Raw genomic sequence first — 144,179 nt, forward strand, 5'->3', positions numbered from 1 at the left:
ATTTTGATGCCAATACCATGGTGTTTCTGTTACTATAGCTTGGTACTATAATATGAGTTTGGGTATCGTGATATCTCCAGCATCACTCTTCTTGCTCAGGATTGTTTTGGCTATTCTGGGTCTTTTATTCTCCCACATGAATTCAAGGACTCCCTCAGCCCCCAGTTCTATGAAGAATGTCATTGGAATTTTGATAGGGGTAGTGTTGAACCTGTATAACACCTTTGGTAATATGGCCATTTTAAAAAAAATTTTTAAAAGAGAGACAGAGAAAGAGAGAGAGAGAATTTTTTAATATTTGTTTTTCAGTTTTCAGTGGACACAACATCTTTATTTTATGTGGTGCTGAGGATCGAACCCAGTGCCTCATACATGCAAGGCAAGTGCTCAACTACTGAGCTAAAATCCCAGTCCCAGTAATATGGCCATTTTGACAACATTAATTCTACATATCCAAGAACACAGGAGGTCTTCCTACCTTCTAAAGCCTTTTTGCAATTTCTTTCTTCAGTGTTCCTTAGTTTTCATTGTAGAGCTACTTCACTTCCCAGGTTAGACTTATTCCCAAGTACTGTTCAAGGTTACTATAAATGGGATAGTTTTCCTGATTTCTTTCTCAAAAGATTCATTATTGGAGCATAGGAAAGGATCTTGTATCATGCTACTTTGCTGAATTTATTTATCAACTCTAGAAATCTTCTGGTGGAGTTTTTTGGGGGTCTTCTAGGTCTAGGATCATGTCAGCAAACAGGGTTAACTTGACTTCTTTTAATCTTTTAATTACCTTTTCTTGCCCGATTTCTTAGCTAGAGTTTCAAGAACTTTATTAAATAGAAGTGGTGAGATTAAGTGGTGAACCTAAGCACCCACAGGCTCAACCCAAGATTCCCTGGGTAGCTATTGCTCCTTCTTGCTTCTTTCCCTGCCAAATACAGAACCCCTCCCAGCCTTCCCCTGGCATCTCCCCTCATCTTATCAAAATGCTTTCTTCTGCCCTCTCTCCAGCATCATAGTCAGTCAACAAGTATTTACCAAACATACTGCAGTGTGCCAGAATTTAACATTAACTGAAAACATCTAGCATGCTGCTCCCAGGTGGCCTGCACTCTTGTAGGGGACTCATACATTAGACCATTTGTCACACTAGGGATATAGCATTACACTCTGAGATAGTGATGTAAGTTAGGGACTCCATTCAAATGGAACACTCCACTTGATTACTACAGAATAAACAGTCTTTTCAATTGCACATGGAACATTCTCCAGGGTAGAACAGGTACTAGGCCATAAAACACAGATCAATAAATTTAACAGGAATGAAATTATACAAAATACGCTCTCTGGCCACAAGGGAATGAAAGAGACATCAAGAAGACAACTCAATCATAGTTGTTTTGAGTTGCAATTCCTTACTGTCAATAACTGATACAAAAAAAAAAAAAAAAGTCAGCAAGGTTATGGAAGTCTTGAACATCACTGTCAACCAAATCATGAAGTCCAACAGAATGAAACAGATGAGCACCCTGCTAAAGTACTTTTTAAAAATACTTAAATAAAATTTGTGGTATTAGGGATTGAACCTGGGGTGCTCTACCACTGTGCTCCATCCCCAGCCCTTCTTATTCTTTAAAATTTGAGAGGGGTCTCCTTAAGTTGCCCAGGCTGGCCCTGAACTTGCCATTCTCCTACCTCCACCTCCCAAGTAGCTGGTGTTACAGGCTGGTGCCACCACGCCTAGCAAGGGACTTCTCGAAATACTGTGTGTGTGTGTGTGTGTGTGTGTGTGTGTAGGTCTCGAGGGTAGAAAAGTAGCTCAAATCACAACAGGGACTTAGGTCTTCTTTCTGTCCCAGTTTACAGATAGGAGACTTCATCTAAAGTAACTGACAAAATCCCTGATGACTGAGTCCCGAGCGCACGTCGCAGTCATTTTCCAGCATTTCCAGTCCGTGCCCGTCTCCCCCGTGTCTCCCCTGGGACCAAACTGCTGGGCGGCCTCATTGGGGGTGCTGGCTGCTGCAGCTGCAGTCGTCAAGCCTTTCTTTAAAAACAAAACAAAAACCCCAAAACACTGTCCAACATAATTCCATTTTCTTCACGCGTCAGTTTTCCTTAATATTCTCAGCGCGCGGCGCAGTTTCCCTGATCGCACCCAAAACCATTTCCAAGGGAAAATGCTGTCATTTCGATCGGGATCCATCTAAGGGGTCCTTCTGCTTTTGGGAGTGGCGCTTAAGTTGAGCCCCCCACCTCCTCAGGCTCCTAGAGACCCCCAGCTGGGGTTTGGGAACAGCAGCCGCCAGGCCTGCCACCCGCGGGAGCGCCCAGCGGGGCAGCCGCAGACGCAGAGCCTCCCGGGACACGTAGTCTCCACTCCGTCCATCCAGCCGCGCTTCGCCTAGGGCGGGCTCGGTGGCGCTGCGCCTGCGCGGCGTCTGGGTCGTGGGGGGGGGGGGCTCTGCGCACGCGCGGCATCGGCCCCGCCCCCTCGCTGGACTGCTCGGGCTCCGCCGGCGGCAGCTCGGAGAGCGGAGGCTGCGCACGTCGGTGAGCGTCGGTGAGCGTCGGTCGTGAAGCGGCAGGTCCTGCGACCTCCTGCGCCCCCCAGCGTCCCTGGATACTACCGGTGGGCCCTGGAGGGCCGAGGCCGGTGGGGGCCCCGCCCGCGCTCCCGGACGCAGGTGGGACTGAGCCCGCGGAGCAGGTGTGCCACGCGGGGTGCTCGCGGGCCCGTCAGTCGGTGCAGCCGGCGGCAGCGGGGGAAGCCCTCGTGCGACGTTGACACGACGGTGCCAGAACGCGCGTGCTGTGCGTCTGGGGCGAGACCCCGAGCTCTGGAGCCTGAAAGGCTGGGATCAGTTCCCGCTCTGTCACCTGTTAGGTGGCCTGGGTGAGTCTGCTTTCTCACCTGGGAACGAGGATGTTAGTAATGACCTCATGACTGTTTTGAAACTTGTGAGGCAGCACCTGTAGCGCAGCCAGGTGCAGGTTACTAAGTGACAAGTGCTGTTATGTTTAGGAGACAATTGTTCTTCTCATTGGATGACTCACCTAAACCCCACACCACTCTGAGATCAACATGACCATCTGCATTAAATAACCACGTAAGGTTGGTGGAGTCGTGAGTTTAGGTCATGAGCTAGCGGTTGAGGGAGCTCAGATTCAAGGGCAGGTGTGATTTGCTTCTCGTTTCAGGTGCTAATATCACAGCTGCCTGTTACAGGTATCGTGGCCTTTACAGCACTGAGCAGACTAATTTGTCTCCAAATACACAGGGATATGATGGGAAGTGAATATAGAATTTTACCATGTGTTAAATGTATTCTGTAATCTCTTCAGATCCCTTGGATCAGACAGGTTCCTGGCCCCTTCTGCACGCCAAGTTGTGTGTCTTTTAATATCTTCTGATATCGTAATTAATTCCAGGAGTCAAGTTTTTGCTCCTAAAGTGAATTTGTTTTTCAGGTCCAGGTTTCAGCTTCTTGCAACAAAGTAGCCCTTGTGAAGTAGGAAGAAGGGCCCCTCTGTGAACAATAGTTTTACCTGGAAGAGAAACGTCTCTGACTTAAGCTCTTTCTCCAGAGCTTCAGAGCATGAGACAAGATCCCAAGAAGAAGCAGATCCTAGATTTGCATGATCAAAAGCAGTTCTTGTTCCTCCTGCCCAGGGTGAGCCTGACTTGCTGACAGTGCCAACTCCAGAAGCCACCGCAGACTGTGACAGTAGAAAATTTGGGCCAGCTTTGAGCATAGCAGGGTGAAGCAGGGAGGCCCAGAGATAGGTTGCCAGGGGAAGGCCACTTCATGGCAGGGCTTGTGCAGGGAGATCTGCAGGTGAGGGATGATTAGGTGGAAGTTCTGTTCTGCTGTCCTGGAGAGGCTCAATCCCTTGCTTCTCCATTCTACAGATGCTGTGCTGCTGTCACATGTCTGACACCACATGTGACTCTAATGAGTTTATCCTGGCTTCAGAGAATCCCAGAATGATGATACATGTGGGAGTTAGTTATATTTCTGACTCTGGAAAAGTTTTAAAACATTGGATATGAAAGTCTCAGGGACTTTCCAAGGGATGCCTAGTTGGTGACAGGAGGAAAAAAATAGTACAGCTCACTCACAGGTAAGTCACCAAAAGCATCTCATCAAAAGGGCTTTTAGAGAAATACATCCAGTTAAAACAAACAAAAATCCTTGCCTTAGAGTATCTTATTCTTTTACCAGGCTTTCTGTGAGTTATCTCTATCAGAGGATAAGCAGTATTACTAAGAAAAAATGATAAATGATGCATATGGAGTATTTTTCTGCTAAGCTAATTTTAATGAAAGCATAGTGTTTGATCCTTTGAAATGCTTTAAATCAAGGTATCCTTTGTTTTTATTTCTTTATTTTAGCTAGAAGGACACTGCTTTATTGTTAAATCAATCTAGAAGACTTAATGTTCATTTAGAAGAAACAGCAGGTGTGAGCCCATGATCATTTCAGAGTTGCACTGGGACAGGTGTGCTGCCTGTAATGATCCTCTGCATGCATTCCAAGGCTTAGATGCTCTTTTAGAGCTGCCCTCCAATGGGGTTGGTGAGAGTTGGGGAAGAGAACCTGGTAGCTGTGAAGCAGGCAGTCTTATGATCCCATTCTCTTTATTTCTCCTCCAGCTGAGCCTTTACCATTCCTATGCTGTCCCAGGAGCCTCAGAAAATGAATACATCTCAGGTGAGCACTTTATTCACTCCCTCACTTTATAATGTAACTGATTTATGAGGTTTAGAAGGGTCCATGCATTAAATGGAAAAGAGGAAATGGAAATAGGTCAAGTCAATCTTGATGGGAAATATAGTTTTACCATGAACTCCAACGTTTGCACTTAGCCCTTGATAGATACATCTTTGCTGGGATATGTGGGCTTCCTCCACTAACCAGTTTGCTAAGATTTCATGTTAATCATGAATGGGAATTAAATTATATTGGAATATTTTTTGTATGACTGTTGGACAAATGCTATAGTATATCCTTTATAAATATTATAAAAAATATAATGGATTTTCTGATAGTATCCTGAATTGCTATATAGACCCTAGTTGCTAATAAATGTGCTAAATTGAGTCTTACATATTTTCTTAGTCTTTTTTAAAGCTTTTTCGAGGACTTTTATTTCTATATTCACAAATTAGATTATACTCTCTTGCTTCCCTGTCTAGTTACGTTATCATCATTATAGTCTCATAAAAGTGGGCAGTTTCCTGCTACTCCTTTTCTAATTTAGAATAGTGAGAAAGTATTGTCATATGAAGATTTTGGGAAATTCCCCTATAAATTTGGACTTTGTGAGGACTTTCTGTGTGAAGATTTTATTGAGATGACTTATTAGTCTGTTAAACAATTTATTATCATAAAACTATACTACATGGGTACTTTTATTAATGCAGTTTTCCTGATTACATTTTATTAGAAAATTTGTTCATTTTATTTATATTTTAGATGTATTTTTAATAGTACAAAGACTTTGTTCCCTCTGCTATGTCAATAGCAGCTTTAAACATTATTTTTTCATAAAAGTTCCTGATTAGAAAAGGACAAAATATGCTCTAATTGGCCCAGTCTGTACCCTAGAATTTCGTGGTGTGAGGATCTTAGTGATTAGTGTGTGAGCTCTGCGTAATGGAAGTGGATGAACGTGCACCTGCCCTGTTTGTGCGCTTTTCCCTTGCACACCCATCTGACAGTACTATTTGTTGAAAGCAATGTACCTTCTCCCTTGAATTGCCTTGGCACCTCTGTACATGTATGGGTCTGTTTCTGGATTCTGTTCACTTCTGATGATCAGTGTTTGTCGTTTGCTAATACAATGCCTTGATAAGTATAGCTTTACAGTAAGTCTTAAAATCCAGTAATGAGCCTTCCAACTGATACCCTCTAAAATATGGGTGTTTTGCTTTTTTCCTTTTTTTTTTTTTTGGCACTGGAGATTTACCTGGGGGCGTTTAACCATTCAGCCACAACCCCATCCCTTTTTAATATTTTATTTAGAGACAGGGTCTTGCTGAGTTGCTTAAGGCCTCACTAAATTGCTCAGGCTGGCTTTGAATTTGCTATCCTTCTGCCTCAGCCTCCCAGGCTGCTGGGATTACAGGAATGTTCTACCACAGCCTGGCCTTATTTTTTTCTTTCTAACTCTTATACCTTTTTTCTTTTTCTTTCCTTGTATCAATGGACAATATTCCCATTGAATGTCAGGGAGAAGTCTTCTGTATTAAGTTATGAAGGGTAATATACAGTAGAGTTTTTTTTTTTTTTTGAAAGATACCATTTGTCAAATTAAGAAAGATCCTCCCATTCTCAATATCTTAAGAACTCACTAATGGGTATTAAACTTTCTTAAAATTATTTACTACAGAAATATGTGATCATATTTCTTTCTGTGACGAACTGCAATATCTTGGATAAAAAATATTTTCCTGTCCGTGATTCTGAACCCTTAGATTGATTAGCTGTGTGCTGTTCCAGGCCTCAGTGTCGTTCAAGGACGTGACTGTGGAACTCTCCCAGGAGGAGTGGCAGCACTTGGGCCCTGCCCAGAGGACCCTGTACAGAGAGGTGATGCTGGAGAACTACAGCCACCTGGTCTCCGTGGGTGAGCAGACCCGACTATGCAGCTCTCTCTACAATGCAGTTCTGTTTTCTCTTCTTTCCTTTTTAAATTCTAATCACTGTTGATAAGGTGTATATTTAACAGAAAATAATACTGAGCACCTTTCAGCATTCTGGTCACTGAGTTTGGAAAATGTATACAGTTGATTACTACCGTCAAAATCAAAATTTTTGGATATTTCTGTGGCCACCAAATGATTCTTATATCCCTTTGAATATTAGCAGTTTTTTCTTTCTGTGCTAAGTACTCCTTTGTGTGCATGTATCACAATTTAATATCCTTTATCAGTTGATGGACACATGGGGTTTTTTTCCCAGTTTGGGGCTATTGTGAATAAAGCCACAAAAAACACTCACATAAGATCTTTGCACCAACATGTGTTTTCATTTTTCTTCTGTAAATATGTAGGAGTGGGATTTGCTGTGTCTTCTGGTCAGTTTATTTATAACATTATAAGAAACTGCCAAAGATTTTCAAACTAGCTATGCTGATATATATATATATATATATATATATATATATATATATATATATGCACACACACACATACCTGTGTATATAGATAAATAATAATGGAATAATGATCGTATTGTTTTTTAGTTACCCACATTTGATAAGTCTTATTATTTCATCTTCAGATCATTTTTTGTTTACTTTAGCTTTTAGTTTTGGGGGATTTTTTGTTTTATTATTTAGTTGAAGTACAGACTTTATTAGATATATGTTTTGCAAACTTTTTCTCTCCATCTCTGGGTTGCTTTTTTTTTTGTACCAGGGATTGACCTCAGGGGCATTCAACCACTGAGCCACATCCCCAGTCCTATTTTGTATTTTATTTAGAGACAGGGTCTCACTGAGTTGCGTAGTGCCTCGCTGTTGCTGAGGGTGACTTTGAACTCTCCATCCTCCTGTCTCAGCCTCCCAAGCCACTGGGATTACAGGCGTGCGCCACCGCACCTGGCTTGGCTTGCTTTTTTAAGAAGAAAATATTTTCAGGTTTTTTTACATAGACTATTTTTTGAAAAGCTTTAATAACATTTTGTAATTGATAATAATTTTACAAAGTTTTGGGTACACTGTAGTATTTTGGTATGTATACACACTGTGTAATGATCAAATCTAGATAGTTAGCATATCCATCATCTCCAGTATCAATCATTTCTTTGCAGTGAAACGTTTCAGAATCCTCTCTTCTAGCTATTTGGAAGTAAATAATACATTATTATTGTCTATCTTATCTCATTGTGTGGTGATCCAAAGCTTATTCCTCCTACCTAATTGAAAATTTGTACCCATTGACCACCCTCTCCTCCTATCCACCCTCTCTATCCTCTGGTAACCATTATTCTACTCACAACTTCTATGAGATTGATTTTCTTATATTGCATGTTAAGTGAGCTCATGTGGACTTTGTTTTTCTACACCTGATTTAATAATCACTTAGTGTGATTTCTTCTAGATCCATTCATGTTGCCACAAATAATATGATTTCATCTTTTTCTGGCTTAATAGTTTTTAATTTTGTGTGTACCACATGTTTTTCATCCATTCATCTCTTGAGGAACATTTAGGTTGATTTCATGTCTTGATTATTGTGGATAGTGCTGTAATAATCATGGGAGTATAGATGTTTCTTCAGTATATGGAGTTCATTTCCTTTGGATGTATTCCCAGGATTGCTGGATCATGTGTAGTTCTGTTTTTAATGTTTTGATGAGATTCCATGCTATTTTACTTAGTAGATGTGCTAGTTTACATTCCCACTGATGGTATGCAAGGGTCCCTGTTCTCTGCATTCTCACCAATGTTTGTTATCCTCTGTCTTTTTAGCAATAGCCATCCTAACAGTTGTAAAATAGTGAGGTTTTAGTTTGCATTTGCCAGTATCATGCTGTTTTGATCATTGCTGCTTTGTAATATGTTTGATGTCAAGTATTCTGATGCCTCCAACTTCATGTTTTTTTAAAATTGGTTTATTATAGTTATATGCAACAATGGGATTTATGGTGATACATTCTGACATAATTTGGTTGATTTATTTCCCCAGCACCTCCCCTTTCCTGCCTTCCACCTTCTCTCGCATCCCCTTCCTCTAGTCAGCTTATCTCCCAACTAGTTTTATGAGATACCTTTTATTCTTTTTTTCTCTCTAGCTTTAACTTATGAGAGAAAATGTATGACCTTGACTTTTTGATTCTAGCTGACTTCATATAACATGATGGTCTTCAATTCCATCCATTTTCCTCCAAATGACACAGTTTAATTCTTTATTACTGAGTAAAACTCCATTGCATATACATATACATATATATATATATATCATCCGCTGATAGACATGTAGACTGGTTCCATAACTTGGCTATTATGAATTCCATTGCTGTAAACATGGGTGTGCAATTATTGCTGCAGTGTGCTGACTGTAATTCTTTTGCATAAATACCAGGAAGTGGCATAGATAGTTCATATGGTGCTTTCCTTCCTAGTCTTTTGAAGAACCTCCATGTTCCTTCGTTCCCCATATCCTTGTCAGCATTTATTATTATTTGTGTTCTTGATTATTGCCATTTTAATTGGAGTGATGAAATCCCACTGTAGTTCAATTTGCATGTTCCTGATTGCTGAGGAGATTGAATATTTTTCATATATTAGCTAACCATTTATATATCTTTTTTTGGAGGGAGTACCAGGGATTGAACTTAGGGGCACTCTACCACTGAGCCACATTCCCAGTCCCATGTTGTCTTTCACTTAGAGACAGGGTCTCACTGAGATGCTTAGCACCTCACTTTTGCTGAGGCTGGCTTTGAACTTGAGATCCTCCTGCCTCAGCTTCCAGAGCTGGGATTACATGTATGCACCTCTGTGCCTGGCCCATTTATATTTCTTCTGAGAAGTATCTGTTTAGATTATTTGCCAATTTTTAATTAGGTTATTTGGGTTTGGGGGTATTAAGTTCTTTGAATTTATGGTTTAGATGTTAGGTATCCCCCAAAAGCTCATGTGGGAGACAATTAAAGAAAATTCAGAGGTAAAAATTATTGGGTTATGAGAGGTTTTTTTTTTTGAATTTTTTATTTTAATTTTTTTTCATATCTATAAAACTATAGATTTTATTTTATTTTATTTTATTTTTATTGGTTGTTCAAAACATTACAAAGCTCTTGACATATCATATTTCATACATTTGATTCAAGTGGGTTATGAACTCCCATTTTTACCCCGTATACAGATTGCAGAATCACATCGGTTACACATCCACGTTTTTACATATTGCCATACTAGTGTCTGTTGTATTCTGCTGCCTTTCCTATCCTCTACTATCCCCCCTCCCCTCCCCTCCCCACCCCTCTTCTCTCTCTACCCCATCTACTGTAATTCATTTCTCTCCCTTGATTTTTTTTCCCTTTCCCCTCACTTCATCTTATATGTAATTTTGTATAACAATGAGGGTCTCCTTCTATTTCCATGCAGTTTCCCTTCTCTCTCCCTTTCCCTCCCACCTCTCGTCCCTGTTTAATGTTAATATTTTTCTCATGCTCTTCCTCCTTGCTCTGTTCTTAGTTGCTCTCTTTATATCAAAGAAGACATTTGGCATTTGTTTTTTAGGGATTGGCTAGCTTCACTTAGCAATCTGCTCTAATGCCATCCATTTCCCTGCAAATTCCATGATTTTGTCATTTTTTAGTGCCGTGCAATACTCCATTGTGTATAAATGCCACATTTTTTTTTATCCATTCATCTATTGAAGCCATCTGGGTTGGTTCCACAGTCTAGCTATTGTGAATTGTGCTGCTATGAACATCGATGTGGCAGTATCCCTGTAGTACGCTCTTTTAAGGTCTTCAAGGAATAGTCGGAGAAGGGCAATAGCTGGGTCAAATGGTGGTTCCATTCCCAGCTTTCCCAGGAATCTCCATACTGCTTTCCAAATTGGCCGCACCAATTTGCAGTCCCACCAGCAGTGTACAAATGTACCCTTTTCCCCACATCCTCGCCAGCACTTGTTGTTGTTTGACTTCATAATGGCTGCCAATCTTACTGGAGTGAGATGGTATCTTAGGGTGGTTTTGATTTGCATTTCTCTGACTGCTAGAGATGGTGAGCATTTTTTCATGTACTTGTTGATTGATTGTATGTCCTCCTCTGAGAAGTGTCTGTTCAGGTCCTTGGCCCATTTGTTGATTGGGTTATTTGTTATCTTATTGTCTAATTTTTTGAGTTCTTTGTATACTCTGGATATTAGGGCTCTATCTGAAGTGTGAGGAGTAAAGATTTGTTCCCAGGATGTAGGCTCCCTATTTACCTGTCTTATTATTTCTCTTGCTGAGAAAAAACTTTTTGGTTTGAGTAAGTCCAACTTGTTGATTCTTGCTATTAACTCTTGTGCTATGGGTGTCCTATTAAGGAATTTGGAGCCCGACCCCACAATATGTAGATCGGAGCCAGCTTTTTCTTCTATCAGACGCAGAGTCTCTGATTTGATATCAAGCTCCTTGATCCATTTTGAGTTAACTTTTGTGCATGGTGAGAGAAAGGGATTCAGTTTCATTTTGTTGCATGTGGATTTCCAGTTTTCCCAGCACCATTTGTTGAAGATGCTATCCTTCCTCCATTGCATGCTTTTAGCCCTTTATCAAATATAAGATAGTTGTAATTTTGTGGATTGGTTTCTGTGTCCTCTATTCTGTACCATTGGTCCACCCGCCTGTTTTGGTACCAGTACCATGCTGTTTTTGTTACTATTGCTCTGTAGTATAGTTTGAAGTCTGGTATCGCTATACCACCTGATTCACACTTCCTGCTTAGCATTGTTTTTGCTATTCTGGGTCTTTTATTTTTCCATATGAATTTCATGATTGCTTTATCTATTTCTACAAGAAATGCCGTTGGGATTTTGATTGGCATTGCACTGAACCTATAGAGAACTTTTGGTAATATCGCCATTTTGATGATGTTAGTTCTGCCTATCCATGAACAGGGTATATTTTTCCATCTTCTAAGATCTTCTATTTCTCTCTTTAGGGTTGTGTAGTTTTCATTGTATAAATCTTTCACCTCTTTTGTTAGGTTGATTCCCAAGTATTTTATTTTTTTTGAGGATATTGTGGATGGGGTGGTTTTCCTCATTTCCAGTTCAGAAGATTTGTCACTGATATACAGGAATGCCTTTGATTTATTCGTGTTGATTTTATATCCTGCCACTTTGCTGAATTCATTTATTGGCTCTAGTAGTTTCTTTGTAGACCCTTTTGTGTCTTCTAGGTATAGGATCATATCATCCGCAAATAGTGATAATTTAAGTTCTTATTTTCCTATCTTAATGCCTTTAATTTCTTTTGTCTGTCTAATTGCTCTGGCCAGTGTTTCGAGAACTATATTGAATAGCAGTGGTGAGAAAGGGCATCCCTGTCTTGTTCCAGATTTTAGAGGGAATGCCTTCAGTTTTTCTCCATTTAGAATGATGCTAGCCTGAGGCTTAGCATATATAGCTTTTATAATGTTGAGGTAAGTTCCGGTTATCCCTAGTTTTTCTAATGTTTTGAACATAAAGGGATGCTGTACTTTGTCGAATGCTTTTTCTGTATCTATCGAGATGATCATATGGTTCTTATCTTTAAATCTATTGATGTGGTGGATAACGTTTATTGATTTCCGTATATTGAGCCAGCCTTGCATCCCAGGGATGAATCCTACTTGATCATGACGTACGATCCTTTTGATATGTTTTTGTATCCGATTTGCCAGAATTTTATTGAGGATTTTTGCATCTAAATTCATTAGGGATATTGGTCTGTAGTTTTCTTTCTTTGAGGTGTCGTTATCTGGTTTGGGAATCAGGGTGGTGTTGGCCTCATAGAATGAATTTGGAAGTTCTCCTCTTTTTCTATCTCCTGAAATAGATTGAAGAGTATTGGTATTAGTTCTTCTTTAAAGTTCTTGTGAAACTCTGCTGTATATCCATCCTGGGCTTTTCTTGGTTGGTAGTCTTTTGATAGCTTTTTCTATTTCCTCACTTGATATTGGTCTGTTTAGGTTGTTTATATCATCCTGACTCAATCTGGGTAGTTCATATATCTTAAGGAATTTATGGATGCCTTCACTATCCTCTATTTTATTAGAGTATAGGGTTTAAAATAATTTCTAATTATCTTCTGTATTTCTGAATTGTCTGTTGTGATGTTGCCTTTTTCATCCCGTATGCTAGTAATTTGGGTTCTCTCTTCTTCTCTTCGTTAGTATGGCTAGTGGTCTATCAATCTTATTTATTTTTTCAAAGAACCAACTTTTAGTTTTGTCAATTTTTTCAATTGTTTCTTTTGTTTCAATTTCATTGATTTCAGCTCTAATTTTAATTATTATTTGCCTTTTACTGTATTTGCTGCTGATTTGTTCTTCTTTTTCTAGGGCTTCGAGGTGTAGTGTGAGGTCCTTTATTTGTTGGCTTTTCCTTCTTTTAAGGAATGAACTCCATGAAATGAATTTTCCTCTTAGTACTGCTTTCATAGTGTCCCAGAGATTTCGATATGTTGTGTCTGAGTTTTCATTTACCTCTAAGAATTTTTTAATTTCCTCTTTGATGTCTTCTGTAACCCTTTGTTTATTCAGTAGCATATTGTTTATTCTCCATGTGATGCATGATTTTTCCTTTCTCATTTTATTATTGATTTCCAATTTCATTCCATTATGATCAGATAAAATGCATGGTAGTATCTCTATTCCTTTGTATTTGCTAAGAGTTGCCCTGTGGCATAATATATGGTCTATTTTTGAGAAGGATCCATGTGCTGCTGAGAAGAAAGTGTATCTACCTGATGTTGGGTGGTATATTCTGTATATATCAATTAAGTCTAAATTATTAATTGTGTTATTGAGTTCTATAGTTTCCTTATTCAACTTTTGTTTGGAAGATCTGTCCAGTGGTGAGAGAGGTGTGTTGAAGTCTCCCATGATTATTGTATGGTGGTCTATTAGACTCTTGAACTTGAGAAGAGTTTGTTTGATGAACGTAGCTGCACCATTGTTTGGGGCATATATATTAATGATCATCAAGTCTTGTTGGTGTATGGTTCCCTTGAGCAGTATGTAGTGTCCTTGTTTATCCCTTTTGATTAACTTTGGCTTGAAGTCTATTTTATTTGATACAAGTATGGACACCCCTGCTTGCTTCCGGGGTCCGTATGAGTGATATGATTTTTCCCAACCTTTCACCTTTAGTCTGTGTATGTCTTTTCCTATCGGATGAGTCTCCTGTAGGCAGCATATTGTTGGATCTTTTTTTTTAAATCCATTCTACTAGCCTGTGTCTTTTGATTGGTGCATTTAAGCCATTAACATTTAGGGTTACTATTGAGATGTGGTTTGTATTTCCAGCCATATTTGATTATGTATGTTACTTAACATGATTTGTTTTTCCTCTATGATTAGTTTTTCCTTTACTGTACTAACTCCCACTGTTGGTTTTCATTGTTATTTTTCATTTCCTCTTCCTGTAATGTTTTGCCAAGGATGTTTTGAAGAGCTGGTTTTCTAGCTGCAAATTCTTTTAACTTTTGTTTTTTGTGTAAGATTTTTATTTCATCTTCAATCCTGAAGCTTAATTTTGCTGGATACATGATTCTTGGTTGGAACCCTTTTTCTTTCAGCATTTGAAATATGTTGTTCCAGGATCTTCTAGCTTTCAGAGTCTGTGTTGAAAGATCAGCCGTTATCCTGATTGGTTTACCCCTAAATGTAATCTGCTTCCTCTCTCTTGTGGCTTTTAAGATTCTCTCCTTATTCTGTTTGTTGGGCATCTTCATTATTATGTGTCTTGGTGTGGATCTCTTATGATTTTGTGTATTCAGTGTCCTGTAGGCTTCTAGTATTTGGATTTCTTTTTCATTCTTTAAGTCTGGGAAGTTTTCTAGTATTATTTCATTTAATAGATTGCTTATTCCCTTGGTTTGGGCCTCTATACCCTCTTGTATCCCAGTAACTCTTAGGTTTGGTTTCTTGATGTTATCCCATAATTCTTGGATGTTCTGCTCATGATTTCTTAACATTCTCACTGAGCTGTCTATGTTCTTTTCAAGTTGAAATACTTTGTCTTCGTTGTCTGAAGTTCTATCTTCTAAGTGTTCTACTCTGCTGGTAATACTCTCATTTGAGTTTTTAATTTGGTTTATTGTTTCCTGCATTTCCAGGATTTCTGTTTGTTTTTTATATCCTCTATCTCCCTATAGAGTTGATCTTTTGCTTCTTGGATTTGTTTATGTAATTCATTGTCAAAGTGATTTTTCATTGTCTGAATTTGCTGTATAATGTCTTCTTGAGACTTCAGATCATCTGAAGCATGTATATCCTGAACTCTTTGTCTGATTTTCCATCAGCTGCAGATATTACCTCATCTAATGTTGAATTGACCTGTATTGTTTGTGGTCCTTTCTTTCCTTGTCTTTTCATACTTCTCATGATTCTTTCTAGCTTTGTGAAACTATTGTGTTAATGTTTTTCCCCTTATATATTTGTATTGTTCTTGTATAGCTCCAAAATCCGTCTTTTGCGGAGAAAGACAATGTTAACAGTTCCCAATATTAACAGTGCATTATCTAAGCACAAGTGTTCATTTTTAATACATTTATAGTTAGATTCTAAGTCTATAGATATTGGTTTTAATTATTACTTAAGAATATATTCATTAGTTTCATAAAAGGCATACCATATCTAGTGGCATATAGAAAACTTAATTTCAGACGAAGGATGTTATACTTAGAGGGAAAGGAGTGAGGGTATGAGGTTAAACTAACTTAGCACCTTTGGAGAACTCTAACCAATAGACTGGTAATTTATGGAAGAATGTATAGACTCAACCTCCTATCTGTATTTAGATAGTTACCCTATGTATAGATAGCAAAAGTTAGGAGATTGAAAGTGGGATAGAGAGAATACAAATGAAAAAAAATAACAAGGAAGAAAAGTGAAATAAGAGAAGGAAAAGGAAAGTAAGATAGAAATAAAGAAAAAAATGGGGGGAAGGTGGGGTATATGCAATTCCTCTATATTATATTACTTTGGTAATTCGGTTGTTCATGCACAGTTCTTGGTTTCACATATGCTGAAGTTGTGGAAGAGAGAGAAGAAAAGAGAGAAAGAAAGAGAGAAAAAAAGTCTCTCAGAACACTGTTTTCCTTTCTTCCAGTAGGTGGCCGTTGTCTATTCCTAGCTTGAGCCTCTGTATTCAGGGTGGTGGGTATAGCCAGTGTGAAAGGCCATGAGCTTCCACCTGTAGCCTCCCTACTCTACTCTCTGAGGTGGAAACCAGGTGCCTGGACAGTTGTTGTTTTGCGTTGATAGCTACAACCCCCAAAAGCTTGTGGGCAATATTTTGAGTTATCACAGCTAAGGGTGGGGGAGTTGGAAACCGGGTACCTGGATCAGCCGCAGAACCATGCTGGTCGCCACACCCCCTTTGATGGGTTTTAAGGGTTGATGGGGTCCTCCGGACTAGCACACGGGTCGGGGCCGGGCTTCCTCCTCCGCGTTATGAGAGTTTAGACCTCATCAGTGCATTGATTCCCTGATGAGGATTAACTCTAGGCAGGTAGGGTGTGGCTGAAGCAGGTAGATCAGTGGGGGAGTGTCTCTGAGGTTTATCTTTTGTCTGTGCTGAGAGGAGCTCTCGCTCTCTCACTTTGCATCCTTTCCTCCACCACAGTCTGCCTTGATGTCCTGCTTCACCTCAGGCCTTGGGAAATGGAGTTGACCATCTATAGACTGAGACTCTAAAACTGTGAGCACCAAATAACCTTTCCTCCTCTAAAATTGTGTTTGTCAAATCTTTTGGTCACTACACTATAGCTTTGTTGTGTAATTTGAGATAGGGTATTGTGTTGCCTCCAATATTGTTCTTTTGTTGTTGTTTTTTGGGTACTGGGGATTGAACTCAGGGGCACTCGACCACTGAGCCACATCCCCAGCCCTGTTTTGTATTTTATTTAGAGACAGGGTCTCACTGAGTTGCTTAGTGCCTTCTTTTTGCTGAGGCTGGCTTTGAACTTACCATCCTCCTGCCTCAGCCTCCTGAGCTGCTGGGATTACAGGTGTGTGCCATTGTGCCTGGCTCCAATATTATTCTTATTAATCAGAATTGCTTTGGCTATTCTCAGTCTTTTTTTCTTCTGTATGAATTATAGAATTGTTTTGTTTAGTTTCATGAATAATGGCACTGGTATTTTGATGTGATTGTATTGAATCTGTAAACTATCTTTGGTAACATAGCCATTTTAACAATATTAATTCTGCCTATCTATGAAGATGGGAGGTCTTTCCATCTTTAATGTCTTTTTTTATTTCTTTCCTCATTGTTTATAATTTTCATTTTAGAGGTCTTATACCTCCTTTGTTAGATTCATTCCTAGTTTTTTAAAAATCTATTTGAATGGAATTGTTTTCCTGATTTTTTCCCCAGCAGATTCATTATTGGTGGTGTATAGAACAGCTGTTGATTCTTATATATTGATTTTGTGTCCTGATACTTTGCTGACTTTGTTTATCAGCTCTAGAAATGTTCTGATGGAATTGTGTGGATCTTCTAAGTATAGGATCATATCATCATCAATCAGTAAAAATTTGGCTTCATCTTTTCCCATTTATATTGCTTTTATTCCTTTATCTTGCCTGATTACTCTGGTTAAAATTTCAAGTACTGTGTTGAGTAGAAGTTGTAAGAGAATACCTTCTAGCCTTGTTCCTGATTTTGGAGGAATTTCTTTCCATGTGTTCTCTAACAGGATGATTTTGCCTTTGAGTTTGTAGTAGTAACCTTTATAATGTCAAGTTAAGTTCCTTCTATCCCTAGTTTCTTTAAATTTTTATCATGATGGAGTGCTAAATTTTGTCAAAGGCTTTTTCTGCATCTATTGAGGTGATCATGTGATTTGCATCCTAATTTTATTTATGCAGTGCATTGCATTGTAGATTGTATATTTCTTGAATCTCTGGAGTGAAATCAACTTGATCATGTTGTAAAATTTTCTTAGTGGTGTTTTTGAATCTGGGTTATTAATATTTTATTCAGAATTTTTGCATCAGCCTTCAAGAGGGATATTACCCTGCAGTTTTCTTTCCTTGACATGTCCTTATCTGGTTTTGTCGGGGTGATTCTGGCTTCATGGAATGTATTTGGAAGTTGTCCTCACCGCTGTCTTTCTTTCATAAAACCCTTTGAGGAGCAGTGGCATTGGTTCTTCATTGAAGCTCCGGTAGGATTCAGCTAAGAATCCATTCGGAGGCTGGGGTTGTGGCTCAGTGGTAGAGCACTTGCCTAGCATGTGTGAAGCATTGGGTTCACTCCTCAGCATGATATATAAATAAGTAAATAAAATAAAGTTATTATGTCCATCTACAGCCAAAAAAGAAAAAAGAATCCATTTGATCCTGGACTTTTCTTTGATGGCAGGCTTTTTATTACTGCTCCAATCTCATTGCTTGTTACTAATCTGTTTGGATTTTTAATATCCTACTGGTATATTTTTGGTAGGTCATATTTGTCTAGAAATTTGTCCATTTCTTCTAGATTTTTCAGTTTATTGCAACTAAGATTTCCCAGATAATTTACAATAGTATTTTTTCATTAATTTTTGCTCTGATCTTCATTATTCTCTTCCTTCTGGATTTGGAATTATTTTGTTCTTGTTTTCCTAGAGCATTGAAGTGTATCTTTAGATTGTTTATTTGTGATCTTTCTGACTTTTTTTTATGTAGGCACTCAGTGCTATAAAATTTCCTATTAGAACTGCCTTCATAGTGAGTCAGAGATTTCAGCATGTATTATAGTTTCATGTTTGACTAAGAGTTTCCTAATGTCACCAGTCATTTCTTCAATGAGCCATTTATCATTTGAAAATGTATTGTTCAGTTTCTGTATCTTTATGTATTTTCTGTAGTTTTTTGCTGTTGATTTATAATTTATGTCATTATGATTTGATAAGATGAAGAGATCAGTTTTTAGTATTTGTCAAGACTTGCTTTGTAGCCTAAAATATGGTTTATGAGCAGCTGAAAAAAAGTGAATTGGCTATTGTTGAAAGAAATATTCTATAGATGTCTATTAGGTTCATTTTATTTATAATATTTTTTATGTCTGAAGATTATTTACTGAACTTATGTTTAGATGACCTATTTATTAGTGAGAGAGAAGTGTTGAAATCACTCAGTGTTGGTATAACGTAGTCAGGCCTTTGTTTTTAAACAAATCTGCCTATTCATGTCTTTTAAATTGGAGAATTGAGACCATTTACACTGAATGCTGTTATAAAGAGATGTTGATTATTTCCTGCTGTTTTGGTGTATTGCTAATGATTAATTCAGCTCTATTCCTTATTTGTTTACCCTTCTAATGAGATTCATTTTTCAGGAGCTCTAGAATTTAAGTTCTTCTGTGTATAGTATTTCTTTTTAAGTATTTTATGTAATGCTGGCTTAGTAGTCATGAATTATTTTAGTTTATGCTTATCTTGGAATTTTTTTTAATTTTTTCTTTAATTCATAAGAATAGCTGTTCTGGATAAAGCAATCTTGGTTGGCAGTTATTTTCTTTCAAGGTTTAGAATACCTCATTCTAATCCCTTATGGATTTTAGAGTTCGTGGCAAGAAATCAGAGGTGACTCTTAGTGGTTTACCTCTTACTATGATCTGATGTTTTTTCTCTTTAAGCTTTTAAAATTGTATTCTTGTTTTCTGTGTTAGACATTTTAATTATAATGTGTCATGGAGAGGGATTCTTTTCGGATCCCTCTTATTTATTTGTGGTTCTGTGTCTCCTTTATATAGATGTCAGTCTCATCCCCAAGGTTTGGAAATGTTTCTGTTATTTCACTGAAAAGCTTATTAGCCTTTATCTTTTCACTTCTAGTGATTCTTAGGTTTGTCTTTTAACGTTGTCCTATTTTGATCATTTTATTTTTCTTTATTGCTGATTGAGTGTTCAAGTTCATGTATTTTGTATTCGAGTCCTGAAATTCTGCCTGCTCTGTGGTCTAATCTATTGGTTTGACTTTCCACTGAATTTATTTGATTTGTTGTCTTTCATATCCAGAAATTTTGTTTGGTTCTTTTTCTGAATCTCTCTTTACTGAAAGGCCGTTTCAAATTCTATGTTTTCTCTCTTGATCACTCCTTAGGTCTGCTTCGATGATTTTCACAATGAACTTTTTATATTCATTGTCTGGAGCTTCCTCCACATCTCCCTCCAAATCAGTATCTGGAGATTCACTTGTTGTCAGGGGTTGTAAATTTTGGAAGGGCTCTTGTTAGCCTGCCTCCTTGTGTTTCATGAGTCTTATTTTTGCACATCTGTTGTGATGTGTTTCTCTTTTTTGTGAGATATTTTCTTTTTGCATGTTTTTATTGATAAATTATAGTTGTGCGATGATGAGATTTGTTGTTAAACATTCATACATGCACATAATATAACAATATATTTTGATCAATATCACTCCAAAGCACTTCCCCTCTCTCTCCCCACCTCCCAACCTCTGGTCCCTTTTCTCATCTCCCTTGGTTTTCATGGTATCCCTGCCTACCCCCGCCCCATACACATACCATCCAACTCTTGAACTTTTGGGTTTGGCTTATTTTGCTTAACATGATGCTCTCTGGTTCTATTCATTTTCCTGCAAATGACATAAATAGGGGCCTATTGAGAAAACCATTGCCTGTGCCTATATATTGGAGTGTTGACCCTACATTTATTTTTTAGGCGTTACATAGTGTCTGGTCTGAATCCCAGGTCTTTGATCATTTTGGGTTGACTTTTGTGAGGGTAGGAGAGGATGGTCTACTTTCATTCTTTTACATATGGATAACCAGTTTTCCCAGTGCGATATGTTAAAAAGGCTGTCTTTTCTCCAATGTGTCCTTGGCACCTTTGTCAGGGGCCAGATGGCTGTAGGTGTATGGGTTTGTCTCTCTGTCTTTACTGTGTCATTGTTCTATGTGTGTCTCCTTATGCCAGGCCTGGGCAGATTTGTTACCTAGCTCTGTAGGAAAACTTGAGGTCAGGGATTGTGATACCTCCAGCTTTGCTGTTTTGGCTTAGCATTGCTTGGGCTATTCTGGGTCTTTTAGTCTTCCACATGAATTTTAGGACTATTTTTCCCAGTTCTGTGAAGAATGTCATTGGTATTTTGATGGGAATTACATTGAATTTGTATATTGATTTTGGTGGTTTGGCCATTTTAATAATATTAATTCTGCATATCCATGAACATGGAAGGTCTTTCCATCTTTTGAGGCTGTCTTCAGTTTCTTTCTTCCATATTTTGTATATTATTCCTAGAGGGCTTTTTTAGGCTATTATGAATAGAATTATTTTCCTGATTTCTTTCTCAGCAGACTCATTGATGGTATAGAGGAAAGCTACTGATTTTTGTATGTTGATTTTGTAACCCACTACTTTGCCACATTTGTTCATTAGGTATAGCAGTCTTTTGGTGGGACTTTTGTATCTTCTAATTATAAGATCATGTTGTCTGCACTGATGATTTTACTACTACTTTTCCATTTTTATCCTTTTTATTTCCCTTTTCTAGCCTAATTACTCTGACTGTATTAAGTAGGAGTGGTGAGAGTAGATATCCTTGTCTTAATTCCAGACTTTAATGGAAATGCTTTCAGTTTTTCCCCATTTCTATGAGATTGATGTTGGGTTTTTCATGTATAACCTTTTTGATGTTGAGATAGGTTCCTTCTTTGTCTAATTTTTTCAGTGTTTTTATAATGGATGGGTGCTGAATTTTGTCAAAGGTCTCCTGTATCTATTGAGATGACTAATTCTATTTGTGTGATAAATTACATTTATTGATTTGCATGTGTTAAACCATTCTTGCATTTCTGGAATAAAACCAACCTGGTTTTGATGTACAATCTTCTTACTATGTAGTTGAACATGATTTGCTAATATTTTATTAAGTATTTTGTGTCTAATTTCATCAGGGATATTGGTCTACAGTTTTCTTTCCTTTATGTATCCTTATCTGGTTTTGGTATGATACTGGCTTCATAGAATGAATTTGGAAGTGTTCCTTTATGTTTCATGGAATAATTTGAGGAGTATTAGCACTTGTTTTTCTTTAAAGGTCTGGTAGAATCCAGCTGAGAGTGATTAGTTATCTCTTTATAGTAAGTAGTCATTGATGGTTTTAAATAAAATAGTAACATAATCAAATCTTCCCTTAAGGAATGTAATTTTTGCAACTAAAAAAAACAATTATATATGCATTACCTTTTTCCCAACCACTGCATCTCTAGGAATACCTACACAAACATAAAGTGTTATATACACAGGGATTTTTAGTGAGCATTGTCTGTCAGAGTGATAGGATACCAACAGTCCAAATATCCATTGACAAGCTGAATAAACATGGAAAATTATATATATGACTATGACTGTGTAACAGCAAGAACCAGATAGCCTGATTTATTGCTCTTAAATAAAGTGAAAACACTCAGCATGGACACAATTCAGCCAAGTTCTTCCCACTTTATAATAAGATTGGCCTTTTTTCCTATTTCTAATACCTTCAGTTTCATTTCCATCTTAGACCTCATCAGAATTACCTTTATCACCCTTATTTTCCTCAACATACGTGACCACTTAAGTCATCTCTAAGAAGTTTCAGGCTCCTGGGCGTGATCGCACACCCTTGGAATTCCAGCAGCTCTGGAGGCTAAGGCAGGAGGATCGCAAGTTCCAATCCACCCTCAACAAACTAGTGAGACCCTATGGCTAATAAAAAAAAATTTTCAAAAAAGGGCTGGGCATGTGGCTCAGTGATTGAGTGTCCCTGGTACAAAAAAAAAAAAAAAAAAAAGTTTCAGACTCCCTATAACTCTCTCTTTCTGAGCCCTCGCCAGAATTTCCCTCGTGCTTCATTCACGACTATAAAGGCTTTTCCCAGCATGTACTTCAAAACGGTTCCAGCCTCTACCCATCACCTATTCCAAAGCCACTTGCACATTTTCACGTATTTGTTACAGAAGCACCTCTTTCCTCCGGCACCAGTTTTGCTCTTACGTTTTCTGTTTTGTTCTGCTTTAATAGAATACCACAGAGTGGGTAATTCAGAACAAACAGAACCTGCTCAGAGTTCTGTACTCCTGGATCCAGCATCATGGTGCCAGCCTCTGGCAAGGGTTTCCTAACTGTGTCATCACATGGCATAGGGTGGAAGCACAAAGAGGGCAAGAGGGAGAAAGGAGCTGAACTCACTCTTGTATCATGGGGTTAGTCCCACTCAGGGTCTGATCCCTTCTTACAGGTCTCACGATTAAATTTATCACAGTGGAATTAAATTTCAACATGAATTTTGGAGGGGACCAATATTCAAACCATAGCACTCTCACATGTCAGTAAAGACCAGATGGAGAACCTGGACTCCAGACCTCACCCTGAAATAAGAAGAAGTATCTGCCTCTCCAGCTGCCATGGTACCAGAAATGATCCAGACACTTCCTAAAGCAGAAGATAAACAAAACCCAGACCCTCCTGACATAATGCCTAGAGTGCCCAGGATACAAATGAAAATACGAACAGCCATTACAGTGGTTGGGTGATTAGCGTATACAGATAACTGAAGTGAATCACAGCAGTTCCATGGGATAGGATGGGCTACAGGGAACACAGTTATAAAGATGCTTACACCATATGTGAAGCAGTATAGTTATATTGTTATTATAAGGGGAGTCATAGATTAAAGCATCTATTGCAAAAACCAAATTTTCAAGACGTTTAAATGATGCAGCATGAAACAAGCAAGATCAGATGGATTTGTATAAATGCCAGTTCTGCTTCCTGGTTGCCATGAGGTGAGATGCTCTGCTGCACCTGCCTTCTCCACCATGGTGCTGAGCCTCACCACAGGTCCATGGTCTGAAGTCAGCTGACCATGTGCTGAAACATGAGCCAAAAAGCCTTAACTAATTTTTTTTTAGAGGGGGCAAGTACTGGTGATTGAACTCGGGGGCACTAAACCACTGAGTCACACCCCCAGCCCTATTTTGTATTTTATTTAGAGACAGGGTCTCACTGAGTTGCTTAGTGCCTCCCTTTTGCTGAGGCTGGCTTTGAACTCATGATCCTCCTACCGCAGCCTTCTGAGCTGCTGAGATTACAGGCATGTGCCACCGTATCTGGCTAATTTTTATAAAGTTCTGTTTGTTTGTACAACATAGTTAATTTAAACATTTTCATTGTGGGTGCACATGAAATAAGCGGCAGTAGAAAATAGTTGTTGAGAGTTTTTAAATAGCAAAGTAGGCAGTTTTTCCTTTCAGGAAAAGCAATATTAAATATTAGTTTTCAAAAAAATCCATACTTAAAACTATTTAGTTCAAGTCACAGAATTTTGCTCAGAGACCCCAATGCAATGCACAGTTAGCTGCCTAGGATGACCTGTTTGAAAGGACAATATCCCTTCAGAGTATAACTTTACCAATTTTGGCACAGAAAAGAAGTTCTTGAGAACAAGAACATGATTTAAAAAGAGGAAGGAAAAACCTAGGAAAAAAATATCATAAACCAAAACTTTGATGGTGCAGTGAAAGTAATTCTAAGATCAGAATTTATGGCCCTAAATGCATGCATTAAAAAAGGTCAATCTCCCAGTGGCTCAGGATGCTGAAACAGGAGGATTGTGAGTTCAAAGTCAGACTCAACAAAAGAAAGGTGCTAATCAACTCAGTGAGACCCTGTCTCTAAATAAAATACAAAATAGGGCTGGGGATGTGGCTCAGTGGTTGAGTGCTCCTGAGTTCAATCCCTGGTACCCGCCCTCCCCCCCCAAAAAAGGACAATCTTGAATCAGTGACCTACCTTTTATATCTGAAAATACTAGAAAAAGAAGATCCAATTAAATCTAAATTAGTAGAAGGAAGGAAATAATAGTGATTAGAAAAGAAATAAAGGCAAGGAAAACTATAGAGAAAATTAATAAACCAGTAGTTTTTTTTACTTAAGAAAATATGAAAAATTGACAGACTAGATTGAGAAAGAACACTCAAATTACTGATATCACAAGTGAAAGTGAGAGGTATTACCAACTGTACAGAAATAAAGTGACCATAAGAGAATACTGTGAACAGCTGTATCCCAACAGATTGTATCAGCTGGGTGAGAGGAACACATTCCTAGAAACACAGCATGCGCCAAAACTGAATCATGAAAACAGAAAATCTGTTTTCTAGACCACAAGTAGTTTCTAGTACCAATCGCCAGTAAAAGGAGCCAGGATTCCTGGGGAAATGGCTGATTCTAGGATCCAGACAAGGAATGTGAGGAAACGCTCAAGAACCAAAATATGTGCATATGACAGAGAACAGAGGAGGAATTCAGTTTGGGGTACTAAATTCTCAGTAGCCCAGACTACAGCAATTTGAGCAACAATAAATTATTGATTTATAACCCAAAGTATAAAATACCCGTACTTGAATACTAAGTCATTGAATATAAACAAATAATTGGGAAAAGTTGAAAAATCTCCTAAACAGAGTTATCCTACTAATTGATGTAGTTACTGCCCCTTCAGGGAGATAGAGCATAACTCTGCTCTACTTTAGTGGGCTGTGCCCAGTGACTTCCTTCTGGAGAGTACAGTCTGCACAGGGGAGAAGGAGCACATTTCCAGTGGAGACCTGGCATACAGTTCCTCAGCCAGATGAACAAGGATAACCTCACCAGCCATTAGTGTTGGTAGCATGTACCGTTAATGAAATGTGATAAAAATGGCAGACATTTAATCTGTGGCTTTTTTCCCATATATACACGACAACAGTTTAGTTATGAGAAAAACATCAGACAATCTCAAATTGAAGGACTTTTTACAGTGTCCTTGAAACAGTGTTATGAAAATCAAGGCAAGTCTCTTAAAGGCTAGGAAATATGAGATAATTCTACTGCCAAATATGAGATAATAATCTGTTATTCTTATAGGGCTCACCTCATTTGTTTCTCTGTTCTCCTGCCTTTTGTCTTAAGCCTGTATATGGAATATACATTTTTTTTTAGATGTCTGATATGGACAGATAAATGAATTTATTTTACTATAGATAGAAATGGAAGTCCTCATGAAATCTCCTGTTTAAATCCAAGACATGGACCATTTTAGTATATAATGTTATTTAGGATTGCAGTTCAGAGATTTAACGAAATTATTTGAGTGTAAGAAAAAAAATGTTTATTGTCACTTTCCCTCCAAAAGGTACAGCAAACACCTTGAATGTGCCATTTTTTTAAGAGAGAGTGAGAGAGAGAGAGAATTTTTTAATATTTATTTTTTAGTTCTCGGCGGACACAACATCTTTGTTGGTATGTGGTGCTGAGGATCGAACCCGGGCCGCACGCATGCCAGGGGAGCGCGCTACTGCTTGAGCCATATCCCCAGCCCAAAATGTGCCATTTTTTAAGCTGTGCTTTACTGCCAGCACCCTGAGCAGCGGTGGAAATGGAGTCCCCTCCAGTGGAATGGGCTGGCTGAGACATAAAAGCTAAGAAAAACAGGATGGTGAAATCACCACAGAACACAGAAAGTATTTTCAAAGGCAAGGTCAGGATGGGCCAGCTGACCAGACAGGTCCAGCTTCTAACAGAGGAACCTGTGCCTGCTCTGTTTATATCGGGAGACGTCACAGGCTTTGCAGGAAAGATTTTCACCAAAATAGGATACAGGTGGGGCAGGTGGGCTGCTCAGCTCCTGATGACGGGTCAGTCCCTTCTCTAGTGAGCGGCCTGGGACCTTTCTAGCAGAACGGAGAGAAGGTCACGTGTACTGGGAGATCCGTCTCCGTGGGAGAGCCACAGGAGGTTCCCAGGGCCAGACCTGTCCCTCCCCTGGCTGTGATGCCCAGGAAAGGTCCTAACGCGTTACTCGGACAGCTTCCCCCAGTGCTTTGCTTCACATTCAGGAGCAGCGGAATCTATGCAGCCTACTCAAGTTCTAAATTATTTCCTACTTACAGGGTTCTGCTTTACCAAACCAGAACTGATCTTCACATTGGAACAAGGAGAAGATCCGTGGTCATTAGAGAAAGAGAAAGGATTCCTAAACTGGACTTCCCCGGGTGAGTAATTGAATACTGGCAGAAAGCTCACTGAGTAACTAGGAGGACGCTTACCACTCAGCATGTAGCCATACTTGTGGCTAAAAATCAACAGAAAGGATACAGAGCAGAATCAGTTTAAAAAGGGCAGGAGGCAGAGTACCAGGAAAAGAGGCACAATCACAGAAACAGGAAACACTGGGTTCCCCTGGCTATGAATTGTAACATGTTGTCTACTCAGAATCCTGATGATTAGGACTAGGAGCCCAGGATTTCTATCATATAGGTACCCTCTATAGTATGTTAAAAGTCTGGGTATTCAGATGCAAAGCACAGGTTCAGGATGAGTCGTAGATGATTTATAGGTTGTGTGGATGATCAGACAATCTGTGAGTCAGGTAGATGGTTTATAGGCATCTTTATCTATCATGAGTCAAAGTGTAGATGTGTCTGGGTATGATGGCCCCTCTGAGCAGTGCTGGGACCCTGTGTAGATGTGAAGGGAGAGCAGGTGCTCAGCATAGGGACAGGCAGTCTGGGTATGATGGCCCCTCTGAGCAGTGCTGGGACCCTGTGTAGATGTGAAGGGAGAGCAGGTGCTCAGCATAGGGACAGGCAGTCTGGGTATGATGGCCCCTCTGAGCAGTGCTGGGACCCTGTGTAGATGTGAAGGGAGAGCAGGTGCTCAGCATAGGCCCAGGCAGTCTGGGTAAGATGGCCCCTCTGAGCAGTGCTGGGACCCTGTGTAGATGTGAAGGGAGAGCAGGTGCTCAGCATAGGCCCAGGCAGTCTGGGTAAGATGGTCCCTCTGAGCAGTGCTGGAAACCTTAGGAATACTCTTGAAGTCTAAGTTCCCAGACACCAGCCCAGGGCTGACCTGAAGCAGTCCTGTCTCAGGCCTGCTGTATCATCTTTTGTTTGCACAAAGGCTACTCAGACCCACAGCATAATACAGAGTAAGACAGATGCCTGTGCTACATCAACTAATATAAATGGGTTACATTCTCATTTTAAAAGTAAATGATGCCCTGTTGGCTTAAAGAGATAGTTCAGACTACAGTTATGAGTTGTTAAACCAATAAGCATAACCATGTTTATCTCACTCATACTAAATGTTCAGATCAAAGAACAGATGAGGAAAGGGACATTTTAATAATGCTAGAGACAATTTTAAAAGAATATATGAGTTTTGAATATTTATCCACCAAATAAATTGATCTCAAGTTTTATTTTTTAAAAAAACTGCAAGAATTGTAAGAAGAAACATGACCATATTGAATACAGTAGATCTTGGGTTTTTTTGAGCACAACTTTTCATTTCTCCAGTTGTACGATACAGTAGATCTTAATATTCCTCTCTGATTTCAGTTGCACATCCAGTGATACCAGTTGACTCTCTAGAATACTGCTCAGCACACTGCACCCCTCAGGACAAACCCTGCCTGCTGCCTGTTTTGGTGAAGAAAGAGATTAGAACACAGCCATGTCTGTTCATGGCTTCATGCTACAAGGCAGAGCGGAGTCATTGCCACAGAGGCCACGTGACAAGCACAGCCAGATCATTCACTCTTCTCCCTCCCACTGAAAAAGTTCACTGACCCCTTGCTCCAGAATTTATAAGTCAGCATGTTTCATTAAGATTAAATTGACATGTTTTTCAAATCTCTACTCTGAAAACAAAGAATAAACCTCTTGAAACCACCTCGGAACACTGACAAAATGTAAAAGTATTTTAGGGAAATGTCAGTAAGCGCCAAAAAGTAGAGATATTATTGTTCCATGAAACTAAAATTTGAATACAATATAATTTTTTAAAAAGTCTGTCTTGAAATGAAAAAAAAATGAGCATGTATCTTTAAAAGCATATTTGATTAGAGTAAATCAAAATTTTTCAATATCCAGAAGATTTTTAAAAATGAAAAACATGCATCTTGGACAACAGGCAAAATACTGCTTAAAAGAAAAATTTTTGTTTATGTACTTATGTTAAAAAGCAAGAATGTTTTCAAAGAAAGTCATTATACTTTTTAAAGATAAAAGTATAATGAGGGGCGGGGTTGTGGCTCAATGGTAGAGCTCTTGCCTAGAATGCACGAGACACTGGGTTCAATCCGCAGCACACATAAATATAAAATAAAGATATTGTGTCCACCTATAACTAAAAGATAAATATTTAAAAAGATAGTAAAACTAAATAAACTATAAACTATAATGATACAAATAGTAAAGCCAAAAAGTGGTTCTCATAATAAAAATAATAAAAATTACTATACATGAAAAGGAGAATGAAGCATTACTACTCATGTTGAATTTTGGCTCAGATTTCTACTCTAACCTTGAAATGCTGTTATCTCTCTGTAAACTCTTACCTCACTTCGTGGATGTGCGAAAACAAAAATGAAACTCTGTGCCAGAGAGCACAGTTATTGAGTGAGTTCTTTTACCACCTAGATTATCTAGGGGAGTAAAGCAGGATGTTTCACTCTCCCATACTCCAGCATGTACCATATAATAAACATTGTAGACTAACTCCAGAGCCTATTGGAAGAGAAATTTCATATTGCTTCATTTAGACAATACTATGTCTTTCTAAATGAAATTACATGTGTGTAAGGCAGGAATTTGGGTTGATTTGGAGAAAGAATGTGAGTAAAAGGGAAATTGATAGAAATGAACCATGTGTCATTTAAACACTGATGTCTTGGGGTTGGCGTGGTGGCTCCGTGGTACAGCGCTTATGTAGCATGTGCAAGGCACTGGGTTTGGTTCTCAGCACCGCATATAAATAAATAAAGGTTTATTGACAATTTAAAAATATTAAAAAAAAAAGACTGCTGTCTTGTCAAAATGAGAGCAAAGTACCATGGACTAGTGGAGTGGTAGCTCAAATACATAATGGGCATGCAGCTAGTGTAAAGCTTTCTTTTCCTGAATCACATCCCTCTTAGATCTTTTACCTGTTGGTACCTAGGAAAATAAATTCAATGCTTTGAACATTTTTAGCACAGGCTGATATTTTTAGATAGCATATGTGTAGCAGCAGGGCAATTGTATCAAATATATTGCAAGAAATACATGATAAGGAAATGTAAAGTTTCTAGGGCCAGGTTGAGAAACAATCCCTTAAGATTCTGAGTCAATACAAAATAAGTATGTTTTAAAAGTAGATAGCAGAATTAAGGACTGGAGAGGGACAAGACTGGTTTGGGGGAAATGAGTAAGCGAGTTGAAAGAAAATTAACACTTGATGACTAGAAAGGGTAACTGTTAAACGTCTCTGATGTAATGATACAGTCTAGTCAGGAAATGACTGACTCCGGTGGGTTCCACACTCCAGTTTCCCATTTGTGTTCTCATGACGCTGCTGTGGATGGAATGAAAGCCTGGCCTGTGGGACGACTTCTTCCCACATGAGAAAATTGATGCCATTATGAATTATGTTGGTGTTGAGACACTTTATGGAAAAAACAGCTATAGCCAGAATAGGCTAATGATTGTCCTCCCTTTGTAATCTGTATTTGACTGAGTGAGAACCTAGATCTGGTGTTCCTCCCTGACGTAAACCCTGCTGTGCACTGATTTTCTTGTTGTTACTCTTGTCATCTACTTAGTGCTGATACTCTTTGTCAAATTCTTCACATTTCCTCATTTTTCTCTCCCAGGATCTCAACTGTCTTAAATAAACTACATTCTTTTATATCCTTTTCTCTACTCGCTTTTGAAAATTATATTTTAAGATGCCAAGTGCATGTGTGTGTTCATTTTTGTTTTCCTCCCTTTTACTACAAAAAAAGCTTTTTTGAAGGGGAAAAAAAGGTACATAAAGAGTATATATCTCAAATTGTTGGGAAGCTAAGCCAGAAACCACAGAATCAGATGCGTAATAGAGCTTATGTATGTGTGTCCCATTCGTAACAGCTGTGTTAAGTACAAATATACTTTAACTATTTAAAAAGTATTTTTATTTTTCTCATTTTTAGAAGACTCACAACCTGATAAAGTCTCAGAAAAGAGCCCAGAAAATCAAGGCAAACGTTTGTGGCAAGTTTTGTTCACCAACAGATCATTGACTACAGAGCAAGAAATTCCAGAGAAACCGTGTAACCTGGAAATAAATATTTTCCCTGCAAGAATGATGCCTTATCAGTGTATTGCTTCTGGGCCTACTTACCCGAGCCTCAGCCTTTTGGCCTCACGCTGTCAGTATTCAAGAGGAGAGACTTGTGAGCTTAACTTGTATGAGAGGTGGCTCCTCAGTATTAAGGGTCACACAACTAATCTTGGAGAGGAGTCTTTTGTTTGCAGTAAGAATGTGAGAGCTCTTCATTGTAAGGAGGAAGTTATTCAGCCTCAGACAATTCAGAATTTCGGGCAGGATTTTCAATATAAAGAACGAGGTAAAACTTTACTTGAAAAGGCTGCCCTCATTACTTCTCCTGTGGTCCACCAAAAGGTGAAATCGTATAAATTCAGTACGTTTGGAGAAAACCAAGGTGACAGATCCACCTTTTTCATCTCCCAGAGCATTCATCCAAAGGACAAGAGTCACAATGAGCTTAATGAAAGCAGGAATAGTTTCAGTAGGACCACCCAAAGAACTGACACAGGAGGAAAACCCTTTGGCCACAAATCCCACATTAGAGGACAGCAGAGAATTCACTTTGAGGTGAAGCACTTTGAATATGAAAAAAATTTCAGCCATAGTTCACCCCCGCAGGTACATCAGAGAACTCACACCACAGATAAACCCACTGACCTTAACACGTGTGCAGAAACATTAAGCTGCCAATCAACTTTTAATGAGCATCCAAGAACCCACATAAGGGTGAAACCCTGTGAGTGTGATGCATGTGGGAAATCCTGCTCTACGAATTTACGCCTGATTCGGCCTCAGAAAAGTCAGAGCGGGGAGAAACCTTATGAATGTCCTGACTGTGGGAAAGCTTTCAGTGAGAAGGCACGCCTAAGGAAACATCAGAGAACTCACACAGGAGAGAAGCCCTACAAATGTGACGGATGTGAGAAGTCTTTCAGTGCAAAGTCAGGCCTCAGAATCCATCAAAGAACCCACACAGGGGAGAAACCCTTCGAATGTCATGAATGTGGGAAGTCTTTCAACTATAAGTCAATCCTCATAGTACACCAGAGAACGCACACGGGAGAGAAACCCTTTGAATGCAGTGAATGTGGCAAATCTTTCAGCCACATGTCAGGCCTTAGGAATCACCGGAGAACTCATACAGGGGAGAGACCCTATAAATGTGATGAGTGTGGGAAAGCTTTCAAACTGAAGTCAGGCCTAAGAAAGCACCACCGAACACACACAGGGGAGAAGCCCTACAAATGTAATCAGTGCGGAAAAGCTTTTGGACAGAAATCACAGCTTAGAGGGCACAACAGAATTCACACAGGGGAGAAACCCTATACCTGCAGTCACTGCGGGGAAGCGTTCAGTCAGAAATCAAACCTCAGAGTACATCACAGAACTCATACTGGGGAGAAACCCTATAAATGTGATGAATGTGGGAAAACCTTCAGGCAGAAATCAAATCTCAGAGGACACCAGCGAACTCACACCGGGGAGAAGCCCTATGACTGTAATGAATGTGGAAAAGCTTTTAGTGAGAAGTCAGTCCTGAGAAAGCACCAGCGAACTCACACGGGGGAGAAACCCTACACCTGTACTCAGTGTGGGGAAGCTTTCAGTCAGAAATCAAACCTCAGAGTACATCAGAGAACTCACACAGGAGAGAAACCTTACAAATGTGATAAATGTCGGAAAACTTTCAGCCAGAAATCAAGCCTTAGAGAACATCAGAAAGCCCATGCAGGATTAAATGTATGAATGTAAAGAATATGGGAAACATGGGCAGTCTCTCACCCAGAGTGCTGATCTCATTGATATCACAGAACCTACCCAGCAGAGAAACGCTAGAAAGATGATGACTATGGGAAATATTCTGTGAATTCAATCCTCAGAAAACGCATGTTGTAGAAAAAGCTTCAAGAAACTCATAAAAACATGAAATTTTTATGTAGGCCATCAAAACTAATTCATCATCAGAGAAATCACAGAAAGAAAACCTAGAAAGTAATAAATGTGTGATAACCTTTAGCCAAAGGTTATCTTTCTCAGTTTAGCCCAGAATATTTAAAAGATAGAGACCTAACCACAAATCAAGACAGACAAGGAATGCAGGTGACGGGCATGGGCAATCCTGCCATAGCCAACCCCCAGTTTGACTTATACAAAGGTAGTCTCCCTCATCTAATTACTAAATATGTTGACCAGTAGCCATGTCCTCTTCTGTCCCATCCTCCATCTAGACATAATTTCTCAACCACTCTCACCAAAGGAAGTCATATTGTTAACTTCCAGCTAATAGAATGTAGGGTTCAGGGACAGACGAGTCTCATTAAATACATCTCTAAAATTTTCTCACCAGAATGGGGTAGATATTACTTCTAGGAAAAGTTGGAGTTCACACACTAGGATGAAGGCGTACCTGATGGTAGAAACCAGGGTCAAGGAAGGACCGTGTAAATGGGGTTCCTCCTCCACATACTCAGTTGGGTGTTTCATATCAAGAAAATAAACTTGCTCTCTGCTGAAGTTCTGCAAGGTTTGGTATACTTGGTAATGACCTAAACTCACCAACCCTTACTTAATAAAACGTAAGCATGTGATTTCTGTTGTCATAAGAACAACTTATGTTTTCTATGTATCAGAAAAGTCCCGTAGGAAACCTGACAGTATCCTGAATGGCCATAGCTTCTGTCCAAAACTCTTCTTCATCAAACAGGAAAATATTGGAAGTAGAAATCCAGTATTTTAAAACACACACAGAGGAAATCTACCAAGAAAATGGTATAAAAAATTTGTGATAATTGAGTTTTGAATATATGAACGTTTCAATAAGACATCAAACTTTATTATCTCTCAGAGATACAAGGGGAATCAATTTTGAGAAAGGTAGGTAATAGCCTTTATTTAGAAATTTTATATCAAAACTTGTTCATATGTAATATGAAAACATCTAGTAAAATGTACAATATTGATTCATAGACATTCACTAGTACAAAAAAAGCTTAAGAAGAACAAAAAAAGGCTGGGGTTGTAGCTCACTGGTAGAGCATCGCCTAATGTGTGAGGCAGTGGGTTCAGTTCTCAGCACTGCATTCAAATGAATTAAATAAAATTTTTAAAATAAATAAATTGCATAAACTAAACAAAAGCATTGCATGTACATGAGTGTTTTCTGAGGTATCATTTATGTGTGGATATGTGCATGCCACTTGCCAGGCATTTGTGAATTTAAACCCAACATAATTGGAATGGAATCATGTACCCCCTGCTTAATAACTATTCTGACATCAGCTACAATTTGCCATATGTATATTAATAATAAATCTTGTACAGCAAATATCTGAAAATTGAGAGTGCCAGACCACATTCCCTGCTGCCTTCTGATGTGCATATAGGAAGAGCCATTGTTCCTAAATGTTTTCAGTACCTTATTACCTCAGAGTCATGACGCATGTAAAACACGGACACACATACGTGTGCTTTCAGCATCACTGATGGCTTCCTTGGCCATGTTGAATATATCAGTGGGCCCTTTTATTGCACTTTTTTTATTTCTAGAATTTTAATTTTATTTCTAGGATTTTCATTTTATTTCTAAAATTTTCATTTTATTATCGTTTCCATCTCTCTGCTGGAATTACCTGTCTGATCCTGCGTGGTGTCCATCTTTTCCATTATAGTCATTTCATGTGGTGGTTGGCATTCTCTGAGGTAAGCAACGGTTTGGGTCCTTGTTTTTCTCTGAAGACACTGAGCTCTCCAGATTTGGGGTTAGTTTTTTTTTTTTTTTTGCCATGTGACCTCACACTGTATCTGTACATTCAAGAAAAGTTGTAATCTTTCCAGCTGTATTCTTTCTGTACAAATAGGAATAATACTCTGTCCTGCTCCCTACTTCCCTGAGGTATAATGGAAAATCATTAGTTAATCTTTAAGAAATGTTTCAGGGTAGTTTGATGAAGAAAGATGATTTTTTCCCAAAAAAATGGTGCTAAAGTAACTATATATTCATTTATATCTCTTACACTGTAATTTGAAATGTATTTAGAATCATATATGCAAACATTATAACTAAATACAACATTTTTTTAGAAAACTGAAAAAATTGCATTTGAGGTGTGCAGAAATTTTAAGGTAGAATTTTTAAAAGCTTGAAATATAAGAGTAAAAATATTGGGATGAATTAAAATTTAAAACTTTAGCTTTTTAAATTTTAACATGAAAATGAATAAGGGAAACAGACTGAGAGACACTCTAGTAGGTGTATCTGACAAAGTTCTCACATCTGAATTAAAGAATGTTCACAATATGGACTGTGGTGTGTGCACTTAATTCAGTTCCTCACCCTGTCTTCTCACAAGACTTTTGAATCAAGGGGTTCCTAGCCAAGAGACACAGCAGAATCTTTGCATTCCCCAGTGAGTTCCAATGAATACTGACAATAAAATCAGGTGCAATTCCAAGAGGAGACGTTGGAGGAGAACCAAGCTGAGTCTGGAAGGAATTACACATGAAATGATACATGTATTTATGCCGTATCAAGGTTATGATCTCCTTGTCACATCAAGCTGAAAAGGTCCCCTTATTGGAACAGTTGAGAATATATAACTGGGAATGTGATCTTTTGGTTAGTCATGAAGGTGCTGTAGTCATGAAGTCATGTAATCATATAGTCATGAAGGTGGTTTTGATTGGTTTGGTAATATGTGAAATTTTGGAAAAAAAAGTTTGATATAATAACAAAAAGTCAGATAAAACTAGCAATTAAAGGAAAAGGTCTAAATAAGCATTTCCCGAAAGTTATGTAGGAGGCCCACAAGTACAAGGAAAGGATAAAATTATAATGTGATACTATGATCCATTTGTTAGCTCCTCAAGAAGGTAATGATACCTACAACCAGCAGTTTCTATTCTAAAAGCAGAGAATTGTTCAAAAATGTCCATGTAGTCTGTACTCACAGTAACCCCAAATTGGAAAGAAATGCAGGGTCTCTCAACAGAAAAATACACACACAGCAATATTACCTTATAATGGAATTCCACTCACCAACAAAAGAAGGATCTACTAATGCAGATAACAATATGGATACGTCTCAATAAGATAATGCTGAGCCAGGCACAAGTGGGTAGAGCCATATGTCATTCTATTTATGTGAAATCTCAGCCACGCAACCAGCACACCAGCTTCATACTAGAGGTTCGAAACATAAAAGTTAACTAGTGAGTTCAAATTAAAGACACATAACTCAAATTACCTTTTTCTTGCCCAGCTCAGAGACGGGCTTCTCCCACCTCTTGCCTCTAGCCACCTGACGCCTTAGCGAGGTTTACACAAGAGGCCAGCAAGAGAGGGAAACACGCCAGGGAGTGAGCTTTTATTGGGGAACAAAAAATTCAGGGGAAAATGCCATCCAATGAAGGTCAAGGGGGACAGCATTCCAAGGTCAGGGTCAGTGATTGGTTTTCAGGTCAGTGGTCAGTCACACCCCCACACGGACAAGCCCTCGCACCTGGAGAAGGGTGGGGAAAGCTGTGACACAGCTTGTCTAAGCGCCTCTCACCCAGCCAGGGAGGTAACTCAAATCACGTGCGAGAACGGCTTCCCACAGAAATCTAGGAAAGACATATCTAATTTAGAGCAACGGAAGGGTGGTTGCCTTGGTGAGAATTTACTGAGACCAGTAAAAAAAAAAAAAAAGTTTTTGTTTAATGAGATGGTACATATCTAGATTGTGATAGTGTTTACAAAGCTATATGAGTTTTCATAATCCTCAAAAATGTACTGAAAATGTGTATATTTTACATTCTATAAATCATGCCCCAGTACAGTTGATTTTAAAAATCACAAAAGTATGGACTGGGGTTGTAGCTCAGTGATAGATTGCTGGCCTCACACGCATGAGGCCCTGGGTTCGATCCTCAGTACCACATAAAAATAAACAAAAATAAAGATTTTTTTTTTTTAGAGAGAGAGGGAGAGAGAAATTTAATATTTATTTTTTAGTTTTCGGCGGACACCACATCTTTGTTGGTATGTGGTGCTGAGGATCGAACCAGGGCCACACGCATGCCAGGCGAGTACGCTACCGCTTGAGCCACATCCCCAGCCCCAATAAAAATATTTTTTAAAAATCACAGAAGTGCCCCATAATGTCTTTTTTAAAATTTTTTATTTATTTAAATATTTATTTTTAGGTGTAGATGGACCCAAAACAATGCCTTTATTTTTATGTGGTACTGAGGATCGAACCCGGGCCCGCCCATGCTAGGCGAGTGCTCTACCGCTGAGCCACGATCCTAACCCCCCATAATGTCTTTTAACACAGAAACTGCATCCTGATTTCTTTTGGGCAGTAGAATCACATCATAAGTGGCCCCCAAGAGAAACGAGGACTCAGATCAACAGTTGTTTTGACTCTTACTGTGTCCAAAGGATGAGGTTTCACTTTCTTTGCCATAGGTATGTCATGACCTGAGAAAAATGCCATCATTTCAAATAGTAAAGGGTCCCTGCCAAGTGTAAAGTGGTCATGAGGTGGTGACATAGGTCATAGTTTGAAAACTCATCCTGTAGGTCAGTGGAGAATTTTAATAAGGTCTTTGAAAAGTGACTGAACTCAATGCTCAGAGGTCTTCTATATCCTGAGGCGCTCACTAGGAGGATGGGCATGACTGTACTTATAACCTTTCAGCAGAAGGTCAGGTGAAATTGAAACAAGTGGTGAGGGAAAAGTCGTCTTTTATTTTATAGTGTAATTTATTTTCATGTAGAAATTGCCAGAACAGGACAGAAGCCAGTAGTCACAACATAGGAAAACAAGTATTGAAGACTATGGAAGGAGTCTGCTGTGTAGAAGTATGCAATAGTCACCACTAAGTTGCCATCCGTTTAAATTGCTGTGCTAGGATATAACAATTTCTAAATCATTAAAAATAATATATGGTAAAATAGCAAATAAATAAATTGCTTGTTGGGGATGTGATTCAGTGGTAGAGTGGTTGCCTGTCTTGTTAGCGCCTCTGGGTTCTATGCCCAGCATCAAAATAATAATAATAATAATAATAATAATAATAATAATAATAATAATAAATTACAAACCCTTAATTCTTCATTAATACTTTAATATCAACTTATATTTAAAATGGTGGAGATGAAGGTTTCATTCCTACCTTCCCACTTGCATTAGATGAGTAGGTAACATCTTTGGAAAAAACTCAATCCAAAGATGAAACTCCTACCCTGGGTCGACAGGCCAAGTGCTTGTCTCCCAAAAGAGCCATCTCACCTGCATGTCCTGGGAAGAATGGCCACCTGGCATGGATGACAGGTGGGTCAGGCAGGATTTTGCAGGCCTCCTGCAGAACCTGGTGCCAGGCTCTGAAAGCACAGGGTTTGAGCAGCTTCTGGGACCAGGGCCCAGAAAGGGCTGTCAATCAAAAGCTCCTGGGATTTCCGGTATCTGCTAATTTCATGGAGAGGAATTATGAGTTGGGAAAACCACCATCTAGGTGCCCCCCCCCCAGCAGGTGACCATGACAGGTGGGCATTCTGTGGCCTGCAATTATAGAGATGCTTTTGCCTCTGGGCAGTGCTTCCCATGCACCTGCCTGCTCTTTCAAGTGGTCTCTGAGGTCAGGAGTGGCCTCAGCCCCTGGATAAGGACAAAAGCTGCATCTGTGGACACAAAGTATGACTTAGTGCTGCACCACATCAAGTCCTGCTGCGTGTTAAGATGGGATATGTGACTCTTGTCCAGTAGGGTTGCAGAGTGCTCAAGTGACATTTCCAGCAAACACTGGTAATTTTTTTCACATTATTAATTTGGGGGAGGGGGTGAATGAACACAAATTGTAAAAGTAAAATTTGCTTAGCCTGACTCCTTGGCATATTTTCCCAAACTTATTATATTATTTAGCTGTAAGGTCCCCGCTTAGTGCTGCTCTGGCCATTGTCCCATGTGCCTTGGTATTTTATGTTTTCCTTTGCATTTGTCTCTAAGTACTTTGTAACTTTCCTTGTGATTTCATCTTTCATTCTTTGATTCAGAGCATAATGTCCAGAAATTTATTAATATTCCAGATTTCTAACTTCATACCACCATGATTATAGAAGACACTGTGTAATATCTATCTTTGAAACTACCCAAGACTTACTTTCTGGACTGACATAGTCTCTCCTGCAGAATGCCCCATGCACTTGAAAGGAATGTGTATTCTGTTGTTGGGTAGCTTATACATGTCAGAGCAACTGGTTTACTGTGTTCAAGTTTTGCTTGTCTTCTGTCTGGCTGTGCAATCCAACAATTAGAATTGAAGTTTCAAACTGTGATCATGGACTGTATTTCTCCCATGTTTGGTTCTTGTATTTTGATGGCCTGTTACTAGGTCTGTAAATGTTTATAATTGTTCGTTCTTCTTGCTTTGTTGGATGTTTTGCTAACCTGTTGTATTTAAATTCTGTTTTGTCAGAATAACTTATTCTGCTCTCTCTCTCTCTTGCTTCCTGTTTACATGGAACCTTTTCCCTTTTTTTGTCCTTTTTGGTTTTTTTTTTTGTTATTATTATTTATTTATTTTTTTATTGGTTGTTCAAAACATTACATAGTTCTTGATATATCATATTTCACACTTTGATTCAAGTGGGTTATGAACTCCCATTTTTACCCCATATACAGATTGCAGAGTCACATCAGTTACGCTTCCACTGATTTACATATTGACATACTCATGTCTGTTGTATTTTGCTGCCTTTCCTATCCTCTACTATCCCCCCTCCCCTCCCCTCCTTTTTTGTCCTTTTTGGAACTGGGGGTCGAACCCAGGGCTTTGCGAATACAAGGCACACGCCTTGCCACTGAGCTACATCCCAGCCCTGCATGGAACCTCTTCCATTGTTGTTGTCTGTACTGATTTCTGTGTTTGTTATAAAGTGAATTTCCTTATTGAAGGTCTCTTCTCCCTCATGATTATGTGGCTGGCCAAGAGCTGCAGTTTGATGCTCCTGTCTGTCTAGCATTGCAGAAAGTATCATTTTATGTGTCCCTAGCCAGGGAAAAGACCAAAATTCAAATTTGATGTATAATTTGTACTAAATATGTATCATTTTTGCACTGTCATGAAGAAAAAAATCCTTAGTTGAACCATTTTAAGTAGAGGACCACCTGTACTTATATGCAGTGTGACTACTACTATAGTCAAGCAAGTTAACATACTTTTTCATGTATATAGTAACAGCATCCAAAATCTACTCTGCATAAATCCCAAATACAAATACAGTCTTATTGACTTTGCCCTCCTGTTGTATGCTAGACCTCTAGACTTTTTCATCCAATGTATCTCCACTTTGTGTCCTTTGACTACCTCTCCCCAGTTCCACCCCACCCCTGGTAGCCACTGTTTTATTTTTTATTTCTCTGTAGTTGACTTTCTATTTCACACCATAAGTGAGATCTTGCAGTATTTTTCTTTGTATATCTGGCTTATTTCACTCAGCAGCATGGCCTCCAGTTTCACCTGTGTTGTGGCAAATGGCAGGCTCTCTTTTATTAAGCCTGAACAGTGTTCTGTACACACACACAATTTGTTCATCTAGCCTAGGTTGTTTCTGAATTGTGGCTACTGGGTTGCAGTGATCATGGGAATGCAGATTATCTCTGTGACCTGCTGGTTTTGTTTGCATTGGAGACATAACTAGCAAAGGGTTTGCTGATTTATATGACAGTACTGTTTTTAATTTTTTATGTAAACTGTTGTGTTCCATACCGGCTACATCAATTTCCATTCCCACCAACTGTGTAGAAGGGCTCCCTTGTCTCCACACCCTTTTGAATACTTACCTTTTTAAATCATAACCATCCGAATAGGTATATGGTGATATTATGGTTTTGATTTGTTTTTTCCTAATGCATAGTGATGTTGAGCATCCTTTTATATACCTGTTGGCCATTTTTATGTCAGGTTAGGTCTTTTGCTTGTTTGCCTTTGCTTTTGTTTTGAGACATGTGAGTTCTTCATATAGTTTGACTATTAATCCATTACCAGATACAGAGTTTGCAAGTATTCTCCACATCTATAGACTACTTTTTCATTTTGTTGATTATTTTCTTTGCTGTGCAGAAGCTTATAGGTTTAATATAGTACTATTTATTTCATAGTCTGAAATTTTTGTATGATATTCAAAAAATCAATATGCAGACCAGTGTCAAGAATATTTCCCCTGTGTCTTTGGCTATGAATTTCATTGTTTCCAGTCTTGTATTTAGGTCTTTTGTCCATTTTGAGTTGATTTTTGTGTCTGGTGTAAGATAAGCATCCAGTTATTCTGTTGCATGTGGATATTCAGTCTTCCCCCTGCCATTTATTGAAGAGATTGCCCTTTTCCCCATTGTTTGTTCTTGGTGTGTTTGTCAAAAATCATTTGACTGTGTATGTTTCAGTTTATTTCTGGGTTTGCCGTTCTTCTCTGTTAGTCTATGAGTCTGTTTTTAAGCTGTTCACATACTAGTTTTATTATAGTAGCTTTGCAGTGTAATTTGAAATCAGGATGTGTGATGCTTCTGACCTTCTTTCTCTTTCTTAAAATTGCTTTGGCTGTTTCAGGGTCTCCTGTGTTTCTTTACAAATTGTAGAATTTTGTTTCTTATTCTGTGAAGAATGCTGTTGGAATTTTGGCAGGGAATATTTAGAATTTGTATATTGCTTTCAGCAGTTTAGACATTTTAACAATATTAATTCCTCTAACCATGAGTATAGCGTATCTTTCCATTTGGTTTTTCTTTCATTAATGTTTTATAATTTTCAGTGCACAGATCCTCCACTTCCTATGTTAAACTTATTCCTAAGTATTTTATTTTCTTTGATGTTATCATAAATGGGATTATGATGATTATTATGATTTTCTTTTATATTATTATAAATGGGATAAATGATGTTATCATAAATAAATATTTTTTGAGACAGTTTGCTCTTGATGTACAGAAAAGCAACTTTTATGGAAGACTAAAACAGGATATCAAGGTTGAGGCCAGCCTTGGCAACTTAGCAAGATATTGTCTCAAAATAAAAAAAGACTGGGCATGTAACTCAGTAGTAAAGAACCTCTGAGTTCAATCTCTAGTACCAAGAAGAAGAAGCAGAAAAAAGGAACTTTTTCTATGTTGATTACATATTCTGTCATTTTACTGAATTTTTTAATTTCAACATTTTTATGGAGTTGGGGGATTTTCTACATACAGGATAATGTCATCTGCAAAGAGGAAAAATTTAATTTTTCCTTTTAAATTTGGAGAACTTTTACGTTCTTGTCTGATTGCTCTTGCAAGTACTTCCAATGCAATGTTGAATGGAAGTGGTGAGAGTGGGTATCCCCTGCCATGTACCAGATCTTAGAGGAAAAAGATTTCAGATTTTCCCATTGATTATGTCAGCTCTGGGCTTTTCATGAATGGCCACTTGTGGAAATTATTATGTTGTGGAAATTTCCTTCTGTAACTAATTTTTTTAAAGATTTTATCAAGAAAGGATATTGAATTTTGCCAAGTGCTAGCATGTCAATTGAAATAATCATGTGGCTTTTAATCCTTCATTCTGTTAGATATGTTGCACTGATTTGCATATATTAAATTAGACTTGCATATTAGGAGTGAATCCTAGTTGGTTCTAATGAATAATCTTGTCAATGTATGGCTGAATTTGATTTTCTAGTATTTCATTAAGAATTTTTACATCAATGTTCACCAGAGATATTGGCATATGGTTTTCTTATATTGCCTTTGCCTTATATCAAGGTGTTGCTGGCCTCATCAAAAGTGTTTGCAAGTATGCTCTCTTACTTTATTTTTGGAGGAATTTAAGAAGTATTGATGTTAGGGCCAGGTACAGTGGCTCACACCTATAATCCCTGTGGCTCAGGAGGCTGAGATAAGAGAACCATGAGTTCAAAGCCAGCCTCAGCAATGGCAAGGTGCCAAGCAACTCAGTGAGACCCTGTCTCTAAATAAAATGCAAAATAGGGTGGGGATGTGGTTCAGTGGTTGAATGCCCCAGAGTTCAATCCCAGCAAAAAAAGAAGTATTGATGTTAGGACCTTGGGTGTTCCAGGGTAGACTGACACCCAGTCTTCAGCCTCCACCCACGCAGTTGCTCGCATGCTGGGCAGGCCTCGCTCCACTGTCTAGTGGTAGCACAGCAGCCCTGGCCAACCCCAAGACTTCGTGCATACAGCATACCCCTCTGGCCCTAAAGCTGCTATCCTTCAACTCACCTATGTTCCTATGGACCACAAGAGACAGAGGAGGTAGTTTGATGCTTGCTGGATGACGTCCTTCAACAAACAGAGGTACCAGACACAAATGCCTGGGAATTGTGTAAAAGGATGAACTCACTTGTTGGCTGTGATCTGGTTCCAGAACCCAAAATCATTGTGGGCATTTAGTCAGTTAAATGATTTTTCCTAGTGCTGCTCGTATCTTAGAGCTTGTTAAGGATAAAACAGGGCCTCATGGGGAAATCTTCTCCTCTCCTATCCAGGAACTGAGACTAACTGTAAATGAACTGGGAATCTCTACTCTAGAGGAAATGGCTTTATTGGTATTGATTGTAAACCACCACCTCCAAATGTTGATAACATACTACCTTATTTGAACAAGTTCTTCTTCATTGACTGTTAAATCATGTAATGGTAACTTGGACTTTAATTAAAAGGAAATGAGTTTGAACTGGAATAGAAAGGGGAGGGAGACAGGGTGAAGGTTTAGTTCAGTGGTAGAGTGTTTGCCTAGTATGCTCCATCCCCAGCACTGAGAGAGAGAGAAAAGTATTCATACTCTTTGAGTCTTTGGTACACTGCAGCCATCAAACCACCTGGTCCCGGACTTTTTCCCACATTTTTTTATTGCTGCATTTTAATTATACATAATGGTGAGATTCATTGTTACAGATTCATTCATGCACACAATATAACACCATAAGTTTAAAAATTTTTAGTTTAGTTGTAGATGGACACAATACCTGTATTTATTTATTATGTGATGCTGAGGATCAAACCCAGTGCCTCACAAAAGTGCTCTACCACTGAGCCACAGCCCAGCTCCCATATGACACTATAATTTGACCAGTATCATTCCCCAGTGTTTCCCCTTTCCCTTCTCTCTTCCCACCCCAGGGCAGCCTTTCCTCTACTCTGTTCATCTCCCTTCAGTTCTCATGACGTCCTCACCACCCCAAATTTTTGTTTTCCTCTTGACTTTTTGAGTTTGGCTTGCTTCCCTTCACATAATGCTCTCAAGTTATTAGGAAGTTGTTGATTATTACTTTAGTCTCTTTATTAATGTCCAGTTCATGCTTCCATATCTTCCTGATTAAATCTTGGCATGTTCTATTTTTCTAGGAATTTATTCATCTCTTCTAGGTTTTCCAATTTAATGAGCACATAATTGTCAATAATAGCCCCTTCAGTTCTTTTTATTTCTGAGGCATCTGTTTGAATATCTCCACTTTCATTTCTGATTTTATATTTGAGTCTTCTCTGTATTTTTCTATTTTTCCTAAATGTTTTGTCAGTTTTATTTATTCTTTCAAAAGAGCCAACTCTTAGTTGCTTTTTACTTTTATATTTTTTCTCAGTTTCACTAATTTCACTCTGATCTTTATAATCTCGCTTCTGCCAACTTTGGATTTAGGTTGTTCTTTTTCTAGTTCTTGAAGTGTAATGTTAGGCTATTTATTTTAAATGTTGCTTTTTTTAAATGTAGGTATGTATTTACATCTCCCTTAGTATTGCTTTGATTGTATCTCGTAGGTTTTGATATGTTGATTCCATTTTAGTTTGCCTCAAGATGTTTTTTAATTTCCCTTTTGATTGATCTATCACTTGTTCAGGAAGGAGTAGGTGGTTAATTTCCACATACTTGAACTTTCCAAAATTCCTATTGTTAATTATACCATTCTGGTCAGAAATGATACTTGATATGATTTAAATCTTTTAAAAATTTTGTTGAGACATGTTTCAAGTCCTAGCATGCTGTATCCTGGAGGATGTTCCACATGCCCTTGAGGGGAATATGCATTTTGCTGCTAATGGTTGGAATGTTCTGTGTTTGTCTCGTAGGTCCTCTTTAAAATGTAGTTCAAACCCAATGTTTCCATATTAATTTTCTGTCTGACTGAAAGAGAGAACCATCTACCCATTGTTGAAAGTAGGGCTGGGGTTATGGCTCAGCAATAGAGTGCTCACAGCATGAGGTGCTGGGTTCGATCCTCAGCACCACATAAAAATAAATTAATAAATGAAGGTATTATATCCAACTACAACTAAAAATATTTTTTAAAAAAAGAAAGAAAGTAACGTGTTGAAGACCCCTACTATTATTGTATTGCCATTTCTCCATATTCATGAGTACTTACTTTATGTATTTAGGTGCACCAATGTTGGGTTCATGTGTATTTACAGTTGTTATGTGGTCTTATTCAGTTGGTCCCCTTATCATTTTATAATGATTTCTTTAACCCCTGTGACAGACTTTTGCTTAAAGTCTGTTTCCTCTGATGTAAGTATAGCTGCCCCTGTACTTTGATTACTGTTTGCATGGAGATCTTTTGCTGTCTCCTCACTTTCAGGCTATGTATATCCTGTAGTGTGTTCTTAGTCATTTTTATTTTCTTGGCACCTGTTCTGAATCCAGCCTGGACTTCTTCCTACAAGAAGCAGTATTTGGTCACTCTTGACAGTTTCCAGCTGTCCACCCTCTCAGTTCCTCAGTGTGGTCGACCCTGTACTCTGCCTTGTACAGCTGCCCCTGGTGACCACCTTCCCGTGGTACACTGGATATAGCCTACTTGACTCCTCCCACTGACCTGACACCCTGCATAGAAATGACCCCACAGAACCCATGCCTGCCTCCTGTTTAACACCGCGGTTCGCACTCTCCATGGGAAAGCTGCGTAGGTGATTTCCTGGGCCCAGTAAAGCCTAGGCCCACAGGTCTGTCCTCCCATTCATTCTCAGTCTCCTTCATTCATTCCCCTCCCTCTCTGCCATTGCTTTCAGGACTAAGATCTGAGATTCTGGGGTGCACCCTAGGAAGTGAGGTCCAAAGAGAAATGTACCTGCTGTGACTCAGAAGGACAGGGCATAGAAGCCCATGGGTTTGAAAAGGTGCTGTGGAGGCATGCAGAACACAGCATGATAGCAATTCAGTTCACATGGCTATGGGGGCTGTTGGGCAGCTCGGGCCCAGGGCTCAGCACTGATGCATGTTCCAGGATGGTGGGATGCCACAGTACCAAGCTCACAGAAGTGGGGTGCACTGTCACAGAACTTGTGAAAATAAAACTAGCATGAATGATTTTTTTCCTTCTTTGAAATTTCATAGGTAGGGTATTTGTTTTTACCATAGATATAGGTAGGGTATTTGTTCTTATCGTAGATAGAACACATAAAATTGTGTTCCTTATTGAGAACTTCCACCTTATTACTTAAGGACGCACTTGATGGCATATCTGAATTGCAGGATAAGGCAATTGCTAACGTTTGAATGCTTCTCCCCTCTGAAACTCATGAGTGAGACTGGTGCACATAAACAGTGACTTTGGGCCTCTCCAGCCTCTTTCCCTTTCTGACTCTTTTGCCCTGTGAAGAACTCGGGTCCCACTGCCTCTCCTACAGTATGCAGCATTCACAGCACTACCCTCACCAGACATCAGACCTGCTGGTACTTTCATCTGGAACTTCTTTATAATTTAGTCTCAGCTATTCTGTTGCAGCAGCACAACTCAGGCTAAGACAGTAGTGATCCATCCATACTCTATTCAACATCATTCTGCAAATCTTAGCCACTGGACTAAGGTAAAAAGAAAGACATAACATTCTACAGTCATACAGGAATAAACAAAATGGTCTTTTGTTTTCAGAAAAAAAAAATTTTGTTTGTAGAAAATGTCCAACCTAAGCCAGATGCAGTAGCACATGCCTGTAATCCCAGTGGCTCAGGAGGCTGAGGCAGGAGGATCATGAGTTCAAAAAAAAGCAGGTGCTAAGCAAGTCAATGAGACGCTGTATCTAAATATAATACAAAATAGGACTGGGGTGTAGCTCAGTAGTCGAGTGCCCCTGAGTTCAATCCCTGATACCAAAAAAAAAAAAAAAAAAAAAAAAAGAAAGAAAAAGAAAAAGAAAAGAAAAGAACATGTCCAACCTAGAAAAGAAAGAAAACTTTAGTGAGTATGAATTAGCAGGATATGGCCAATACACAAAAGCCAGTACTATTCCTATGTACCCGAAATGAATAAATGGAATTTGACACTTTTAAAAAATCTATAATCACAAAAAAAGGAGAAAGGAGGGATAAAAAAGAAAAAAAGAAGAAAAGACTTATGTACAAACCTATCAAAATAAGTGTGGGAAATGTGTGCTGAAAATTATAAAGCTCAGGTGAAAGAAATCAAAGATGGACATGAGATACACTCACAGATACACTACACAGTTTTCATGAACTGAAATATTAAATATTAAGATGCCAATTCTCCCAAATTTCAGCAGCTGTCCTTGCAGATATCAGTATGCATTCAAAGGCAAAGGAAATAGAAACTGAGAACAATTCTAAAGAAAAAGGAACAAAATTGGAGGATTTATTATACCATATTCCACATCTTTCTATAAAATTAAGAGTAATCTGAACAGTATACCTGCAGAAGAATAGGCATATAAGGCAATTTAAAGGCATGATTTTTAAGTGAATTGAAATTTTATTTTTTTATATATCTATTTTATTTATTTATTTATTTTTATGTGGTGCTGGAATCGAACCCATTGCCTCACATGTGTGAGGCAAACGCTTTACCACTGAGCTATAACTCCAGCACTGTAAATTGAAATTTTCAAGAAACATATGTGAACGTTACATTACACTAGCTTTTTATAACTGTCAAAAATTGCAAACTACCAGCTATCCTGGATGGATGAATAAACACTAGGAAATTAGTGAGTGACAGTTTAAGAAGAAACAGGGTGTTTAATGGCCTTAGAATGTCTCACTGCAAATATCTATTACCTTGGCGGTACTGCACCTGCGCTGGCAGCCCCCATTTTGGAGCTTTGTGGGCATTGGCAAAGTCAGTGGCCTCAGGGGCAACTGCCTGGAAAGGAGGTGAGTAGTTTTATTATTTAGAAGCATTTGTTTACTTTAAAAACTTAAGAAATTCTAACATTTAACTTGGGCACAGTGGTGCATGCCTTATAACCTCAGCTACTCTGAAAATTTAGACAGAAGAGGCTCACCAGCTTGAGACCAGCAGGGAAACTTAGTGATACTAAGTTTCAAATTTTTAAAAAGGGCCAGTGATGTAGTTCAGAAAGAGAACACTCCTGGATTCAGTACCCAGCACACACACACACACACACACACACACACACACACACACGCATATTTAGAAATATAAAATGTTTACCTTAGAAATTGCTTTTAGTTGGTTATAGCATTAACTTTTGTAAAAATATTTTATTATAATGGTAGTGCCATGGACATGTCCTTACGTTCTTCCAGTGCCTACCTGTTGTAAGGAGGATAGAGCTGGCTCTGATACATGCTATATTCATTCTTTCTCTTCCTGGTCCTGAGTTTTACTGCAACAGCGGCAGGCAAATTAAATATTGAGTCGTTTTCAGGACTTTTATGGTCATTGCAAGTTTTTAATTCAAGTGAAAGTTGGAATAGTTCATTAGGTTAAGCAAAAAATGTCAACAAAGAAAAATTACACACAGAAGTCTTAGAATGCTGATTGGAATTTTTTAAATTATACTATTTCATCTGATATTTATTGAAGTTTTATTAATGTCAACACTAAAATTTTGTACCTTGATTCACATAAATTACACTAACTGGTAAAAATAATTGCCTTTTTCTTGCTAATCAAAACTCATTCATGTTTATCTTTGCCAAATAAAATCACCTGTCATGAAGTATCAATGATGAAATCTGCACACACACATGTGTATTAGTAAAAAGGATGTCATAAAATATATCCAGAGGTTTCTAACATGATTCCTAATTTCAGAAGTGTGCATATATAAGATTTAGGCAAGTTTTTTCTCCAAGATGTGCATAATTTGTATACTGTTTTCTTTTGTAGGATTTTGTATACTTTCAGGTATGATGTAATATCAATGGGGTTACTTAAGGATCATAGGTATTATTCCTGTATTAAAAACAATGGACTCCATTTTCTAGAATTTGTTACATTTTACAGCTTTTTTTACTCAAAAAAGCTATTTATATTTGTTTTCTCTTGGCAGCTGGAGTTCAAAGGCACACTTGTAACATGATAGTCCATGTTTTATAAACTTTATAATAATTTTTTTTCAAACACAGAAAATAGTAAAATGAGAGCCAATTCCAAAAAGACAAATGCCGAATGTTTTCCCTGATATAAGGTGACTGACTCATAGTAAGGTAGGGAGGGGGAGCATGGGAGGAATAGACAAACTCTAGATAGGGCAGAGGGGTGGGAGGGGAAGGGAGGGCGCAGGGGATCCGCAATAATGGTGGAATGTGATGGACATCATTATCAAAAGTACACAAATGAAGACATGAATTGGTGTGAATAAGCTTTATATACAGAGATATGAAAAATTGTGTTCTATATGTGTTATAAGAATTGTAATGTATTCCGCTGTCATGTACTTTAAAAAATAAAATCAATTAAAAAAGAGAAAATAGTAAAATGAGAATATCCATATTCTAAAGGTGGATTTTTCCCCCTCTTCTTTGGAAGTGTCTGATATTAAACCCAGGACCTCAGACTTGCTAAACATACACATTACCACCAAGTTATATTCTCAGCACTAGAGGTAGAAAGTCTTCATGTCTTGCCTTTTCCAGTTGTTATTTTATTAAAAGTCACAATTGTATACTACAACACAAAGCACTTAAACATGCAGTTCTTTAATAATGTGTAAAATTACCTACGTGATCCCAATAAACGAAAGTCATGGTAACTTCCCTCGATATTTCTAAGGTCCAGGCCACTTGCTAATTTCCCCAATTGTTCCCAACTAGAGTTTCTAGCTCCTCTTTTCTGCAACTAAAATGAGATCAAGGACTACACACTGTAGGTGCCACTAGGACAACAATTCCGTATAACCTCTGGGGCTGTGGCAGAACCTGGATTTCTGGTATCAGGACAGACTGTCTGTAACAGGTGGTCCCCAGCTAAACCTTCCAAAGGAAAATAAAAATCCGAAGCATGACACCTGGATTGTGGCCTTCTGGGAAGTGTAGTCCGCCTGGTGCCGAGCACCCTTCTGGGAGTGGGCTGCCTCCGCGCGTGCGCAGGAAGCACGGGCTGGCCCCCAGCCGCCGCGTCTCTTTGCGCGGCCCAGCGTCGGGCGCGCGCCTCGGCGAGGCCTCCGGAGCCGCGTGGGGCCACGTGCTCGTGTCCGGCGCGCCCTCGCGGTGCGAGCCAGGCCGGGTCTCCTACCCTGGCACGGGGCCGGCCCGGGGATGTCGCCGCATCCAGAAGCCCTCCCGGATGGCGGGGCGGCGGGCGCTGCGGGCCGCTGCGGGGACGGTGAGTGCGCGGGGCGCCCTGCCCTCCACCGCGAGCCCGCGGTGCCGGCCGGAGACCGCCTGCCGCCGCGACCCAGCCAGGGCCAGCCCAGGGCCGCGCCCCGCGCCCGGCACCCCGCGCCTGCCCCCGCCGGTTGGAAGAAGTGCGCCGAACTGGAACGAAACACGTGGAGCGTTCCACCCCGAAGCAGCTATTTTTTTTTTCCAGTTTTCTGTTAGTTTTCAATCGATATGAGTAATGTTAGTAAAATGGTCACATGAATTTTAACTTTTTCAGCCCTCAGTAAAAGAAGACACATTTAGGACGAATTCATAGGGAAAAGGACTCACAGTCAGTCACCCAGTGGAAGGGGGCATGTTCACACGTGGCCGTCCTGGCCGCACAGACTCGGGGGGTGCTGTCTGTCCGGGTTCCAGACCCGTGTCCTGGGTGGGCTTCGCCTGCTGGCCTAATGACGCGCTTCGGGAGGGCAGTGCGAACCTGACCAGACCCCTCATGACCATGTCCTTTCCCCCAGGTTATCCTCCTCAGTTCTCAACTCTCTTCCAAGAGCGACAGAAAGTGAACCTGTCTCAGGTGAGTTTTTAATCAACAACCTTTGTATCATGGATTTATAGTATTGAAGGGTCTGTCAACGTGGAAAAGTAAAAATGAGAGTGGACCAGAACCTTTCAGAGAGGACATAGAAAAACTCATGAAAACACAGCAGAGTCTGTGTGTAGAAAGTGCAGATCCTCTGATTCAGATTTTGCAAAGTGCTGCTGCCATTTTCATTCTGACCTCCCTCATATCCGTAGCTGACAGTATTTGTTTAAAGATTTGTCTTTAGGAGAGACTTAAGCCAGACTGAACCCTGGTGGAGTCTAAACTTAATAAAATTGAGAAAAGTGTTTTTGTTGGTCTTCATGGAAGTGATAGTAAAAAATCTTCCCCATAACAGCCCTGAGGTAATGCAGTCTATTGCTTCTCCTTTTTCCTGTTAGTAGAATACCTTGGACCAAGTGGGGATTTTGTTAAAACAATTTTTCAGATGACTAAAACAAGTTGAGGTTGACAGTTTGTCAACGAAGGGAGATAAGATGCCTGGTGTAGGCTCAGTTGATCAAAGGGGGAGAGGTGAAGAGGATGATGTCAGCCCTAAAGAATGGGTGGTACTATAGCTGTTACAAAGCGTGGAGGTTCTTAACCTTTTAACAGCAGGCTAAGGAAGGTGTGTCCTAATCTGTTGTTTTTGTTGCTATAACAAAATACCTGAAACTGGGTAATTTATAAAGAGGTCTTTGGGCTCCCAGCGCTATAAGCCCAAGGTCATGGATACTGCATCCACTTGGCTGTTCTTGGGTCTCTTGGTAGAAGGGCAGTGGGCTGTGACACAGAGAAGAGGATGTCAGGCTTCTCCTACAATATCACCCTCTTCAGGAACTATATTAATTCTTCATGAGGCTATTTCTCCCTATTAAATGATTGATATCTGGGTTTACTTCTTGGTTCTCAGTTCTACCGAATGGATCCACATGACTGTATTTATGCCAGAATCACACTGTCTAAATTACTAAGAAAATACAAGTCTTCCAGCTTTTCTTTTTTCAAGATTGTTTTGACTATTCAGGGTTCCTTGAAAATTGTATGAATTTGAGGATTGACATTCTGCAAAAATGCCTTTGGAATATGGATACAGATTTCACTGAATCGTAAATCACTCATAGGAAAATTGCCATCTTAATATAAATCTTCCAATTATGCACATAGAATGCCCTTTCATTTATTAGGTTTTTAATTCTTTCAAAAATGTTTTCTAGTGTTCATGCACTAGAATGAATTCTTAATTTATTCCTAAATGTTTCATTATATTTTATTCTATTGTAAATAGAATTATTGGGCTGGGGTTGTGGCTCAAGCGGTAGCGCGCTCGCCTGGCATGCGTGCGACCGGGGTTCGATCCTCAGCACCACATACCAACAAAGATGTTGTGTCCACCGAGAACTAAAAAATAAATATTAAAAAATCTCTCTCTCTCTCTCTCTCTCTCTCTCTCTCTCTCTCTCTCTCTCTCTCCTCTCTCTCACTCTCTCTTTAAAAAAATAAATAAATAAAAATAAATAGAATTATTTTCTTAAATTGTTCATTGTCTGTATAGAGATGCAAATTATTTTTGTGTATTCTTTAGTATCCTACAATTCCTCTGAATTTACTAAGCAACATTTAACAATTTTTGTGGATTCTTCAATATTATCTATATTAAATCATTTGGTATATGAATAGAGAGATTTACTTTTTTTCTTTCCAATTTGAATGATTTTTTTCTTCCTTTCTTACCTATTTAAGATGGCTAGGTCTTCTAGTGCACTGAATAGAAATGATTACAGCTTGCCTTCTTTGTCTTGTTCCTCATCTTTAGGGGAAACATTCTGTCCTTTGGCCCCATGTTTGGTGTTAACATCAGTTTCTCATAAATGTTTCTTATTATGTTGAGGAAGTTCCCTTCTGTTCCTACTGTGTTGTTTGCAAAGATTATCATGTGGTATATTTCCTTTATTCTATCAATGTGATGTATTACATTGATTTTCTTATGACAAGTCTCATTGCAATTATGCAGCAAATTATACTTACTGTTTGTTGTGTCCCAATAAACCCATTATACATTGAAAATATGATATCATAAGTCCAAATTGCCCGTAATACACTAATTTAGTGAACATTAAAGCTTAGCCTAGGCTACCTTAAGCATGCTCAGAACATTCACACCTTGGACAAAAATCATCTAACACAAAGTCTGTGTTATACTAAAATACAATTTCTACAGCATGTAAATCACTTTCCCATCATGAAGTTAAAACAGACAAGTCAGGCCACCGTATGTAGAGGAACAATTGTCATCCTTTTTATTATGCTGGTATTATGTTGAAGTCTTTTGCACCTATATACATAAGTGATGTTGATCTATAGTTTTCTTATGTCTGGCTTTAGTTCAAGGTAACTGAATAGATTGAATTAGGATGTGTTTCACTTTTATTTTGGGGAGAATTAGGGAAGTGTTATAATACATTCTTTAAATAATTTGGTAGATTTACCAGTGAAGCCATTTGGTTTGGGGCTTTGTTTGGGAGAATTTTAATTACTGAAAGGTCTCTCCAGATTTATTTATTTGTTTTTCTCTATATCACTGAGACATGTTTTCTATTTTGTTTTTTAAGTAAGCAAAATATGTGATTATGTCTGTGTTCCAATAAAACTTTATTTACCAAAAAAAAAGGACTGGTAGTGGTGATGATGTTTTTCTTCATTTATAAAAAGAAACAGATGATGAGCTAGATTTGGCTTTTGAATTGTAAGTTGATGATTCCTATTCTATGTCCTTGTTAGTTCTTTCGATCTGCTTTTCTGTATTACTGAAAGAGTTCTATTAAAATCACTAATTGCCTTTTTATCATTTTTTTAACCTTTTGTTTATATATAAGCAATTCCCTGTTGTCCTCAGTTGTAGCATTCTATAAAGTCACCATAAATACTGAATTTGTAAAATACTGAACCATGACTAAGAAGGGATATACAGGGTTTGGTTCCTGCAAATCTCTGCTCACATTTTCTTAAGCCAGTCAATATGTAATCTTGTCATGTTTCTGTTTAAAGACATTTATAACATAAATAATGTTATAAATTATAATATTGTTGATTTATAAACATTGGGCTAACAGCCAACAGCACACCATAGCTAAGGCCTGAACAAAGCTTACCTAGCTCAAATGTTTTCTCCATGGAGCATATCCAATCCTTCCTAGCTTAAGAGCACTAGACAGTCCATCAATATCAAACAAGTAGGCTATATTAGGCAGCTTTTTGTCTCTGTGACTAAAATATCCAATAAGAACATCTCAGAGGCGAAAAAGTTTGACTCACAGTTCCAGAGGTTTAGTCCATGGTCTGCCAACCCCATTGCTCTGGGCCCAAGTGAGGCTGAACATCGTGATGGAAGGATGTGGTGGAGGAGTATTTCCATTCATGGCAGCCAGGAAGCAGAGAGGTTGAAGTAGAGTCCACGGGAGAGAGGTACCCTTCCAGGGCATGTCCCCAGTGACCATTTCCTCCTAGCCGTTCCCTGTCTACCTCTACACCTAGTCAGTCCATTCAAACTAGGATGAACTGAGTAGGTTTATGGCTTTCATAATCTCATCATTTCACCTCAATATTCTTATATTCACACAGGCGTTTCGGGGGGACACCTTATCTCCAAACCATAGCAGAGGCCATTTTTAAAAAGCGAAATCATTGAGAAAAAGCACAAAAATACAAATAATGTGGAACTAAATAAAGTGAGAAAGGGATACTTGTTTACATTCTCAGTGAAGCAGACGAAGTACCTCCACCCTTGCCATGACTAAGCTTCTCCTCTTGTCATGTCAGCAGGATGTCTGCAGAGGTTATTGTGGTTGGTAGTTACCTCTTTCTTATAAATGCTAGGTTTGTACACAAAAGGTGTGACAGAGTTAGTTTGCAAACTTGTAAAAAAATATATTTCTATTTTCTTAATTAAAAACTTGTGAAATCTGTGTCTGGTCTAGAGGATGGAATAGAGAGCATTTGTCATGTGAACCTCCAACACCCCCCAACCCCCTCCAGCTGGGTATAAAGTTCAAAAGTCTTCCAAAATCTTTGTTCAGGGGAAGAATTCTTAGACAAGAGCCACCTCTGAATCCTGTGGTCAATAAACCTGATTCCTGAAAATTCCTCAATTGTCCAGCTTCTTCTCTCCCACTTCATCAGAACTAAAATAAAAGACAAAAAAACATCATTTTATTCAACCTCACCTAGGGAAACTCAAATTCTACGGATGACCAAGAGTGACCACAGATAACTCTGAATATTCATTTTGAGGTTACTAATAAACCTAAGTGAAGGATTGAGTTCACAATTACATAATTTGTGAATAATAACAAATGTTTGTATTTGAAAGCTCTATTTTCTAGTGCATACCTGTTTATGTTTGTTATAGATACTCTATTGAAAGGATCATTTCATCATTCTAGGTTGTTACTTGTCAACTTTTATCATGCTTTCTTACCTTATAATCTACTTTTCTCAATACTAATATAACCACATCAACTTTCTTTTGGCAAATGATTAAATGACAATTTTTAACATAATACCTTTATTTTGTTTGTTTATTTATTTTTATGTGGTGTTGAGGACCAAACACAGGGCCTCACACATGCTAGGCGAGCGCTCTACCGCTGAGCCGCAGCCTCAGCCCCCTATTTCTTTTTATATAAAATGTTATCTTTGTTGTTGCTTTTGTGCTGATGATTTTTCCTTAAATCAGATTTTTTGGTGTAGAGATTAGCAAATTTTCCTATAAATTATCAGGTAGTAAATATTTTCACTATCAACATTTGCAAGTCTCTGATGGTATTTTACATCTTCTGACTATAAAAATAATTTAAAAAGCAAAAATATTACTAACATCTATTGGTAGTTCATGTTTATGACTTAAAAATATATACACATGAATTATTATGTTTTTACTAATTGAGTAACTTCAAAGAATGAGATAATATCAAATTCAGAATAGACTTTGTTTATAGTCATTTTAACCTCTTTATAGTAAACATAATAAGAATCATTTTTATGAGTATTTTCTATGTCTGTTTCTAATTCTGGACCTTACAGATGAAACAAAATGTGTTGTTCCAGGCCTCAGTGTCATTCCGGGACGTGACTGTGGAACTCACCCAGGAGGAGTGGCAACACATGGGTCCTGCTCAGAGGACCCTGTACAGAGAGGTGATGCTGGAGAACTACAGCCACCTCGTCTCTCTGGGTGAGCATATAAGCCTAACTTACCCTCGCAATGCCAGGAGAAGGCACTTCCTTTTTACTTACCATCATGTATGAACACCTAGCAAGTTTCATGGTATTTAGGATTTTCATTCAAGAATCCAAAGTAACTGAACTTTTAAGAGTACCACAGAGAATATGTTGTCAGCTTTCAGTGATAAATTCAAATGTTACTTTGAGGATTCTGCTCCTGAAGCTATACCTTCTTCTACTTTTGGAAAACAGAATGCTCATGTATCTGGCCTAAGCCCTCAATTGTTCCGTATTCATAGGGTACTGCATTTTCAAACCAGAGGTGGTCTTCAAGTTGGAGCAAGGAGAAGCACCTTGGTTCTCAGAGGAGGAAATTTCAAACCAAAATGACCCAGGTGAGTTACTGAACAGATCTGTTTGCAGTAGTTAGACTCCAGATGGTCAGTTTACAAGTGAATACCTTTGTATCATGAAACTTTTATTAAAAGATCAAAGTTGTAAAAACAACTAATCAAAGGGAAATGATTAATAAATCTGACTCCATTTAAAGTTTAAAACTTTGTTTTAAAAGATATCTTTTAAAAGGGTAAAAGACCACAGAATAGCAGAATTGGAATATAGTGAAAGTAACCTAGACAGAGTAAGCTTCCTGAAAATGTAAAGGATTTCTATAAATCAATGTGAGAAGAGGGAGACAACACAATTGAAAAATGGGCATAAGGACTGGGACGGGGGCTCAGCGGTAGCACACTTGCCTGACATATTTAGGCATTGGGTTCGATTCTCAGCACCACATATAAATAAATAATATAAAAGGTCTATCAACAACTAAATATATATATATATATATCTTTAAGAAAAATGGGCATAAGACTTTGAAGAGAAAATATTCATTTTAGTTTTATTTATTTATTTTTGGTGGTGCTGGGGATTGAACCCAGGGCCTTGTGCATTAGCGGCAAGTGCTCTACCAACTGAGCTACATCCCAGCTCAGAACAGGAAATTTTTAAAGGGTCAGTAAATCTGAAAATTTATCACATTATTTTTTATAGACTGCAAAGTGAAATAAGAGATGTAAGATAAGATTGCCAAATCTGGCTATACCAAGTCCTGGTGAGGATATGAATTATGAGAGACCAGTATTCATAGATTGGAAGTGTAAACTTGTAAAACTATTGTGAAGTCAGGAACATGCCACCTAGTTTGACTATGTTTTGCTTACATTATAAGCAAGCAAGCCCTTTGATCTCTGTACATCCTACCAAATGTATAATTGTATTCTCTAGTATATGTAATAATATTAATGGGAATATTGTTTATATTTGCTGAAATTTGGCTCATCAGCCACCGGGTAAAGAAATAGCTGTATTTTTTAAGGAAAAATTATGTAGCCACATAAAATTCTGTGCAATGATTATAAAGATTAACCCAACAAAATATCAATACATACATATCACTGTAATGTTACACATGAAAGTTTCATGCACTTATGTATTATTCCATGCCATGTTAGCTTTTTTTGCTTTGACCAAAATATCTGATATGAACAACGTAAGGACAGATTTATTTTGGCTCAGTTTCAGAGGTTGGCAGGCTGCATTGCTGTGGGCCTGAGGTGAAGCAGAACATCAGGGTAGAAGGGTCTGGCAAAAGCAAAGCTGTTCACCTCATGGCAGCTAGGAAGGAAATCAGAGAGTGGAATGAGCTAAGTTTTAAGAAATACCCCTCTAGGGCTTAGCCCAGTGACCTACTGCCTATGGTTTCCACCACCTCTCAGTAGTCCATTCAGCTACCAGTGAGTTAATCCCCTGATGAGATCAGAGCATTTATGATCTGATCACTCCCCCAAAGCCCCTACCTTTGAATATTTCTCTGTTGGGAAGCAAGCCTTCAACATATGAGCCTTGGGGGAAATTCCAGTCTAACCTATGATACTTAGTTTTAATGGGTGGAACATAAGTGACAAGTTACATATTTTGCAATATAAATTATCAAGACAATCATTTAGAATACATAAAAAATCTGGACCTTTCTTATGATTTCTCTTCCATGATTCCTCATTTAAAATTGAACTCGTGTGTCACATTGAAATGTGAAAACTCAGGATGGAGTCAACTTCGCTTATTGTTGTGTTATGACAAAATTAATAAAAGATGAGAGCCAGAATGGAACTGTGAATCTAATTAAGTTGCAAGAATGGATTTTCTTTTAATCAGTTTATATATTGCAGGGCTAGGGCTGTAGCTCAGTGGTAGAGGGCCTGCCTAGCATATTTGAACCTCAGCACCACATAAAAATAAATAAAGGTCTTGTGTCTATCTATCTATAATTTTTAAAAATTACATATGTACACACACATATATATAATTCATATATTGCTTGTATTTCTGTGAATCATAACTGTAAGATAGCTAAAAACTTCTTCATAATCATATGGAAATCGGTGCTGTTATACATTTACTATTGAAAAGTTGATGGAAATGAGTGATATCCAATTGGAAGAATTTAAACAATATAGTTCATTGTAGTCTAGGTAATATCTGCACCTACCCTGCAATTTACTTCCCAAACCAAACTTTTTCCATATTGAGTCTATTTCATGTATATTATCCCAATTTTTAATACTTTACTGAAGTTTATAGTCTTTGTTGTATTCATTCTATTCTCCACTTTTTCTGAGGCCTAGTAACCACCCCTGTGAGACTATTTTCTATTTCCTTTCCTTTCTTTTATGTACTTAGGAAATACTCATTTACTACAAATAGTATTCGCAAACAGTTTCCTCTCCCGTTTGCTCTATATAAATATTATTGTTAAAAGGAGAGTTGGCTGCACATACACATATATTTGAATTATTAGGTTTTGAGAACTCAATATAATAAAACAGACTATGTGCATAAACCCTACTCATAAGAAGTATTTACTTCATGTGTTCATTTTTTCTTGTTTTAGAAAATTGCAAAGTTGATGACTTGATCAAGAGGAACAAGAAAATCAAAGACAAAGACTTACAACAGATAATATTCATCAAAAGTAAAACATTGACTAGAGAGAGAGGGGAAATTTGGGAGAAACCATTTACTCAGCACACAGCTCCAATTTGTTCAGCAAAACTGTCCTGCAGATGTAAATCATGGGAAGTGAATTTTCAAAATATTTCTGAATTTGTCCAAAATAATAGAAACTGTTCAACAAAGAAAACAGATTGCCATAATGTATGTGAGAATTTGCCTTTCAAAATTAAGTTTGGCAGAACTCATACTGGAGAGAACTTTTATGAATACAATAAAAACATGCAAGACCTCAGTTATAAGGAAACTCTTGAGCATAAGAAGTTTCAAACATTGGAGCAAGATCTTGAAGGTAATAAGATGGGAAAAACCTGTGAGAATGCTGACTTTGTTACACATAAGAGTTTTCACACAGAAGAAAATTCCTATAAAGGTGGTGAATGTAGGAAAAACCTTCATAAGATAACTCTTTTTGACCATAGACGAATTAACACCAGGGATAAACCCCCATGTCTTCACCAGTGTGGAAAGTCTTCCTTTCAGAAGTCAGCCCTGGAGGAACACAATAAATATAACACTGCTATGAAGTATCATGAACCTAATGCCCCTAGATATTATTTCAGCAAGCAGTCAAACCTCATTCAGCCTCAGAGAACTGTTGCAGAAGAGAATCCATCAGTATGTATTGACAGAATACACACTGGGGATAAATCCTTTGAATATGAAAATAAGAGGTCTTATCAGACACTAACCTGCAAAGTAAAGCAGAGAACTCACTCTGACATGAAACCCTATAGATGTAGTGAATGTGGGAAATCCTTTTGTCAGAAAGGCCATCTCATTCAGCACCAGAGAACTCACACAGGAGAGAAACCATTTGAATGTAATGAATGTGGAAAAACTTTCTCCCAAAAGTCCCACCTCAATACACATCAAAGAATTCACACAGCAGAGAAACCCTATAAGTGTAATGAATGTGGGAAGACATTTGTCCAAAAGTCAACCCTCAGGGGCCATCTGAGAATCCACACAGGAGAGAAACCCTATGAATGTATTGAGTGTGGGAAAACTTTTGTTCAGAAGTCGACCCTCAGAGATCATCACAGAATTCACACAGGGGAGAAATCCTTTCATTGTAATGAATGTGGAAAAACTTTTGGCCAGAAATCTAACCTCAGAATACATCAAAGAACTCATAGTGGGGAGAAGACATACCAGTGTAATGAATGTGAAAAATCCTTCTGGCGCAAAGATCATCTCATTCAACATCAGAAAACTCACACAGGAGAGAAACCATTTCAGTGTAATGAGTGTGGGAAAACCTTTGCCCGGACATCAACCCTCAGAGTGCATCAGAGAATTCATTCTGGGGAGAAACCATTTAAATGTAATGAGTGTGGGAAAAAGTTTGTACGGAAAGCAATCCTTAGTGATCATCAGAGAATTCATACAGGGGAGAAACCCTTTCAGTGTAATAAATGTGGGAAGATGTTTGGGCAGAAATCAAACCTCAGAATACATCAGAGAATTCACAGTGGGGAGAAAGCTTATGAGTGCAGTGAGTATGGGAAAGTGTATAAGTCAACTCTATGTCAGAGAACTCAGGGAGGAAGGAAACTCTATTGATAACTATGGAAAATATTTCTGACAAAGATGGATATGACAACAGAAGATATCCAGGAAATTCAATTGGAAATACACACACGCTAATAGTTCCAGAAATTAACCCCTACAGTACAACTGTTTACGTAAGGAAAAAACCATATGGATGTCAGCATAGGAAGAGTTCTGTCTAGAAGGCAACGCTAAGATATATCAAAGAATTCACACAGACTTCTGTTTTTTCAGAGGACAATACAAAGTCCTTTTGAATGAAGTCATACCCTTTTAGATAATTCATGCATCAGTCTGTTAATCTGTTCAACAGTAAGTTTCATTTTTCTTTAAGGAACACAGCTAGTCTAAATTTTCTGAACTTCCCTTTCACCTAAGAGGGATTTGTGATAGGCTGCTGGAATGTGAATGCCTGTGATGTATGCCATAACCAGATCTTACAAATCAGAGGTCTTCCTGAGAAGCTTCCAGGGACCTGTAAGAATAAAATGAACGATTTATGGGTTGTCATGCCTGAATGTGGCAGAGCCCAAGGTAAGAAAGGCCAGCATGCCTGAATAAATTGATAAGAGAGAAGTTGTCCTCCATATCTTTGCTGGTGAAAAATATTTTGAGCAAAAATTAGACTTTATTCTATTGAAGTTTTGCATGTCTTGATGTATTTGTTTCTACATCTAGTTTAGCTCTCACTCTGTTTTAGGAAGGCAGAATATGGGTATGTGAACCAAGTCTAAGTCATCCAGAGGACACCAGCCTCATCAGAAGACTACTGGGTTGAGGAGTCTCTCAAGGATGATCAGAGAATTCATACAAAAGTCATCCTTTCCATATATTGAAGTAGATGGTATCACTTGATACAGTGTTTTAGATGAACCTAAAGTATTGGGAGAGGAATTTTTGTTGGTTGATTTGGGTTAAATGGTGAGCAGCCATCATACAGCTCAAACGAACTATTTCTTGTTGAATGGCATAAAACCACTTCCTTCAGTCCTATACCACAGCCTTACTCTTTAAAGATTAAGGTTTCCTTATCAGGGCTGGAAACCTGAGTATTCTAGGGTGATGTCTGGGAAGGGAAAAGACTCAAATGTTTATGGCTTTATTGGATACAAGTGCCCAAGTCCACAACTTGCCAATTCTGATGGAGGTAGGGGCCCCTAGATTTAGCTAATGTGGTTTGGAAGGGAAATAAAAGTAACTTGGTGGATGGAACTGTTTAGGTCATTGCAATCAATATACTGTGGTTACTTCTATATCTCAAAGTGTAGTAGTGCTGGGGATGTGGCACAGTGATAAGGTGCTTGCCTAGCATGTGTGAGGCCCTTGGTTCAATCCCCCCATTGCCAAAAAAAAACAGTAAGAATCAATATGGTATATGCTCTATTTCCCACAAGTCATACAAGGAATTCTCCCAGTCAGGAAGAATGGAATGTAAAGAAGAAAATCAGCTCTTAGCTTACTCTTGGGCTCTTTTACACAGTGGAAACCTTTGGCTTCAGTAGAGGCCTCTGCCTTAAATTCCAGTTTTGGGGTATGTCGTCTTGGATTCAACAACTAACAAAATGAAGATAGCCCAGCAAGCCTCAACTAGCGGAATGAAAACTGTTTAAACTGCAGATTCATAGGCCCACAGTGTCTTAGCTGTACATGAAACAGTAGCAGGCTTTTGTTAAAAGAGAAATTTATCTCCTACTTCGTTACCTGAAACAAAATTTCTGGCTTAGTAGGGTCTTCAGTTTGTGGAGGTCAATCTAACTGGGCCTTGTTGGCTAACTTGAAAGCACTAGAATGCTGTATCTGCTTAAATTTGTCTTCATATACTCCAAAATGAAAGTGGTCACTCCTCAGTGAACAGATCACAAGGATTTCTCAACACTGTCCAGTACTTCATTTCATAAACCGTGGCCTTACTCTTGGGCTTTTTTACACAGTGCATTCTGATTGACCCTTGGGCTCTTGCTGTGGCCTAGCTATTGTAAATTCCAATTAGAAACTATATACAGATTAAAGGCCCTCTGTGGTGTTCTGAACTGTGGGAGAAAACAGCTGCTGAGCACCCACAGTGTGCTTCACTAGATGCCCATGATTAAACTGTTCTCTAGTGATGCTCAAGTGGAAGCAAGCTGCTGATCCAGTGGTCTCTGTTCAGATGTTGTCACTTGTGTCCATCATTGTGCTGGTATGTGAAAACATTCTGTGTCTCACACTGGGCACAAAAGTCTGTATATATCCCACGTCTCTATAGGTATCATTTGATGTAAGGATTTACACATTTTTTCCTTCTGAATGAATAGACAATATTCTGTATACCATTTGGTTAGATAACATCTTTCTCACTGATTTTTTTCTTTTTTAAAAAAATTTATTTTTATTTATATATGACAGCGGAATGCATCACAGTTCTTATTATACATATAGAGCACAATTTTTCATATCTCTGTATACAAAGTATATTCACACCAATTCGTGTCTTCATACATGTACTTTGGATAATAATGACCATCACATTCCACCATGATTTCTAACCCCCTGCCCCCTCCCTTCCCCTCCCATCCCTCTGCCCTATCTAGAGTTCATCTATTCCTCCTGTGCCCCCCCTCCCTACCCCACTATGAATCAGTCTTCTTATATCAAAGAAAACATTCAGCATTTGGTTTTTTGGGATTGGCTGACTTCACTTAGCATTATCTCCTCCAACTTCCTCCATTTACCTGCAAAATGCCATGATTTTTTATGTCTTCACATATGAAATTGTCAGTTGTAAAGATATTGCATGTTTATCACCCTTACATTTGGTTTATCATTCCCTGTATTCTGTTACTTCAGTAAGATATCTTGTACGAACTAGGCTGGCACATACCTCATGAGCCAGAATACTCAATATTTCTGGTCTGATACTGAAGGATATTTGAATCAAGTTTGGAAAATGAGAATTCTAGGACTTTAGAAATGGAGCATCATTGACCTGTGATATTGTAACTGAGTGGCCAGCAGCCTTGCCAAGGAAATGCATCTGCAATATAAGATAAGGTTACACGTGAAGAGAAGCAGACAGGACAGGGAGATTGGTAGGTAGAGCTATAGTTCCCGAGAAGCAAAATACCATGTTTGTTCTTTATAAGAGTGCTAGAAATAAGGTCTTTCATTCTTTAAACTGTTGGGTTTTGCTTAGACACTTTCTTTAAAAAGATATTTAAAATCATCTCCTTCTCTGCTCCCTTTTAAATAGAATATTTTAAGATCACGATTGGGTTTGCTGTTCAGAATTACGTACTCCCCAACCCCTAGATGGAACTAAGTCATCCAAGTGGCCAGGTAATGAAAGTCCCATGACTGGGCACTTAGGCCTTATCTGATGTCCCTTTTACACATAATACAACACCAATTAGAGATCATGGTCTGTGTTCTCATCTTGACTCTTCCTTTCCTCTCCCTTCCTGGCTGTTCTTAACAAGTTGTAGTATTATCTCATAAGATGGGTAGGACCTCATCTAGTAAACCTAGAGATGTTTATTTCTTTGTCTGCCCACCTTATGATTTAAAAAAACCTCCATGAGGACAGGAAATGGGGGGGGGTATGATGTCTTATGCATATGAAACAGTCCCTTGATACATGAGACACTTGGAAATCTTTCTTAAAGATAGTTGCCAAAGGGAAATATGAACCTCTTTGATACTGTAAATTCTTTTTCATTAATTATTTTTTAAATGGCAGAGAGGATGAGTCCTGCCCACCCAGGTCTGGGTGTGGGGGGTTCTCACCTGCCCGCCATTGAGGCCCCCCTGATTCTGGTGGGTCATCTCACTCACTGTATGGGTCTTGGGGGGGTCTCAGAGGAGTCCCACCTGGTTCTTGGTGGGGTCTGTACAGAATAGCCAGGCGCTGATCACAGTACAGGGGGCGGAGCTTCCAGGAGCCAATCACCTAGGGCCATGCAGATTCTGGAATGTGCATTTGTGTTTATCAGTGTCACCTGGCAACGACTATTTTGCCAGTTGGTTGGCAGATAGGTAATGGCAGACCTGCTTTGGTAGGCCACTTAACAGAGGTTGTTACCTAATTGTCTTTAGGATGGATAGAGCCTGGAGAAAGTTTGTTTATATAAGCCTGGGAATCAAGTTTTTCGGATATAACCCTCTTGGGAAGATCCACCAGGCTGCCAAAAATTGTGAACTGGGAAGAATTAAGCGTTATCTGGGACGTGGATGTCCTGTTGATGGCACCGATCATAAAAATAGGTAATAGGGTCTGGGAGGCCAGGGACTGAGGGGTAAGGGACCAATGGGCTGATGGAATTGAAGCCGGTACCATCCAGGCTGTGCCAATGGGAGCAGAGCAGAAAGGATACCAGTTCTCCTTTCACCAGAATATTTGACTTTAATATCCTGTGGAGTCCTCAATATCCAGGACCTGCACACCTTGGGAGTTCAGTACCCAGAACTTCTAATGGGCAGCTAAACAAAACCAAATTTATAACTGGTTTCCCAGACACTTAAAATTTCCCTGTAAGGTCACTGATTTAAAAAAAAATAAACACAACAGCTTTTAATGTACACATTTTCAAAAGCATTGAAAAATTTTCAGATGTAATCTATTACCTGTTGTGTCCCAAGAGCCTCACAAGAACTCTGAATTGGGAAGATGGCTCCATGTTCTTTCTTCTTTTTTATATTTTAAAATTCCTTCACACTAGTATATTTAGGGGTGTGTCTTCCACCTCTAAAAATAAGATTTTACTTATTTCTCACATGCTTCACTCACTAATTTATGAAATTCTTAGGATAACTTGGTGTCATCTTGATCATCCAACCATTTTCATAACAACAGTGTTGACAAGCCCTGAATTTTCTGCAAATACTTCATTAACTTCAGTTAGTGAAGTTAACTACCTTTAGCTACCTTTCCACAGAGGACACTAGAGTTCACTGGCAGCTTTCACACTTTCCAGAACACCAAACACAACATGCTTTTTCAATTTTGTTATCACTTTAGACTAAAGTAAAAAAGCATCTGCCAAAAGCTTCTCGCACAAAATTCCAAAATTGCTGATTCCACTGTTCCAGTACCCTTTCCTGTAGTTATCCATTACTGTGTATCTATACAAGCATGAAGAGTAGAGCATTGGTTGAGAGCATCCAGGCCGTGCAAGCTCTCAGTCACCAGGGCCAAGGGAGTAGCACACAAAGGGTGCCTAGTCTGTACAGTGCTGCCTGCTGCTGCCCTACTGTAGCTTGCCCTACTCTGTTCTGAAGGGACTAAGAGTATCAAAGGTAGGCCCTGCTTGTGGTTTGTGCATTAGAATACTCATTGACCCCAAATGTGAGCTCTCTCTGTGGTTATCAATTACACAAAAAACAAATAAAAATATCTGTACATTTTTTAGTTCCACACGCAGTCATTTAGGGTCATGATGACACTAACAAAATGTTTGCAATGAACAAAGACTTGCCATTCTGTGTATCAAAATACATTATTAACTTTCACAAATTACTTGTTTGCCAATGGCCAAAAGATAAGTGACTGGAACAGGATAAAAAGAATACTCAAATATCTGGAAGGGAGAGTAAAATGGAATTGGTAGGTAGTGGCATGCACAGTTTTAAATGCGGCACAGCAGTTATCATTAAATCATCTATTTGAGGAGCAATAAACAGCTCAAGCCATAATCAACAGCCCAATACCACTACTCTTCAGCTTCAAAATACTGTAGCTGCGAAATTTATTTCATTTGTTAGACTTAAATTCCTTCTATTGCCAAGGACATAAATATTTTTTCTATGTTCATATGTCACTGTCACTTGAGCATCTGTAAAATTAGAGTATTTTATCTGATTAAATTAGAATTCCAAGGTTGGAAATGTAGCTCAATGTTAGAGCACTTCTTGCATGTCAAAGCAAAGGGTAAGGGGGCAATCTCCAGCAAAACAACAACAATAACATTGTCATCATCATCAACATAATAAATTTTAAAAAGAGAGGTAAGAAAAAAAGAAGTCTTCTTTCAAATTCATTATTTCTTAGAATGCCTTTGCCAAAATGAAGAAAGCATTTATGTTTTCTTCTAGTACATTTCTATATAGATGTCCTATAGTGCATTTCATCTATTGTAGATATTACTATACATACATTTCTTATATATATATATTTTATTTTACATATGCAATTATAGGTTAATAATTTTGTTTTCGAGAGAATAGAAGAGAGCAAGTATAAAAGATTATTACTCCTGAAAAAATATTGCTTTACTTTATAAAAGTTTCACATAAAAATACTAAACTTCTCAACTTTAGTATTTTTAAGTGAAACTTTTATAAAGTAAAGCATTAAAGAATTATTCTTTAATTCTATTCATTTGTACTCATAAAATGAATACGTTTTTAATGTGCAAGAACTGCACAGCTACTTATTTTGTATTTGACATATTGTACTATCTCAGAGAACTCTTACATAAAAACTTTCTAGGTGTGACCAGTTAATTAAAACTGACGTGATAGGACTCAATTTCAAATGAAACAGTTCTTCCTCCTTTTCAATCATGCATTCATGGAGGTAAGAAATTGTAAACGTCCCTTGTGAAAAATTAAGACAGTATTAAATACTGAACATTGAAAACACCTGATTCATATATAAATCCCATATATATATATATATATATATATATATATATAAATACTGAATTAATTTAACCATATTAATTCATTTGGGTTCTTTTTCCTTTGGCATTGTTTGCTTTCGGTTTGGCCTTTTACTGTTATTATTCAGCCTACTTTACCTATCATACTTTTAAAACTGAATTTTAATGCCATCCATGTCATGAGAACTGCCATAAATCTATTGTTTGTCTCACATTTCACTTAAGGTAAGGCACCATGAATTATGATGGTTCTTTATTTTGTTTATGAAGAAAAAATTAAATGCTGCCAATTGTAGTTGTAATGCAGCCCGAATTATTAGTGGGATTCCATTGTCAGTGTTGTTAAAATGATAAGAAAAAAAATCATCTTAGACTCATTGAAATACATAGTTTTTAAAATATATTTTTAAAAATCACTACAATACTACTAACTTATTAATTGAAATACTCTTAGTTGATAAAAAGCAATAATATTGATTACAATAGCTACCAATTATGGAGCTGTTGCTGGTGCCACAAAATCTTCAGATGTTTTACATAGATTCTCCATTAAACATCCTGGTAGTATTCAGGGAGATACTCATTTTATTCCTTACTTTTTTAGGAAATTGAGGGAGAGTAAGACTGTGGGATAACTAGTACATCACAGAGTCTAAAGTAGAATTCATACTGAAGATGAGCTAAATCTCAAGTCCATCTTCTTTCTAGGCATGTGGGCTGCTCTGCTCTGGGGATGTGGTTCTGTGGTAGAGCCCTTCCTTACCTAGAATGCTTCAGGCCTGGGTTCTATCCCCAGCAATATGAAAACAAAGCAAACAAAAATAAGTAAAATCAATGGAACCAGGCACAGTCGCACATACCCATGATTCCAGTGACTTAGGATGCTGAGGCAAGAGCATTGGAAGTTTAAGACCACAGTGGGCAATTTAGTGAGACCCTGCATCAAAATTGTTTATATAATAAAAATGTGCTTAGGATATGACTCATTAGTTGAGTAACCCAGGGTGCAATCTCCAGCAGTATCAGAAACAAGAAATAAGAAGAAAATGTCAGTGGCATAGGCTGATCATTCATTAATAAAATAAGTAATGACAGCTACTAAATATTGTACCATCTTCATAAGAAAATAGAGGAATTATGAGCTACTTAATGTTTATAATTGCATAAATAGTTGTATATTTCAAAAGGTACCTTATGAATTCCTAATAAAGCTTCTTACTTGCACAGAACCCCTCTACATTATGCCTGTGCCTATGGCAATCCAGCAGTGGTGGCTCTTCTAGTGAAGAGGAAATGTAATGTCGATTTGTGTGACAGTGATGGCAACACACCATTGATGAAGGTAGATATACCAGTGGTTTTGCAGGAAATGAATTTGATGAAATGCTTAGAAAAAAAATTGGTTAATGCCATTTAGTTATAACTAATGAGTAAAACGTGAAATATTTTTCTTGGATTTCCAAAATTTACAATCTATTTCTTGGTTAAAACCAACAGGCCCTACAATATGAGGAAGAGGAATGTGCAATTATTCTTCTAGAACATGGTGCCAATCCAAATGTTCACAACAACAAGGGTGAAACTTCGCTCCACTATGTTATCTTTTATAGGAACACATTAATAGCAACAAAACTGCTTTCATCCAACGCAGATATTGAAGCCAAAAACATGGTATATACATCAATCACTATTATTTTCAAAATATTTAAAATTTTTCTTAAAATTAACAGTAATGCATGTTAAAAATACTGATTATAAGCAAATTTTCTTTTTATTAAAATACTAGCAAATGTTGGAAGTTCTTCTCGTATTCTTCCTCCTTCTTTTGTAGCTCATGTGTGTATTTAGTTTGCCTCCATAAGTTGAATCCACACTTAGAATTCAAGAGACTCATGCAGAAATCTGAACTTCAAGCTTCTGTGAAGGAACCTGATGCGGTCCCCTTGAGCCATAGTACTGTGTGGTGTGGTGTGCAGGGTTTGCCTCCCACATGCTGGGCACACATGTTCTTCAGTTTGCTTCTGGCAACTGCAGCACTTACTCCAATCACCTACTTTGCCTCTATAAATGAGGTTACAACTCCTCTTTTTTAATATAGTGTGATAAAGATTTCATGGTGTTTTCTACTGATATACAAGAATATGGACTACATAATATATTATGAGTCTCTTTCAAATGGGATTAATTGTTTGAATTTAGAATTTCGAAGTTAAATAGTGTTCTCTATATATACTATAAAAATCATGTTCCCACTGGAATTTTTGAAAGGTTGATTGGGTCACTCATTGCTAGAATGGATAAATTATTGCTAGAAGTAGTAACTCATGGATTTTGCCAGCTGTACTATGTATTAGTCTTCAGCTTTGTTCCTTAAAAATGCAAATGTTTAGTGCCTTTCATGATACTACAAGTAATCTGTGTAGATCAGCATAAATCTTGATGATACACAAAATTTCTGAATTAAATTTTGCCTAAAATTATAAGTAACTTTAAGTAGCAATTAAAGTGGATGAGAATAAAAAGAATTTTGGAAAATATCCAAGCATTATGTTACCAGGATTGTCATTACAAGTGAGAATACATTTTCAATGTTATTTTTATTAGAGTTTATAGTTTTACATAGTAGTTGAATTCATTCCCCCCAAATCTTACATGCATGGAATTATGGAATTCCAGTTGAGTCATTGATTCCCTCTTTTCCATCTGTCTACCCCTCCTCCTCCATTCTCCCCCTCCTATTCTCCTGGACCTCCTTTCACCTATTTATTTGGTTGATTCTTTTTACTTATACATAAGGGTGCAATTACCTGTGGTATATTTATATATGCATATAACATGAATTTTAAAGATTTCCTTCTTCATTGCCTTCCCTTTTTCATTATCTCTGTGCCTCTCAATCTTCTTTTTCTACACTAATGATCTTCTTTACATCTTTTGATATTCTGTTCTTCATTTCTTTTTCTTTAATTAACTCCAGCTTCCACATATGAAACATTTTGCCTTTGAGTTTCTTATTTGACTTATTTCACTTAGCATGATATTCTTGGATACCAACTCATTTACCAACAAATGACATAATGTATTTTTATGGCTGAGTAATACTCCATTGTATGTATGTGCACCAGAATTTCTTAATCCTTTCATCCATTCACAAGTACTTGGGTTAATTTCATAATTTACCTGTTGTGAATTGTGCTACTGTAAACACATGTGACTGTATTAATATACAGTTACACGTAAAATTTTGTTTTACTAATTTGGGGAAAATACTGAGTCATGGGATAGCTGTTTCATGTTGTGGTTCCCTTCTTAGATTTTGGGGAATTTTCAAACTGTTTTCCAGGGTGGTTGTACTAGTATGTAGTCCCACCAACAGTGTAAATGTGTGCCTTACCCCCACATTCTTTTTTTTGACCAGGGGGAGAGAGAGAGAGAGAGAAGAGAGAGAGAGAGAGAGAGAGAGAGAGAGAGAGAGAGAGAGAGAGAGAATATTAATATTTATTATTATTATTATTTTCGTTTTCAGCAGACACAACATCTTTGTATGTGGTCCTGAGGATCGAACCCGGGCCACACGCATGCCTGGCGAGCGCGCTACCGCTTGAGCCACATCCCCAGCCCCACATTCTTACCAGTATATATTACTGTTTGTGTTCTTGATAATTACCATTGTGGCTGGAGTAAGATAAAGTCTTAGTGTAGTTTTTATTTGCATTAACATAATTGCTAGAGATGTAGAAGACTTTTTTATATATAGTTGGGACATTTGTGTTTCTTTTGAGAAATTTCTGTTTAGTTCTTTTGCTCAGTTATTGACTGGGTGTTTTTTTTGTTGTTTGTTTGGAGTTTTTAAAAATATTTATATTTTAATTCTTATTGGACACAATACATTGATTTTATTTATTTTATGTGCTGCTGAGGATCAAACCCAGGGCCTCACATGTGCTAGGTGAGTGCTCTACCGCTGAGCCATAATCCCAGCTCTGTGTTAATTTTTTTTGAGTTGATTATTTCTCTTTGTTAATCCCCTCTCAGTGGATTAGTTGGAAAAATTTTCTCCAATTGCATAAAAATAATATATTTTTGTATTGAATTTTCTGACATGTAAGATAAATATCTTTCAACTTATAATAAGAGAAGACACAGGAACAGTTATGAAAAAGCAACATAGTTTACTCAGACTCTATCAATTTTAAGCAGAAATTCCTTCCATTGGAATCTGGGATTCTGATTTCATAAATAAAAAAGAATCAAGTGGACTTGTATAACATGGAGAAAACTTCCATGTTGCTGGAAAGCTCTCAGAAATATATTCCTGTAACTTCAATTGTTCACATGTGAATATCTCCAATAAAAAAATCAGTGTCAAGTAGGTGTTAAGCAATGGAAAAGCTATTTCTGTACTACTGGACATACAATGCACAGTTGTGTAAATTTTCTCTAGCAGTAAAACAAGGAATCTTTTCTATGAGGCTTGGTATTACTGGAAAAGTAGATGTTCTTCAGAATATGATTTATACACCCTACTAGTGAGTTGAGAATTTGGCTTGTTAGTGAAATATAATACTTATATCCTTTACTAATATGTATTAGGGAATGGGTCTATTGGGATATAAAATACAGTTTATGTCCTAACGATGCTCTTGGTTGAGGAGGATTCATGTTACATAACTCCAAGATGCCAGGATGAATGCTTGACAGCGGCAAAGATCCATGGAAACAGTAAATGTATGAAGCAGTTTTAGAAATGCTGGAGTTCATGTGGCCACTCTAGTCAGAGGAGAGGCATCTCAAAATGAAAGAGCAGCACGTATGGCAGCAGAATGGGAAGAGAAGAGAGTGGCTACTCTTAATTTACATTATTATTATATGCTTATGTTCATACAGTATTTTGTAAGGTTAACTTCAGTTGAAAAGTAGTAATCTTGTGAATAAACTATATTTGTTGTTTTTCAGAGTGGCCAAACACCACTTCTACTCGCCGTAAAGAAAAACAGAAAGATGATGGTAGAATTTTTTATTAAGAATAAAGCAAACATACATGAAGTTGATGATAAGGGAAGGTATAGTACTTTATATTTTTTAGAAAAAGGTTAATATTGTAGTAAAATCACTCAAGTTAAAAATATTAAATTAATGGGAATGACATAATCATTGGAATAGAGTGAAATTTATGAACGTAAACTAAAATTAAGGAGAAGAGCAATTATTCAAACTGAGCAACACAAATAAGAGTATGTAGTATGATTCACATGCCCTTATAATTATTGTCTGATAATTACTATTTGATTTTGTTGATCACATAATCTTGTGTTAGCTAGAGTTTTCATGTTAGTTTTGTAAAATATAGACTTTTAGTTTGTGCTTTTATTCAGTATTGAACTTTTTAAATTTTCTGCAATATTTCATCTTCTCCTGGAATAGTTTTCTTTTGCAAATGCTGTGTTGAGTATAGATAGACATTGAGAATTATTTTTTTCTTTATATGACTATTTTCTTTAAATTACTTAATTTGTAGAATATTGATTTCAGATTTTTCCTAAGTGACGTCTAATTAGTCTTAACAAGAACATTTATAATGAAAAAGAGTGTAACATATGCTTGAAATCTGGTTGCAAGATTATACATGTAGCATTGATTTCAATGCCTGGCAAATGCTTCTCAGAGTGAATGACTGAAGCAACAATTATTATTATTATCACCAGTGCTACTGTTAATATGTTATACCTGCAAATACCTTTTTACTCCTTGACCTTTGGCTGACTGTGAGTTACAATATATTACATCACTCTAAGAAAGAAATGGAGCTTTATTCATTGAAATCTTTGCCAACTCCAGATGAATGACCTCATCATAATTAATGTTCATTGAAGGATTTTAAGTTTGTAACTCTCCCCTTTTGGGACACGTGATTTATTTTTTTATGTGTTTATTTTCCTTTTAGACTTACAAATGATTTAGAAAGATAAAGATTTGATCTTCCAAGATGTATATGTCTGTTAGTGTATGTAAAGCTAGATGTCAAATTGGTAAAAAGTATTACAATGGCTTTTTAAATAAACTTATTAAAATACCTAAATTTGAAGTTATCTCTCCTATTTTAGAACAGCCCTCATGTTGGCTGTGGAACATAAATCAACACACATAGCTGAGCTGCTTCTTCAATGTGGTGTTAATGTGTCTGCTTCAGATAATTGTGGAGAGACTGCCTTGTCTTATGCCATTGCTAGTGGAAATACTGCGTAAGTATTTATATTACAATACTAATCAACATTAGATGTATATCCACAATAGTTACACCTGTTGCATCTTATATATGAGGTGAGATTTCATAGCATTACTATGTATGGAACCGTAGTGAGTTAGGACAGTTCATTAGTCAGAAACCCTTCAAAGTCTAGCCAAGAAGCAGTGATGATACTTTGATTGGGCAAAGAGAAGGATGGAGGGGTAATGGAGGCAAGAAAGATGGTGCAGTGAGATAGACATTATTACCTTGGTACAGGTATGACTGCATATATGATGCAATGGTACATCGTGTAAAATCAGAAATGAAAGTTGTTGCAGTTGTGTCCAATGAATCAAATTGCACTCTACTGTCATATATACATAATTAAAATGGATTAGTTATTTAAAAAAAAATAAGTAGTGATGTGTGCATGAGTCACCTTCAAGGTTTGTTCTCTTCTCTCTCTTCCCCTCTCCTTTCTTTTTCTTCTCATGCATGCTGGGAAATTTTCCTACCGCTGAGATATACCACTAGCTAATATCTTAGGACTTTGTAAACCTTTATCCTTAGGGTTTCCAGCATTATCCAATTCATTTCAAGCATAACCCCTCCTCAAAGGGACAGATAGTATCACACCTATGATTTTATAATTTGCTATTTGAGTCTTGAAATTCCCTGTTTAGCTGAAGTTAGCTATTCTACCATCCCCCTTTAATTTATCAAGGACCTAATGATATCCTTGAAGTGCAAGGAAGATAATTCTGTAATCAGATGGAGGGGAATAAATAGATTTTTAAATTGTTCCTTTATCTCTGTCAGTTCTGTTGCTGTGGTGTTTCTGCCAGACCTGGCCCTGTAGTCTGGTAGTGAAGAGCTTTTATTTCAAAATATCCTGACTGATCCAATCCCTGAGTCTTCATGGTAACCCACACTTAGACTCAACACTCTTTTTAGTTCTCATGCACTTATGCTTTTTATTCAACAGTTGTTTCCAAGCAGAAGCACACTGCTTTGACAGCTTGGCCTCTAGCTTTGGCCAACAAATACTAAGCACTCTGACCCTGTCCCCCCTTTTAGGAACCTTATGTGGAATCCCCATATTAGCCTTGCCCTTTCTGGTGCATTATCCTTTTAGGACTTTGTCTTTTCTGTCATAAAATTAAAATCATTCAAATCTATTAGAAAGCTTCAAGTAAAGCTTCAAGTAATCTCTGGAAGAGATCAGAGTTTTCTGTCATCTTGGCTAACAGATCTGTGCCCCAAATCCTTCCATCCCTTGAAGTAGATTTCCTTTGACTGCAGCGGGTTCCACATCACTGTTTTCCATGGTGAGTGCCAATTTAGATTGGCACTTCTAGTAGTTTTCCCAAGTAATGGAAATTTCCAAGCTGTTGGAATCGCTGCCTAAAGTTTTCAGCATTTATTAAGGTCTGCCTCAAAAGGAATAGATTAAGCAGATTCATTGAATCTAAGAGAGCTAAGCCCCATCATGACTCCTCAGTATCCATTGTGTTAAAGAAAATTCTGTGTTCCAAGTCAGTTGGAGATCAACATGGAAATGTAGCTACACTTATCTGCTGATTCTTTTCAACTAGGTAGAGAAGAAATAGTAGTAGTCCAAGTTTTTGGCATTTGTTAATTTCTTGCCTTTGTTGTTATTGATTAGTCTCACAGAAGGGGATGATTATATTCTCTAATTTAAGGAGATATTTATAAATAGTTATAAATTAATTGTTGATTTGCTTTGAGTTATAAAGCACAAAGAAGAGCCCAATTGATCATGAAAATTAGGACTCAAGCATTTTTTAAAATAATTTTAACTTTTGAATATTAGAACCTATGAAAAATGCACATTAGTTCTAGCTGAGATTGTAAGTAGTTAAGTATGCCATTATTTTACTATTTTGCTTAACATGTTTCAATATTATCTTAGTAAATCTCCATAACAACCTGGTGAACTAAAGTGATACAACCCTTATTTTTTAAAAGGCCTTAAGCCTAAGAGAAAGAAGTTGTGCAAGAACAAAAAATTATTTTTTACAGAGACAGGGCATTTTCTGAGTTCAAGCTACACTAGTTAATATATTTACCTGTCCTGTTCTCAATTAATGGTCATTTCATCTCTTTTCTTCTTTAACTTCAAGCTATGGGTGCAGTGACACATGCATTTACCCCAGCTACTTAAGAGCCTGAGGCAGGACAATTGCTTGAGCCCAGGTATTTAAGATCAGCCTGACCATCATCATGAAATACCATCTCACAAAACAGAAAAAAACAAACATTGTACAAATAATTTTCAAGTTAACAAAATGTTTATAGGGCATACAGATTAGGAGAGCATATGAAAAAGTTCTGATACTAGATCTAAAACATTATAAAGTATTGAATTATATTTGATCAGTGTTTTCATATGAGTGTTAAAATACCAATTTTATTACTTTTTTCAAATATAGAAACAGGAATTTAATTCTTCAATACATGAAAGCACAATCTAGAACATCAGTAAATTTCAATCCAGGTAAGACTTAAAAAAATGAGTTACTCTTGGTGTTCATGCCCTGTGTAAATAAGAGTAAGAATGTTTGATCACAAAAGAAGAGTGGGAAAAAAATAAATGTTCAAATTCCATTCATATTTTTTATATCTTTCTTGCTCATATAGAATCCAGGATATCTTAATAATTAACTATAAGAAATTTATCATCTAAATGATATTGTCTGAAGAAATTTTACATTAATTTTGACCCTGAAATTTTATGTCTTTGCAGAAGTAAGAATATTTTTAAATTATATATTCTGTTTCGTATATGGTCACATGATAGCAGATTGGACTTGTTATAAAACCAGGTGTTCTTGTCAGTTGTTAATATCAGCTCCTATTGAGTGCCTACATTAGTGAATTTCACAGTGATATTTCTATACACACATATACAATACTTGAATCCTGACCACTTTCCTTACTTCCATTTTCCCCCTCTACTCCCTTTTTCATCCCCAGTTACCTTCCCTCTTCCTTAATGTTCCCTTCATCATTTTCTAGTCATTCTTATTTTCTTCCCAGATTCCACATGTTAGGGAGAGAATGTGATAATTGGGGTTTTGTTTCTGATTTTTTCACCTTAACATGATGACCACCCTTTCCATCCATTTTACAATTATTGTCTTTGTTTCTTTTTTAACATTTTTATTTGGGGTTTGAAATATACCATTTCCTGGGCCTTAAAATTTCTACTCAGAAATCTAATATTTTTCTGATATGTTTATAATTGCTTTGGCCCTTATTATAGATTTCAGTGTACCTTTGGTAATTTTATAGACTATGATTTGGAGAAGTTCTTTTCGGGCCATGTCCATTTGGTATTCTAAAATCTTATATCTGGATGTCCATAACTTTCACAAGATATAAGAAATAGTTTCTTTTATTCACTGAGAAAGCTTTCATTGCCTGTAGCCTGTACCTCTTTTCCATTATGTGTACCAGTGATTCATAAAAGTAGTCTATGAATTGTGTCTAGTGGTTTTGTAATTTTGATTGTTGTTGATATTGTCTGAATGTGATATTTCATCGTCAACTTCAAGCTCTGGTATTTTTTCTTTCACTTGATCTAGTCTATGGGTCTAACTTTAACTGGATATATTTATTTGAGGTATTGAGCTCTTTATTTTCAAGATTTCTAATTGATTCTTTTTCAGAATCTGTATTGAATTGTTTTTTCATGCCCTGCATTGTTTTCCTTAATCTACTCAGTTTTTCTTTGCTTCATCTTTGAAATAATTCACTATTTTAACATTTTTTTTTGAATTTTATTCTGGCATTTTTTTATATTGCATTATCTTTGGAAATAGTTTCTAGGGTAATTAACTATAAAACAGTCATACTACTTTGCTTTTTATCTTTCTTATATTTCTATATTGAAATTTGTACATCTTCAGGGATATATATCTTTTCCACATTTATTTGAGTGTCTGCTTAGGAAACTGTTTTCCCTGGATGATGTGTCTTATGCTATTGATTAAATGTGTGATATTGAATTATTTTCCAAATGGTGTCTCTGTTGTAGTTTCCTATGTCTTATCTGTGACTCCTGAATGGTGATAGCTTGCACTGTTAAGTAACAACTTTCTTTGTCAGTGTTGTGAGAGTGGAGTCATGTTAGTGAAATAGTGATATAGGCAGTAGAGTATCTGAAATGCATTTTCTGTGGTGGTTCCTCCATACTTGTCAATAATATGGTGTCTGCAAATATATGGGAGATACCTAGGCTGAGAACCTGCATAAATGAAGATCTCAAACTCGCATAATTCTGTAAGAGTTTCTTCATTTATTTCTAGTCTTGCTTTAGTGTGTCCAGACCACTGAATTTTAGCCATCTCTTTCCATTACTAAATGTGTGTGTTAGGTTAAAGCTTTTTATCACTGTTCTTATTTTTAATTTTTTTTCAGCACCATGTTTTATTTTATTTTTTTAGATATGTATGACAGTAGAGTGTATTTTTTACATACATGGGCTACATCTGATTCTATTTAGGATCAGAGAGAACTTTTGGCCTTTGGTTTTTTTGGTATTGGCTTATTTCACTAAGTATAATAGTCTCAAGTTCCATCCATTTACCAGCAAGTGCCATAAATTTCATTCTTCTTTATGGATAAGAAATACTCCATTGTGTATATGTACCCCATTTTCTCTAACCTTTCATCTGTTGAAGCTCACCTAGGTTGTTTCCTTAGCTTAACTATTGTGAATTGGGCTGCTGTAGACATTGATGTGGCTGTGTCACTGTAGTATATTGATTAAAGTTCCTTGGAGATATATATGCCCAACTCTCCATCATGTCAACTTAGGAACTGATTTCCTCAACAAGACTTCTAAATTGCAACAAATAAAATCAAGATTCAACTGGGGTGATAACTGGTTGAATGGTGTTTCCATTCCACATTCTCAGAGGAATCTCCATACTGTTTTCCAGAGTACTTGCACCAATTTGCAGTCTCACTAGCAAAGTATGAGTGTAACTTTTTTCTCACATTCTCTCCAGCATTTATTGTTACTTGTATTCTTAATAATTCCTATTTTGCCTGGATCAAGAATGGAATATCAATGTAGTGTTAATTTGCATTTTCTAATTTCTAGAGAAATTTAGCATTTTTGTGTTTTTTCTACTTTTTATTGATTTTATAATTTTTAAGTGCACAATAACAGTGGAATGCACTACAATCCTTATTACATATATAAAGCACAATTTTACCTCTGAATATAAAGTATGTTTATGTCAATTTATGCCATTTTACATGTACTTTTTTTGCACTACAATTTGTTTTTTATTTTTGTTTCAGTTAGTTACACATGACAGTACAATGACCTTGACATATCATACATTTGAACCACATGAGATACAATATCTCATTTTTCTGAGTATACAGGTTGTAGATTCACATTGATCATGCATTCACATATATACACCAATAATAATAATGTCTATTCCATTCTACTATCCTTCCTATCTTTCCAACCTCTCCTCTCCCCTCCCATCACTTCTCTCTTCTTAATCTAAGGTAGCACTATTCCTTTTTTTTCCTCACATCTTCATACATGTGGTTTGTATAACAATGAGGCTCTCCTTCCACCATCCGTGCAATTCCCTTTCTCCCTCCCTTTCCCTCCCACACCTCTTCCCTGTGTATAGGTAATCTTCTTCCAATGCTTTTTCTCTCTTCCCCATTTTGAGTCACCCCCCTTATATCAGAGAAGACATTTGGCATTTGTTTTTTGGGGACTGGCTAAATTCACTTAGCATAATATGCTCTAATGCCATCCTTTTCCCTACAAATGCCATGATCTTATTATTTTTTTAGTGTTGAGTAATATTCCATTGTGTATATATGCCACATATTTTTATCCATTCATCCATTGAAGGGCATCTAGGTTGGCTCTACAGTCTAGTTATTGTGAATTGTGCTACTATAATCATTGATGTGGCTTAGTCCCTGTAGTATGCTGTTTTTAGGTCTTTTGGGTATAGTCCTAGAAGAGGAAAAGCTGGGTCAAATGGTGGTTACATTCCCAGTTTTCCAAGGAATCTCCATACTGCTTTCCAAATTGGCTGCACCAATTTACAATCTCACCAGCAGTGCAATTCTGATCAAAATCCCAATGACATTCCTCACAGAAATAGATAAAGCAATTATGAAATTCATCTGGAAATATAAGAGACCCAGAATAGCAAAAGAAATTCTAAGCAGGAAGAGTGAAACAGATGGTATCACTATACCAGATCTTAAACTATACTACAGAGAAATAGTAACAAAAACAGCATGGTACTGGCATCAAAACAGGCTGGTGGACCAATGGTACAGGATAGAGGACACAGAGACTAACCCACAAAACTACAGCTATCTTATGTTAGACAAAGGTACTAAAAGCATGCACTGGAGAAAATATAGCATCCTCAACAAATGGTGTTGGGAAAACTGGAAATCCATATGCAACAAAATGAAATTGAATCCCTATCTCTCACCATGCACAAAAGTTAACTCAAAACGGATCAAGGGTCTAGGAATTAAACCAGAGACTCTGCATCTAATGGAGGAAAAAGTAGGCCCTAATCTTCCTCATGTGGAACTAGGCCCCAACTTCCTTAATAAGATGCCTCTAGCACAAGAGTTAAACCCAAGAATTAACAAATGGGATGAATTCAAACTAAAAAGTTTTTTCTCAGCAAGAGAAATAATATGTGAGATGAATACGGAGCCTACATCCTGGGAACAAATTTTTACCCTTCACACATCAGATAGAGCTCTAATCTCTAGGGTATACAAAGAACTCAAAAAGCTACACACACACACACACACACACACACACACACACAAATAATCTAATCAACAAATGGGCCAAGGACCTGAACAGACACTTCTCAGAAGAGGATATACAATCAATCAACAAATATATTAAAAAATGCTCACCATCTCTAGCAATCAGAGAAAGGCAAATTAAAACTACCCTAAGATACTAGCTCACTTCAGTAAGAATGGCAGCCATGATGAAGACAAACAACAACAAATGCTGGTGAGGATGCGGGAAAAGGGTACCCTCATACACTGCTGGTTGGATATTGACCATTTTAAAAATATATTTGCTCACCAATTGTATTTCTTGTTCTGTGAACAATCAGTTTCAGATCCTTTGCACATTTATTGACATCCTATGACCACTAGAAGAGAATATTAACTATATTGGGTTGTGTGTGTGTGTGTTAAGTTTTTTGATTTTTTTTTTCATGGGGGCACGTAGTGGGGATTCAACTCAGTGGCATTCAACCACTGAGCCACATCCCCAGCTCTATGTTTTATTTTATGTTATTTTTATTATTTTTGTTGTAGATGGACACAATTTACTTATTTACTTGTTTATTATTTATTTATTTATTTTTATGTATTACTGAAGGTCAAACCCATGGTCTTACACCTGCAAGGCTAGTTCTCTAACACTGAGCCCCATACCCAGCTCTGTTTTGCATTTTATTTAGACATAGAGTTGCTCAGTGCCTCACCATTGCTGAAGCTGGATTTGAACTCTTGATCCTCCTCTTTCAGCCTCCTGTGCTGGTGTGTTTTGAATTCTTTATATATCCAGAAGACTAATGTTCTGAGGTGCAGGTGGTAAAGATTTTCTCCCATTTTGTAGGTTCTCTGTTCGTGTTCTTGATAATTTTCTTTCCTGTGAGAAAGCTTTTTGTTTCCTTCCCATTTATTGATTCTTGATTTTATTTGTTGCAGTTTAGAAGTCTTGTTGAGGAAGTCAGTTCCTAAGCCAAGATGATGGAAAGTTGGGCCTATATTTTCTTCTAGTGGGTACAGGATGTCTGGTTTAATGCCTAGTTCCTTGATGTACTTTGAGTTGAGTTTTGTGCAGGGATAGGGGTAGGGGTTCAATTTGATTCTGCCACATGCATATTTTCAGTTTTCTCAGTACCATTTGTTTAAGAGGCTGTCTTTTCTTTCAATGTATGTTGTTGGTGCCTTTGTCTAGATTAACAAGACAGTATGCATGTGATTTTTGTCTTTGTGATGTCTTTTCTGTTCCATTGGACATTTTGCCTGTTTTGGTGCCAATCCCATGCCATTTTTGTAGCACTATAGTATAATTTGAGGTCGGATCTTGTGATGTCTGCTGTCTTCTTCACTTTTTTTCACTAAGGATTGTTTTGAATATTCTGGGCTTCTTGTTTTTCCAAGTGAATTTTATGACTGCTTTTTCTATTTCTTTGTGAAATATCATTGACACTTTAATAGGAGTTGCATTAAAACTATAGCATTTTGGTAGTATGTCAACTCTGGTAACATTAATTCTGCCAATCCATGAACATTTGAAATATTCCATCTTCTACGGTCTTCTTCAATTTCTTTCTTTAGTGTTTGGTAATTTTCATAATAGAGGTCTTTCACTTCTTAGATTGTTTCCTGATTATTTTATTTTTTATATTGTTTTGAATCCATTGTGATTCATCAGCTGATGCATAATTTGTATACAGGATCATAATTGATTTATGAGTGTTAATTCTATATCCTGCTACTATGCTGAGTGTGGTTATGAGTTTTAAAAATTTTGTGGTGCAGTTTTGTGTCTTCTACATATAAAATATTGTTGTCAGCAAATAGGGATATTTTGAGCTCTTCTTTTCATATTCATATCTCTTTAATCTCTTTTTCCAAACGGCTCTGGTTAGAATTTCAATATTCATATGTTGAATAGAAGTGGTGAAAGAGGGTACCCTTGTCTTTTTCTAGTTTTTAGAAAGAATGTTTCATTTTTTTCCATTTGGAATCATGTTAGTCTTGGGTTTTTTGGTATAGAGCTTTTAAAATGTTCAGTTACATTTGTATTATCCCTATTTTTTCTACCATTTTGAACATGAATGAATGCTGTATTCTGTCAAATGCTCTTTCTTCAACTATTGAGATAATTATGTTATGTTTTTTAAGTCTATTAATGAATCCTGTTTGATTTCCATAGGTTGAACCAACTTTGTGTCCCTGGGATGAACCCCACTTGATCATGGTGCACTATGTTTTTAATATGTTTTTGTATGTAGTTTTTTTCAGTATTTCATTAAGAGTTGATGCATGTATGTTCATCGGGGATATTTGTCCAAAGTTTTATTTCTTTGATGTATCTCTGTCTGGTTTTGGTATCAGGATTATTCTTCCTTCATAGAATGAGTTTGGAAGTGTTTCATCCTTTTCTATTTCATGGAATAATTTGAGGAGTATTGGTGTTAGTTCTTCTTTAAGGGTTTGATAGGAATTGCTGGAGAATTTATCTAGTTGTGGACTTTTCTTTATTGGTAGGTCAAAATATTGATTTATGAAAAATAAGTTGCTTCAATAATGCTAGAAATCTCTGGGTTCAGTGGTACAAACCGATAATCCCAGCAGCTTGGTAGGCCGAGACAGGAGAATTGTGAGTTCAAAACCAGCCTCAGCAATGGCTAGGTGCTAATCAACACAGTGAGACCCTTTCTCTCAATAAAATACAAAGCAGGGATGGGATGTGGCTCAGTTGTTGAATATCCCCAAGTTCAATCCCCAGTACCAAAAAAGAACTACAAATGTAAAAAAGAATTATGAATATGTATAAATGTCCATGAATCATTCAGGTAACAATTAAATAGGAAAGGGAAAATACATTTTAAAAAAAATCTCAGTGCTTTTGTGGTGCCAGTGATTGAACCAATAACATCATGAAATTGAGGCACATTCTCTGTGAGTGGGCTACATTTAAAGCTGTTGTCTTCCACTTTTAGTACGTTTTTACATCAGTATAGGTCATGAGGGTATATAGATTGCATGCTGAAGAAGTGTGAAGTCTCTAAACATCTTCCACTTAATGAGGAGGATTGAGAAAATTGACATCATATTGTATAAGACAGTACTAAATGGACCATCCTGCTCTCCTGGGACCAGATAAACTCTACTTTATGGAATTTAAAAGTCTCAATAAATCATAGTTTGGGCTGGGGTTGTGGCTCAGTAGTATAGTGCTCACTTAGCACATGATAAACACTGGATTCGATCCTCAGCACCACATAAAAATAAATAAAATAAAGAAATTGTGTCCAACTACAACTAAAAAATATTTTTTAAAAAAGTCATAGTTTATAAAATTGTCATCAAATGGTCTTTTACATCTACCTTGCCATGTGAAATAAGACTAGAATGTGAATAGCATGCATGAATTGAAATACTCCTCTTCTTTTGAGTGGTGAATATAAACTCAGTCTATATAATTTTAACAGTACAAGTCTTTTGTACTCCTCCTCCTCCTCCACATCATCATCAGCATCATCATCATCATCATTGTCAGCATCATCATCATTATTTATTTCACTGTTGGGATTGAAGCCAGAGCTCCTTCATTCTATGCAATACATTACCACTTAGCTCTTTCCTCTGCCCTACCAGTAGATTCTCTCAGAGTAAATGTCTTATGTGTTTGTTGTTGTATTGTTTTATAGTTTTAATGAAGTGGGAAAGAATTTCTTCTATATGGAGAGACAATGTTTGGCTCATTCTGAAAGCATGAGTGAGTTCATAGCCTATTTAAATGTTTTATCATATCAGCTATTACTACATAACAACTTGCTGCTACCTCCGTAGTGCTTCTTTCTGTATTTCCCTATGACCATGTGGTATGGATAAGAGTGTAGAAACTCTGAAGGTTGTCATCTTTCAACACTTTTGTCCCTAGGGGAAGTAAAGTTTTGTTTGTACCACACATAAGATAGAAAAAGTAGCTGGAAGTAAGAGATGAGCATATTTGCTGTCTCCTACACTGGAATGTCTTTGTAAGCTTTCTGTTCCTGATCTGTTTACTGCTTTTCTCTAATTTCTGTAGATGTTTTTTTCCCATACATTTGTTGACCATCTGTATTTCTTCTGTGAAGTGCCTGTTGAATTTCTTTGCTCATTTATTAAATGGGTGGAGGTGGGTGATGGTGTTATTAGTTTTTAAGCTTTGTTGTTGTTGTTGTTGTTATTATTATTATTATTATTATTTTATGTATCCTGAAAGTTAATGCGTTTTCTGATGTGCAGGTGGCAAAGGTATTTTTTCCTATTGTGTTGGCTCACTTTTCATGTTCTGGGTTTTTGTCTTTGCCGTGAAGAAGCTTCTTAGTTTGATGGAGCACCATTTATTGACAATTGATTTTACTTTGTGTTGAGGGGCCTGCCCTTTCAGCATCTACTCTTGGGAGCTTGAAGGCATACAGAAACCCCTCCAAAGACAGTTGCAGATAATTGCTTCTGCTATATTATGCAGCAAAACTAGCTTTCATAGTGGCTATGTTCCAATTTACATATAGCAGTCATGAGAGGCCAGAGGGGATACACAACATATAATATTATGGGAGTCCTGCCACCAAGAGTCTAGCAACTGCCTTGTACCAACTGGGGAGTAATTTCTTGTCAAAGGAGCAGGTAAATGGTGCTTGCCAGTGTTCTGACAACACTCTGTCACAAAACATAGTGTTGTATTTTAGGACATCCCTGCTGCACAATGAGAAAGATGAGCATTCCTCCGTGTAGATCCAAGGTCAGGCCCACCAACAACTTCTTTTGCTTTAGAGATTTTATTAATAAGTCAGTTCCTGAGCTGATATGTTGGGGTTTGGGGCCTACGTATTCTTCTATCCAGTGCAGGGATTCTGGTCTAATACCTAAGTAATTGATCCACTTTGAGTTGAGTTTTTGTGCATGGTGGGAGGATTAGGGTTCAATTTAATTCTACTACATATGGATTTCAAATTTTCTCAGCACCTTTTGTAGAAGAGGCTATCTTTGCACCAGTATATGATATTTGTGCCTTTGTCTAGTATGAGGTAATTGTATTTATGTGAGTTTGTCTCTGTCTTCTGTTTCATTGGTGGTCTTACCTGTTTTGTTGCCAATACCATACTGGTTTTGTCTTTATAGCTCTGTAGTGTAATTTGAAGTCTGATATTGTGATACCTCCTGCTTCATTTTTCTTGCTAGGTATTGTTTTGGGTATTCTGGGTCTCTTGCTTATCTAAGTAAATTTCTTTATTGCTTTTTCTGTTTCTTTGGGCTCTGGAAGGGAGAGCATTTCTCTGGGCTCTGGAAGGGAGTTGCATTGAAATTTTATAGCACTTTTGGTAGTATGGTAATTTTGACAATATTAATTCTGCCTATCCAAGAACATGGGAAGTCTTTCCATTCCTAGGACCTTCCTCAATTTATTTCTTGAGTGTTCTGTAATTTTCATTGTAGAGGTCTTTTACCTTTTTTGTTAGATTGTTTCCCAAGTGTTTTTTTATGCTATTTTGAATAGGATAATTTTCCTAATTTCTCATTTAGCTCATCTTTTATTGGAGTATAGAAACAAAGTTGATTTATGAATGTTACTTTTGAATCCTGAAATTTGATGAATTCATTTGTGTTCTAGAAGCTTTCTAGTGAGTATTTTTTTTTTGAGGGAATCTTCTTAATATAGAATCACATTTTCTTCAAACAGTGCTCATTTTAGCCCTTCCTTTCCTATTCATATCCCTTTAATTACATTCCTTTGCCAAACTGCTCTGGCAAGAGATTAAAGGATGGGATTTGTTCAGCTCTCTATTTATCATTCAGTCGTGAATTTGGTCTTCTGGTGTTTTATTCACTTATGATCTGATAGATTGCAGAGTATTATCTCTACATTTTGTATTTGCTAAGAGTTGCATTGTGTACTAATAGAAGTAGTGAAAGTGGGCATCCCTGTCTCATTGCAGTTTTTAGAAGAAATTCTGTAGTTGTTCTCCCTTCATAATTATGTTGTCTTTGGGTGTGTCATGTATAGCTTTTACAATGTTGAGGTATGATTCCTTCATTCCTATTTTTTCTAGTGTTTAAAGCATGAATAGATGGGGTTTTATGTAAAAAATAGATGCTGCATCTATTTTGATAATCAAGTGTTCTCATCTCTGTATCTATTTGTGTGATGAATTACATTTATTGATTTCCATTTGTTGAATCAGTGTTGTATTCCTGGGATGAAACCCACTTGGTCATGTGCACTAAGTTTTTAAAATCTATTTTTGTATGAGATTTAGCAGTATTTTATTGAGGATTTTTGCATCTATGTTCATCAAGGATATTAGTCTGAATTTTTCTTTTCTTGATGTATCTTTGTCTGGACTTAGTATCAGTGTGAGATAGGCTTCATTTAATGAATTTGAAGAATTCCCTCTTTTTCAATTTCATGAAATAATTTGAGGAGGATTGGTATTGGTTCTTCTTTAAAGGTTTGGTAGAAATTGGCTGAGCATCCATCTGGTCCTAGGCTTTTCTTTGTTGGTAGAGTCTTGATGACCTTTTTATTCTCATTATTTGAAATTGATCTCTTTAAATTTTCTATATACTTCTGGTTAAATTTGGGTAGCTCATGTCTCCTGGAATTTACTGATGTCTTAGATTTTCTAGATTATTGGAGTATAGATTTTGAAAAAAATAGCTTCTATTTATGCTCTGTTTCAGTAGTATCTGTGCTGATATTTCCATTTTCACCATAAGTTTTGGTACTTTTCATTTTTCTCTGATAGCTTGGTTAATATTTATATATTTTGTTCATTTAAAAAATTTTTGATTCATTTCTTTTTCAGTTTTTACATCTTGATTTTGTCAATTTCATCTTTGATTTTTATTTTTTCCTTTATTTTGCTGATTTTAGTGTTTTTCTCTAGGTCCTTAAGATATAATGTTAGATTATTTTACTGAGTAATTTTCTATTCTTTTAATGTGTGGGCTCAATGCTATAAACATTTCTCTTAGAACTACCTTCATAGTGTCCCAAAGGTTTTTATATATTGTATCACTATTCTCATTTACATTTAATTTTTTTATTTAAACTCTGATTTGTTCATCTATCTGTTCATTATTCAATAGTGAATTTAGTCTCCTAGTGTTAGTTTTTTAAAAAATTTTCATCTTGTTGATTTCTAGTTTTATTCCATTATGGTCTGAGAGAGTTCAAGGTATTAGCTCTATTTTTGGTATTTGTGAAATGTTGCTTTATGTACTAAAATATGGTCTATTTTGGAAAATGTTCCCTGTGCAGCTAAGAAGAAAATGTATTCAGTCATTGACGAGTAAAATATTCTGTGCATTTCTGTTAAGTCTAAATTATTTATTGTAATTTTAATTTTATATTTAATTTTTGTTGGTATGATCTTTCTAGTGATGAGAGACACATCTTAAAGTTCCCAATATTACTGTGTTGTGATCTGTTTGATTCTCTATATTGAGAAGGAGCTCTTTGATTACTCAGATGCTTCATAGTTTGGAGCATATATATTTACCACTATTATTTCTTTCTGTTGTATTACTCTACTAAGCAGTATGAAAATGGAATTTTTTATGTGTTCTGATGAACTTTTGCTCAAAGTCCATTATATCAGACATGAAAATAGATACACTTTGTTTATAAGATCCATGTGAATGATATGTTTTTCCCATCCTTTCACAGTTAGTCTGTGTATATATTTGTCTAAGAGGTGAGTCTCTCGGAGACAGGCTATTGTTGGGTTCTTTTTTTTCCAAATCAATCTGCCAGTGTATGTGTGTTGATGTGTTGAGTCCATTAACATTCAGTGTTATTATTGAGAGATGATTTATGTTTCCTGTTATTTTGGTTCATTTCTAGTTATCAAGTTGAAATAGATTCTACTTTGATTAACTATTCTTTTAGTTTTAGTTTCTGTATGTTTTTATTTGCATATTTTATTTTTTCTTAATAAAATATTTATTGAGTGTGTTTTATAATGCCAGCTTTCTAGTTGTGATTTTTTTAACTTTTGTTTATTATGGATGTTATTATCTCATATTAAAATCTGATATAATTTAGTATTCTATGCAGAATCCGTTTTCTTTCAGAGCTTAGTATATATTATTTCAAGACCTCCTAGCTTTTAGGGTCTTTGAAAAATCAGCTGAGATCTGGATCGGTTTGCCTCTGAATATGACCAATCATTTTTCACTATCAGGTTTTAAAATTCTATTATAAGTAAAATTCTATACTTATTCTGTATGTTAAGCATTTTCATACTATTGTGGCTAGGTGTGTTGTAATTCTATATATTTAAAATTGTATATACCTCCTGTGTTTAATTTTTCATTTCATTCTTAAGATTTTGGAAATTTTCAGTTATTTCATTGAAAAGATTGTTCATTTTTTGTTTTGAAATTCAATACCTTCATCTATCACAGTGAATCTTAAATTTGGCCTTTTCTTATTATCCCATATATTTTTTAAAAAAATTCTGTTCATGGTCTGGTAACATCTTTTCTCCATGATGAACTTTATTTTCAAGATTATGCACTACTTCTTTATTACCTGAATATTTGTCCTTCAAGTCATCTAGTGTATTGGTGATGCTTTGCATTGCATTTTTAATTTGGTTTATTGATTTCTGAATTTTGAAAATTTCTGACTGATTTTTCTTTAGAACTTCTATTTCCTTATTGATATTTTACTTCTTGTGTCTTCTCTGTGATTTTACTTTTTACATTATCTTTTATCTCATAGATCAGTTGAAATATAAACTTTCAAAATTCCTTCTCTGATATTTTCTTCACTGTGGTTTTTGTGGAATCTGCTTTTGAGTCATTCTGGTTTGTTTGGCATGCTTTGTTCCCTTGCTTGTTCATATTGTTTGTGTGTCTATTCATGTATCAAAATGGATCTCTAACAACAGAACTTCTATTCAGTGCATTTCTAGTGATCCTGTAGATATCTTGTGGCTCACAGATTGGGGGGGAGCCAAGTAATTGCAACCAACTGTGCATAAAAAATATAGAACTAAATTGCATACTTAATTTTTATTTTCACACAAAGTTAGTTGGCACAATAAACAGAAATGTATCAAGTTATATCAGTAACAACGGTAAGTAATCATGAGTTATAACTTTCATAAAATAAAAGAATAGGTATTTTCTATAGCTTCAATTTTATTAATTGTTGCTTTAGCATTAGTGGTGGTATGTGGAGTTTTATAAACCAAGAGCTCTGGGAGAAATTAAAAATAGGGTTCATTATGAAGAACAAAGCAATGGTGATAGAAAAGGATTAGCAGTTTCAAGATGTGAGTAGGGCAGAAGCAAAGTGATATACGATGTATTGTTTATGAGGAAGAAGGAAAAACAAGTAAAAGAAATAAAGAGTAAAGTGAGAATAATGGAATTTGACTGTTTGTAAGAGAAAAGAAATAGAAACAAAAGAAATAAAAGGTTTAAAACAGAACACAAACTCAATCCAAAATAGGCTAATTGAAAACTTTAACCCTTAACAACAGAGTAAGGAAAAATAACTATGTTTCAGAATAGTACAAATGAGAAAGCATAAACAAACATGTACAAGTATATGAATGTCCTTCATGTATCCATCAGTACACATACAAAAACTGAAAAGAAAAAAAAAACAGGATTGTTACTGAGAGTATGTGCTTGCTGTCTCTTCCAAAGTGTCTTTCCATCTCTCAGTTTCCATTCTCCATGGGATGGTATGGGGAGCTGTGAAAGGTGCTGTTGGCTCCACCCCCAGGGTATAGGTCTTGCTAGGTTCTACAATATGTTCTCAGGGGAGGCAGTGAGGTCCTGTCTGTGCCCCAGGTGTTTCACTTCATGGGGAGTTACTGGGCATAAGTAAATTAGTGCACACCTAGGACTCTACTCTACTTTTCTCCCTAGGGCTACATTCATGGGACAGGGATGCCAGTCCTTTACCAGTTCTGTTTTTTCAGGGTACTGTTCTTTCTTACCTCCTTAGGTCTGCCCTCAAGCACCAAGGTCCATCACTCCTGCTCATTAGGATTTTGAAGCAACTGCCACTGGTCTTGGGCACAGCTGTGTCGAGGGAGGAGAGGAGGACAGGCTCTCTTTGGCCTATCTGACTAGTGTTACCCCCAGGAGAAATACTGTCCATGATAGAAATTCTCCTGATTTGCTAGGCTCAGTTTATGTCTTGTGGATGGTGTCTGCCAGATTTATATATCGGACTGAGCCCCAACACATGGATCTAAATTCCCAGTCTGAATTTGTGCCATTGCAGTGCAGATGTTTAAATATGTCTCCAGCTTCAACTCTGTGTACATTCCAGGCAGACTGGTGGTGACTTTCATGCCACAGTTTAATGAGTAGAATAGCTTGACCCTGTGGTCCCACATTCTGCATTCCAAGACTGTCTGCTGCACTTTTCATATATATAATTAGTTTTAGGTAGACACAGTATCTTTATTTTATTTTACATGGATTGAAACCAGTGCCTCATGCATGCTAGGCAAACACTCTACCACTGAGCCACAATACTAGCCCCTTGTCTGCATCACTTTTCAGTCTTTTTTTGTCCTAATGTACTGATTTCCCCCTACCACATCAGATCCTAAGCTCCAGCTCTGTTTCTCATCTTTGTCTGATATACCCCAAATTCCCCAGTTTTCAAGGTCTCTGTCCAATATTGAGTATCAGTGGCATGCTTTTATCTCCCACCTCACAGAGAAGCAGTTTTCTCACTCTCTGAGTCCCATATGGTGGAGCTGTGAGAAAATCCACTTCCTGCTAATTCACCATCATGTCTCCCCTTGTTTGACACTTATATATTTATGCTACTTTATTTGACAATGATAAGGTTTTCTTTCATTTTTGCAACTTTTAATAAGGATTATGATTATGGGACCAATGATTTACTTTTAAGTATCAAACTTTTATAATTTCTGTTGTTTCTTCCTTGCATTTGATAAGTACAAAGTGGAAAACATAGGAGTTGTTAATGCATTCATTACTTACCTGTCATAAATACAATTAATATTAATTCTAAAAATTTCTCCAAGTATGGGTCTGGAGGAACATTTTATAACAAAACATCAGAGTCATAAAATTTTATATTTTATATTTCTGTTTTTGATTAATTATATATTTTACTGTTTTATTTAATAGTGAAAGAAAGTCTTAAAGATGACTCATTAAGAAGGTATGAATTTATAGATTTTAAATAAAAAATGTCTATTAACTAAGTGGAGAGTGAAGGTAGAAGGATTTGTTGAGTATTCTAGTGTGGGACAGACACCACATTCAGTTAACACTTGTTTCCTAAAGTTATCTTATAAGCACTTTGAAAGTATCTGTGCTATTATAATCTGTTAATTACTAATAAAGAGCTGTCATTCATTAAGGTTGACTATTTGTCCCATATTTGTGCAATTAATAAGTTTCAGGCCTGTGTTTAGACTGTAGTCTTACCTGGCTGACAACTCCATTGTGTTGTTGCACTGTACAGGTTGATACCAAGTGGGACCTATACAGGAAAAATCAATTTTACAATTTATTTCAATGTGTCTGACAAATGTATTCTAAATAACATATATATTCACATTTTAGCTTTCATATTGTGTATCATCAATTTAGAAAGTCAAAGGCAGTTGTGTGTTAATTCTGATTTATATTTTACCTGATAAGCCAGGTTGTAGTCCAAGATTTTGTCCTCATATTGACAGTTCCACTAGTAATCAGGATTTTTTCTTAATATATGAAAAGCTTTTATGGAAAATCTCACAGAGCTATGGCCTCATGGTTTCTAATAAACAAGAAAATCAGGCAAGTGCTGTAGAGAAATTATTTTACTGAAAGTTATGAATAACATCATTTAGACAATGTTGTATTACTTATATTAATCCTTAGAGGACATTCTAATTTCTCTACTTCCTGATTTTCCAGGTAGTTTCTCTTCGATTACTACCCCTAACAATTTTATGAAGACTTTTACTTTTATATTTTTTTCCTTTTTTATGACTATAACCTTTTATTTAATTTCTATTTGTATTTTCTGTTTTGCTCTCTTTGAGTTTCTGTTTTATTTTGTCAATTGAATATTTTTTTTCTTTTGACAGATCAAAAGTTTAGAAATTTCAGAATTTTAAGGAATTTTAGAAACCTTCTAGTCTTTCAGCATGTGTTCTACATGCCAGCCAAATGATAGTTTTGAGGATGTACCTGAAACTTAAATATATTAAAGGGAGTTTTCTGGGTACAAACAATGACAACAATGAGATTTAAACTCCAGTTTCTTAATTCTGAGCTCAGTACATTTTCTGGTTATCATTTTTAAGGTGATTTTTTAAATAATAGATTGAAGATTGGCTATAGGAACCCAACTAGAGAGGACAAGACTAGAATTTTTAAGTGAACACAGTGGTAGAGGATCAAAATTTAACTAGTGAAGGAAAGGGCTATAAAAGTATTCACCCAGAGTAACAACACTGTGTTGGGTAGGAATAAGCATTTTAAAAAAGAGACCAAAATCTTAGGGTTTATGATTAGTTTGATGAGCACAAAACAGGAATGAAGGACACAGAATATTAAAAGCTCTCTATAAATGCATATTAATACAAAATTTAGAGGAAGTCTTAATAGCTTGTATTTTGCCTGCTTTCATCTCTGCGATGCAAGAATGGATTAGAGACTAGTGAAACAGACTGTGGAAATTGTTAGAATACATGAATCTGTGGCACAAAACAGGTTTTCATTCACCTTCACTTTCTTTCCAAATTGCTGATGTCCTTAAAATGTACATGTAGTGCTGGGCAAAGGAGTGATTGGCAGGGAAAGTTATTACAAAGCTTCAGTTGAGTAGTTGGAAAGGTATTGAGACAGGCCAATGATTGAGACTCCATTTAGTTTAACCTTGTGTCAGGAATCTGAATATTCAAGGATGTAGATTTCAAGTTTAGAGACTGCCACTGAGTTTTGCAGATGAGTGACTGGGAAATGGATTCCCAGAGGAAGGAGGGTATTTACATAATAGCTAGGGAAACAGAGGTACAAATACCAAGACTCTGCTTTTCTGGCAGTCTTTTCCCCTGGGTGTCTGAGTGCTTGTAAAGGTTTTAAAGGGCTTGCTAGTTTATGAGGACCTAAATAAAGTGAGACCTATACAGGAAAAATCAATTTTATAATTTATTTCAATGTTTCTGACAAAGGTATTCTAAATAACATATATATTCACTTTTTAACTTTCAATAATTTTTAAAGTTCCAGAGAATTCTGTGCATTATTTGTGGGTAGAGGGAATAAATAGTGTATTATTATTGGTGATTTTCATGCTGAAGAACAACATTGCTTAGTGTTTGACTCCTGGATATTCACGAGAGAGAACTGTGCCTCTTGTTATCTTGTCTTGTGTTTCCAGAGGTTTGTTTCAGTTCAGGTGAAAAAAAATGTCAGCCATTAATTGGGTTTTAAATTCAGCCTTTAAGACAGGCAATTTGCAAGAACAAATTATTGTCTGTTTCTGCTCATGTATTGGCTATTGCTCTGAATTGGAACTAAGAGTGCCTTAATATCTATATTGAATATTTTATAGATTCACAGCAGTAGAGTCAGAAAGAGGTGAACACAAGCTATTTTTTTAATTGGAGGTCATATTTTAATTAATCAATCAAGAAACCCCATTTAATAAGTTATACCTTTAATTAAACAGAGTTTATTTTAAAAAGAAAACTATTCACCATTTTTTGTTATACATTTTTGCTTTAAAGATCTATCAAAAAATCACACTCAGATGATTCCTTGTGTGCAATGGTTCGGGACAGCTATGAAGCTCCTATTAAGGTAAAGTGATCTTTTGTAAAAAACCTCATGTTCTTGCTCTGAATTTTGTGTTTTAAGATGTTAATGCTGAAAATTTAGCTATATTTTTTCTTATATTTTGTATGAATATTTGCTAAGAATCCATTTTAAAGAATTATGTTGATTTTTTTAAAAAAATGCTTTTTGTATCACTGTTCTCTCAAGTGCTTGGGGATCGTGGGGGCTGGAAGTAACAATGGGCTGTGAAATACATAGTGAAAGAAAAATTGCATTAGAAACAGCTTTCTAACTGTAGAGGAAATATAATATTTATTCAAGGATTTTTTGTATCAGTTTTCATTACTGTGGTTTTTAAATCATTCTTACATGACTTACAATACTCATGCCTAAATTAATTTTTATAAAATTGTGGAATTTCCCTGGTGCCTTTAGTTTGGAATATATAATATACATTGCACATAACTTTTCTTTTTTTACTTGGACCCTTGATATTTTGGTATCATAGCATTTGCGGAGACCTATATTCTCTATTTCTTTCCGTGGCTCCATATTTATACTAAAGTAATATTGGGAATTATGGCAACGCAGAAATCTAGAATTTGTATCTTAATACTTGTATTAAAATGGCTTGCATATCCATACTTTGAGTCTTTCCACTAAAAGTGACAGTAATTTTAAAAAAAACTATAAGTAAATAGCAGAAAGATTAGAAGAACAGAAGGAAGTACTAGGTCCTGAATTAGAACAAATTATATTCTATGCTTTTATAATTATATTCTAGTATATAACTTCTATTTTGACGTATAACTGAAAAGAACCAATAAAAATTCTAAAGAAATTTGAGGTAATGAAATTTTTTAAAAATTTACTCTTCATCTAATCAAAGAATAAATGGTGTGTGCAAAGTAATAACCAGTTCTGGAAGCAGAAACACTCAATAATTGTATGGTAATACTTTAGTTTCAGAATTGTTGTTTTTCCATTATAGTTTCTTAAAATATATAGATTCTATGTCAAATTTTGAAATTTCAAATTTTAGATGTTTCTGTATTTACTTACTTTAATGTTTATTGTAAAACACTACTATTTTTATGAACTATTCCAGGTTAGGAAATATATTTGCAAATATCCTGAAGAAGCTAAAATAAGGTTAAATGTAAATGATATCTTTTGTTTTTGAAATTACTTTAATTTTATTTCAGGTATGAAAAGCTAATGGATAAAATTTATTATTCATCTATTTTTATGTTGAACATTTCCACCTCTAGTTTTCCATGTGAGAGAAATATATGATACTTGTTTCCTGAGTCTGGCTTATATTATTTAACATTATGCTTCCCTGTTTTATTCATTTTCCTAAAATTAACTTAGTTTTGTTGTTCTCTATGCATAGAAATCTTTCTTGTTTATATATACCACATTTTCTTTATCCATTCTTTTATTAACTAGCATCTAGCCTGATTCTATAACTTGCCTAATATCAATAATGTCATGGCAAGATGGGCATATGTTTATCTCTAAAATAAGCTGACTTTAATATTTTCTGGTAAGTACTGAGTAGTATATTTGAATAATAAAGTAGTTCTATGTTCAGTTTTTGAGTAGCCTTCATATGAATTTCCATAGTGATATAGTAATTTATGTTCCTGCCATTCACATGTAAGAGGTTTTTCTCCTCATCTTCCAGTATTATTTGCCTTCTTGATGATTGCTTTTTTGAATGGTGGAAAATGGGAGCTTGATGTTGTTTTGATTTGCATATTCCCGATTGATAAAGATGTTATGGTTTTTTTTTTCCCTGAAGTGTTGGCCATTTGTATCTCTTATTTTGAGAACTAGCTGTGCATTTGCTCATTTATTGAAAACGTTTTTGTTTTTCTGGTGTTAAGATATTTGCATTAATATTTTTAGGATATTAATCCTCTGTCAGAAGAATAGCTGGCAAAGCTTTTCTCCATTTCTGGAGGCTACCACTTCTTACTGTTTTGTGTTTCACTTACTATGCAGGAATTTTTCAGTTTGATGCACCCTCTCTTATCCATTGTTGCTCTTATTTTCTGAGCTGTAGGGAGCTCTATTCAGGAAATTATTGCCTACATACTGAAGTGTTTTCCATATATTTTCTTCTAGTATTTGTAAACCTTCTAGTCTGGTACATATGTCTTTAGTCCTTTCTGAATAAACTCTTGTACAGTGTTAGAAAATAGGCATCTAGGTTTCTTCTTTTACATACGGATATCTAGTTTTTCCAACACTATTTCTAAAATGTTGTTTGTCTTTTCTCCAAAATATGTTTTTGGTGTCTTTGCCTAGTATCACATGACTGTACCCCTGGGTTTGCTCTCTGACTTCTTTTCTATCCATTGGTCTATGGGTCTTTCTTTACACCAGGACCATGGTTTTTATTACTATAGCTCTGTTTTATATTTTGAAATTGGGCATTGTGGTTTATCCATTGTTTCTCTTATGATCAGTATCACTTTGTCTAAGTATTTTTGTTTGTTTGTTTGTTTTTCTTCCATACAAATTTAGAAGTAGTTATTTTCCCCCCATTTCTGCAAACAATATCATTTGAATTTGAATGGGAATACATGGAATCTATAATTCATTAATGGTACTATGCCCATTTTCACAATATTAATTCTGCTTCTCTATGAACATAGCAGATCTTTTTTCTTCCTATTGTTTTCTTATTTTTTTTTCTTCAATGTGTAATTTTTCTTGAAGAGGTCATTCACTTTCTTGTTTAGGGTTATTCCTAGCTATTTTTAAAGTTATTTGAATGAGCTATTACTCTTGCTTTATTCTCTCTAGGTTTGCTATGGTATGTAGACAAACAGCTTATTTTTATATGTTTATTTTGTATCCTGTTACTCTGATGAATTCATTCATCAAAGTAGAATTTTCATAATATATTATTTATGTTCTTCTAAGAATAGGACTAAATCATTTGCATATAGAAATAATTTAACATTTTAACTTTCCTATTTGAATCCTTTTTATTTCTTTCTCTTTTTCTAAAATTTTAAGTACTGTGATTAGTGAGATTGGCAGCAATGAACATCCTGTGTATTTCCTGATTTTAGAGAAAATGTTCTTCATTTTACTATTGGCTTTGTATTTGGTATACTTCGTCTTTATTGTAATAAAATTCTCCTATTTCTAATCTCTCAGGGCTTTGTCATGAGGGCCATTGAATTTGTCAAAGGCTTTTCCTGCCGCTTCTTAAAAGATCATGTAATTTTGCTCTTGATTCTATATGTGATGTATTAGTTTTATTGATTTGCATGTATTGAATCATCCTGGATCAAAATCAGCTTTTATGGATTTTTTTTTTTTTTTTGTATGTGACTAGAGTCTCAAACCAGGAGCATGGCACAAAGGAACCACATCCCCAGCATCTTTTATTGTTCACTTTGATAACAGGTCTCACTAAATTTCCCAGGCTGGCTTTGAAATTACAGTGTTCCTCAAACAACCTGATGCTTTTCTGAGAGTATAGACCTACACCACTATGCCTGATATGTATGTTATTTTGTAATGTGTTGTTGAATGTGGTTTGCAAAGATTTTATGAGAATTTTTATACTATGTTCCTCAAGGATATTGATATCTATTTTTTTCTTGTTCTGTCCAATCTTCACTTTTCCAGTCAGGGTAATACTTTTCAGAATTGCTTTGGAAGCATCTTTCCTTTGCTCTTAAATGTAATGGGGGATTAATATCAGTTCTTCTTTAAATATTTGATAAAATTTAGCCATGTATTCACCTCTGAACCTCTGGTCGATAAGGCTTTTTATTATTGCTTCAACCTAATTGCTTGTTATTGAGCTATGGTTTTCTCTATCTATTTGATTCAACATTTAATGACATATTTCATAAATATCACTTAGATCTATTTATCTTTTGATTTTATTCTTTAAAATAGTCTAAATTTTTCCCATTCATTGAAATATAAGTTTTCTAATAGTCTCTAGAGATCTTCTGGATTTCAGTGGTATCTGTTTTAATATTTCACTTTTTGTTTCTAGCTTTATTCATCTGTATCTTCTTTTTTCTTTTAGTTCCCTTGGCCAAGGGTTTATCAATTTTATTTACCATTTTAAAAACAAACTATTTGTTTCGTTATTACTATGTTTTTTAAAAAAATTATCTATTTTATAATTTTGGCTCTGACTTTAATTAATTCTTTTCTTGTATTGGTTTTAGAATTCATTTACTGAGGTTTTTCTTAGACCCTGGGATGCATTATGAGGTTTTTAAATTGAAATATCTTAGATTTTCAAATGGAGGTAGCCCTTAGTATAAACTGTCCTCATACAACTGCTTTTGGTAGATTAGTGGAGAGATATTGGAAGGGTTAGAAAATGTACTGGGCAGTAAGATTTGTCTAAATATATGCATTTCTGTATAAGTTATAATGAACACCATTATCTCATATATATATGATCCACAAACCTAGCCCTCGTGTTGATAGTTCTCTATTGTCCTTCTATCCTGGTTTTATAGAGTTAGTAGACAAATGAATATAATATTTGGCTGATTTGCAGAGTATATATAACACTGTGATATAAAATATTTCAATTTTTAATGTATACTTCTCTAGTTTTTAAATCTAATTTATTTCAAATCTGGAAAATTAAGTGTCTCCTTAGAATACTGATTAGGCAATCTTCATATAATTCATTAGTTGTTTAATTTTACCAGACAACTCTCGCTCAGATTCTTCCTCAGAATAGTGTTGGTCATTCATTTGGTGATGCACATCAAAGAGAAAAAGATGGTATAAATGGACATACAGAAGGTAAGAACCACTCATTATAAAATCATTGGATATAATGCATGTTTAAAACATGAGCACTAGTATGATTTAATAGTGGAAGAAATGAAAATAATAAATAGTATGGGAGTTGAAATAGTGTGTCTTATCAAGTTGCAACCACAGGGTAAGTTGGAGTGGTCCTAGAGGAGCTGAGTTATTAGTGCCAGACCTGCTGAAATTAGAGGAAAGTTGGGACATAAGAAAGGGGAGAGAAGAATTCGGAAATGAAGAATGAGAAAAGACTATAGACAACAACAACCAAAAAAAAAAAAAAAAAGAAAGAAAGAAAGAAAAAGAAAAAATAAGCAGATGCACATTGATGATGGCCTGATAAAACATTCCTTGGAAAGATTATGACTTCTGATACATCTACAAATTAGAGTACAAAATAGGGAGAATTTTAAATAGGTGAAATAAATGGCCAGGCACATGGTGCATGCCTATATTCCCAGTGGCTCTGGAGGCTGAAGACGGAGAAATAATTTTTATTTTAAAGCCAGCTCAGTAACTGAATGAGGCCCTCAGATATTCAGCAAAACCCTTTCTCTAAATAAAATATAAAAAGGGATGTGGATGTTGCTCAGTAGTTAGACACCCATGGGTTCAATCCCCAGTACCAATAACAAAATAACAAAGCAAAAAGAAACATCAAATAGGCCTGTTAAGTTAGAGGAATTGGTAGAAGATTAAGCATGCATAAGAACTCTCAAATTTTATTGAATCATATGTTGGGGACCATGTACAAAATGTATGTTCTGACTCAGCAGGTCTTTGGTTCTACATCCTGAATACATTCAAAGATGCTTCCAATGCTCCTTGATCCACAGACTACATTCTGATTTGCAAGAGCAGTTGAATGAATTGCCCTTTAGAAAATCTAAATTAAGAGCCATTGTGTCTTAGTTCATGGCATAACTATATTAAATTAGAGCATAAATCTTGCTTTGTTTTTGATTATGTCTGTTGGCAAAGGGGAAGAACAAATGGATGAAACATAGAAATTGTATTTTTTAAAATATTTTTTGTAGTTGTACACAATAACTTTATTTATTTATTTATTTATTTATTTATTTATTTATTTATTTATTTATTTATTTATTTTTATGTGGTGCTGAGGATGGAACCCAGAGCCTTGCACATGCAAGGCAAGCACTCTACCGCTGAGCCATAACCCAAGCCCCCAAATTGTATTTTTTTAAAGATTTTTTGAGTTGTAAATTGACACAATACCTTTATATTATTTATTTTATATAGTGCTGAGGATTCAACCCAGTACTTCACATGTGTTAGACAAGCGCCCTAAGACTGAGCCAAAACCCAGCTCCTAAAAATTGTATTTTTAAGATACAGTTACTGCATTGGGAAGAAAAAGTAGTGGGAATAATCTAAACAACAACAACAACAAAAAAAAAGAATCAAGACTACAGGTCTAGAGATAGCTTTTGAAAATCAAAGGGAGGGGTTAGTGAGGAGGGAATAAAATTAGCTAGGTAATTTTGAAGGTAATAATTAAGGAGACTGAGGTAATGCATTTCAGCTGGTTTCACTATATTTGCCTTCAAACAAAAGTGAGAGTTACTGGTCCAGAGATGGTTTTAAGCAGGGGAAACTGTTAGAATTGGGGCAACCAGCCACTTTAATTCCTTTGCTCCATAACTACCAAGTATAGGGATGTATTTATATCAGTATTTGAGATCAGAAACATAGCATTTAAGAAACATGGGGCATTTAAAACGACAATTAGTTTTTTTCTTTAATGAAACCATGGCTTTGGGCATGCTAGGAATGCACTCAATTACTCTGCCAAGTCCTTTTCTCTAAATAGCTAGTATTTTGATATGACAGATATTTTATGAAAATCTTTGAAAGTCTAAGAAGTTATATCAAACAAGGCTCATTTTGTAAACAGCAGACTCTTTAGGTTAATTTGTTGAATACCAAAGCTGTTATTTTTTGTATATATGCTAATGAATTTGAAATATAAAAGGTTTTTCATGTCTGATAATTCTTTTGCATTTCAGTTCACTTTTCCCCTTTGGATTACCATATATTAATATTTTATGCTTATTAAAAATTATTTATTAGATACAGTTCCTATGTCTTCTCAAATGAATGAATCAAGAAACTTTGAGTGGGTCAGACCAGAGGATACAGTAAAAGAAGATATAGCACTGTCCTCCATGGGTATGGAAAAATGATTATTATAATAAATGTATACCAAAGCTGATCATTTCTCAGAACTTTCCTCAATGCAAATGAATTATACTTTCCACTTGATGGTTATCACACTTTGGACTTACTACATTGTAGGACCAATGGAGGAACAGGATATACATACCTGTAATAAAGTTAATGAAATGATTGTGAGAGGCTACATTAAACATACCTGCTGTTAAATTATTTTGTTTATTTTATATATTTATGCCCCAAAGTTTCTCCTTTGCTCCTCTGATTAGATATTCCCATTCCCTCAATCAATCCGCACCTTTACTTGGTATGTGTGCATTCCCTATTATATTTGTGGTAATTGGAAATGTAATCTCACTTTTGAAAACTTAACTCTTTGCTTAATTAAACTAATATTGGATGTTTTTCTTCAATATATTTGAATCATGCTGCTGTACTCAACAAAAACCAGCAAACACAGAAGTCCAAATGTTAAAATATTATTTATCAAAGCTAACCCTTCGAACTTGACTCCATGTCAATTCAGCAGGAAGGTGTGGGTGATTTTGTCATATTCATGTTTTGTGGATTGTGTATCCCTTTTGCTTTTCAGTATTTCAGAATTTCACACATCCTGTTGTGCAGGTAATTATAAACTTCTATGTTTATCTTGAATTATTAACTGTGTATAGTATAAAATGTACAACACGTATTTAATATCTACTTTCCAAACCCATACAGCCTATCTTAGACAGGAGGTATTTTCTTCAAAAGAATACAGTGGGGACAACAGAAGAAAGGGTATGCAAATCAGGTAAAAAAAATATATATACATATACATACATACACACATACATACACATTCCAGTGTCTATATTGGCATACAAGTTTAAAATTATATCTTTAAAGTCACAACAAAATGATTTCTAAAAAAATCTTTATCTCAGACATTTTTAAAATTAAATTTCCCGGAATTCTTATACCTGTTAGGTGAATTATGAGGCTCTATTTTCCTCCAAAATTTTATAAAAACTTATTGCATAGCTGCCAATAATTTCCAAATCTTGGGAGATGAACATAAAAATATGTGTCTGAACCCAGAGATTAAGTATAGTGTGTGAAACAAGACCCAATCAAAATTTAATTTCAATTCTAATATAATACCCACTTTATTGAATAATTACATTGAACCCGTGTTGTACTTTATGCAGCTGTGGATTCTATGTCCTTCATCAGTTGTGATTATCTCTGTATTAAACCATACAAAGTATTATTGTGTATTCTTTATATTATTCATTTTCTATAAAACTAATAGAGTATTTTTAGGAAATTACTCTTTTATGATTTTTATTGACCCAGAGTTGTAAATTCAAAAATACTTACACAAACCACTTTATATATTCCCTCTTCATGCTTTTCTTTCTTTTTTTGTTTGCTTTTGTTTTTAGTTTACTTTTCAATGGTGGGGACTGAACACGGATACTTTGGCATGCTAAGCAGTGGCTCTGCCGCAAAGCTTTTTCTCTTATTCATTGGAAGGTTGGGTAAATCCAAGATTCAGAAAACTGACCCCCAAGCACTAAAATGAGTCCCGTAACATACAAAAATGAGAAATTCAAATATTACATGGTAAACCCAAAGAACTTAAACAGTTGGTGTGTTTTATTCTACATGTCATTTGAAACCTTGTGTAACAGTACAGAGCCTCTTATTCCAGAGACCCAGCATTGTCCTTTATTACTTAATGGAACTTCATTCTACACTGGTCCCAGAAAATGATATATCCTCTATTTTTCATGGAACATTTTTTCCATTCTGGCCTGCTTCCCTCTATTTGGCACTCCTGCCACCTTCTTATTCATTTCTGCTCATGCATATGCTCTCCACACTCATCCTATCTTCAGCATTTGGAGCCATCTAGCTACAACGCAAATGTGACTATGAACCTCTCTAGAAGATAAAAGGCCAGCTTTTAAAATTACCCAGAAATCTTTCATGCGTTCAGCCTAACACTTTATCCTTTCCCTTAATTTTACTGTCATCTTGATGGCTCCTCACCAATCCCTATATTTTCAGACAAATACTGACCCATTTAATGCTTCACTCTGTGTCTAGCTACAGCCTTTTAAGCTTCCCCCATTTTCTGCCTCTTACTGGTAACCTCATTCCTTTAGTCTCTGCTGAATCCTAGCTCTAGGAAAGCCATTATTCCTGCACCTTTTTACTCTGTTCTCATAGGGAACATAATAATTCTTGGTTCAAATAAACTGTTGATGCTAAGGTGATATAAAAGAGGTCTTCTCAAGTTCAGGAGCCGAAGGGCTAGACAGGGGAAGGAGTAATTTACAAGTCAACTGGTAGGTATCCAGTTGAACAGTGGCTGAAATGCTGAGACACCTCAAGGGGGTAAAAAGCAGTTTATGACAAGGAGATTGATAATCATGCAGGACTGAACAGACTAAGTCTTACAGAAGAACACATTTTTTTAGAGTAATGTAGAAAAATATTACATATGCAAGATGTTCATTGATAACAGTAGAGTCTAAGTCACTGTGGAAATGACTACTGATGAATAGTTGTTTTTAAAAGTTACTGTTACGGGGAAGAGAATACCAAATTGTGTGTATCCCCACATTTCTATAGTGTTTTTAAAATTTAATTCTGGCAAATTTTCATTCATCTTGAGTGGATATACCTTTGAGATATTCTGGTTTCTTAAACCTGGTGATACATAGTGTCTCCTCAGGTAGACGGTTGAAGTTTTATACCACTAAAAACATTCCCTGAAAAAAAATTCTCTGCTGGGTACAGTGGATCACCTCTAAACACAGCTATTGGGAGACTGAGACAAGAGCATGGCAGTCTCAGGCCAAAACAAACACTTTAGAGAGACCCAGTTTCCAAAAATAAACAAATATACAACTCTGGCAGAGCTCTTGCCAATGTTGCAATGTTCTAGGGTTAAATCACTGAGTACACACAAGTATACCCCACCAATAAACAGTTAAAGAGGTAATAGCACCTAAAATTCAAGCTTATTATTACTTTTTATTTTTGGCAGACTATCATTCTCTCTAAATGTTCTAAGTTGTTTACGTAAATCTACATACATTTTTCAGCTGAACCACTTTGGTTCTCATCATCTGAAGAAGAGGAGGAAGGTCTTGATGACACCAAAAATAAGCAGCCACAGGTGTGTTCACTCAGATATATTTTTTAAAACTTCTGATTTCTTACTGTATTCCTTGTTTTAAGAAAGTCAATATGGGCAAATTTGATTACCTTTCATAACAGTGGTTTGAAATATAAAGATGATAATTTAATATTGGAACCTAATAGAATTTAACTGGTTATGAATCTGAAAATAGCATTAAAATTCAGGATAACATGTAGATAAATATTATCCTTGTGATTCGGGCAGATTTTTTTTCTGAATATTATTTGGGTTTCTGTTTTTTTAACCCCTGAAAATGATGAAGAAGTTAAAATTAGTGGTTTTGCTAATAACCATTTTAATTAATGAACATATATAGTGGTGATGGTCATTGAGTATATTTATGGTAAAAGGTGGTCCTTCCCAGTGGCTCAGTTTTAGTTACATATAAACATGGAAAATCACACCCATCTCAGGTGCTCTGTGGGTGTCACAGGCAGAGTGAGTGAAAAGACACACATACATGCAGATCCTAATCAGACAGTAATTTCAGACTAGTTTTTCTCATACACTCAAATGTGCATAGCTCACACATCCAGCCCATGGATGGCTGGTGAAATCCTTGAATTTATTTACTATTCTAAAAGCCAAAATTCTAGGTTTCATTTGGTCTGAGGCTCTCTACGGTGCCTCTCCAGGTTTTCTTTTTTCCATAGCTGCTCTTTTTTTATCCAGAATGCACACAGGAGCCAATATGACTCAAGCTCTGAAAAATAGTCAGGAAGTGCTGTACATTTTTGTGCCGTCATTTTTCTTCATTGGTGTACTTTTTAGTTCTCTCTCAGAGGAACATGTTGTTTACTCTACCCAGATCCTGTGTGTTGCTTTCTAACAGTACCATAGGAACATTTCTTCACCCTACTTTGTCATTTTATTAAACTGGATTATCTCACATTGAAACACTTACTATAAGCTCTTTAGATCCTGTGAGACTGTGATGACCAAAATGAGGCAAGTCCAATACAGTCTTATTCCTGCTCAATATCACATAATTCCAAATCTCTTATCACACTGAGTCTCATAAGTCTGATATTTAAAGCATGTATTGCAACATAATATGAATTATATTTCTCAAGAATGTTTAATTAAGTATTTAATGCATTCTCATCTTGTGGGGTTGTGATATATAGTTGTTTACACTCTTAGAATACATGCATTTATGTTATTAAATTTTCAGGGAATACCTTTTCTATGATTCCATCCTGCTTTTACCAAATCAGGAGCCATTGGAAGACAAGAGTTCAGCTTCATCTGAAGCACAAATTCTAGGTTGCCCTGTGGAAAATATGACTGTACTTATCTACATTTTAGTTAGCTGCTTTCAAGTCCAAAATTTGGGTGATGTCTAAAAGAGTGATAGTGAAGTTTTCATGTAGCTCATTGGGGTCCTTTATTTTGCAGGTATTTTCTGAGGGTGGTCCACAGATGTGCATTTCTCACTCATCTGGAGAGAAACATTATATAGCAAAAGAGAAAGCAGATGAACATGTCCATGGTAAGAACTACATACTCTACATGGTTCTTTGGACAGAATATTGATTTCTAACTTGAGTGCTGATTTATTCTAATACTTGGAAAAATGAACCTAGTAAACAGGTAATAATGAAAAAGTGAGAAAGATAATGAGTTGTCTCTCTTAAGACCAAAGTCCAGCAGCAGGTTATAGAGGGAGTGTCCCTCTTAGTTTCTATACAAGACATGCATAGATCATAGGGGAGTTGGAAAATGTAAAATAGAGAGGATAAGGGTGAATACACATTGGGAAAGGCAGAGAGAGTGAGTGCAGTGAGTAAATGAAGGAAAAAGAAGCCATGAAGGCTGATAAATTTCAGTCATGTACCAGAATAGAAAGACCACCTGTTCAAAATGTGGAAGGAAAATGGGAGTTTCCAGTTGTGCAAATGACTCAAGGTGTGAATATTTTTTCTCACCACTCATTTCTGAGTTGTCATTAGAAAGGAATTGACGTGTGAAGAACTGATCATGAAGAAAGGAAGTTTTTTTTTCTTTTTAAGTGAAATGTTCATAAATCCATGTGTCTGGTCACAAATTTATATAAAACAATATTGTAATTAAAACAAATAAAAAATAAAAATACCTATATCATAGACATTCTCGCCACTACCTGGGATGAAGCACAGATGGCAGAAACAGAAGTATGGGAAGTGGAAAAATGTGCAAATTGTTATGGACTGATACCTAAATTCATAGGTTTTTAAAATATTCTTTGGACAATTTGGAAAGGAGAAGGAAGAATAGACACTTGAGAAAAGCAGAGAGAATACAGTGAGCAAATGAAGGAGAAAGGACTTCTTCTCATCATTCAGGTTTGGGAACATCATTGGGTGGAAAACTGGCTCTATTATTGTAAGGCATTTGAAGGCAGGGAAATGAGAAGCAGACTAAGTGCAGACCCAGACTCTCAGACTCTAATAGATCATCTGTGGGGATCCCTATTCAAAATGTATACTCTGACTTACCTGGCCTGCACATCTATGTTTTCTTCCATGTAAGGTGATTCCAATGATCACTATCTGCCGGCCACCACGTAAAGAGGTCAGGAGAGGATTTCCTTTTAGCAAAACTAAATGCAGAGCCACTGGAACATCAAATGTAATAAAGTTATTTCATACATCTAGTTTTTATTCTGATCTTGTCTCTTGGCAAGTGATAAGAACTCAAAGTATAGAATTTATATTTCTTAGGTCTAATCCTTAAATTGGGAATTAAGAAAGAGTGGTGTACTTGGGTTGTAGCTCAGTGATAGAGTGCTTGCCTTGAATGCCTGAGGCACTGGTTTATCCTCAGCAACACATATAAATAAATAAATAAATGAATAAAGACATTGTGTCCATCTACAACTAAAAAAAAAGAAAAAGAAAGAGTGGGGATAATTCATAGACAAAATGGAAAATATAAAGAATCAAGACCAGAGATCAAGATGTTGCTTTTGAAAAGTTCCTGGGAAGGAGAAATGTGGAAGAAACAAAATAAGTTAGCTGGGGAATCTTGGAGGGAATGAAGGGGAAACTGAGAGCATGCAATTCAGGGGCTATCAGTACATCTATCTTTCCACAATATGTGAGAGACTGTAACTTGTCCATCATTTGAATCATGAGGGGCTTGTAAGTTGGGGAAAGATTCCAGCCATGACCATCTTTTCTCCATACCTATCATACATACTGCTTGCTGTGGTTTAAATTGAGTCATTCTGAGGAGCAAAATTACATTTCAGAATCATTCGTGATTTTTAATGACAGCTCTACTCTTTCTCTTCTTTCCTCTCTTCCTTCCTTCCTTCCTTCCCTCCTTCCTTCCTTCCTTCCTTCTTTCCTTCCTTCCATCCTTCTTTTCTTTCTACTCCCTTACCTCCCTCTCTTTTTTCCTTACATAATTACTTTCTGTATTTCTTTCCTATTTGCCTAAAAATAAAATTTTGATCATGGGCATTCTAGAAATTCACTTCATTACTGAGCTACATCCTCATCCTTCAAAAGCTAATTATAATTTTTTGATAGGCCTGGCCTTTTGTGAATACACTTAAAACACTGGCAAGTCATACCAAACCAAACTCATTTGCAAACAGAACTCTTTATACAGTTTACTCTTTGAATACCCAAAATCTTTGTCATATATGCGTGTGTTTGTGTGTGTAATAATATATTATTGTTATCAGATAAAGCTGTGCTCTTCCATTTCAACTTTCCCTTTAAATTTTTATGTCTCAAAAGTTTAAACCAATTAACCTTTATTTCTTAGATGTAGAAACTATCTGTTCTCACACAAGGGGATCATGAAAATCTAATCTGTTTAAACCAGAGAATACAGGAATAGAGGATGCACAAGAGGAACCAGCATCCCACCTGAATATAAGAAACAAATAATAGATGTCATAGCTTTCAGTGTCAAAATATGTATATCAACTGACTCCTTCAGATATCTTTGTTGAGAAATGAACCTAACGTTTCCCTGGGATCTGAACACAGCTTTGGCCTTACTAAACAAAAATGAAAGGACAAATGCAGTAAATATCTACATACTTAAAATTATAAAGATTAAATCTTTTCAATAGTATTTCAGTAAGATAGGTTCTATGGCTTGTTTTTGTTTTGACTTCACCTTTGCCATTGAATCTCTTAGGGACCTTCTTTGCTTCTCCACTAGAGGATTGTTGGATTCTCCATCAATCTGTATCTTTGCATTGGTATATGTTTCCTTGTCTGTTTTATTTATGGTCATTGGACAGATAATCTCAGGTTTGTGAAATGAACAGCATGTTTCACAAAACCTATTCACAAAATTCCTTTACTCACATGATTGTTGTCAGCCAAACCAGCCAGCACAGAAACCCAGGAGATAGCATAATTTTTAGCACAGCTGAACCATGGACCTCAGATGTATGTGGAGGCATCTGTAATGCATGAGTTGTTTTGTCCTCTTCAACTTTGCTTGATTATATACCCCTTTTGTTTTTCAGCCTCTAGGGATTCATCTGATTTCAGAAAGGTAATTAAATTTCTATATTTATTCTAAATTATTAACTTTGTAGTCAATGAAAAATACACTCTTTATGTACTATCTTCTTTCTAAGCGCACTGATCCCATCACAATAAAAGAGGCGCTTCCACGGAAAGGATTAGGCAAGGTGAAAGAAAAGACAGTCAAATTGGGTAAGTTTTGCATTACAACACTCCAGGGGACACAATGTTAAAACACTTGAAATGCTACCAGTGTTCCCACATGTAAGGTGGTTTTCCCAAAGAGGTGGGAGGATTTTCCTCACAATGTCATCAGTAGTCACAGAAAATGATCTCTCCTCTGTGTTTCTGGGAATATCCCCTCAATTCTGAATTGTTTCCCCTACATATCATACTATTACATTCTCCCTATTTCCAGCCTTTGGAGTGAACTAGCTACCATGCAGATGTCACCATAAGCATCTCTTTAGAATGTGAAAGGTCAACCTTCTGAAATTTCTTAGAAATATTTCCCGACATGAGCCAAGCCTCATTCTGTATCTTTATACCTTTCCTCTGCCTCAACTGTCCTCTGGCATTAGGCCTCACCTATCCCTTTATTCTGAGACAAATCCTGACCTATTTCATACTTTTCTCTGTGTGGGCCTACAGAATTTCATGCTCTCACCATCTCCTGCTCTCTGGCTACTCACCTCTCACCTGTCTTTTTGAGGGGTGAGTAGCCAGAAAAAACACCATCCCTGGGGGCACATCTTCTCTGCCTTCTTAGGTCATTTTCTCTGACACTTCAGCTGGTCACATTAGCTTCCAGACACATAGGTTCCCCTTTGCCCTTCTCACCGGAGTCACATGGGTATAGTCTAGCCTGCACCAGTTTTTTCTTCCTTCCATCAGGCACAACCTAGGTCCCTTGATAGGCACTTCCAGGATCCTCATGTGCGTGCGTGCGTGTGTGTGTGTGTGTGTGTGTGTGTGTGTTGTTTAGAGGAACTGAATCAAAGAAATTACTGTTGCAGTCTTTCCGAGGATGGCTATGGCTTCAGCACTCCCATCACCCATTGAGAGAAGAGCATGCTTTTTAAGCACCAGTGCATAGTGCACCTTTTGGTCAGATCAGTTTAAGCAATATTTTTTTTAATTGGTTGTTCAAAACATTACATAGTTCTTGATATATCCTATTTCACACTTTGATTCAAGTGGGTTATGAACTCCCATTTTTACCCCGTAGATGTGACTCTGACTCTGTAAGCAATATTTTTGATCTCAGGTTTCTCCTTAGCAGGGCACATCGTGGTACAACTTAGAATGCAACTTCCTCTTCTCTCTCCCCCTTTGTCTGAGGCAGATCTGCATGCAGGTTGTAGGCTTTTTTTGTTTATGGTACACAGATTACTGAATCTCTGGACTTTTTCAGTGTTCAGAAATTTTAGGGATTTGAATAAAATCCCTCTTTCACTCACTTTGCTGAGAAGCTCTTCACCCACTCTTTGGTCTCCATGCAATAGTGCCGCTTAGAATGCAGCTTACTCTATACTAACATTTTCCCAGAACCAGCCCTTCTTTCCATGTGTATTTTCAAGCTTGTTTCTTAGCAAATTTCATTGATCTTGAGTAGACAAATCTTGGCAATATGGTTTGCACTGAACCTTGTATCCTGTCATGTCTATAAGATGTGTGTTGAGGATTTGGATCAAGAAAAAATACTCCCTGAGAACTCAATGTTTGTTGGGTGCAAATGGGTACATCTTCATTCACAACTACTTGGAAGTCCAAGCCTTGAAGGATGGCTGTATTCAGTCCACTCAGAGGACTCCAGTTGCCAATTAAAGTGGCCATGGGATAGAACTAAATGGTAGAGTATTTGACAAGAATGCATAAGTTTGTGGGTCTACTCCCAAGGTGTATACACAAAGAAAGAGAAAGAAAAAAGAAAAACTGTGGAAAGTTGAAACCAGTAATTATTCACCAAATATTAAACTTAATTGGAAATCATATTTGGGAATATTAAGTTGTTTTGGTGTTACAATTATCCTTTTCTATTTGGATTGATGTTCACGCTTTCTAATGCAGTTCTAAGGAATGTGAGTAAATGTATTCATTTATCAGCAGAGACCCATTTTGACATGACTTCAGAAGAAGAGGACAAAAGTTTTGATGATGCTCAATGTACCCAGTCTCAGGTATGTCAACATATAAAGCATTTCTTCCTGTTTCTTCTTGTTTTTCTTTCTTGAGGAAAGTAAAGGAGGCCAAATGAAAATACCTTTTAAATAGTCTTTTGGAATCCAGGCATTATATATTACTAATTACATCTAAAACCACTCTGAACTGGTTAGAATCTGAAAATAGCATTAGTAGTCCTGTCAACTTATAGCTAAATTTACTATGTAATGGAGGCAAAACAATTCTAAATGTTGCTTGTGCTTCCACTTGCATAAACATTTTGAAAAATAAAAAGTTGAGACTAAATTTGAGACTGACGAATAACCACCTGGGTTATGAATGGTAATGGTCACTGACTGCATTCATGTGAAAGGGTGATGTTGTCACAGGCTCAAAATTCTAGTGAAAATCAGTAGTTATTTGCTACAAGTTGAAATATATTAACTTTACATCCTGGTTAATGTTTATTTGTTATTTTTTGTTTATTTTTATTGATTTTTTAAAAAATAAATGACAGCAGAATGCATTATAATTCTTACTACACATATATAGCACAATTTTTTATATCTCTGGTTGTGTATACAGTATGTTGATGAAATTTCTGTCTTCTTACATGTATTAAACAATTTTTCTGTGGTGACCTTTTCATTTTGTTTCTCATCCTTGCAGAAAATTCAGTCAATATGTTGAATAATTTTATCAAAATGTCTTAGTATATTAAAGAAATGTATTTGTGTGCATTAATGGGGGAATGATGGAATTTAGAGATGCTATCTCATCTTTTTTCTCACATTGCCAACATTCCTGGTGTGAGATTTAGCACACATCTAGATTTATTTTATTTGGCTGGCATATGTAGGTCCTTGGGTTTACAGCTTTCCCTTTGGGGTGTATCCTGGGCAGGGGCCATATCTCAGTGTCAGATCCCCAACTGAACACCTAAGTCTCATATTTTCAAACAAAAACTTTGTTAGTTCATTGTTTAAAAAGTGTAATCCTATTTAATATGAAACATACTCCTCAAAATTCTTTAAAATAAGACTTGAAAGCCTTCTCACATTTGATGGTGAATGCAAAGTCGGATGAGTTACAATGAATATCATTCCTCCCATCCTTTGGGGTGTGTACACCTTTGTTAGCACGTTGTCAAGGAATGCCTTTTCTATGACATCCACCCTGCTTTTACCAAATCAGGAGCCATTGGAAGATAAGTGTTCAGCTTCATCTGGAGCACAATGCTAAGACACCCTATGGAAAGTATGACTGCTCAGTCTGTAGTTATCTACATGTTAGTTAGCTGCTTTCAAGACCAAAATTTGGGTGATGTCTAAAAGAGTGATAGTGAAGTCTTCATGCAGCTCATTGGGGTCCTTTATTTTACAGGTATATTCTGAGGATCATCCACAGATGCGTGTTTCTCACTCATCTGGAGAGAAACATCATAAAGCAAAAGAGAAAGAAGATGGACATGTCCATGGTAAGAACAACATATTCTACACAGTTCTTTGGATAGAATATTGATTTATAACATGAGTGCTGATGTATTCTAATACTGGGAGAAATGAACCTAGTAAACAGGGAATAAAGAAAAAGCAAGAAAGATAAAGAGTTGTCTCTCTCAAGACCAAAGTCCAGCAGCAGGTTATAGTGGGAGTGTCCCTCTTAGTTTCTGTACAAGACAAGTATAGAGCACAGGGGAGTTGAAAAACTTGAATTTTTATGTTGGAAAGAATAATGTTCTTCACATTCTACCTGCTTTCTGTTCATTTCTCAGTGTATTTTTATTTTCCTCAGGGAATCTTTTCTAAAGATCAGATATATGTATTAGATCACAAACCTCTTTTCTAATATCATCTGTCTAAAATTATAATGATCTTTTTTTGTGTCTGTCTTCTCCATTAGATTTTAAGCTAAAGAACAATAGGGGTCTAATCTCATTTGCTATATCTTCAGAGTTCAGCATATTGTGTCACGTGTTTTATGCACTCATTGTTTTAGTGTATAAATAATGCATGTGAAATATACAGCATTCATATATTTAAATTAGTCACATATTTTATTTCTATCTTCTTTTTTCTGACAGATTCTGTTAGCCTATCGAAAATCCAGAAAGCAGTTCTATCACTTCAAAGAAAAATAAAAAGCAAAAAAAGTCACTGCACACAGTGTTCACTACATTTTGAAAAAAATGCACAACTGGAAAATGAGATTCATGAGCTAAAAAAGAGGGTATCAGAGTTTAAGCAAGAAAATATAGAAGTGAAACAACAACTCCACAATTTGAGGTATTATATCCTAGATCAAAAGAAGGAGTGGAATCTTTTCCTTTAATCCAGTAAAATAAGAAGGAAATTTTTTTTGTAACTACTGCCTCATCTGTTAGCACTTTGCAAAGGAGAAAACGTGAATAAATTATAAATTCTTACAAATATGATAGCATATTATTAAATGTGATTACTTCTAAAAACTAAGTTCATATTTTTCCCATAACAATTTTAATGTCTCTGTGGAACTCCATCTGCTAGTAATCTATTTATTTAACCAGCATAATTTGGGATTGTTATTTGTTTATATTTTTAACTTTTTATTACAATTAATATTTCAAGAAATATCATTTATAAAAAAATCATTTCCTACTCAGGTACCATGGCATGTGCCTATAATTCCAGCAGCTTAGGAGACAAAGATAGGAGGATCAAAAGTTCAAAATAGGGTGGGAGCGCGCCAGGCCGGGCGCAGGGCTGCGCGCGGGGCGTTCATGAGCCCCGGGAGCCTGCACCGTGACTCACCCCCCCCCCGCTTGTGTCTCGTCCCCCCCGGCAGGATGCCGGACCAGATCTCCGTGTCCGAGTTCATCGCCGAGACCACCGAGGATTACAACTCGCCCACCACGTCCAGCTTCACCACGCGGCTGCACAACTGCAGGAACACCGTCACGCTGCTGGAGGAGGCTCTAGACCAAGATAGAACAGCCTTGCAGAAAGTGAAGAAATCTGTAAAAGCAATATATAATTCTGGTCAAGACCATGTACAAAATGAAGAAAACTATGCACAAGTTCTTGATAAGTTTGGGAGTAATTTTTTAAGTCGAGACAACCCCGATCTTGGCACCGCTTTTGTCAAGTTTTCTACTCTTACAAAGGAACTGTCCACACTGCTGGAAAATCTGCTCCAGGGTCTGAGCCACAATGTGATCTTCACCTTGGATTCCTTGTTAAAAGGAGACCTAAAGGGAGTCAAAGGAGATCTCAAGAAGCCATTTGACAAAGCCTGGAAAGATTATGAGACAAAGTTTACAAAAATTGAAAAGGAAAAAAGAGAGCATGCAAAACAGCACGGGATGATCCGCACCGAGATAACAGGAGCTGAGATTGCCGAAGAAATGGAGAAGGAAAGGCGCCTGTTTCAGCTCCAAATGTGTGAGTATCTCATTAAAGTCAATGAAATCAAGACCAAAAAGGGTGTGGATCTGCTGCAGAACCTTATAAAGTATTATCACGCTCAGTGCAATTTCTTCCAAGATGGCTTGAAAACAGCTGATAAATTGAAACAGTACATTGAAAAACTGGCTGCTGATTTATATAATATAAAACAGACCCAGGATGAAGAAAAGAAACAGCTCACTGCACTTCGAGATTTAATAAAATCCTCTCTTCAGCTTGATCAGAAAGAAGATTCCCAGAGCCGGCAAGGAGGGTACAGCATGCATCAGCTCCAGGGCAATAAGGAATACGGCAGTGAGAAGAAGGGTTACCTGCTGAAGAAGAGTGACGGGATCCGGAAAGTGTGGCAAAGGAGGAAGTGCACCGTCAAGAATGGAATTCTGACCATCTCACACGCAACTTCCAATAGGCAGCCAGCCAAGTTGAACCTTCTTACCTGCCAGGTGAAACCGAATGCCGAGGACAAGAAGTCTTTTGACCTGATTTCACATAATAGGACGTATCATTTTCAGGCAGAAGATGAGCAGGATTATGTGGCGTGGATATCGGTGCTGACCAACAGCAAAGAGGAGGCCCTGACCATGGCCTTCCGGGGCGAGCAGAGCACAGGGGAGAACAGCTTGGAAGATCTGACGAAAGCCATCATTGAAGAGGTCCAGCGGCTCCCCGGGAATGACGTGTGCTGTGACTGTGGCTCGTCAGAACCCACCTGGCTTTCAACCAACTTGGGTATTTTGACCTGTATAGAATGTTCCGGCATCCATAGGGAAATGGGGGTTCATATTTCTCGAATTCAATCTTTGGAATTAGACAAATTAGGAACTTCTGAACTCTTGCTGGCCAAGAATGTAGGAAACAATAGTTTTAATGATATTATGGAAGCAAATTTACCCAGCCCCTCACCAAAACCTACCCCTTCAAGTGATATGACTGTACGAAAAGAGTACATCACTGCGAAGTACGTCGACCACAGGTTCTCAAGGAAGACCTGCTCCTCCTCGTCAGCTAAGCTGAGTGAGTTGCTGGAGGCCATCAAATCCAGGGATCTACTTGCACTCATTCAAGTCTATGCAGAGGGGGTGGAGCTCATGGAACCACTGCTGGAACCTGGACAGGAGCTCGGGGAGACCGCCCTTCATCTTGCCGTCCGAACTGCAGACCAGACATCTCTCCATTTAGTTGACTTCCTTGTACAAAACTGTGGGAACCTGGATAAGCAGACGTCCCTGGGAAATACGGTTCTGCACTATTGCAGCATGTACGGCAAGCCCGAGTGCCTGAAGCTGCTGCTGAGGAGCAAGCCCACCGTGGACATCGTTAACCAAGCTGGAGAAACTGCCTTGGACATAGCAAAGAGACTCAAAGCTTCCCAGTGCGAAGATCTGCTTTCCCAGGCTAAATCTGGAAAGTTCAATCCCCACGTCCACGTAGAGTACGAATGGAACCTTCGACAGGAGGAGATCGATGAAAGCGATGATGATCTGGATGACAAACCGAGCCCCATCAAGAAAGAGCGCTCGCCCAGACCCCAGAGCTTCTGCCACTCCTCCAGCATCTCCCCACAGGACAAGCTGTCACTGCCAGGTTTCAGCACCCCACGGGACAAGCAGCGGCTCTCCTACGGGGCCTTTACCAACCAGATTTATGCCTCCACGAGCACAGACTCGCCCACGTCACCAACTGCAGAGGCTCCACCTCTGCCTCCTAGGAATGCCGGGAAAGGTCCAACTGGCCCACCTTCAACACTCCCTCTAAGCACCCAGACCTCTAGTGGCAGCTCCACCCTTTCCAAGAAGAGGCCTCCTCCCCCACCACCCGGACACAAGAGAACCCTGTCCGACCCTCCCAGCCCACTACCTCACGGGCCCCCAAACAAAGGCGCAATTCCTTGGGGTAACGATGTGGGTCCGTCATCTTCAAGTAAGACCGCGAACAAGTTTGAGGGGCTGTCTCAACAATCCAGCACCAGTTCTGCAAAGACTGCCCTTGGCCCAAGAGTTCTTCCTAAACTACCTCAGAAAGTGGCACTAAGGAAAACAGAAACGAGCCATCATCTCTCCCTAGACAAAGCCAACATCCCGCCTGAGATTTTTCAGAAATCTTCACAGTTGGCAGAATTGCCACAAAAGCCACCACCTGGAGACCTGCCCCCAAAGCCCACAGAACTGGCCCCCAAGCCCCAAATTGGAGATTTGCCACCTAAGCCTGGAGAACTGCCCCCCAAGCCCCAGCTGGGTGACCTGCCACCCAAGCCCCAGCTCTCAGACTTACCTCCCAAACCGCACATGAAGGACCTGCCCCCCAAGCCCCAGCTGGGCGACCTGCTGGCAAAGTCTCAGACGAGTGACATCTCGCCCAAGTCTCAGCAGCCCTCCGAGGTCACACAGAAGTCACACCCCGGGGATCTCTCCCCAAACATGCAGTCCAGAGACGCTGTCCCGAAGCAGGCATCTGAGGACTCCAGTGACCTCACGCCCACTCTGCCCGAGACGCCTGTACCACTACCCAGAAAGATCAACACGGGGAAGAATAAAGTGAGACGCGTGAAGACCATTTACGACTGCCAGGCAGACAACGACGACGAGCTCACCTTCATCGAGGGAGAAGTGATTATTGTCACAGGGGAAGAGGATCAGGAGTGGTGGATTGGGCACATCGAAGGACAGCCTGAAAGGTAGGGGGTCTTTCCAGTGTCCTTTGTTCACATCCTGTCCGACTAGCAGAAAGCAGAACCTTATGGTTGTCTCCATCCTCCATGCCAGACTTCTGCTTCCATGCCACCCTGTGCACAGTGTGTGTATAGCTGCTGTTACAGAATAGGAAACTCCTCGAGGGCCACCTCGGGAGGGGAACAGAGTATGTATTGTAAATATCCTGTGGTCTTCTGCCTTTGCCAGTATGAGGGTAGCCTCGGGGCCCGGTGCGCCTTGCTGGTTTGCCAAAGCCGTCCCTGGCACCTAGCACTTACATCTCTCTCTATCTGTGCTGTTTTACAAGCAAGCAAAAATAAAAAATAAAAATAAAAAATAAACCAACTACAACAAAAAACCAGGAGTGTAGGAATTGCTGGCTTTGAAAGTAGAGTGATTTCTGTTCAGCAGCCATTGAAGGGCCTAGAGTCGACTCTGCTCCTTCCAGTGCAGTATTCTCAATCTTGTTACTGAAAATGCAGCATTAGCAAAGAGGTGGGTTCTGTTCTCCAGGTGAAACTTCTAGTTAGCTCCATGACAGACCAGCCTGTAGTTATCTGTGTACACAGTTTACAGCTACAAAAACCTACTTTGGTATTTATTACAGACAAGTGCTCAGTTAAATATGTTACTCCTTCAGCAAATGTTCACTGACCCAAAACTCTTTGTGGCATTTTACAATGCACACAGCCTCATGCAAGTTGAGACAAGTGGATTTATACTGTCTTATGATGATGAGTGCCCACCCTTGAGATATTACCTCATTATGCAAAAATAACATATCCTTCATGCCTATTTTGACAAAGTTTAAAATATGTCTGATGAAGTTTAACTTTCAGGAACCAAGGACTGCCAGAAAATATTAGCCTCTACATTATGCATGCATCTAGAAGCTTATACCTGAAATCTTGCCTTTTATAAAGGAATAAATAGTATGAATAAGTTGAACTGTACATTTTTTAAACTTGATTGCCATTAAAGCAGAAATTATAAGGTTGCAACTATATCTGTTTGTAGTCAGTCATTCAACTCTCTCAAAGAGTATGAATTTACATAATGTATTATGAATCAGCATCCCTCAATTGTGTTGAAGCATCTAAAGTGTTGGTTTTAAATTATTTTCTTAGTTTTGTTCTTGGATAAATTAACTTTTAAAAGACTATTCAAAATGGAGAAATTAAAAGTCAGCCCTTCACACAGTGTTTCCAGAGTAGGATCCAGGTGCTGAAACCAAGCTCTTCTGCTCTTCTTCATACATCAGTGTTCCCATCTGAAGCGCCAGCCACTAGACAGTTCCCTTTCAAGTCAATTCATAACCAAGTTTTGGAAGCTGCTATGAATTGCACTGTGAAAAAGCTCTCCCTGCAAGGAATCTTGTCTCTGTTTCTCTGTCACTTGTGCTCTTTCTCTCTCTCTCATTTTGTTTTCATCCCAGCCATGCTTATCAGACCACTAAGAACATTGTGTTTTGATCTTTGGCATCAGTCTGAATTTTGGACAAGAATACAGCAGTCATGTTCCACAACCAATGGAACTGTCCTTGATTCTAAGGCTCGTGTCATTCTGATGTTCCATTTGCTTAAACTGCTATTTTGGCAACAGCACAGAAGACTTAATATTTTTAAGCAGATAATCTTAGCCGTGAATGAGAAATGTTAATTTCACAGAAGCACAATTCCCAACCAAATCCATAGGAAAAACCCTCTTTCATAGTCACAGTGCTCAGTAAATATTTAGTTCTGCTTAAGTGGTTACTATGAAAACTTTGAGTAGCCACCTGAAGAATAAACCTTGCATGGCATACCTGAGAAATATTTTATCAGCTACTATTGGAAACTGATTTTAAGCAATTGCTTCCTCAGCATCAGGGCACACGTGCATTCCCGCACCTAACCCAGAATGTGAGGGAGGCACCAGGCCACGTGCTGATATGTGACTGGCCGTGCCAGCAGCCTCAGCATTTAAGCCACACTGGTATCAGGACAGGAAGTCAGCATCTGAGGCTGCCCTGAGTCCCAGCTCATTCATTCACAATTTGAAGTTGCAGTAAAGAGCCGTTCTTCATTGTGGCCAGACTATTTGCAACTCATCTGAAAATAAACTAGTTATTTTAAATACACACACAAGCTCCGTCTCTAGAGTTATGTGGAGGCGATGTCTATTCTGTTTCCCCTATTGTAGAAACTCTCACAGATGCATTTTTCAGACCTTTTTTTTTTCCTCCTCCTCCTCTCTGGTTTTGTTTTGTTTTCCATGAGGAATTTGAGTTCTCTCTAATCCAGCTTACTGTGGGACATAGGAAAACTAGATAGAAAAACCATTGGCAATCTTGTTGAGTTTAAATCTGATCTCATTCTTAAACTCGGTGAAGAGCCATGATCTGCCATTTTGTACATGATATAGTATTTTGAAGGAATGGGACCTTCCCCCCCCCAAAAAAAAATAGCAAATTAGTTCTTTTTTTTCCCCGGAGGAGAAAGTAATGTTCTGCAAGTAGTGTGTGTCTGTTTGACTGTTGAACAGCAATTGCTATTTATTTTTGTATTGCCTAGATCTTCAACGTGTTGTATAGGAATCCCATAGTGCCACTCGTTAATTTCCGAATCCTCATCTGGATGTTACCATCAAACATCAGTACACTTTTCGTTTCACATGTATTTAATGTGACCATTTTTCAGTACTGTATGTGTTAATTTCTACTTTTTTAATATTTAAAATTGCTTTTAAATAAACATTCTCAGTTGACCCCCCCCCAAAAAAAAAAGTTCAAAATAATTCTCATTAACATAGCAGCAATGTCCTAAGCAAATTAATGAGACCCTGTCTCCAACAACAACAAAAAAAATGAAAAAGACCTTGGGATGTAGCTAAGGGATTTAGCTTCTGGGCATTCAATTCCTGGTACCAAAGTTGGGGATGAGAAGAAAAGAAAAAAAAATAACTTTCTATATTTCTGTTTACTTTTGAAAAAAATTTCAATATAGAGTTATTTGGTTAAAGTTGGGAAACTTTAAAAAGATTACAGGATTTTTAAATTTCTCTCAAGAAAGTTTGTATTCCACCAGTGAGGCATTTTTCACTGCCCTGAAACATGTTATACATTTATAGTTTTTAGGCTGATTTTGGGGATCAAACTCAGGGTTTTGTGTTACTAGTGTGATGTGCTAGTGCTGAGCTAGACACTAGGCTACACTTCTAACATTAACATTCATTAAAAAATGAAATGAAAATAGATTATTTTTTATTCAAATTCATTCTCATTCATAAATTTGTTCATATTTCTATATTGAAAGGACATATACTTTTTATGTTTTTAGGTATACATGACAGTAGACTATATGTTGACATAAATTTATTTTTGTTATGTCTTATATTCCATTGTGTGTGTGCACACACACATATTTTTTTTATCCCTTCATCTGTTGAAGAACATTACTCTTCATTATTGGATTAAATATTAGGTCCCATCTTGTTCAAAAATGGATTTTGAGTTTTTTGTAAAATACATAATGATCAAAAAGGTAAGTTGAGAGTGTTACCATAAAAGAAACATAAAAAGTATAATAACAGGTATTAGATTATTTATCCCAGTTCGGGGTTATAGTAGTACAAAAGATACATATTTTTTATATCTTTATTTTATTTATATGTGGTGCTAAGGATCGAACCCAGCACCTTACTCATGCTAGGCAAACACTCTACCACTGTGCTACAGCCCCAGCCCCAAAAGACACATATTGAAAAAAGAATGTCTGAATATGCTGTTACACTGTAAGCCAGTTATAGGTATACCTGACATATTTTATGAAGATAAATGATGTTACTACTGAATTCATAAGTTTGTATATAAACAATGTCTTTAAAACTTATTTGACATGAAATTATCTTTTTAACTGGGGAGGACCTATGATTGTGCAAAAAAAATTACCTTAAACTTGTCAATTTACCAAATCATTTCTAATTTACTTTTCTGTGGTATCTAAAAGATTTGCTAGTAACAGAAACTTATCAAATAACAAAACAGTCTTTTATTATTGACTTTCAGTTATGTATGTTTTACACAAGATTAAAGGAGAAATTTAAAATGTTAAACTAGAAAAGCTTCAGAGAACATAAAATTTTTATTAAGATACTAAATCAGCATACAAAGAGCCAGAACATAAAAAGACATGTTTGGGTTTTGGCAAAAATCAATTAAAAGGCATCTGTATTAACTTCAGATATACCTTAAAAGAAGATGAAGTGAATAGAAAAAATGATGATATGTTACATGAAAAAAATAAGAACCCATTAAAAGAAAAAGAAACAGAATTTAACAAAGAGGATCAAGTGAGAAAGCAAGCTGAAATCTCTGTTTGTACAATCGATACAGAATTGGAGACTGCAAGAAATCATTTTAATCAGGTAAATGAACGTTCAGTAAAGTTTCAAATTTTTACTGTATTTCATTTGAATTATTTATAAAATCCCTTTAACTTATAGTATGTGGCCATGTTTCACTTAATGATGGCAATGTGGTCTGAGGAATGTGCTGTTTGGCAATTTCACCAACATGCAGTCATCATGTGTGTGTACTTCCACACACTTCAGACATCTCCCACAATGCCAGGAAACACAGACTTCTAGGACCTCCATTTATATGCAGTCTGCTGTTTCCCAAAGCATGGGTATGTGGGGTGTGAACTATTATTTTGATTTAAAACACAATGTTCGTTATTTGGCAATAAAAAAAATTAAAAAAAGATCTGACAAACCAGAAAAAAAAAAACACAATGTTATCTGACTCTAAAATTAAATGATGATATTTATGACAAAACTAGTTACAGCAAAACTTAGCATCTGGTAGTTGTTCAGCATTTGTTTTCTGAATGAAGAAGTTTAGTTTAATCACTGACATAAATACAAATTTAGGTGTTTTATGTTAAAATACAAACTAAATATCTATGCACCTATTTAAATCATTTTTTTAAAGTGTTTCACAATTACATTTCTGTCTGCATTTAAGAAATTTTTTTTTAATTTTTAAATTTTTGTAAAGATAGAGAGAGTTTTAATATTTATTTTTTAGTTTTTGGCGGACACAACATCTTTGTCTGTATGTGGTGCTGAGGATCGAACCTGGGCTGCACGCATGCCAGGCGAGCGCACTACCACTTGAGCCACATCCCCACCCCAAGAAATGTTTTCACTCACCCAAATTTATCTGTCATTTGTGCAGGTGAAATGTAAGACATTTACTCATGAAGAATAAATCTACCTTTTGGAATTATTTTTTAATCTTGAAGGTCCCACTCTTAAATTAATCTTTTAGACTTCTGTCACCTGCTGATATACAGCCAAAACCTTGCTGAAATAAATTTGTAGATTTTAGCAGAACAAAATGAAACCTACAGACGATTTCCATGAGACCATAATGCCAGAATTTACAATATGAAATTTCAGTAACACATTTTTGGAAACAAAAAGAGATAGACGTGCAGAAAGGAAATGTTTCCTGAATTATTTTCTTCTGTTTTCAAATGATTGAGAGAGAGAGAGAGTGAGTGTGTGTAACATAGTTAAACAGTAAATCTATTAATTATGGGAAAGTATAGAGGGTTTTAAATCCATATATTTATAACCATAATGTACATATTTTGGAGGTGAGGGGTGCAGTTTTTGTCCCATTGAATTAAGTAATGTTCTTAATTCAACTGTATTTCTCCGCAGCAGTCCCATCCATGACTTTCAGAGTAGCCTTATAAAGAGAAAAGACTTTTAATATTTTCCAGAGGAATAGTTGATTTTTCTATGATCTCAAAACCCTTGCTTCTAATAGTAGATCTTCTAGTTTGGGGAAGTGACTTTGCTCTCTTGTTGTATTAATGTGCATTACTACTCCCACTGTTAAGTAAGGAGGAAAAGTGGGGCCAGCAAATACTCTGGTTTTGTAAATCATTTTCTCACTTTTAAGAAGAGAAACAAACACTTTGCTTCAAGTAATCTCCTACTTCAGTACAAAACACCTTTGGAAAAAATGGCATACCATAGTACGTTCTTAGAAATAAATTACTGGTAAGTATTTGTTCCTAATACATAAGATCTGTTTATTTCCTTTATTTTATATTGACTCATGTTTCAATGTTCACTGAGATGAAACAAATGTTACTGAGTAGAAATCTCAGGATTTTCTGAGTAGAGCCTTACACATTTTGCCTTATTTGTCATTTGTATTTTGAAACACAGGCCTTCTTTGGTGTTTATCCATTCATAGGACAGAAGTAACTGGCTTTGTGGATGAGCACTAGAAGCAGAGACAAAAGACTTCGAGAAAAATCGTGCAATTTGCCTATGTTTTTAGCCTTGTGCTCCTTTTCAGAATTGTGATACATTGTTCATTGATATAGATCATGTGTTTAATGCTGTTCCTACATTTATAATTTATGTATAGATGCAATTCTCATTCACAGCTACAAAATGTTAGAAAACAGAATATGCTAGGAATATTTTTAGGAAAAGACCTTGGAGAACTTTTGTTATGTCTCAGTAGATGTAGAGCTAAGGCTCTTACTATGGTCTGGTTGAATACATGAGGTGTCAGATTGCAAACTTATTCTTCTTAAAGTTAAGTGTTCTTTTATTTGCCACTGAAGCCATCCCAACAGATAGGTACATAATAAAATATTTGGAATTTTTAACTGTTTAAAGGGTAGATCATACGATCCTAAAAGTGGATCAACATAGAAGTAGTGAATTCTAATTTTTATTTATTGTTTTTAGGTATACATTACAATAGAGTTCTTTTGGTGTATTACACATACATAGCATATAACTTCTTCTATGTAGAGTTTTTCTGGTCATGTATTCATATGTGAACATAGGAATGTAATGTCAGATTCATTCTACTATATTCCCCTCCCCTCTCAACCCTTTATTCACTTTTGTCTAACCAACAAACTTCTATTCTTTTATCCTCCACCCTTATGTGTGTTACCAACTACATGTTAAGGAGAATATTCAGACTTTGGATTTGGAGGGCTGGATTATTTCACTTGGCATGACAGTGTCCAGTTCCATTCATTTGCCAGCAAATGCCATAATTTCATTCTTCATGGCTGAATCCATTGTGTATATATGACACATTGTCTTTATCCTTCCATGTGTTGAAAGGCACCTAGGTTGGTTCCACAGCTTAACTTTTGTGAAGAGCTGCTATAAATATTTATGTGGCTGTGTCACTATAGTGTCATTGGAGTATACACTGAGGAGCAGAATAACTGGGTCAAATGGTCGTTCCATTCCAGGTTTTGTGAGAAATCTATATACTGCTTTCCTGAAAAATTGCTTGGTGCAATGTATGAGTCAATCTTTTCCCCACATTCTCACCAACATTTATTGTTACTTGCATTCTTTATATCTCAGTGTAGTTTTAATTTTCATTTTTCTAATCGCTAAAGATGTTGAACATTTTTTTCATATACTTGTTAACTGTTTGTACATATTTTTCTTTGAAGTGCTTGCTCAGTTTTTTGTTCATTTATTGATTGGGTTATTTTTTGTTTGTGAGTTATTTTTTGAGTTGTTTATATATTCTGGAGATTAATGCTCTATCTGACATGTCAGTGACAAAGATTTTCTCCCATTCTATATGCTGTCTACTCACATTCTTGATGGTTTCCTTTGCTGTAAAGATACCACCCCATTTATTGATTCTTTATTTTACTTCTTGTGCTTTAAGTGTCTTTTTGAGGAATTCAGTTCCTACACTGACAAGATGGAGCGCTGGGCCTGTATAGTCTTGTAATAGGGTCTTTTATCTATTATCTAGGTCCTTGATCCACGTTGTTTTTGAGAAATAGGGGTTAAATTTCTCCTACGACATATGGGTTTTCAGTTTTCCCAGCACAATTGGCTGAGGAACCTATCCTTTCCCCAATGCATGTTTTATAGTGTGTTTGTCTAGTATTAGATAACTATATGTGTGGGGTTTTCTCTGTTGCTTCTCTTCTGCAAAGTTATTTTTTTTACATTGGCAAACTAACTAATCACTTAATCTATTCTTTCATTCTGGTATAATGCAGATTTTTTCAATCTTTAATTTTTTTCTTTTTTTATAACCAGGAATTGAACCAGGGTGCTCAACCACTGAGATGCATCCCAGCCATTTATTTATTTATTTATTTATTTATGTATGAATGAGTCAGGGTGTCACTGAATTTCTGAAGACTGGCATTGAACCTGTGATTCTCCTGCCTCAGTATCCTGAGACACTGGTATTACAAGCATGAGCCCCTGAACCTGGCAGTTCCTACATTCTTTAAGTTATAATTTTCTTTTACTCCCATAGATCCATCTTTTTGAATTAACCTGTGAACTCTTGGGAATTTATATTTTGATAAGCTCAGAAGTTTACATCTAATTTTTCTTCTGTGGGTATCTATTTATTGAAACCCTTTCACCATATAAATAAACAGATTTTTCTTTAATTTCAGTGAAAATTATGAAACATCATTTTATTGAGTGCTAGCTAAATGTATCCTTGGTTTTATTTAGGTTTCTCCTAGTGATGGGACAGAGAACAAGCTATTGCATAAATATCACAAGAAGAAGGATGAGGTCTCTATGAAGAGACTGGGAATAGACACAGTAAAATATCAGAACCAGGAAAAGAAGTGCTTTGAGAATACTGAAATTTTAAGAGAAAAGAATACCAGCCTTCCATGGACACAAAAATTGAATGAGGAAACACTTATGGAAATATTTCAGGACAATGGACAGTTGGGTATTTGGAAAGTTGAGAATACATTGCAAAATTTCACACCTGAGAGTGAAAAACAAAGCACAGAAAGACCAGAAACAGATGTCAAATCTCACTCTGCCAGATCTGGTCCTGCTCCACCCCATCAAGGTGAAAGTCCAACACCAAAAAGAAATGTAAAACTTGCTTTCCAGAGAGGCAGAGATAAAGACTTTAGTTCACAGGAAAAAAAGAATATTGATGTATCTAACCTAAACGGTAGTAGTGAGATTCCTTCCCAACAGGTTCCAAAGTTTGAGGTAAAAACAAGTGACCTAGAAAACGAGCTGCATCAGACAAGAGTAATGACTTTGGCTACAGATCAAGTAAACAGACACCTAAAACAAAGACAGTGCCAACCGAAGGAGACGGAACACAGGTATCAAAATGAAGAAAGAAAAAGGTATGAATACCTCAGAAAGCAGGAAGCTTCTAAAGAGAAGGTATCTGAACTACAAAGAGAAACTACATTGCATGAAGACCAATTGCATGACTATCAGAACAAAGGTGAAAATAAAATAGATGGAATTATTAATGTCCAAACCCAATTTTATGATGTTATAAAAAAACTTCAAGCTCGGAATGACAGATATCGTCTCATGCTGGAAAACAAATATTTGGAATTAATCAATGAAACTAATCATTTAAAAGAACAACTGGATCAATATGGAGAGGAGAAAGCAGAAGAAGTAAGTATCAAGCAAGATATCTTTATAAAGAGTCTTCAAAGGAATACTCAAAGTGATACCTGCTTATGGCTAAATGTTGAATCTTGATGAATATAAAAATGTAGATATTATGAATGTGTTTCTGTATCAACACAGAACTACAACCTGTTGTCCAGCAAAAATAACTTAGACCTCATTTGCAGCACAACCAATCTGTGTTTGAAGTGCTGAGTATTCCAATTTCCCTGCTCTGATTCTTACACACTGTGTACATATTTTAAAATAACTATAGGTACTCATGTGTCAACTAAACACAAAAGACTTAGTTAAAATGGATTTTAGTATTTAAAAAGGAGGAAATTTTTAAAACTTGGGCCTGACCCTTCAATTTAAGAAATTGTTTCTTATAAAAATTTAAGAGGTTAAGATTTTTTTGTAGGTTTATATGCTGACATTAGTAATATGGTCTCAATAATGCTGAAACAATGTCTAATTTTGGTGCTATTAATTCAACCCAAAGTTTGCACATGCTAAACACATGTTCTACCAATGAGCTACATCCCATTACTGAATAACAATTTTAATGTCTTCTTGTTGCTATACTTGAAGATCACAATGAAACACATAATGGAAATGCTCATACCTAGTTTCAAATAAATTAGTTACTTTTACAGTTCATTCCAGATTTTACAGTTGAACTGAAATGTAGATGCTGTATTTTGTAATAGACTTTCTTCAGTATAGTTTTGTATATTTCTAGTTGGTAAATTTATTTTTAGTCATTTAAGTTTATCATAAATCTGAAAAAAAACTGTCCTGATATTTTTTTTTTGTTTTCATTCATGTCTTGTCCACCTCTTTAAAAGCATCTATTTGTCATTATCATAAATTGGGACTAATGTGATGAATTGCAGCAAAACCACAGTTGATTTCATCTGTAATTTGATGCATATATTCATGATAACTTGCTAATAGTTTTCTTCATTTCATAGCCTAATTCCTATTATATGGTGACAAAGATAATTGTAGCCATCTAAAATTCATTAATTTGGCACTGAACCCCCGTGTCTAGACTAATGAGGGTGGCAGGGTTTATGTAAAGCAGGAGTGGTGTGAAGACCAGTGAGGTGGAGACCAGGTTACCTAGCATCTCCTTTATTCTTTGTGAAAGTATATTGGAATTATTTTAGCAAAGCTTTAAAGATGTGAGGATGTGGAGTATTAACTTGAGTCTCTAATAAGAGAGGGATAATAACCTCTGTAGAATTCACCACTACCAATGAGACCTGTGTAACCATTTTTGATTGAGATTTCAGTAGTTTGTTAAACATTGCAACTTTATCAAGGGCAGTATGTAGAGATACAGGGCTCACCCTGTTGTGTAAGGAATGTGATAGTGACTAAGCAGGAGTACACAATCTTCTATTTTCTTAAGGGAATTCAGAAATAAACAGCAGCTTACTGTTGTATGTAGTGATAATTTTTCAGAGTAAACATCATTATATAATAATAATAATAATAACAATAGTAATAATGATAACAATAACAATAATAATAATAAATTTTTAAAGTGAGCTGAGTAACAAAATCATTAACAGAAATATCAGGTAGTTGCGAGACATCTTGAAAAACAGCCAGCTGGTACCCTGAAACTACAACATGTATCAGAGGCTTCTCTAGAAGATTTAGCACATTTTCACATAAATTTAAAATATAAAGACAGGATTTGATGAAGAAACTAAGACAAATGACAAGTCATGTATGTAGAAAATTGAACATGTCATCTGTAAATCAACACCTGCTTAAGTAATAAAAGTTATTCTGGGATACTAATTTCAATGAACAGCTTTCTTTATATTTTCATTATAATTGATTTTATTATATTTGGGGATCTTTATACTGCACTTATTTCTTACACTTAAAATTTTCTTTTAGAATTTTTCTCTTACAAAATCAGCATCTTTCATTAAAATATCTAGTCTGAGGAAAGCTGAGACTTTTTTCTATAACCCAGCAGCTTTTCATGCTGTCTCTACTTCCATGGTACAACAAGGAAAACTAAATAGAGGTATTATTTAATATAATGTTTCAGGAAAAATTGTTATTTTTACTTCATTTTTGTGCATCTATTCAAAATCTGCAAGTAATTACTAAATTGACTTTAAAAATGTGTACAAATTTTTTTATGGTTTTCTCAAAATACAGATATGTTTAGGTTTTAGTTTAATTATTGAAAAACTTAGGCTATTTCTTTATTTTTTCATTTATTTAGATACATTATGAAGTATATAAATATTTGTATTATGTCTGGACTGTTATCCAAACTAGACAGTGAAAAATGTTAGCTAAGTTTTTTTTCAGTACATCTCTTAAAAGGCATTTTTATGATATATGTAATGCACCTGACATCGAATTCACCCATATAACATGTAAAATACAGCGTCTCTTAGTACATTAACAGAGTTATGTATGTAACCATTTACACAGTCAATTTTAGAACATTTTCATGTTCTTGAAAAGAAACCTGGAACCTCTTAGCTGTCAGTTTTCTAATCCCTACACGTCCAAAGTCCTAGAAAACTACCAATATATTATTTTAGTAATTTACAAATGTAAACAATAGTACTTTTTATTTATTTATTTATTAACTTTAGTCAAGACTCTATTTTATTTTTATGTGATTTTTAAATTTGTTTTAATTAGTTACCCATGACAGTACAATGACCTTGACATATCATACATTTGAATCACATGGGATAAAATATCTCATTTTTCTGAGTATACAGGTTGCAGAATCACATTGGTCATGCATTCACATATATACACATGGTAATAATAATGTCCGTTTTATTCTACTATCCTTCCTATCTCCCCAGCCTTCCCCTCCCTTCCCATCACTTCTCTCTACCTAATCTAAGGTAACACTATTATTTTTTTCTCACATCTTCATACATGTATTTTGTATAAAAATGAAGGTCTCCTTCCACCATCCATGCAATTCCCTTTCTCCCTCCTTTTCCCTCCCACCCCTCTTCCCTGTGTAGAGGTAATCTTCTTCCCATGCTCTTCCTCTCTTCCCCATTTTGAGTCACCCCCCTTATATCAGAGAAGACACTCGGCATTTGTTTTTCTTGGGATTCGTTAACTTCACTTAGCATAATCTGCTCTAATGCCATTCATTTCCCTGCAAATGCCATGGTCTCATTATTTTTAGTGCTGAGTAATATTCCATTGAGTATATATGCCACATGTTTTTATCCATTCATCCATTGAAGGGCATCTAGGTTGGCTCCACAGTCTAGCTATTGTGAATTGTGCTGTGATAAACATTGATGTGGCTATGTCCCTGTAGTACGCTGTTTCTTTATTGTTCTTTTTAGATATATATGACAGTAGACTGTATTTGAATATTTACATCATAGATTATAACTTCACATTTTTATATTTGTACATAATGTGGAGTTACACTGGTCATGTATTCACATGTGAATATAGGAAAGTTGTTTCAGATTTATTCTACTGTCTTTTCTGTTTCCATTTTCATTCCCATTCCTTTTGTCTTAATTCAATGAACTTCTATTCTTTTTACCCACATTCCTTACTGTGTGTTAGCATTCACTTATGAAAGAGAACTTCCAGCCTTTGGATTTGGAGGATTGGCTTATTTCACTTAGGATGATAATCTCCATTTCCATCCATTTACTGGCAAATGCCATAATTTCATTCTTTCTCACAGCTTATTAATATTCCATCCTGTGTACATGACACATTTTTTAAATCTGTTCATCTATTGAAGGTTTCATAGCTTCAATATTGTGATTTGAGCCACTTTAGACATTGTTGTGGCTGTGTCACTGTAGTATGATGATTTTAAGGATTTTGTGTGTAAGTCGAGGAGTGGGATAAGTGGGTCAAATGGCGGTTACATTCCAAGATTTCTGAGGACTCTCCATACTGCTTTCCAGAGTGATTGCATCAATTTGCAGTCCCATCAGCAATGTGTAAGTGAACATTTTCCCCACACTGCCACCAACATCTATCATTATTTTATTCTTTTCAGTTGCCATCCTGACCCGAGTGAGATGGAATCTCAGTGTGGCATTTGCATTTCTCTAATTGAATTTTTTTCAGATATTTTCTGACCATTTGCATATGTTCTTCTGGGAAGTGCCTTTTCAGTTCCTTTGCCCATTTATTGATTGGATTATTGGTTGGTGTTCTTTTGGTGTTAAAAAATTTGAATTATTTGTACATCCTGGTGATTAATGTTCTATCTGAGGTGCACATGGCAAAGATTTTCTCACATTTTGAAGGTTCTCTGTTCATAATTCGTGATGGTTTCCTTTGCTGTGAAAAAGATTTTTAGTTTGATACCAACCCATTTATTGATCTTTAAAAAAAAAAACAGTTGTACATAGACCACAATATCTTTATTTTTATGTGGTGGTGAGAATCAAACACAATGTCTCACACATGGAAGGCAAGCACTCTACCACTGAGCTACAGCCCCAGCCCCAGCCCCATATTGATGCTTTTAAAAAATATTTTTATTTGTAGATGGACACATTATCTTTATTTATTCATGTGCGGTGCTGAGGATCAAACCAAGAGCTGCACACATGCTAAGCAAGCACTCTACCACTGAACTACCAGCCACCATTTGCTGATTCTTGATATTAACTTTTGCTTTTTGGAAATCTTGTTTGGAAGTTGGCTTATAGTTCTAACTCTAAAATTACTCTGTAATGGATATTTCATACAAGTGAATTTATACAATAGTAGGTCTTTTGTTTTTTACCAGTTTCATTGACTTAGAATACTTTTTTCAGGGATCCTCTGTGTTGTAGCAAGCATCACTATTTTATTTCTTTCTGTTGTCTAGTAGAATTTTGTTTTATGACCATGTCACTTAGCCAGTTATCAGTTGCTAAACCAAAAAATGCTTCCACCTCTTGACAACTCCAGTACTACATGACTGGGGGCATCTATTTACAAGTTAATATTTGGACATGCTTTTATTACCCTGCCTCTTTGTGGTCTTCATGAATTGTGCCGATTGTACCATATCTCTGTCTTATTCATGCTGTACTTTCTGACTTGTCTGTTTTTATTCACTTGATCATGATTATTCAGAGATCACATAAAATGAATTTTTATTTTTCATGCACTTTCTCTGACTTTTCTGTCACCAACAGTGTTTGCATGGTGATTATCTTCTTGAGATATAAATTCTCCCAAGGTGAGAGTAATATCTGATATCCACACCTATTCTAGAATGAATGGAAAATATTAATGCCTAATAGTTGTTTTAACAAAATTACTATTTGATATCAATCAATATTTTTTGTTAGTAGATTGGCCTGTTAAGACTTTTATTCTAACTATATTTCAGTGACAAAATATAAAATTAAATTCACTTAAACCAATAGTAAATTCAGTATAGGAAAAATCATCTTCTATATAGATTTCCTCAACATTTATTATGTAGCCAGAATTGGGATTTATAGATGTGTAATCCTTACCAACTGAAAAGCTAATATACCTTATTATCGAAACTTTATCTACTCTTCATAATGCTGGTATAGATTATGTTTTGTTGCAATTGAATTTATGTAAAATTTGTTGTTTGAGTTTGTGTCGAATATTTTCAGTATCTTATTTTCGTATTGTGTTTTTTCATACTTCTTTTATTCATGCAGATGGATGATCTCACTGCAAAGATGAAAAATGCATCTTCAAAGCATTTACATTTGAGAACAAACTATGACTGTTTTATGGAAAACTTGTTTTTTATAAAAAGTATACAAGATACATTTGAAAAAATAGAAAGGAATCAAAAGAAGTTGGAAGAAAATGTAGTAAACTTTCCAAGGCACACACGGAGCACTCGAGTAGAACGAGGCCAAGGAGTACGGTGGGAATGTGACATTGAACATCGAGCAAGATGGGATTTAGAGGAGAAGCAAAAACAAGTATTTCTGATTTTACAGGCTATCTTACTTATCTGCAGTTTGCTTTAATTCATTTCATTGTAAACTGTATTTTGGATATACGTATCATAGGTGTATTCTATATCTCTTGAGGAAAGATGTTGTGTAGATTTCTAAGAGAAGGAAGACATTTGATGCCCCTTCAAATACCACAATTTACATCATCCTTTCAGCTAATTTGATCTGAGTAATAATTTTCATCAGATAACTGTTGGATATTTGATAATAGTGGGCATAAGTAAGACTATGAGGAGAAAACAATGTGATGCAGAAATATACTTTTGAATTGTTAAGTTAAAATTTTCAACTTTCATATTTAGAATTGATTCTATTATTCTTTAAATTGTCGGATGATCTGAGTGCTAACATGAGAATGATTCATTACTTTGAGCACAGATCAATGGTAGATAGCCTAGCCTGTGCAACGCCCTGGGTTCCATTCGCAGTAGAAAGGAGGAGGAGGAGGGCAGGGAATGAGGGGGGGGAGAGGGGGAGAGGAAGAACTCAATTATTATTGGTTCAGATTTAATGTAATTGATACTGATGACAGAAGTTTACAGTCTAATATTTTTTTCTTCACATTTAAAATTGCTGTCTGAATTTTTGACTCAGAACTAAATAAAATAACTACATAATAATTATTTGGGTTCTAATTATTTTTAAAATATATTCTTTTTATGTTCTTTAGACACAAGAAGCAGCTCTGGAAATTACAGAGCAGTTCAGAAAGACTAATTTTACTTCAATAAGAAGTCAGATGGAACTCAGAATTAGCCATCTGGAATCTGAACTGAAAATTCTAAGAAATGCAACTGAGAGAATATAGGCACTTCCATAGACAACAATCCAGATTCCACAAGTATGTCAAAACCTAGACTGAAAGAGAGCAACTTAGTCTCCTTAATTTGTGTCTACTGCATAACTTTGAGACAGGTTGATGAGATCGGTAGCATGCAAAAGCGAACTAGACCCTATAATTTGTGGAAGTAATGTTAGGAAATGAATGTACTCTTGAAATATTAGTCTAGGAAATTTATCTTTCACTCACCTTTGCATTTTACATCTGAAGGTAAACTATTAAGCTTTCTTCCCTGTCTATTAGACTTTTAGTTAAGTATTTTTGAAGTTTTGTGATTCACATAGTTATATTGTGACAAAACTGCTTCTACATGGAAACATGAACAAGTTTCACAATTTTTGAAAGATTATAACTGAAACCTTAAGTGTCCAGTGTTGCTATAACTACACTCTGGGCACATTCTGACACCTGACAGATTAACTGATTTTTATTTTAATTTTTAAATATTATCCTTACATGGTATCTAGAGACAAAATGTTCTATATAGTTTTTCCTCTCTACATTGTCATACTTGTGATGATGGGAAGTATAACCTGCAAAGTGGTTAAAAATATTCTGATGATCAGTGTTGGGGCCTGTGAATGACAGAATGAATGGGCAGTCTCCTGAAGCCCTGGTAACAAATTCATGGGCCAACTTTCTAGGCAGCAGCTTTAATCTATCTTGATCACCCACTCACCTATCTTGTTCTGAACCAGTGGCTGTTGCTCTGAATTGTCTCATTGTCAAATGCTTAATTTATCTAGGTAATAGGTAGAATATACATATGATGGTAATAAATGCTTGACAATATCTTCAAGGAACATTCTTTAAGTCCTTGAACTGGTTCACTAAATATGAATCTTTCTAGCTTTACTAAAATTTTCTAGTTGCGTGTGTTTAAGGAAACCATGATGATTTAATATACTTCAACATAGTAAAATGGCTTTGGTAGTCAAATAAACTAAGGTATACATCATCTGCTATATTTATCTTTAAAATATCCATATTTCTAATGGCATCCTCAAGAATCTTCCAAGGAGCGTCTTTCAAGAAGGCAGCATTGTTACTTGCAAAGTCATACATCGCTGATTTCTGTCTCTCTTCCACCAACATTGCTTTAATTGGAAGTTTGAAGCCCCCTAGAAATATATACACTTCTTTAGAGAAATTACAAACCCATAATTGCATACACTGTCTCTGTTCTGGTTCTTTTAGTGTTGTGCCCACATATGGAGAATTTCTACCTACTCTCTTTTTAAAATATTTTTTTTAGTTATATATTTTCTTTATTTTATGTGGTGCTGAGGATTGAACCCAGTGCCTCACATGTGTAGGCAAGTACTCTACCACTGAGCAACAATCCTTCCACTTACTGTTATGGAAAATTTAAATTATTCTTTTATTTGATGAAAATTTTGAAAGTGTATTTAGACATAAATAATATTGAGGTTAATTTTGAAATAATTAAACAAGCATGAAATATAATGTGCTCTAATTCAGTGACCAGTACTTCCACTTTATCTCCCCTTCTTCCTCCCTGTGTTCTCTTTCTTCTGCTCTACTGATCTTATACTTATTTGTAGTTTTTAAGTTTCTTTTTGAATTATGCATTATGAATATACATGAAGGTGAAATTCACTGCGATATTTTCATATGGATTCACAAAAAAATTTGATCAGATTCATTTCACTATTCCACACTGAGTGCTGTCCCCAACTCCCTGGCTTGGGTTGGGTTAGGGTTAGGGTTAGGTTGTATAGCAGGAGCCCTTCAGTACAACCAGGTGATTTCCTTCATACTAAGACTTCATTTGAGCGAGTCAAATATTAGTCCAAAAATGATGAGCTATATTTTTAAGAACTAATAAGAAAAACAATGTCCAGCTATTTTGAACCCATTTGAAGATATTTCTATAATATTTGACAATTTTTTTTATCAGGGGTATTATTACAATAATGAAATATCTGCTTGAAAATGAACAAATAAAAGATACCATCTTGCTTTCATTGCACCTTGGTTTAGAGCTTTCATGGTTTTATTTTATTTTATTTATTTATTTATTTTTTTGGCTGTTTGTTTCTTTGCACCAGGGATTGTACTCAGGGACACTTGACCACTGAGCCACATCCCCAAACCTATTCATGTTTTATTTAGAGACAGGGTCTCAGTGAGTTGCTTAGGCCTCACGGTTGCTGAAACTAGCTTTGAACTCAAGACTGTCCTGTCTCAGCCTCTTAAGCCACTGTGATTACAGGCATGTGCCATCACACCCTGCTTCAATGGTGTTTTGATGAACTTCTTAACACATAGTAAAGCCATGCATATCTATGTTAAATGTGGCCTCAACCTTATTCTTTTATTTGGCATTTTGACCTAAAAAATCACAGGAGAACAAATCTAAGCTTTATAAAACAATGCTGAAGTTAAATAGTTATGACAGAAAGAAATAATTTTAACATATAAATTACAATTTAATTTAATAGCTGATTTATGGTTTTTTTTCAGTTTCTTAGCTTACATGAATATCTTTCTGAAAAAAATGAGAGAATCAGGTTTGAAGTGCTTCAGAGTCATGAAATTGGATGACTATTTACAAAAAGAGAATGAAAGTTAGTTGTTATGCAGGATGCAAGTAGAAGTTGTTCTTATTAGTTCTTACCAGAAAAAAATGAGATAATTTACCATTTACAAAACAATGAGAAATTGTGTATGAATGTAGACACAATGCAAAGGGGATTTGGGAGGCAACTCTTTTTCCAATGTATTTCTGAGAGAAAGTGATGTTTCTTTTTTACTTATGCATAAGCTAGTTTATTTAAAACTTAATGTAATAGTTCTACATTTCCTTGTGGAACATTAGTTTGCCATATCATGCTAGCCTGAATAGAAGAGTGTTTTTTAAACTCTTTCATCACGTTTCAAAGATATGTCTCCGTAATCACTGCAGAATGCCTTCAAAGGTGAAGGGAGAAGGAGAGGAAAAAACTACTAGAGAGGAAGAGTGATCAAATTATTTTATGTGCATCTGTGAATATGTCATAATCAATTCCTCTATTATATATAGTCAAATGCACCAGTAAAAATTTTGTTTAAAATAATTTTCTTTAAAAATAGAACATAAAGACAGGAATGGGAATTCTGTCAGTCAAAATCATTTGTTTTCACATCAAATGTGTAAAGGCATTAGACACCACCTTATTGTTATCACTACAACATACTTACTATGTTCAGTAATATATTTTAGACCCTATTTGGGGAATTAGTAAGAGAAGAGTTTTATACAAAGAACACTCTACATGGTGATATTTATATAAGAGTTGGAAGTATTTACCACATAACTCATCAAGTGCACATCTATAATGAGCCAAATGTTAAAAACTGCTGGTCATAACTTCTGAAGTCAATTACAATTAAAGAGCTATGTATTTTTTCCAATTCTGAATATCAACAAATTAAAGACCTTAAGTGTGAAACTGCTTTTTTCCCACTTCTGCCCCACTATGAAACTGTCAGCCTATACACTGACATTCTTTTGTGGGAAAAAAATGGCATCACCCATTTTCTGTGGTTTATGGCCAAAATCCCAGACTGACTTAGTAACAGTCACACGTTTAAAATACCCTGTCATGACTCTGTCATTAGTTTACATTTGCCTCAATAAAAATATGAAGTTTCTTAGCCAAAAATTAAAATATCCAAACAACTGGATTTTTGTCAGGTTACTCAGGCTATCTCATCTCACTTGCTTTATTGGCACTTTGCTCTAGATTCTAGTGACACTGGACCACTGTGATTCCACAAGTGTTCTTTCTCATCTCGGTGTCTGCATGCACCTCTTCCCTTTGTTTCACAATTTCTCCTTTTACTTCAGGTGTTAACTCATGTATCACTTCCATTGAAGGACCTCAAACACTAACACAAATTTGGGACAGAAGTCCCTTCTAAGTGTTCCAGTAGTAACCTGTTTTATCCTTGTCCTAATGCCAATGACTCTGTATAGAAATTGCCTGATTGTCTGCTTTTGAAGCTATTGTATATGACTGTTGAGAGGTGTCCATTATCATCTCCATGTTGTCATCCCAGTTCTTGCCAGAATACCCTAGCATATGGTTGTCAAATATATGCATAAGGGGTGGAAAACCCAAAGCTCTGATACTCAGTCATAATGACAACTGTGTATGAAAATATGGGCATACTGCATTCCATAGTGATTTTGTATTGTGGACATATCTTTTTTTCTTCTTATAAACAATGAAAAGTTCTAAACTTCTTCACTGATTTATACTTATAAAATGTTTGAGAAAAAATATAATTCTTTTTCTCTTCACTTGCTGCAGAATTTGAATCCTGACCATGGGAGCTTCTGCCTTAAGAATTACTAATAAGACAAGACAAGATGTACTTCTGGAAACTTCATAAGGATATACAGAGATTTTAAGAAAAAAAAATGAAAGCTAATATTGTGTTTTTCAGACTGTTAATATAATATTTACATTATTTATGAAATGTATGATGTAAATACTTTATTGAAATGGATGTGTGTAACATATATAATGAAATTATCAAAATATGAAAATTATTTATATCTGTAAGAAAATTTGAAGTGCAAGTGCAAACCAGTTTTTATTAGATGTGTTTTCAGACTATCTAAATGTTAGCATTTAAGCTCAATTCAGCAACCAAGTCAACACTAATTTGGTAGATCTAAATATCACATTAATGATGGATTATTTATATTATATCACTGAATATGGGTCCAGAGAATTAGGCAACATTATTTTTACATGCTGGTTACTATATTCAATAATGGATTAATGTATTGCAATTATTATACTGCCATCTTTAAATTTGTATTTCAGGCACTGACTTAATAATTTTTCTAATAAGAATATTTGCTTAGTGTTTTATCTTTATTTTTTTTCCTTTTCTCTTTGTTTATACAATCTTGGGAAATAATAGTAAATTTACAGGTTCTAATATAAAGTACTTTTTTCTGCTGAAGCATTTTAAATTGAATTGCTTACATATGCTATCATTTATGATATTTTTAGTATTTTGTACAAGTCAGAACATGCTAGATAACTACAATTCAACATTCATTTATTATGAGTATATTTTTCAAATATTAACAGGTAACAGCATAGTTGTTAATTGTATCAGTTTCATTATGAAGGTTATATTGTTATCTAGCATGTTCTGACTTGTAGGAAATACTAAACCTATCATGAAAGATGGCATATGTTAACAATTCATTTTAAAATGCTTCAGTGGGAAAAAGTACTTTGCATTAGAACCTGCAACTTCACTAGTATTTTCCAAGATTGTATAAAGAAAAAAAGCAAAAAAAAAAAAAAAAACACACATTAAGCAAATGCTGTTTCTCAAATCAACACTTATACATTCTATCATAATGCCTTGGACCACTTAATCCTCAGATTATTTTCATGTTTTTCTAGTAGCCTAATATTGTTCTTTATAAAAAAAATATTTTCTTCAGAGACATGAAATGAACTTAATTGTTTTATTTTATAGATGCCTTCTGAATTAAATATTCCTTAGTCTTTTCTTAACCTTCATGACCTTGAATTTTTCAGAGGGAAAGCTTGTAGAATGTGCTTAAAATGGATTGGAGCTAGATTACATGTTTTTGGCAAGAGTACCACAGAAATCAATTCTATGATGTTCACTTTGAATCACATCATGTGACCTATAATATCCTCATTACTGCTGATGTTAATATTGGTCATTAATGTGGTATTTGCAGGATTTTACTTTGTAATTATTATTTGTGTGAAGATAGTTTGAGACTATAAATATTAATATAAATATAAATGTGTATCATTCACCACTAAATTTGTTCATTTATTATACCTATACAGATTCATGGTTTATTTTATTGTTAATATTTTAAAAATGTATTTTTCTTTCAGAAATGTTCTATTTTGATAATCTCAGATTTATAGAAGATTTAAGACAGCAGTGAAAGGAATTCATAAGAAACATTCCCTAAATGTTATTCTTCATTTCTAGATAAATCTAGGTACATAACAGTTTTTATCTCTGAAACATTTGCAAGATGCACACAATGTCTTTTTATTTGTAAATAAAAAAATCTCACATTTTCTAAAAATGAGAAATTATCTCTGTAACTATGGTGCAATGATCAAAATAAGTAAACTATGTTGTGAATATCTACTCTACAAATCTTATTCAAAATTTGACAGTTATTTTAACAATTGTCTTTGAACCAAAATAAATCCAATTTTGGGAAATTTTAATATCAATTATTCACTGTGTCCAGTGGTCTTGTTTCTTATGTTGTTTTTTTTTAATCTGGGATGGTTCCTGAGCATTTCTGGGCTATTCATGATATCTTTGATTTTGATTTTTGAATGGTGTGTTTCAGTAGTAGTTCTATAGATTTTTCTTCAGTTTATAATTAGATTTTAATTTTCATAACCAGTGGATAAATGCTCAAATATTTGACTCTCAAGTTAACCTGAATGCTGCTGGTAGATTGCACATAGGGATCCCTGTTCCATCAATATGTCAATATATTTGGTGATATTAAAATTAATACCAATGGAATTTGCAAATATTTCTTTAGAGGAGCACATCGTGAAGACTTTAGGCTTTGTGGACCAGAAGTTCTCTGTGGTCATAGCCTAAAATCTGCAAATATAATAATTGAATGCCTGATGGCATTCCAATAAAACTATATTTTCAGCGTAAGTGGGTGAGGCTCAGTGGTAGAGTACGTGTATAGCACATATGAAGCCTGAGGACAAATCTCAGCATGGCAAAAGGAAACAACAACAGAAACACTTTATTTGCCAAAACAAGCTACATTCTGGATTTAGTCTTAATTTGTTGATCCAATGTTCCTCTAATGCTGTGAAACTTGAGTGGTGACCTGCATGTATGTTTTTTCTTTTGTATGCACAACACACTTCATATGCACCACATCATTCTTCTACAGACTTTCTGTACAATTCAGTTTATGAAATAAGAATATTTTCTGAATTTGCCCTCAGGTTTTGTTATTGAGTTCACCATTTCAATATTAATAAGCACTTTGCATATATGCCCTTGAAACTTATTCTGTTATCTTTTTAAAAATATTATTAATTGTTGATAGACCTTTATTTTATTTATTTATTTATATGTGGTGGTGAGTATCAAAAACAATGCCTCATCCATGCTAGAAAAATTCTCTTACACTGAGAAACAACCCCAGCCCTGTATTATCATTAAGAATGAGAAAATTAATACTCAGTTTATTTAATAAATCAGGAAGAAATTTTCATGGTGACTGTAGATTAAATTTTTATGAATTTATTACTTAATACTTTTTTAGCATTTTTGGTGTTACATATGTAATTTTTAAAATGTTCAAGTTTTACATATGATCATTATGTAAAGATTGAAAAATACAGTTAAAGAAGAACAAAGATTATTCTCCATTATTCCACTTAGATACAATGTCTTTCAAAAGGAGGGTCTGCAAACACTAAATTAAAATCAGTTTTTAATTTTTTTATTTGATTGATTGATTGATGATATTCCAATCGAATCCAGAATATGCTCTATCCTAAGCCACATCCCAAGTCTTCCATTCATTTGTGAATCTCACTCTTGTGTTTTTCTCTTCTTGCATAACTCCAAGAATTACTTTTTCCAAAGTTACCATTGAATTTTACTTTTAACACATCTACCCTTAATTTCATGCACTTAATTTTACAATTTTACAATTACAATTGATGAATATCAATGGAACGTTTCCACTTCTAATAACAAGAACTCCCAAGTGGATGAAGGGAGTTTAGACTCCACCAAAACAGCTGTACAAATGATTTCTCTTTCCCACAACCACACATAAATGTATATAAATAGCCTCAATACCCAGCCAAATAGTTGTAGTAAAACTAATAAGAACTGGAGATAGAGGGCAAAACCAAGAACAGCCTCACTAAATGGTAAAGGAAAACTTCTGCCTTTCTCACAGATCAGCTTTTCCCCCAAGTTGACACACCAGTATGATCAGGAGAAACTGCCCAATTCTCAGTTTTCCCCTTTTGGTGTCAGAGAAAGGAGAACATAGCTCCAATATTCTGGATTTTTAGGGAACTGTTTTCTGTCTACTGTGACACAGAACTGGTGGCATATTTTGATAATTAGTCACATTGAGAAAGAGGAAAAACCATTGAACATCAAAGAACCTACCGTGCAGAAACCAGGTGGAAGAAAAGTTTATGTACTTTTGGTAGAATTCCACAGCTTTCTTCCTAGAAAGCTAAGTGTCTGGAGAGAGTGTATCCACAGCAAGGGTGACAAAGCCCTTAAATACTTAACTGGGCTTGCTGGTGAAGATTGTGTGCAGCCACCAGGAGAGAGAAGTTTGAAACTAAAATTCTCAACCAAAGGCAAACTAGTTCAAGGAGCACCCCAAGAAAAGCCATAACACAGAGCCATGCTATCCTGTAAAATCTGTGGGGCCTAGAAAATAAGGTTTCTTAGTGTTTCTGTTAAGAAACAAGAATGTCAAAAACTACAGTTTTAAAAGTATTAAGAAATACTAAACAATGAAAAATAAATGACAATAAATTAAATATTAGGGATAAATCTATCAAATATATAATTGAAAATACAAATGATCATTAAATTTGTGGTTCTCAATCTCCCTGACCCCCAGTACTGGGGATGGAACCCAGGGGTACTCCACCACTGAGCTGTACACACCATCCTTTTTAAATGACCACTTTTAATTTTGAGACACTAAGTACCCAGGCTGGCTTCCAATTAAGGATGCTCTGCTTCCTTCCACCTCTACCATGCTGGGATTAAGGGCATGAGGCACTGTGTCAAGCTTCTCAACCTTAAATAAAGGGAAAAAATAAGGCAAGTGAAACTTTAATACTAGTATTGAGAAAGAATAATAACCACAGTCCAGTAAAGAGAATTTAACAAACAAAAAGTTCAGGAGATTGGCATGTACATTTTTCCAAATGATTTTACTTGGGAGGCTGAATCAGAGCACAAATTCAGGGCCAGTGGCAACAATTTAGCAAGGCCCTAAGCAACAATGAGACTCTGTGTCAGATTAGTATATGAAAAAGTTTGGGATGGAGCTTGGTGAAAGACTGAGTTCAATCTCCTATACCAATGAATAAATTAATCAAAATCACAAAAGAACATGGCAGGTAATTAATAGCAATTCACTCGAGAAATTTCAAAGAAATAAAAATAACTCAGTAACAAATATGAATGGATAAATTATATCAGAAATCGGACTATAAGCTACCATTAGGTGGGCAAGCAGACAGTATAGGTTAATAACTGAGTTCTAGGTAAATTTAAGGATCAGATCATTAGATTCTAAGGTGCTTCAATATGTTCTGGACTGCAGAATTTTATCATGGAAGTCTTGGTGTTTTATTTTATTAATATCAAAAAACATGAATATAAACTCAATGGCATAAAAGTTGTACAAATGAATGGAAGTGGAAAAATCTAATTAGAACATCTGTAAAGAGAATCTATAAAACAAAAAAAATACATTCTAGATATAGTAATCCATAAGTTAAAGAGATTATTCTCATGTCTATTCAACACTTTAATGAGGAGTACAGATAAAGGTGCATCTTGGTGAGTACTTCTAATTAAAACAGGACTTAAAGTGAAAAATAAATGAGCACCACTTCTGCAAATCAGGAGACAGCACCATTTTTAGATGGCAAAACACTTAATTTTTTCAATTAAAATCTTGAACCTGACGCATGCCAGCTAATGCTGTTTATATACTTAAATAGAAAATAGAAACATTTAAGCAAAGAAAGGTGATAAATGACATATACACAAGAAAGATTAAAAGTTCTTTATTATTAATCTTATAATTTTTCACTTAGAAAACCTGATATATTGTAAAAAAAATCCTCAATATCTTAAAATCACAATGAGATATGAATAAGAGATAAATTTGGAAAATAGTAATTTTATTTATGTTAGGAATTGGGATGCAATAAATTTCTGTTGCTATTGTCTGAAATCTGTAATAGACAATAAATGAATGGGAGTGGACTCATTCCAAATCTGTTTATTACTAGAATAGTGGCAGGGTGATTGCCTACTATGAGTGTGCATGAAAGTTCCTGAGGTTGATGCCTAGCAGCTATAAAATAAAACAAAAGAGTCAAAAAGGTGCCTTTATTTACACATATGACCATGCTGTGGATTGGTCTACAGGCATTAATTTGATGGTCTTCATGCAATATCCAATTTTCTGCTAATGTAGCAAATCACTTTAAAGGTACTTTATGTACCTCTCTTGCTCCTTTGTAAGCATATCTCAACTTGTGTCACACAACATTTTTCAAGTGACTATGTAAAATTTTCAAAAATTCAGATTTCTAAATGACATTACTTAAAAATTTTCTCCACTTTTATTTCTGTTTTTGAATTCAATTAATCCATATAACCAATTTGTATATTTGAATATCCTGGAATAAGCTAATTTGTGTCTACAAAGAAATATTGTCTTTGAAATATTTATTCTTCATGGAGCTTTCATGTGCACATATGAACAAATTTTAAAATTAGCTTTTCTAATATATTACTAAGAAATATTCAAGGGCTGG

The 144,179-nt window shown here is 36.3% G+C and overlaps 4 protein-coding genes and 1 long non-coding RNA gene across 16 annotated transcripts; all 5 read left to right on the top strand.

Moving 5' to 3' along the window:
- Positions 1-2,456: 2,456 nt before the first annotated feature.
- ZNF782 (zinc finger protein 782) lies at positions 2,457-34,143 on the top strand. 12 transcript variants are annotated; one of them, XM_081263057.1, is made up of 8 exons: positions 2,457-2,890; positions 3,908-4,119; positions 4,652-4,709; positions 6,476-6,627; positions 16,340-16,414; positions 26,639-26,740; positions 28,088-29,149; positions 30,700-34,143. In XM_081263057.1, the coding sequence occupies exons 7-8, from the start codon at positions 29,101-29,103 to the stop codon at positions 32,562-32,564; spliced, it is 1,914 nt and encodes a 637-aa protein (XP_081119183.1). In that variant the 5' UTR covers positions 2,457-2,890; positions 3,908-4,119; positions 4,652-4,709; positions 6,476-6,627; positions 16,340-16,414; positions 26,639-26,740; positions 28,088-29,100; the 3' UTR covers positions 32,565-34,143. The 12 variants fall into 12 exon arrangements, with proteins under 12 accessions (XP_081119183.1, XP_081119177.1, XP_081119180.1 ...); XM_081263051.1 differs by lacking the exon at positions 28,088-29,149; XM_081263054.1 differs by lacking the exons at positions 16,340-16,414; positions 28,088-29,149 and adding an exon at positions 3,466-3,668 and having other exon boundaries at positions 6,501-6,627; positions 30,700-34,138.
- Positions 34,144-50,155: 16,012 nt separating this feature from the next.
- ZNF510 (zinc finger protein 510) lies at positions 50,156-61,295 on the top strand. Its single transcript, XM_081262790.1, has 5 exons — positions 50,156-50,369; positions 50,887-50,945; positions 56,034-56,184; positions 56,474-56,569; positions 59,128-61,295. Exons 1-5 carry the CDS (start codon positions 50,303-50,305, stop codon positions 60,810-60,812), a joined length of 2,058 nt encoding a protein of 685 aa, XP_081118916.1. The 5' UTR covers positions 50,156-50,302; the 3' UTR covers positions 60,813-61,295.
- A 14-nt stretch (positions 61,296-61,309) lies between these two features.
- On the top strand, positions 61,310-112,658 carry LOC308631359 (uncharacterized protein; the record flags this gene model as incomplete). The annotated part of the gene is made up of 18 exons (XM_081262525.1): positions 61,310-61,334; positions 62,903-62,979; positions 68,933-69,106; positions 72,392-72,498; positions 73,540-73,677; positions 76,118-76,182; positions 91,647-91,680; positions 94,244-94,316; positions 99,002-99,098; positions 101,202-101,300; positions 101,896-101,927; positions 102,024-102,096; positions 104,402-104,475; positions 105,898-105,991; positions 108,974-109,002; positions 109,088-109,166; positions 111,084-111,154; positions 112,521-112,658. The coding sequence occupies 18 exons, from the start codon at positions 61,310-61,312 to the stop codon at positions 112,656-112,658; spliced, it is 1,479 nt and encodes a 492-aa protein (XP_081118651.1).
- Positions 112,659-113,289: 631 nt separating this feature from the next.
- Positions 113,290-119,976, top strand: LOC308631409 (arf-GAP with SH3 domain, ANK repeat and PH domain-containing protein 1-like). Its single transcript, XM_081262611.1, has 2 exons — positions 113,290-113,422; positions 113,961-119,976. The coding sequence occupies exon 2, from the start codon at positions 113,962-113,964 to the stop codon at positions 117,256-117,258; it is 3,297 nt and encodes a 1,098-aa protein (XP_081118737.1). The 5' UTR covers positions 113,290-113,422; position 113,961; the 3' UTR covers positions 117,259-119,976.
- A 6,491-nt stretch (positions 119,977-126,467) lies between these two features.
- Positions 126,468-139,439, top strand: LOC308631503. The gene is made up of 4 exons (XR_014018227.1): positions 126,468-126,735; positions 132,414-132,686; positions 133,393-133,563; positions 137,883-139,439. It is a non-coding gene; the product is annotated as an uncharacterized lncRNA (long non-coding RNA).
- The last annotated feature ends 4,740 nt before the right edge of the window (positions 139,440-144,179 follow it).

The sequence above is a fragment of the Spermophilus citellus genome (assembly GCF_964194105.1).
Source record: "Spermophilus citellus genome assembly, chromosome: 12".
Lineage (NCBI taxonomy): Eukaryota > Metazoa > Chordata > Mammalia > Rodentia > Sciuridae > Spermophilus > Spermophilus citellus.

Bases quoted from the DNA above. Each gene is read 5' to 3' on its own strand.
- ZNF782 (XM_081263054.1), top strand. From the start codon at position 4,671: ATGCTGTCCCAGGAGCCTCAGAAAATGAATACATCTCAG. The intron at 6,628-26,638 runs GTGAGCAGACCC...TCCTACTTACAG, and splicing joins CAGCCACCTGGTCTCCGTGG to GGTTCTGCTTTACCAAACCA. The intron at 26,741-30,699 runs GTGAGTAATTGA...TCTCATTTTTAG, and splicing joins CCTAAACTGGACTTCCCCGG to AAGACTCACAACCTGATAAA.
- ZNF510 (XM_081262790.1), top strand. From the start codon at position 50,303: ATGTCGCCGCATCCAGAAGCCCTCCCGGATGGCGGGGCGGCGGGCGCT. The intron at 50,370-50,886 runs GTGAGTGCGCGG...CCTTTCCCCCAG, and splicing joins TGCGGGCCGCTGCGGGGACG to GTTATCCTCCTCAGTTCTCA. The intron at 56,570-59,127 runs GTGAGTTACTGA...TTCTTGTTTTAG, and splicing joins TTCAAACCAAAATGACCCAG to AAAATTGCAAAGTTGATGAC.
- LOC308631409 (XM_081262611.1), top strand. From the start codon at position 113,962: ATGCCGGACCAGATCTCCGTGTCCGAGTTCATCGCCGAGACCACCGAG.